Below are 141,492 nucleotides of genomic sequence, written 5' to 3'. Positions count from 1 at the left end.
TCCTGTCCCCTTCACCTCTTTTATTTTTGTCATTTTTCTTCCCCTCTCCCTCCCTGCAGCTGAGGGAGCAGCTGCTGTGGAAGTGGAGAAGGCAGCAGCTTTCCATCAGCTCTGACAGGAGCAGTGGGGCCCTGCTCCAGTTCCACCAGCAGATCCTTCCCCATATCCATGGCTGGAGGGATCCCATCCAGGCAGCAGGGAATGCACCCAGCAGCTGCAGACAGGTCACTGGGAGGGCACCTCGGGGCTCTGGGACAGCCCAGCACAGTCAGTGACCAGCAGGATTAGTGTCAGGTGACATTTCAGCTGCTGCTTTTGGGCACCCACAAAAACAGCCTTGTTCCCTGCACTGGGGCCAGCCCTGTCCCTCTCTGAGCACTGGGGCCATCCCTGTCCCTCCCTGCAGCCCTGGGGCCATCCCTGTCCCTCCCTGAGCACTGGGGCCATCCCTGTCCCTCCCTGCAGCCCTGGGGCCAGCCCTGTCCCTCCCTGGGCACTGGGGCCATCCCTGTCCCTCTCTGGGCACTGGGGCCAGCCCTGTCCCTCCCTGCAGCCCTGGGGCCATCCCTGTCCCTCCCTGGGCACTGGGGCCATCCCTGTCCCTCCCTGCTGCCCTGGGGCCAGCCCTGTCCCTCTCTGAGCACTGGGGCCATCCCTGTCCCTCCCTGGGCACTGGGGCCATCCCTGTCCCTCCCTGCTGCCCTGGGGCCAGCCCTGTCCCATCAGTCCAGCACAGGAACAGCCCCTGTCCAGGCAGGAGATGGAACAAGGCAGGAGGGGACATCGGTCAGTGTGTCCATCCCCTAGAGCTCAGCCTCCCTTGCAGGGCCACATCTCCTGGCCATGCCTGGGCACACCTGGCTGCTCTGGGAAGGTGTTTCCATCTCCCTGGAAAGCCTTGGGGCAGTCTGGATGTCACTGGGAGGGGATTTCTCCTGTGATGCTTTGCAGGAGAGCGTTGCCATCTGCATGGCTGAGACAGGGCATGGAGGGTGGGAAGGGTCCCTGAGGGACGCTGAGGAGGGAGACAGGAGGAAGAAACTGCAGAATACATCCTGTGGGAACCCAGAACATCCCTCTGGCTGTCCAGGATGGCCAGGACCCCTGCCAGGGGGCTCAGAAGCCCTGGCACAGAGCCCAAGATGCCCCTGTGGTTTTGATTATGGCCCATGGAGCAAATTACCAACCTTATATGAAGATCAGCAGGCCACAACAGTTTAGGTAGAATAATAGTGAAGTTACCACAGGGTGGAAAAGTAGATTTTGGGGTTTTTGGTATGAGGGTTCAGGGGGAAGATATAGAGAACTGGGTGTGTCCAGCCTTTCTCCTTCCTCTTCTTGGCCTCCACCTTCTGCTGTGATGGTGGCACTTACAGATTGGTTTAGAGTAGAAGCTCACTGTCTAACATAGGTGATAGGTATTGGAAAGTAATTGTAAATAATAGTAATAGTTTTTAGTTTAAAGTAATAGTTTTTAGTATAAAGACATAACACCACCCCAGGGGCAGGCAGAGTGCCTGGAACTGTCCTGCTGGATGGACCTCAACAGGGCAGAAGAAAAAATTTTATAGATAAGGAACAATAAACAACCTTGACACTGAGAAATGAAGAGCCCTGACTCCTTCTTCAAGTGCCAGGCTGGGAAAAGAGACTTTCCAGCTCTTCTCGGGGTCACTGCGAGCAGCTAGAGATCCCAACACATCCAGGGAAATCATGGCACTGAATATCCCCTTTCCCCCCTTCAGCTGGAAGCTGATGGCAGTGGGGATGTGACTGTGATGGCCCCTGGCATGGAAAGAAGGTTCCCAGGGAGCCCAGCACAAGAAGGAGCCCAGACCCCAGCGTGTCCCCCCCTGGGGATTCACTACTGGCAGTGCTCTGTCTAAGGCAGCACGAGGTGCCCCTGATCTTCCTGGGGCAGTGACACAGTGCCAGCCTCTGCTCAGGGTTGTGTCCACCTGGACCCCCAGGTCCTGTTCTGCCAATCCTGCTCAGCTGGGAAAGAGGAATGACAGGGAGAGAGAGATTGGCCAAGTGCACAGATCCTCCTCTGAGAATAAATGGGATTTTGGTGCCTCTTCAGAGAGTGCTGTCAGGGAAGAACTGTGTGGATTCCAGTGCTGCTGCAAGGGCAGCTTTGGAATCATGGGATCAGAGACTGGGGTGGGTTGGAAGACACCTTAAATCCCATCCAGTGCCACCCCTGCCATGGCAGGGACACCTCCCACTGTCCCAGGTGCTCCCAGCCCTGCCCAGCCTGGCCTTGGGCACTGCCAGGGATCCAGGGGCAGCCACAGCTGCTCTGGGCACCCTGTGCCAGGGCCTGCCCACCCTCACAGGGAACAATTCCCAATTCCCAATATCCCATCCATCCCTGCCCTCTGGCAGTGGGAGCCATTCCCTGTGTCCTGTCCCTCCATCCCTTGTCCCCAGTCCCTCTCCAGCTCTCCTGGAGCCCCTTCATGTCTCAGAAGGGACTTTAGGCTTTCCCCAAACTCTCTCTTCTCCAGGCTGAACAATCCCAACTCCCTTAGTCTTTCCTCCTGGAAGAGATGCTCCTTCCCTCTGATCATCTCCATGATCTCCTCTGGACTTGTTCCAACAGCTCCATGTCCTTCCTGTGCTGGGGACCCCAGAGCTGGACACAGCACCCCAGGAACTGTGAGAAAGAGCTTTGAGCAATTCCAGAGGAGGGACAGAAGCCCAAAAAAGAGCAAATGGATTTGGAGCAGCTTTTCATATTTGGACTCATTTGTTATGGAAGTATCTGAAATGCTGGAAGCTGGAAAGCTTCAACAAGCAAAAGGTGCTGCCAAGGTTTATGTTTCCCTGCAATGTTTGACCTTTAGCTCCAGAAGTCACAGAATTACATAAGATCCCTCATTTTTGCTAAATAAAAATATTGTCATCATGGAGAAAGAGCCTTTCACAGAATAATAAAACATAAGCAAGGTCCTGAAAACACGGAAATGGGAAAGGAAAGAAAAGCCCAGGGTCTGTTCCCTGAAGAGACACAACCCTGTTAAAGCCAAATTTGTGATCTGGGTGAATGTGTCATGGGTTTCAATCACATCATGGTTGGCACAGGGGATACCAGCAGCCCTGGCAGCTCCACACTTTAACCTGGAAGTTCAGTCTGTGAAACAAACAAATTTTTGCTCCATTTCTTCTCTTTTTTGAATCTTCAAAAGTGTCCAAGGCCAGGGCTCAGGGCAGCATGGTTGAGGGGAAGGTGTCCCTGCCCATGGCACTGGTGAGCTTTAATTTCCCTTCCAACCCAAATCAGTCTGTGATTCTATGATTTTATAATCACTGGATTAAATAAAACCCCAGAATGCCTGCGGGGGAATATTCTATATCCTCCTTTCTTTATGAGAAATGAGAGTGAGCCAAATAAATTATACCTGCAGCTAAAAAAATGATTTCAACTAATTGTAGAATGACATCTTTTTTCTTCCCCTCTCAAAACAAAATCAGGTCACCAGCAAGTGACAGCTCCAGTTTTTCTCTTTGTAGTCACATCCCCAGCAGCTCTGGGGGGGATGAAGAGCAGCAGGACCCACCTAACCCAGCCCAGCTCCTGGGGCTGCCCTGGACCATCCACGTGCCCAGGCTGCTGGGGAGGCAGAGAGAGGGAAAAGGGATTTTATGGAGTTTTATCATGCACAGAAAAGGCCCCAGGTATGACCCCAATGAGGTGCTGAGGGTGATGAACCCAACATTTGGATCTTGTGGTTTGTAGTTCAGGAAAGTGAGAGCCAGTCAGGAATTTATCTCCTTCAAAAGTGACAGAAAATCAACATCCAAAAGGGAATTTCACTGCTTTCCAGTTGTTATAAATACATATTATAATGTTGGCATTTTGCAAATATTAAAATAGATGTTATATGTATATAACATATATGTATATATGTTTATATATAACATACATATAAACATATATGTTTATATATGTTATATATAACATAATATAATAATATATATATATGTAAAGTAACTTTATTTAATGGTAAAGTAAACTTTACTATAAAGATATAGGGGGTTTTTATTTTATTTCTGTTGTTACTAAACTTAGACATAGTGAAATAGCTGATATAGGTTAGAATGCCTGCTTAGTTACAATAACATTGAATGAACAAATGATGAAGACCCTACTACTGAAATACCAGCTATCAACACTCACCATCAGTAGAAAATACAAAACTAGAGGTAATGATAAAAATGGACTAAAACCACAGCTAAGGAATACACACGCTCTAAAAAAGCAGGCTGAGGAAAAACCATACTGAACAGTTCTTAGAACATACAAACTAGTTTGGGGGAAAGTTTAAATATACATAATTGTTTGTGAATATGTCACAGATAATACAATAGAAATAGTATATAAAGAGTGTTTCCATAATAGCAGGTATGCTCTGAGCAGAATACCAAGCACCCAGCCATAAAATCTTTGCTTTATTGCCTTTGTCTCCTATTGCCCTTTATGAAACTTTTATATTTTCACAAGAGAGTGAGGCTGGTTTGTCACACAGTGCTGCTGCCTGGGCAGTGCCCTGGCTGTGCCCTCCCTGCTGGGCTGTGCCAGGGCAGGGGGCACGCAGGGACCGCGGGCAGGGCAGAGCTCTGCTGGTGGCTCTGAACCCCAGCCTTGGCCAGGGAGCCACCAGCACTGGGCTGGGAGCCACAGCTGCAGGAGCTATAAAAAGCTCCAAAAACAGACCCATTCTGCCAACTGCAGATATTTCTGCAGCTCCAGCCCTGGCCTGGGTCCCACAGCCCATGGGGAACCCCCTCCATTCACCTCCCTCCCTGGCACGAGGGGGGCACCAGCATTTCGGGCCCCAAAGCCAACGTGGAGCTCTCCACATCTTTCCCTTGTCTGTGTGCAACATCCAGCTGGAAATAAAAAGGATTTCTCCTTTGCTATTTTCCTTTTATTTAGAGAATTGCAGATCAGGATGGGGGATTACAGTTGGAGTTAATCTTGGTTAGGATAACGATGAGTTTAGGACTGAGCTTTAATTAGAAATGCATTACTTTGGAGGTTAAAATATACAATTAGGTTTTTCTTTGTGTCTGTAGGTTTAGATAAGTTGTAGGGTTATATCTATGGGGATGATTAAACTCAAGGACTTAGATTTTAAATTTCAAGAGATAATTGCCTTTGGGCTGGAATTAAATTTGAAATAATTTGAAGGATTAGGCTGGTATTAAGGTTAGATATGATTAACCATTGCATTATAGTAGATTACTGTTAAATAGAATCTCAGGCTGATTTAGGAGTTCAGTTTGAATCTAATTATAATTAGGGCTATTATTTGGCATAGACACTGCAATTCCTGATCAGGGGAGAGATGAGAATTTGCATCAGGGGCTCTCTGCAGCTGCATTTCCACTTGATGCCCCTGATTTGGGACTCCCCATGAGGGGACAAAGCAGAAATCTCTGTGACCCAGGAAACCCCAAATCCCTGATGCCACCAAGAGCAGCTTGGAGCAGTGCTGGCTGTGAGATTGCTTTGTTTGCAATCCCTATTTCTGTTTTATGAGCACAGGAAGGATAAACAGAGCATGGTTTTGTTTATAGCATGCTGACACTTTCCCAGGTTTCCAGCCATTCATAGCAAGGCAGGGGAAAGATCTGATCATTTAAATCTATTTTCCATTCTCTGCCTAAGCCTTTATGAATAAAACCAAAGATTGTTTTTAGAAATAAGACTCTTCCATATATAAATCCAACTTTTCTGTGTAAAAAAAAAACCCTCTTGATGTTTAGTCAGTGCTGTTTTATTCAGTTGTAGTAAAAGCAGGGAAGAGAAGCCTCAGTTGGCTGTTTATTACCAGGGATGTTATTTTTTGTACTTTACAGGATGCATTTTCTGTCAGAATTTGTAAAATATTAATCAAACAAACAGAAAACAGTACAGAAACTACAACTTGAAATGAAGGTGATTTCACAGCAACACTAAATCCATAATGGCACATTCCCCATCTTTTTTCTGTCAGCTATGCCACCTAAATGCTTCATTTACAGGAGGTTTGCTTTTGTTTTGGTATTTCTTGACATTTTATTGTCTCGGTTTCATTGAAATGAGAACAAAGCAGAGAAACTCTCTGTGAATAACAATGTTAAGAAGCAATTAGCCAGTAGAAATCAAAATACACGCTGCTGCCATTAGAGTGACAAGGCGTGTGCTCGGAGGGAAGAGCTGCACTGAGTGGGGAATGTTCAAACCCTGCCTGCCTGCAGCTTTACCCCAGACACTGGAAATCCTGCAGCATGAGGGAAGGGGGATTTTGGTTCCCATATATTGTATTTGTGGGGTGTTCCAATGAAGGAAGGAATGATGAATCTGATTCCATGTTCTCAGAAGGCTAATTTATTATTTTATAATACTATATTATATTTAGGAATACTAAACTATACTATATTAAAGAACACAGAAAGGATACATACAGAATGCTAAAAACATAATAATGAAAACTCCTGACTCTTTCCAGAGTCCTGACACAGCTTGGCCCTGGATTGGCCAAAGAGTGAAAACAACTCCCAGCAGAGTCCAATGGAACAATCACCTGTGGGTAAACAATCTCCAAACACATTCCACATGAGCACAGCACAGCAGAAGCAAATGGGATAAGAATTGTTTTACTTTTCTCTGAGGCATCTCACCTTCCCAGGAGAAAAATCCTGGGCCAAGGGATTTTTCAGAGAATGTGAATGTGACACCCATCTTCTCCCAGACTGCTCATCCTAGGAGGCCCAGGGAAGGCCACCATGGTTAGGACAACGATGAGTTTGGGACTGAGCTTTTATTAGGAATGGGTTCCTTTGGAGGTCAAAATATACAATGGTGTGGTTTCCACCAGGGAGCAGAGGCAGGGCTCCCACAGCCACCTGGTCACTCCCCTGTGACCCCAGGGCACAGTGTCCTGGTTTGAACAGACAGGTGTGTGCTAAGGAAGGCAGGAGCATCACCTGAAATGGAAAATATAAACCCTCTCCCTCAGAATTATTATATTTTGAAATTAAGGGGCTCTCAAGTGAAGGCATGGGATCAGGAATAACAGTTCTTTATTGGGGAAGAAAATTAAAATAAACAATGCAGTAATACAAAACAAACCACAGCCTGAGTCAGAGCAGTCCCTGCCCCCTGTGTGTCAGGGAGGTGTCCCAGCCCCATCCCATGGGGGCTCAGCCCTCCTGAAGTGCCAGCTGTGGCTCTGCTGCAGCAGGGATCCTGCACAAGGGGGGAGTTTTCCTTTGAAAATCCAGTGGAAAAGGCAGCTGTTCCTCTGGGGGTCCAGTTGAAAGGCTGCGTATGGTGTCCCAAACCTCAGATTGGATCCAGGCAGGAATGCTTGGCTCCTCCCCTGGGTGCAGCATCTCCCCATGGGATGCTGGCATTGGATCAGCCCTGCAGGGACACTCAGTGGCCATGGACAGCAGAGATCTCCTGCAGGGAGGGTTGGCTGGGGGAGAGATAAAGAAACAACTGCCCCATGGACAGCAGAGAGCTGCCCTATTGTAAATCAAAGGCGACTCCAACGAAGGGGAGAGAATGATGTATCTGACTCCATGGATATCAAAAGTCTAATTAATTACTTTATTATACTATATTATTCTCTACATCTAAAACTCAATCTGCCAAGCACTCACTCTGCTCACACTGCACTGAATCTCCCGACACACACACACAGAGTTGGCCCTGATAGGCCAAGGATACAAAACACCATCACTTTGGATAAACAATCTCCATATTTCATTCTGCTTTGGCACAACACAGGCACAGCAAGTGATAAGAATTGTGTTTTCCCTTTCTCTGAGGTTCAGAGAATGTGAATCTCAGAAATCCTTGGGAAGAACTGTGCTTTGCTTTTCTCTGTGAAGAGAAATGTGGCAACACTGCCCCAGCTCTGGCAGATGGGGATAGAACAGACCCTTCCCTTGCAACCCAGCACAGCCCAGCTGGGCACTGGGGCTGACAGGACTCCAGTTGGGAAGGCTGGATCCTCCTCAGGCAGTCTGGATCCTTCTCTCCTGTTCTGGACACACCAGGCATGACATGAGACCCACTGAGCCCAGGATGAGCCTTGGGAGCTGCAGTCCCATGACAGAAGAGTTTTGCAACCCCTGTTCCCATGACCAAGATTCCAGTGTTTTCCACTCAGCTGTTTTTGCCATTAAATATTTTATACATTTTGATTTTTTTTTTTTCCCCAGGAATGTGAGGTTGTTATAGCAAATCCCATCCAACATTCTGATTTTGGGGAGGATTTCCAAACCTTTGCTGAGTGCTGAAGGCACCTCTGCATTATATTGAATTTGGGAATATTTGTTACGTTTCTGCTTCTGCAGGGGTTTCCTGTCTAGCATAGAAAGGAACACTTCTTCATTAAGGTTTTCAAGACCTCCATGAATTCTCCCTCTGATATTTGCTAAAAGAGCCTCAACAACTGCTCCATTTAACATTTTTCAGAAAGAAATAGATTGGGATTGACGTCACAGACCATATTTGGGTGCATTGAAAGCTGGAGCTTGTCTGACAGATGCTTTTTATAGATTAAAAATATTTGTGGTCTAATGATGTATTTACATGGTCTTCAGGAAATTCTGGCAGAACGTTGTACCAAAACAATGGCTGCATTTTTTCTTTCTAATTCAGACCATTTTCACCCAGCTGGAGCTGCTGCCTCTTCATTTGTGGGTTTTGATCTTGCACAGAATAGCTGCACTTCATCAGATCCTCCACTCTGTGTGTCAGGAGCAGCTCTTTAGTCCAAAAACATCCAAATTTCCCTTGCTTTAGCTACTCAAGGGTAGAACTTAGGTCCTCCCATGGGACTATACTTGTATTGGGATTTTCAGCATCCCCAGTCTGAAACATCCATGAGGAACCCAATTTCTTGGTGGGCCTTGCCCTGATTTCTGCCTTGGCATCTCCTGATGGCTCACAGGAGTGGGATGGAGGAGGCAGGAGGGTGGGAAGGTGCTTGGAAATCACCCCCAGGGTTTTTCTTTGTCTTTCATCCCCAGGGTTTTTTTCTTTGTCTTTACTCTAGATCTCCAGTGCATTGTGTCAAGGCCATTTTGACATTAGAAAATGTCCAACATCAGTAAAATTCACAAATAGCTGCACTTTTCTTTATCAGCTTTGACCACTGGTGCTGGGGATTTACTCCAAAAAGCTTCTGGGCTGACCAAAAACACCAATGTGATGTTCCTCCACTGTCCCCCAGGAAACTGCCACTGGCACCATGGCTGTGCTGGTGTTTGTTTCCTTCTCAGCTCCTGGTTTTACAGATTCTGAACTGTAAATTCTACATGTATTTGTTTGTTTGTGCATTTGCGTTAACTTTTATGTATTTATATATTTATATATTTGTATTTTTATATTTTTATATATTTTATAAATATATATCTATTCTAGATATTATTCCATATTATTCTATATTATACATATTATATATTATGCATATTTTATATTGTATATTGTATATAATATACAATATATTATATATACTATACAATGTATTATATATTATATATTATATATTATATATTATATATTATATATTATATATTATATATTATATATTATATATTATATATTATATATTATATATTTTAAGTAAATATATATATTTTTATGCATGTATAAAAGAAGATAAAGCAGCAGCTAAGCAGTGACATGGATGCCAAGTAAGTGGGGTGGGATGGGATGGGATGGGATGGGATGGGATGGGATGGGATGGGATGGGATGGGATGGGCCAGAAACTTCTGGTAAGGAATGGATGAAAAGCAGAAAAATCCCAGAAATGGTTGCAAAGGCAAGAAATGGGTTGTGTGGAACTGAGCCAAGCAGAAAACAAAGGTGGGCAGAGCTGAGCCTGCCCTAAAGCCCTTCAGGAGGAGCTTCACTCTGGCCTGAATGATCTCAAGGGTCTTTTCCAGCTGAGCCTTTGAGACTCCACAAGATCACTGGAGTCACTTGATGTAATCTGTTGGAACAAGAGACATTCCAGAAATAGTTTTCCAAAAGAAAAATACTGAGTTAATGCAAGCTTTTCTTAACTCAGTGATGCAGCCGGGGGAGAATTTTCAGAGCAGCCCCAGGGGGAGCATCACAAACATCAGGCTGGTTTGTTGCCACACAAAGTTTTTCCTGGTTCTATTTCTGTTCTTTACTCCAAGTGCAATCCATTCCTGAGGTGGGGGAAAGGCAAGATTGTGTTTATCTTATGCAAAAAAGCAATCTTTTTTTACTTTACAAAAACAGCCCTCTGGAACAGGATGGGGTCATTTCTGACATTTTTTCTTGGTACTGTTTAACATTTGCCCCGGTGCCTTCACAGAGCAGGACTGAGGGACAGGAACACTGAGGTGGGTTTTACCCTGTGGCCTGATCCTGCTGTCAGCTCCTGCCAGAGCTCAGATCCACAGTGAAAAGCCATCAGGGATGAGCCACCTGCCCAGGAGCACAAGGGAATCCCCAGCCCTGTTTTCTTTCTCCAAGCCCCCCAAATGCTTTTTGAGAACTCACACATCACTCCCCAGCAGCTCTTTGGGGAGGAAACCTGCTTTTCATACAGTCAGTGAATATTTTTACACAAATTTGAGGGCTTCTCTGCCCTTGTGGTGCAACAAGGACTTGTGCAGAGTTCAGTGAAGGTGAAAATAACCTGGAGATGGGGAATGGGCTCTTTGGCTCTGTTTCAGCCAGCCAGGGCTTCTCATCCCAGCAGAGCTGTCCCAAACTCTGTCCTCTGGTCTCTCCCTGTCTCCTCTAACTGATTTTATTCTCACCAGTCTCAGAGGGCTCCTGGAAATTTTTAGAGGACATTTTCCCCAGGCTCCTCCACAGGGGAAGGAGGCACTCCTGAAATAGAGGTGACCTGCGTGGGAATGAGTGTGGGGATGCTGCTGCTCCCACAGGAGGAGACAAGGGCTGGAATCTGTCCAGCACTGACCCAGGGAGCTCTGCCAGCATCAGAAATGCACTGGCCACTTGTGAGGACTCCTGGATAAAAATGCCCAGAGCAGGAAAGCCCAGGGTGACCCTTTAGTGCAATAACCCCACAGTGCCCTTGCAGACCTGGCACAGGTCTTGATGCTTGTTCCTTATGGGGACACCTGGCCCAGGGAGGTAGGAGAAAGCAGAAACCCACAGGTGTCATCTCCTATGACAGAGAATCCCAGAGTCCAATAATCCCAAAATCCCAGACTGGTTTGGGTTGGAAGGGACATTAAAGCCCACCCAGTGCCACCCCTGCCATGGCAGGGACACCTCCCACTGTCCCAGGTGCTCCCAGCCCTGTCCAGCCTGGCCTTGGGCACTGCCAGGGATCCAGGGGCAGCCACAGCTGCTCTGGGCACCCTGTGCCAGGAAACAATTCCTAATTCCCAATATCCCATGTAAACCTACATTCTGCACGTGTCAGGTGCAGCCCTGTCCTGAACTCCTGAGCAGCATTGGAGATGTTTCCCATCACCTCTGGAGGACCAAGAGCAGCGTGGATGCCCACAGGAATTCTGCCAGGGTGGGAGTGGGGAAGTGGGCGGAAGGAAGGGGTAACAGTGTGAGGCCTCCAGGGTCAGCCAAGCTGAATAAAGTGAATATTTTTTTATTTCAGCTTCCGAGTCAGGATGTCTCTGATTTATTTTGGCCAGAAAGTGGCTGAACCAAAAACTATTCAATCTGACCTTGATTTTTCTTCTCTTTTTCTTGTTTTCTGAGCCTTTCCTGAGGTCATTGGCCATTGTGGGCAGAGACAGTTCTGGAAAAGGAACTGTCTGCTTTTGCTTTGACTCGAGTCTGTTGGGGGATTTTCCATCACACAGTGAAAGGCTCAGCCCTGCTTTGGGGCAGGGACCGGGAAGCAGCACTGAAAAACCCCTCAGCAGCCACAGGTGGAAACTCCCTGTGTGCGTTACAAAACCCCAGACCTGAACACAGCAGGTGAGGCTGCCTGGCCCCCAGCAAGGCCCAGGGAGCTCCTCAGTGCCAGGTTTGCTGTGCACACACAGAGCTGCTGCTCAGAAAAGCCTCAGCCTGGGCACTGTGGGCCCTGGTGTCCCTGGTGTCACCCTGGTGTCCCTGATCCCCTGCACTGACAGGGCCCAGGTGCCTCCTGCCAGTAGCACAGGGGTTCCCTGGTGGCCCCAGCCCTGCACAGGGCCAGGCTCCTGTTCTGTGCCAGCCCTGCGAAAGCTCTCCCAGCATTGAGCACCAGCAGCTGCTGACAGCTTGTCCTGGTTTGAACAGACAGGTGTGTGCTAAGGAAGGCAGGAGCATCACCTGAAATGGAAAATGCAAACCCCCTCCCTCTGAATTATTAAAAATTTTAAATTAAGGGGCTCTCAGACAAAGATATGGGAATAGGAATAACAGCTCTTTACTAAGAAAATTAAAAATACAAATGCAATAGTACAAAAAAACCACAGTCAGAGCAGTCCCTGCCCCCTGTGTGCCAGGGGGTGTCCCAGCCCCATCCCAGGGGGGCTCAGCCCTCCTGCAGTGCCAGCTGTGGCTCTGCTGCAGCAGGGATCCTGCACAAGGGGGGAGTTTTCCTCTGCAGCTCCAGGGCTGCTGCAGATGGGCCTGGGCTCCCTCTGGCCATGCAGGGCAGCAGAAAGCTGCTCCTCTGGCAATGCAGGGGGCAGAGGCTGCTGTGCTGTGCCAGGCTCAGATTGGATCCAGGCAGGAATGCTTGGCTCCTGCCCTGGGCGCAGCATCTCCCCATGGGATGCTGGCATTGGATCAGCCCTGCAGGGACACTCAGTGGCCATGGACAGCAGAGATCTCCTGGAGGGAGGGTTGGCTGTGGGAGAGATAAAGAAACAACTGCCCCATGGACAGCAGAGAGCTGCCCCAGCTCTGACAGATGGGGATAGAACACACACCTGGCTAAATCTTTCAACCTGAGACACAGCTCAGCTGTGAGGAGTCCCTTGCACACCGTGCTGCTGGAAGAGCCCCACAGCCCAGAGCTGAGGTCACTTCTCAGGCTGGGAGCAGCTCTGGCAGCTCCTTCTGTGTGTCCCGTGCTCCTCATGTTCTCCAAAGGGGAGCAGGAACCGGACAGAACATCCTGAGCCCCCAGAGGGATTTGTGCCATCTCCCCAAAGTCACTGAACTTCGCTTTGTGGCTGAGCCCTCAAATGGCAAAAAAATTAGCCAATTTTTTGGAGAAAAGATAAAACATGGATTAAAATTGTTCTGTGACCCAACCTTCCAGCACCTCTGAGAGGAGTGTCCCAGGTCAGGTGGGACAGGGCTTGGAGCAGCCTGGGACAGAGGAAGGTGTCCCTGCCATGGCACTGGATGGGTTTTGAGGCCCCTTCCAACCCAAACAGGGCTGGAGCCTGGCTGCAATCCCACAGAGTGGTGTAAGGTCCTGGTAACTCCAGGAGAGCTCCAAATATTTCCTTACTCCCTGGTCTAGAAATTGTAGTTTAGTTAAATTGTAATCACTCCCTAGAAAAGTGGGTAATTAAACTACCAAGGGAGAATTTTGTCCCCCCAGAGCAATATTCTTACTCCAAAACATTTTACTGATAATTTGCTATTTTCATACTCCCAAAAAAAAACCTGAATGAGGGCCCTAAACATGAATGTTTGTCCTCATAATAAATCCTGAGCTCAGCACTGAACAGGCTGCCTTGCCTTGCCTTCAAAACATTTATTCCTCTGCAGGTTTGGTTACATTTCATGCCTGGCTGCAGCAGTGATAATGTGGCTCTGTTTGTGCCCATCAGCACAGCTGGACTCCCACTCCTTTGGCCTGGAAATATCTGTTTAAAAAGAACATCTGCCACATGGAAATCCAAACATGGCAAACAGCAGCAGCAGGGGAGGCTTGGGAGACTGGTGAGACTGTGAGGAAAATATTGGGAAAATATTGGGAGCCAAAGGGATTTAATGGAAAGGTGAAGGATCAGGAAGGGTTAAGGTTGGGCACTTTGAAAGGGTGGAGATGCCACCTCTCAAGGGTCAGGTAGAATTAGAGCAGATAAAATATTTCAATTGGAGTGGAAGGAAGCTGTGACCCCCTTGTCATTCCTGACTCTTGCTGGGACAATTCCTGGGGCTGGGGTGAGGCCACTGATGGAAATATTTAAGGCCAGGGTGGATGAAGCATCCTGATCCAGTTAAAGATGTCCCTGCTCACTGCAGGGGCGTTGGATTTGGTGGCCTTTAAATTCCAACCCAAACCTTTCTGTGATTCACTGAGATTTCAACATTTCCTTTCCAGCCATGCAGGGGGAATGAATTTCTGTTTGTTCTCCCTTATAAGTTTATTTGCCAAGAAATTATCTCATGTATTGATCGAATTCCTGGCTCTGACACTGGAGATTACCAAATCCCAAGTTTCTGCACCTGTAATTCCCTCTGGGAAGAAATCTGTTTAAGGGATGGGTCAGCCCCTTGCTCAAGGCCTGAGCACCTTCTTTGGAAATGTCTGGGAATCAGGGAACAAACAGTTTGGACAATCCCTGGGCTGGATGGGGGCAGGCAGTGTCACAAATGGGAATTTGTGGGTCAGCACTTTGAATTTCACTTTCTGTAGACACATGGATTTAGGGAAACTCAGAGTAAATATTGGCTTTAACTTTCCACTGGTCAATATTTACTTTTTCTGTCAATAAAGCCTGATGTTCATTGAGCAGAAGCCTGCACTTGTTGGAACAACAAGGATTCTCCTCCCAGACAGGTGTCCACAGGAGCAGGAGGCACAACAGCCCGTGCAGCAACATCTGGGCTGGCTGGAGAGGAGACTCTCCAAAAAACACACAGAGCTTCAAACACAGGTGAGCAAAACTCCAGCAGCTTTGTCAGTGCTGGAAGATGAGTTTTGAAATGGGGAATGTTCCTCTAGACCTTGCCAGGCTGAGCTGAGAAAGGTGAAAGTGTCCTTTGTCCCCTGTGAGGGCATCACCCTGCCCAGGACCACACTGTGGCTCAGGGCACGGTGTCTCCTGGGCCTTGTCCTGCCCATGCTGGGATCTGATGGTTTCATCTCCCTTTTTCATCCCTCTCTGAGTACCAGCAGCTGCCCCAGAGATGCTGTCCAGGAGCTCAGGGCTCCAGGAGAGCTCAGCCCACCCTGGGGAGCTGCTCCAGCTGTGCATGGTCCCTTTCCTGTCCCATGGCAGTGCCACCTGCTGCCACATCCCCCCAGGAGCCAATCCCACCCAGGAGCTGCTCCCACCCCTCCATTCCTCCATTCCTGACCACCTCACCCAGGCTTTGGGAGAGGCAAAGCAGCCCCTGTGCTCTGCAGGTTACACTTCTGCCATGGTGTGTCCTTAATTCTGGGTTCTAGCAACAGCTTACAGACATGAGGTGCCTAAAAAGACAACATCAAGGGGATGTCTGCAAAATGCTGCACCAATATCCAGATTTGTGCCAACACCTTCAGAGGAATTGGCCCAAACCCCAGGGGTCTGAGCTCCCAATCCCACACAGAAGGGATGCTGGGAGACAGTTCTGCAACCCAGAGCTGCTCCTGGAGAGGCGAGAATTTAATCCCTGTTCCCAGCAGGTGCAGCAGCCCTGGGCCCCTGCTGCAGTGTCCCAGGTGTCCCAGGTGTCCCAGAGCAGACCCAGTCACCCTCTGAGAGCTGTCCCAGCCCAGCACTGCCTCCCTGATTGCTGCTGCAAAACCCCAAATTCAGCATCAGCTCTGTCTCCAGGACACCTCCACAGGCCAGAGGATTCCTTACATAAACAAAGGGCAGCTGCTTTTCCAATGGATCCTTCGGGACCCAGCAGGAATTTGATTCCAAACCTCATTTATAAACCCTGTGCTGAAGCCTTGTAAACCAAACCAGCCCTGGCTGTGTCAAATAATTATTTTAAGGAGGTTTGTGAGAGGGTGAAGCAGAGGCTGCAGCCTCCAACTGCATTATTGGGGTATTTAATCCATTCTTGTGAGGAGCAGAGCACAGAGAGCAGCACACAGAGACAGGAGCTGGACTGGTGCCAGTACCAGAGGACTGGAGAGCTTCACTAATGACTTTATTTGCTCCCCTGGGAGCAGGGATGGCTCTTGGGAAAGCATCCAGGGCTGTTCAGCTCACAAGGAGAGGAGCTCTGAGCACTCTTGAGAAGCAACAACCTGAGGTGCAGTCAAATTTGGGGAATTACAGCTTCAACTGCACAAAAACCTGGGAAAATGGAATATCCTGCTGCTTTGCTCCTTCGGGAAGGGACAAAGGCAGTGGGATGAATTCTTCCCTCTCAGTGTGAAGCTGAAGCTGTTTCCTGTCCAAGCCTGTGGTTTTGGCTGGACTGCACTTTGCTCTGGGTCCAGGGACCTGCTTGGCCCAAGGCCTTGTGCCTGGGTCACCACTGAACCCACCACACCACACCTGCTCCCAATTTCTTTCCTTTTTTGTGATTATTTTCTCTCCTCCTCTCCCCTCCCAGTGCTCTGGGAGAACTGTCTCCCAGCATCCCTTCTGTGTGGGATTGGGAGCTCAGACCCCCGGGGTTTGGGCCAATTCCTCTGAAGGTGTTGGCACAAATCTGGATATTGGTGCAGCATTTTGCAGACATCCCCTTGATGTTGTCTTTTTAGGCACTTTATTTCAAACTGGCATTTGGGATTTGGGCCAGACCTTCATCCCCCCCTCCACAGGACCCTAAGGTTGGGGGGTTGCTGCCATCCTGCTCTTTGGGGTCTCCAGCTTGGCTGCAGCCAGGGCAGGAACAACCCAGGAGAAATCCCCATCAGGACATTTCAGCTCTGCCCTGCTGCTGTCCTGTGGGGTGCTGATGGATGGAGGGCTGGGATTCCTGTCCTGCAGCCACACAAGAGCCATGGAGGAGACAGAAAGGGTTCCTGCTGTTCCCTGGGTGTCATTCCCAGCCCCAGCTCCCCACCTGCTGGGGCAAGGATGGGCACAAACATCCCCATTGTGCTCCCAGTTCAGAACATGGCTCTGGGCTCCTGCTCTGAGCTGTGATGAGCATAGGGGCTCTGGGACCCTCCTGGGCTCCATCCATCCATCCATCCATCCATCCATCCATCCATCCATCCATCCATCCATCCATCCATCCTCCATCCATCCAGGGCTGCACACGAGGTTTCTGGGTGTGCAGTGACTGAAACCTTACAAAATCCACAGGGAGCAGAGCCCTGGCTCTGCCTGGCAGGGCAGGTTTGCTCTGACACTCCAGGACCACTGCCAGGACTTGTTGCTCGTTCCTGTAGCATCTCCAGGAGCTGCTTCCCTGCCACCAGCACCACAGCACGTCCCAGATCGCCCTGGAGGCAAGAGCCAGGCCTGTGCTGTGTGAAAACAAAGGACAAAATCAGTGCCACGAGAGATAAACGCAGCTGGGAGCGGGAAAAGTCCTCACCCAGTGAGACAGGGGGAAAGTGAGAGGGGAAAAGTCACAAAGATTCCCAGCTGGAGAGCACATGGAGAACATGGGCAGCTGGGAGAGCTGAGGCACACAGAGATCAAAGCAAGGCCCTGGGGGTGGCAGAAATGCAGGTGCTGAAAATCAGGGAGCCACATCCCAGCCCATCCGGCGGGGTGGCTGCAGGGAGGGGAGCCCTGCCTGCCTCCAGAGGAGCCCCTGCAGTCACTGAGCAGCCCAGAACTGCGGCATTCACATTCTCTGGAAAAATCCCTTCACCCAGGGTTTTTCTCCTGGGGAGCTGAGAAGCCTCAGAGAAAAGGGAAACAATTCTTATCTCATTTGCTTCTCCTGTGTTGTGCTCATGTGGAATGTGTTTGGAGATTGTTTACCCACAGGTGATTGTTCCATTGCATTCTGCTGGGAGTTGTTTTCACTCTTTGGCCAATCAAGGCCAAGCTGTGTCGAGACTCTTTCCAGAGTCACAAGTTTTCATTATTATCTTTTTAGCATTCAGTAAGTATCCTTTCTCTATTCTTTAGTTAGTATAGTATTCTTTAATATAATATAATATTATAAAGTAATAAATTAGCCTTCTGAGAACATGGAGTGAGATTTATCATTCCTCCCTGCTACGGGGTCGCTGCAAATCCAGAACTGCAGAGCTGCTGTCTCTCATTGACTTGGCACCTGTGTCAGGTTGGTTGCTCGTGTGCAGGAGGTGGTGGCTTCACTGCTGGGGTGACACCCAGGTACCACAGCAGAATCTGGACTCTGGAACCTGAAGTTGCCTCTATTGGGAATTGAAATCCTAGCTGAGGCAACATCAGTGAAAATCCTTCTTCTGCTCTGAAGCATGTGGGCAGCAAAAGTTGGAGAGGGAGGTACAGAAACGTTGGTGGGGCTGTTATTTATTTAATTTGGGAAGTGAATTCCTTTGATGTCCAGTTGAGCATGCCAAACTCATGGATCAGGGTAACCCCCTGAGACCAGCAGCAAAGAGCCCAGGTGTCCTGCTGTGTTCCTGCTGTGTTCAGCACCCAGTGGGCAGGACAGGAGCCCAGCAGCCCCAGCCCTGGCAGCTCCCCCTTCCTCACCTCCCTGCCCCGAGGGAAAATGCTGATCCCGATATCCCCTGCTCTGTTTGCAGCCTGCTCTATTCAGCCAACACAATGAGAGCCGACAGCAAATGTGGCTGATGAAAAGCACCATCAGCTGCCAGGGACAGCCCGAAAGCCCCAGAACACTGTCCCGTGCTGAGGCTGGTCCCAGTGCCAGCAGCTGCATCCTCCATCCTCCATCCTCCAGCCTTCAGCCTCCATTCATCATCCATCTTCCATTCTCCGTCCTCCATCAATCCATCCTCCATCATCCTCCATCCCCCATCATCCATCCTCCATCAATCCATCCACCACCATCCATCCATCCATCCATCCATCCATCCATCATCCATCCATCCATCCATCCATCCATCATCCATCCATCCATCCATCCATCCACCATCCATCCATCCATCCATCCGTCCGTCCATCCATCCATCCATCCATCCATCCATCCTTCATCCATCCTCCATCCATCCATCCATCCGTCCATCATCCATCCATCCATCCATCCGTCCATCATCCATCCATCCATCCATCCATCCATCTTCCATCCATCTTCCACCCATCCATCCATCCATCCATCCATCCATCATCCATCCATCATCCATCCATCATCCATCCATCCATCCATCCATCCATCCATCCATCCATCTTCCATCCATCCATCCATCCATCCATCCGTCCGTCCATCCATCCATCATCCATCCATCCATCCATCCATCCATCTTCCACCCATCCATCCATCCATCCATTCATCCATCCATCATCCATCATCCATCCATCATCCATCCATCCATCCATCATCCATCCATCCATCCATCCATCCATCCATCCATCCATCCATCCATCCATCCATCCATTCTCCATCCATCTTCCATCCATCCATCATCCATCCATCCATCCATCCATCCATCCATCCATCATCCATCCATCCATCCATCCATCCATCCATCCATCCATCCTTCCATCCATCCATCATCCATCCATCCATCCATCCTCCATCCATCCATCCATCCATGGGCAGGGCAGGGAGGGTGCTCAGGGGATGTTCCTCTGTCTGCAGGCAGAGCACGGAGCCAATCCCTGCTGGAACCCAGTGGGTTTAATGAGTGCTGCCATTAATTGTGCTGCCCTGCCCGCTGTCCCCTGCTCAGCCCCTGTCCCCACGGGCCACACCACGGGAGATGGCTGGGCATGCTCCCAAGGGCCGAGCCGCTAATTGCTCCCGGTGCTAATTGCTCCCAGTCCTAATTGCTCCCGGGTTTTATGGAGCTCGGGGCTTTTCCTGCCATTCTGGACATCTGTGTGGCTGTGATGGCTCTGAACGGTTCCCACTGCAGGCACAGCTTTGAAGCTGTGGGATCGCAGGAAGCTTCAGGAAGCAGATGGATTTAACTGACAAATTGAAGCTCACTGAGTTTTCATTTAATTAACTTTTAATTGGCGAATTTTGAGCTCACGCATTTTTAGTATAATTAGCTGCTTAAATTAGCTGTTAACGGAGGTTTAAATTTAGAAGCAGGCTTTTTATATCCCGTGTCTGGGTTTTTACTGTAGCCATGCTGTGATTCCTTTTCAGACAAATGCTTTAACTCCAGCACACCAAAGGATGAGGAGGTTTGGAAGCCGCTACAGGAACTCAGAGCAGGAAAAATGAGATGCACAATTCCACAAGGATTATCCCTTGTGTTCCTTTCTGTGTGGGGTTTCTGGTCACTGCACCCTCAGATGGGGAGAATCTGAAAATGAAGGAGAGGAGAGGAATCAGTCCTACAAACCCCATTGTCTCCCTCAGCCCTAAGAAGCTCCATAAAGTCCTTGAAGTGGGTCCCTCACACCCTGTTTGGTGACTGGAAGGAGAGGGACATGGAGAGAACTTCAGACCACCTGGAAATGTTGATCTTGGATATGTTCTTCAAGGCTTCTGAGCTGCTATGAAAAAACACCTCCATAAATTGGGGTGGGTTGGGTGAAAGGATGAGCTGCACTGAAGGAAGAGTTCCCAGCAGTGGGGTGTATAAAAAGGATTTAAGCAAGTCCCCCAAAAAAGAGAATCTTTTGATTTTTGTAGTTGCAAACAGGAGAAAAGAAAACTCAGCAAAGATATCAATGAGGTGAGGATACAGCTGTGATTTGTTCCTTTTTTCAAGGCTGTTTACTATTTTAGGAATAAATTCACAGGCAGGGTGGGCAGATCTGTATTGCTCCTAATCCCCCAGATTAAGGGCAGCAGAGAGGGCAGAGCAGCCCAGCCAACAGTGAGGGCTAAAAGCTGCTCAAGCCAGGGCTGGAAAGTGCAAATCTGCTCCTTCCCCAGCAGAAATAAACTCCACATTTTTCTCCTCTTTGCTAAGTTCTGTATAAACGGAACAAAAATATGTTGTGGACAAATGACATTTCCCCAAAGTGAACAAGAAAGGCATGGTCAGGTCTCTGCTCTTTCCTGGTAAAAAAGGTCAAAAAATATTTTAAGAACTGCAGAAAGAATGGAAATGTGGCTAAGTGGAAATTCAAGTGGATTAGGAAACAATAGCATGGATTAGGTCATTCCCTGCAAGAACAGGGAGAAAATGTTAGGGATTTGGGTGCTCTGGCCCTTGGTTTCCTCTCTTGTTGTGAGCAAATGAGGACCAAGCTCTCAGGAAATGAACTGGGGGGAAATGAGAGCCCCAACACCATCCCTGGGTCACAGAGGGGCTTTGGGGCTGGATGGCTCCTCCAGGAGGAGACACATCCATGGGAAGGGGCACAAAGATTGTCTGGGAGGTGCAGCTCTGCCTGTCCCTGCTGGGAGGGAACTTCTGGGGGCCCTTGGGAGCCTTCGTCCCTCCATGAATGATCCCACATTTAATTGCTGCACATTAAGTGGCTGCACACTTCCAGTAGCCCCTGGTTGTCATCTGCCCCCAGCACTCCCTCCAGGATTTAGGCTCTTGGGCTGACAGACAGACACCAACTGTCTAGAAGCCTCCCACACGAAGCCTTTGCCAAGGATTTCCACAACATTTTAAAAACCCAGTTCCAGGAAGAGCTTTGATTTCTGCAGAAATGTTGAAAAATGGGGAGGGGAAGTTATTTTTCTACTGAGCAAAGAGAAAAAAATGTAGGTAATTTCCTTTAGAAATTTCTGCAGCTATTGCTGGAATTGTTAAAAAAATCTTTTCTGGGCCCTGTGGGTTACGGGGTCACAGTTTCTCCAGCTCCAGTGGCCTTGAAGAGCAAAAATTGGCTCTGGCACAGGTGGCACAGAGCAGCTGTGGCTGCCTCTGCATCCCTGGCAGTGCCCAAGGCCAGGCTGGACATTGGGGCTGGGAGCACCTGGGACAGTGGGAGGTGTCCCTGCCATGGCAGGGGTGGCACTGGATGATATTTAAGGTCCATCCCAGCCCAAACCATTAATGGATTGTTTGAAAAATCCAAGATCAGCCTGGCTGGAGGAGCCACCTCACAGTGCTGGTGGTCCTTTCCAACCTACAGCAATCTATGGAAGAGAGGAAATTTAGGTGGGATATTGGGAAGGAATTGTTCCCTGTGAGGCTGCAGGGTGCCCAGAGCAGCTGTGGCTGCCCCTGGATCCCTGGCAGTGCCCAAGGCCAGGCTGGGCAGAGCCGAGAGCAGCCTGGGACAGTGGGAGGTGTCCCTGCCATGGCAGGGGTGGATGAATTGATCATTGAGAGCCTTTCCAACCCAAACCAGACAGAGAGAGGAGTTAGAGAGAGGAGTTCCATCTCCATCAAGACAGGTGATCCCTGCATGCCAGACCTTTCCCCAGGCATTGGCATTGTTCCCTCACTGCCTCATTCCCACACGGATTTGGGCCTAAACTGAAGAGCCCAAAGTGTCTCCATGAGCTCCAGTGCAGCCCAAGCTCTCCTGCTCTTGTTTCACCCTCATTTTCCCTGCTGGGAGCTTTGCTGTCTCTTTCTGTCAGCTGCCTGCTTATTCCCAGCCCAATATCCTGAGTTCAGCTGTCCTTTCAAGCTGCAAGAAGGAGAATTACTTGCTCAGGAGCCAGAGAACAGATGGGCAGATTGGAGCATGAATGGAAACCTTTGCCATTGAGGAGCTGCAATCCCAGCCCAGAGCCCTCAGGGCAGCAGGGGCTGGAGCAAGGCTGGCATATGGGAAATCCTCCTTGTCGGGGGCAGGAGTTGAGCTCCAGCTGTTTGCAGGGAGCCCCTGCACCTGGCCAGCCCCACAAATCTGTCCCAGGCTCACAGGCACCGGCTGCCAGCACAGCAGGGCAGCTCCTGCCGGGCTGTTTGCACATCCTGCCCACAGGAAATGTGCCCAGAAAGGATTAAAGCAAGGCCACGCTTCACAAATTGATCCCATCCTGAGCCTTTCAGCCCCGCCGTGAGTCAGCATCCATCCCCCAAAGGGAGATTTCCTGGGAAGTCTGAAAGGGAATGAAGTGCCAGGTTAAAATGCCGTGTTTATCAAACTGAGCGAGAGACTCCCCTGCTTCCAGCGTGATTTCCAATAAATTAGAAGCCCATCTGCTGTGCTTGGTTCCAAGGAATTAATTACTTCCAAGGGTGACGAGTTTTTACAACAGAGTAATTATCAAGCTAATAATAAAGGCAGAGGTTGGGCCTTCAACAAGAGCAAATTGCTGCCACTCTGTGCCTGCAGCTGGGGGTTCCTGAGAGCCCCTTGGGGCTCCAGGGGGCTCCACGAGAGGGATGCTGATAAATAACTGATAAATAATTGATAAATAACTGATAAATGACTGTGAGCTCACTCTGGGCCGGGTTCTGGGCTCCCGGGGATGGGCTCTCAGAGTGAGCTGGGATCCCAAACCCCCTGCCCTGGGCTGAGCCCCAGCCCCATGCTTCTTACTATGGCATTTTCTCACAGAATCACAGAATGGCTCTGCCTCCAGCTCTGGGGTCCTCAGCACAAGACCTGGAGCTGCTGGTGAGATCCAGGGGAGGTCAAAGAGCTGCTCCAGGGCTGGAGCCAGGCTGGCAGAGCTGGGGGTGCTCACCTGGAGAGGAGAAGCTCCAGGGAGAGCTCAGAGCCCCTGCCAGGGCCTGAAGGGCTCCAGGAGAGCTGGAGAGGGACTGGGGACAAGGGATGGAGGGACAGGACACAGGGAATGGCTCCCACTGCCAGAGGGCAGGGCTGGATGGGATATTGGGAATTGGGAATTGTTCCCTGTGAGGGTGGGCAGGCCCTGGCACAGGGTGCCCAGAGCAGCTGTGGCTGCCCCTGGATCCCTGGCAGTGCCCAAGGCCAGGCTGGGCAGGGCTGGGAGCAGCCTGGGACAGTGGGAGGTGTCCCTGCCATGGCAGGGGTGGAATAAATTGGTCCTTAAGTTCCTTTCCAACCCAATCCAGTCTCTGATTCCATGATTCTCTGTAAAATTGCTGCTCTATAACCAATAAAGATTGGACTGATCTAATGATAAAAGAAAAGGAAACCAAACTGGCTTCAAGGGAGGAAAGGAGAGGCTAAAACTCTCCTGAAGCACCAATCATCAGCAATACAGGAACTGCAGGGACAGGGAAAGGACTTTCCATGCTGCTTTCTAGGAGAGCATACTGGAAACTCTGATTTTCCTTATTGGGAACCTGCTCCATTGGGAAGCTTCCTGGATGTTATGCAAGCAAACCCTCATCACAAAACTTTCCTTTTCCCACTGAGGTATCCGTGAGGCTTCTCCAAGTGCTGCTGCAGCTACACCAGGCAGGGCAAGCACCAGGAGAGGTTTCTGAAGTGGCCAGATAATATTCCTGCCATTTCTAAAGGTCCCCAGTGCTGTGGAGGCAGCTCCAGGCTGGCCCGGGCTGTGTTCCTGTGCTGCTGGAGCCTTTCCCCTCAGCTGCACCACTGCCAGTGACTCTGGGCTGCTCATGTGCAGCCAAAGGGCTTTTTTCCCACATAGCTCATGGCTAAAAATGTGATGAATCAGGGTTTGGGGTGATTTATCTCTATTTCAGTCTCTCCTAACTGTGTTTTCTATTTCTAGCACCCAGTGTCATTCAGGAAAATCTTGTAGGTGCCCAAAGACACCATGACTCACAGCCTGGCTCTCCCAGCCCTCATGAGCAGCTTTCACTCCGATTTTGGGATCCTGGCTTGCAGCAAGTGGCTCTCCAGGACCAGGCCCATGACTGGGGAGAGGGAAAATGCTCAGTTTCCTATGAGTCAGCCCAAGCACTGTGGTTTGTGTTGTCATCATTAACACATCTCTGCAGCTGGAGTTATTTTAATAAACTTGGTGATGATAAAGCTTTTAATAATGGTTTTAGGTGTTAATTCCCATCCTCCAGGGAGTCTCTTCCTTTGATTTGTCAAGGCTGAGTGAAACCCAGACCCTTGGAGGCCAATGATCTCCTTTGAGGAGCACCCAGTTTTCACCTCACTTGTTTCATCTCACACTCGTTCTTCCCCTTCCTCCTCCTGCTGCTGCTGGAGCTGTGCTAAGCTCTCAGTTTCCTGCCCTGCAGAGGTCTGGCAGCACAGAGCACCCAGCAGGGACAGGGAGAGGAGGATTGGGAGTGCAGGCAGGGCCACCCCAGCCTGCAGCACCTGGAAATGAAACAGGGATCTGACCCCAAAAACAACCCCAGGGCTGCAGGTGACCTTCAGTGGCAGCTCCTGGTGCTTTCCTTCACTGGAGCTGCACCAGAGGTGTAAGAGCATGAATGAGGGATGCAGGACTCCAGGGGCTCTCCAAAATGCAGTTTATTGTATACAAAATGCAGTTTATTGTATACAAAATGCAGTTTGTTCCATCCAAGAGGTTACAGCAGTCCAGGGTGGTGGGTGACAGAGCTGTGCCCACAGCTGTCAGCTCCAGCTGCAGGCAGGCCTGGAGACCCTTTGGCTTTGGTTACAATGCATTATAGACTTTTCTTTGCTCAGCATCTTAATACAGTAGAACCAATCTATACCTTAACTATTACCTATAGCCTATCATAACTACTGTAATTACCATATTCATGTTACTGTTCTCCAATCACTAAAACTCTGTACATTACAGTTTAAGCTAGAAGTTGTTTTTCAGTTTTCTTGCACTGGAAAATTCTGAGAACTTTTTTCTACTTGCCACATTGGCAGGCTTGTTTGCCTGTGCTATCTTTCTGCTTGGTAAAAACATCTTCTTGTTTGGGGTGGGTTTATCCTTTGGTCTGAGCCATAAAACCCCTTCTAACTAACCCTAACCCTTTGCCTCCTTGGTTATCCAGTGAGACTGGCTCAGCAATTCTTCTATATCAAAACTTGTTTCCATCTCTATTCCTTCTTCAGACTCTACATTTAAAAATCTTTCTGCCAAGCACACAAATCTGTGAGAGTTCCTTGTCAAACTTTCACCCTTCCCAACACAGAGGTGTCATCCTGAGTGTGGAAGCAGAGCCAGAGGGGTGACTTTGGAGTGCCAGCTCCACTCTCCCAAGGGCTTTGCCCTCTTGGAGGCTCAGGAGGATGAAATTGCTCAGCAGGATCCAGCAACACCTGCACAGCACAGCAGAGCTCAGGGCAAGGCTGTTCAGCCAGAGGGGAGTTTTATTTGAGATCCTGCTGATCTCAATCTCAAACACCCCAAAGTGAGCAGCAGGACACAGCTCTGCCAGGGTCACTCAGAGTGACACGGGGGACAAGAGACACCAGCAAGGCCTTGGCACATCCACACGCTGATTTTGGGTGACCATCACAGCACCCCCTGCTCACCACACAGTGACCATGGGGTCCCCTGGTGGCACTGGGAGGGGTGGAGAAGGTCCCCACGGGGATGGGGACACTGCTGTGGTACCATGGTGCTGCTGAGGAGGGATGGCTGCAGGAGGATGCTGAGGGGGGAATGTTCTGGTTCAAGGGCTTGTGAGAAAGTAGGACACTTTAATAGACTTCTCAAGGAGTTTTGGGGAGGATTTGACTTTGAACTTCCTTTTTAAAAATAAGAAGTGCCCTACATAGGACTGAGTTTAAAATTATGCAAGTATCCCCCGGTAATGTATAGAGCAGCAGGAAACCCCAGAATAGCATCAGAGAGGGATTTGTGCCCTCAGCTGAGACCATCTGCAGAGGAGAAACTGAGCTCCTTTGGAAAATCCATGTTGGATCACTGGGCAAGGAGAGATTTGCTGTCCTGTCAAGGACTCTGGGCTGACTTTACTGAGAAAGTCATGGGTGTGCTTGAGTTGAATCTCCTGCAGAGCAGGTCCTTGGCCACCCTGAGGCACAGCTGAGGTCCAGAAGGAGAGTGGAGGAATTGGCCAGAGCAGGAGAGTGGAGAGAGCACACCCAGAGCCTCTGGAGGTGCAGCGCCAGGAGCTGCCCCCAGGCAAAGTGTCCTGGAGGAACATCCCTGCCCTGGGGGATCATGCCTGTCTTGGGGATCATCCCTACCCTGTGTCACAGACACATTTTATGAAAAATCCTTTCTTTAGGATTTTTTCCTCTTGAGAAGCTGAGAGACCTCAGGAACAAAATGTAAACAATGATTATCTGCTGCTGTGGAATGCAACAGGTGCATCTGGGATTGGTCTCGTGTGGTTGTTTTAATTAATGGCCAATCACAGTCAGCTGGCTTAGACAGAGAGCCGAGCCACAAACCTTTGTTATCATTCTTTCCTATTCTATTCTTAGCCAGCCTTCTGATTAAATCTTTTCTTCTATTCTTTTAGTATCATTTTAATGTAATATATATCATAAAATAATAAATCAGCCTTCTGAAACATGGAGTCAGATCCTCATCTCTTCCCTCATCCAAGACCCCTGTGAACACTGTCCCACCCTGGAGGAACATCCCTGCCCTGGACATCATCCCTGCTATGGGGAACATCCCTGCTATGGGGAGGATCCCTGCTCTGAGGGAACATCTCTGCCCTGTCCAAGCTCCATCCCTGAGCCGTGATCATGTCCCATGCCCAGCATGGAGGCAGTGGGGCAGCAATGGCTGTGGGCTGGGTTCTCTGGCCTCGTCTCCCTTCTCCTGCCCTGGGAGGGAACAGTCCCACCCTGGCCAGCCCAGGCACTGCCTGCAAGCTCCTCCCTGCCCTGTGAGCACCTGGTCCAGGCAGGAGCTGCTCCTGGGGCTGTTCCCACCTGGCCCAGAGCTGTGTGGGAGACACCAAAGCACGCAGGTGACACAGGGGCTGTGAGATTAAGGACATCCCTCATTTGGGAGGTTTAGGAAAGAAATAAAGCAGCTCTCAGGGCCACTTCAGAACAAATCTGTGTTCATTTACCTGGTGGAACTTGGGGACAGAGCTTGGCTCTCCTTGGGCTAGTGCCTTTTAGGAGGGTCAGTCTTGCAGAGCCCACCCAGAGCTGTGGTTGCTGAACATTCACCAGGACTTTGGGGCTGTCCAAGCCACTGGGCAGCCAAAGGATGCTAAAAAAATTCCAGTGCCCAGTGCTTCACCAGAAGTCAAAATGTTCTACCCACTGTGTTTGTTATTCCCATTATTTTTGTCCCTGTGTATAAGAAGTGGTTTGTGCTTGTCTGGTAGGAATTATCAGTGTTGGATTTGGCTCAAGGACTCCTCAGCCTTGCCGTGCCTCCCTCCCTCTCATGTTTAAAATCATGAACCCCAGCACAGTGCCCTGCTTTGGGTGAGGTCCTGGAGCCTGGTGACAAGGACAGGACTGGGCACCATCCTTGTGGATCCATGGATTTTGGCAATGTTCCATTCAGGCTGGCACAACTCCACCTTGGTCAGCCCCTCTGCCTGTCCCCCAGCTGGACAGGCCCCAGGTGCCTTCCAGGGGGCTGAACATGAGGCTGAATAAAGACAAACAGGCTTGAAAAGTGAAGGGAGGATTTTTGACTCCCTGCTTCTTCCCAGAGGAGGGAAAGGAAGGAAAGGATGATGGGAAAGCCAAAGAGGAGCATGAGCATCTCCGCACCCATGGAATTTCAGCCTCTGCTTTGGGCTGGCCTAAGCCCAGTTCTGGGTGATGCTGGGGGGGTTCAGGGCAGAGCTGGGGGTCTGTGCTGGGCACCGGGCAATGTCCCCAGGGTGGGGGCAAAGCTTTGCCAGGGACACCCAGGAAGGGACAGCTGCCCCACAAGCCTGGTTTGGTGTTTGGGGTATCCTAAAGCAGATCCTGGGGTCTGTGCTGGACCCTCCAGCCCTGCAGATGCTGCAGGTTCCCTGGAGCACCATCACCTGCAGGTGAGTGCCCCAGTTCAGTGCCCTGTACCACCAGTTCAGAACCAGCAGCCACCAGATGGGCTCTGCAGAGACCCTTGGATGGCTGCTGTCAGAGCCTGCTCAGGCCACCCTCAGGGAGAGGCTGAAACCCTGAAATCCTGAAATACTGAACTGCTGAACTCCTGAAATCCTGAACTCCTGAAACCCTGAAATCCCGAACTCCTGAAATCTTGAAACCCTGAAATCCTGAAATCCTGAAATCCTGAAACCCTGAAATCCTGAAATCCTGAAACCCTGAAATCCTGAAACCTTGAACTGCTGAAATCCTGAATTGCTGAAACCTTGAAATCCTGAATTCCTGAAATCTTGAAACCCTGAAACCCTGAAATCTTGAAACCCTAAAACCCTGAACTCCTGAACTCCTGAAACCCTAAAACCCTGAACTCCTGAACTCCTGAAACCCTGAAACCCTGAAATCCTGAACTCCTGAACTCCTGAAACACTGAAATCCTGAAACGCTGAAATCTTGAAACCTTGAACTGCTGAAATCCTGAACTCCTGAAACCCTGAAACCCTGAACTGCTGAAACACTGAAACCCTGAAACCCTGAAATCCTGAAACCCTGAAACCCTGAAATCCTGAAACCCTGAAACTCTGAAATTCTGAAACCCTGAACTGCTGAAAACCCGAAACCCTGAAATCCTGAAACCCTGAACTCCTGAACTCCTGAAACCCTGAACCTCCCTCCCATGCAGGGAACAAAGCAGAGGTGCATTTTCCACCTGGCTGCTGCATTTGTGCTGCTCTCAGGTTAGAGAAGATCCCCCTCAGGGATGGGCCAAGACTGACTTGGTTGCATAAAATCCTCTCCTGCCTTGTGCCTCTTACAGAATCCACCTGGAAAAATAATCCTGGAGGCTGTGCTGACAAATGGGGAACTCTGCTCCTTCCCTTTCCAGGGGTGTGCTTTGGAAACCAAACACTGAGAGAGCCCCTCAGGGTGGCCAAAGCAAACAGCTCCACTCAGAATACAGAAATAAATATATAAACCAGGCTATGGACAAATCAGCAAGGAGCATCTCTGAACACAGACCCTGCCATGGGGCCAGACCTTTCCAGTGTGCAGAGCCAACAAGGGGCTCTCTTGGTGCTGTCAGACTTTGTTGCTGCTGCCAGGCTGATTTACAGCAGCTCTTTGTGCAGAGTGGCCCCTGCTCAGGGCTTGTGTGGGGTTGAATCCAGTGGGAAGCATGGCATGGTCAGGATCCTTCTAACACTGGATGCAAACCCAGCAGAGGAAATCACAATCCTCCTCTTAGGGGAGCAAAAATAATAATGTTAATACAAGAAATATTTAAATCAACTCAGCAGAGGAAATCTCAACACTCCTCTTAGGGAAAAGAAAAAAAAATAATTATAATATAAGAAATGTGTAAAATCTTCATCCTGGTATGATTTCTTTGATTTGAACAGCTGCTGATAGAGACTTTTTGAGGCCATGGGGAGGAGCAGCCACTGTCTGCAAAACAGATCAGGAGCAAGGCTACCTTGTGTCTCTCTGATTAGGAACAGGGGATATTTTGGGAACACTCAGCCAGGAAAGGCAGGAAGGGAGGAGCCAGGATGGAAACACGGGGCTGACACCGCGCAGTGGAGCCCCTGTGCCCCAAAACCTCAGCAGGAGCCACCCCAGGAGCCCAGCTGTGGCCAGGGCTGGGGAGTGTGGGTCAGGATGGGCCATGGGGTGGGCACGGAGCCCCAAACCCTGGGAACAGCCTGGGGTCACCTTCCCGAGGAGAACAGGGGGATTTATGGGGCAAACAGGCCTGGAACCCCCAGAGCAGCTTCTCCACATTTCTGGAAGCATCTCCCAGGTGCTCCCAGCCCTGCCCAGCCTGGCCTTGGGCACTGCCAGGGATCCAGGGGCAGCCACAGCTGCTCTGGGCACCCTGTGCCAGGGCCTGCCCACCCTGCCAGAGAAGATTTTCTTCCTCACAGCCAATCCAAGCCTGCTGTCTGTCAGTGTGAGGCCATTCCCCTTGTGTTGAGAAAGTTTGACAAGAAAGTCTCACAGGTGTGTGTGCTTAGCAGAACGATTTTTGAATGTAGAGTCTGAAGAAGGAATAGAGATGGAAGCAAGTTTTGATATAGAAGAAAAGAATTGCTGAGCCAGTCTGACTGGAAAACCAAGGAGGCAAAGGGTGTGTTAGTTAGAAGGGGTTTTTATGGCTCAGAGCAAAGGATAAACCCACCCCAAACAAGAAGATGTTTTTACCAAGCAGAAAGAGAGCACAGGCAAACAAGCCTGCTGATGTAGCAAGTAGAAAAAAGGTCTCAGAATTTTCCACTGCAAGAAAACTGAAAAACAACTTCTAGCTTAAACTGTAATGTACAGAGTTTTAGTGATTGGAGAACAGTAACATGAATATGGTAATTACAGTAGTTATGATAGGCTATAGGTAATAGTTAAGGTATAGATTGGTTCTATATTGGTTCTGTATTAAGATGCTCAGCAAAGAAAAGTAAATAATGCATTTGTAACCAAAAGAAAAGTCTATAATGCATTGTAACCAAAGCCAAAGGGTCTCCAGGCCTGCCTGCAGCTGGAGCTGACAGCTGTGGGCACAGCTCTGTCACCCAACACCGTGGGCTGCTGTAACCTCTTGGATGGAACAAACTGCATTTTGTATACAATAAACTGCATTTTGGAGAGCTCCTTGGAGTCCCACATCCCTCATTTAGGCTCTTACACCCTTGTCCTCTCATTCCAGGCCCTTGTCAATAATTTCTCTCCATCTTTGTACCAGGTTCCCTTCAGGTACTAGAGGTCACTCTGCAGTTTCTCTTCTCCAGGCTGACAAAGCCAAATTCTCTCAGCCTTCCCTCCCAGCAGAGCTGCTCCATCCCCCTGCCCTTCTTGGTGCCTCCTCTGGCCTTGCTCCCACAGCTCCCTGTCCTTGCTGGGCCCCAGGGCTGGGGCAGCGCTGCAGGTGGGGTCTCAGCTGAGCCTCACCAGCTGCCCCTGAGGAACAAAACCCTCTCAGGACATGGCAGAGATTGTGCTCAGCCTGCCAGCAGGAGCTGCCATATTTCACTGACAGTTATCTCTCAGAAGAGCTGCTTTTATCACACCTGCTCAAAGCAACAGGCACGTGCTGAGAGGGTCCCTGCAGACAGGGGCAGAGAAACTCTCAGAATGGGTTTTTTACACAGAATTTTTTTTTCCATTCTGACATTACCTTGAAAAGGGCCTGGTTTAAAAACCAACCGTCCCCAAACTGAAAATGTTTTTATTTGAAAAGAGGATCATGTCAAGAACAAAGGCCATCAGAGCCCAGGGAGGAGATGGATGGTGTCCCTCATCTCACTGTCTGAGCCAGGGGACAGCCCAAGGACAGCAAATCAAAATTCAGTTTCTGAATCAAAATTTAGGGAGTTTGCCATAAAAAAAAAAAATCTAAATATTTCTTATTCTGAGTCAAACCTCAGGGAAGTGGAAACACCCAGCAGATGCACTTGGGCTACTCAGGGCCCCAACAGATATTAATGAATCACAGAATTATAGAAAGGTTTGCTTGGAAAGGATCTTAATTATCCAGTGCCACCCCTGCCATGGCAGGGACACCTCCCCCTGTCCCAGGTGCTCCCAGCCCTGCCCAGCCTGGCCTTGGGCACTGCCAGGGATCCAGGGGCAGCCACAGCTGCTCTGGGCACCCTGTGCCAGGGCCTGCCCATCCTCACAGGGAACAATTCCCAATTCCCAATATCCCATCCAGCCCTGCCCTCTGGCAGTGGGAGCCATTCCCTGTGTCCTGTCCCTCCATCCCCTGTCCCCAGTCCCTCCCCAGCTCTCCTGGAGCCCCTTCAGGCCCTGGCAGGGGCTCTGAGCTCTCCCTGGAGCTTCTCCTCTCCAGGTGAGCACCCCCAGCTCTGCCAGCCTGGCTCCAGAGCACAGGAATTTCTCTGGGCTCCAGGACACCCCAAATCTGAGCAGAACCTGAAGCTGTCCCAGCCCTGCCCCAGACCCTGCCCCAGCAGAGCAGGGGGAGAGCAGCCCCTGGGGCAGGGCAGGACCAGAGCTGCACTGAGCACTCGCCGTGGCCAATGAGAATTTTGTTTTTATGTCACCATTTGGCCTGTGACTGGCTCCAGGAGCAGTTTTCAGTTCACAAATGAGGGTGTTGGAAGTGCAGCTGCCTTTTCCATGGCTGTGGGTACAGCACTGAGCACAGACAGTGGTAACACTCCAATGGCTGAGCAGGATGAGCAAAGGAAATGCCTCAAATGCTCAGGGTGCGCTGTCAAGTGTAAAAGTGGAACATAAAGACACTTCTAGTGCAATTTTTAGGGGGGTAAAAAAGCTCTCCAAACTTCCTTTTGTTGCTAAGAAATAGCAAAACATAAGGATAAGCAAAGGAGAGCTGCAGAAGGCACAGATGTGCAGCACAGTTCATCATCCATGGACACACTCCTGACAGCCAGCTAAATACAGTTGTTTTCCATGTCTAAAATGACCCTTTTGTGGGACAAAAGCTCCATGTATCACCAATAATGTATTAACTACTCTTTGAAGAGAATAATGGAAGATTTGGCTAAAATATTCATACTTATATTTGTGGTTTCTGAAGTCTGAAACCATGAGGATTTCAAAGCATTTCATGTGGCTCATTACAGCTGAGCTAAGAGGGAAATAATCTATTGTCGAGTTATTTTCAAGGAAGAAGCAGCAGTGAGAAGAGTTGAAAATGTGAGAAGTGCTTCCACCATATGGTTTGAATTCTGATGATGATTCATCACTTGCCACTAAAATTTTAATTTTCAAAGTCAGACTTTAAAGGGAGGGAAAGGCTGAATATTTACTCCCAAGTTCTCAGCCCACATGTGTTAAACAGCAGAGTATGGTGTAAATGCATTATGTTGAGGACAGAAGTTTATTAATTCCTTCCCCTAGCAAAGAGCTGAAGAATTGTAGAGGGTTTGGGATCTTTTCTCTATTAAATACAAAGAAATGTTGAAGCAGTCCATCATAAAATGGCCCTCTCTTCCTGAGAGTTATCCCAGGGAATTCAGCAGGAATAGCCCAGCTGAAGTTTTTATGTTCTTTAATCCAATACAGATGGCAAGAGGGATGGAAAGTGCTTGGTATGCAAGTGCTGAAGGCCTTCAGTGTTCATTTTAAAACACATAAGAATACTTTAAAAATGAGCCTGCATTAATCTTTGTATGCCAAAATGTATAACATGCATCCAGTCAAGTGTAAATTACAGCCAAGGACTGACAACAAATTCCTTGGCCCTAAACACCAAAATTCTCTGAAAGAAAAACCCCAACAGTGCAGAGCAGAATCAGCAGGAAAGGGTTTTGTTTGCTGGGTTTGTTGTCTTGCAGACACCTGACTTCACAGGGATCTCAGCACATGACACTCACTTGACCTGAATCAATCATTTTCTCTGAAATCTGTGCTGACTTCTCATCACAAACATCAGAGAAGTAGGGAGTTTCTAGAGCAGGCTGGTTGTGTATCAGACTGAGCATGCACAGGTTTTAGGGGGGTGAGTTATGGAAGGCTCTGATTCTGATTCCCAGGATCCCCCTGGATCTCCTGCAGCTGTCAGGGATGTGTCCATGTGTGCCAGGTGGAAGGAGATCTGGACAGGCTGCAAGCTCCTGATAAACACTGATTCTGCCTAAGGACAAGTCTCAAATTGACACCATTTATCCACAGAAAGTGTTTTATGACTTGATAAAAATATAAAAAATACAAGAGGAATGGAAGCCTCATTGTGATCCTGCCATGAACTTTTTAAGTGAGGCATCAGAGATTCCTCCCCCAGAAGGTGCTGGCACTGCCCAGGCTCCCCAGGGAATGGGCACGGCCCCAGAGCTCCAGGAGCTGCCAGGGATGCCCAGGGTGGGATTATCTGGGGGTCTGGGCAGGGACAGGGCTTAGACTGAATGATCCTGGTGGTCCCTCCAGCTCGGGATATCCATGATTCCATTATGGGATGAGGGCTCTCAAGATTCCCAGAGAAAGAACCCTGGATGATTGTGGCAGTGGCCATAATGCCAAAACCAACACAAGCTCTCCATGCTGGTGCTGGATATAGAACACACACTTTGACTTTATGACAGCTTGGAATGATGTCATGTCCCAAATAGAAACTGGTTCCAGTGAAGGAGTTTGGCTGCTCCCCAAATTCTGGAGCAAGAGAGCCCAGCAGCAAGCCCAGTGGGGTGAGGGGACCTCAGAGCCCTTGGAGCAGCTGTCACCAACACAGACAAGGGGACATTGGCTGCCCTGCAGAGAATTAACCTGGATTCAAGAAACTGCAGCACCCTGCTCGCACTGGCACCAAATGATCCCCTCTGTGCTCCTGGGCTCACAGCTCTGGCAGTGCCAGTGGCACCTGGGACACTGAGCCAGGCTGGGCTGCCACCTGGGCTGGGTGGGGCCCGTGACATCCCCACATGGGACATCACAGGGGTGCCCCCATTTCCTGCCCCTGGTATCCCCCATTTCCTGCCCCTGGTATCCCCCATTTCCTGCCCCTGGTGTCCCCCATTTCCTGGCTCTGATGTCCGCATTGCCTGGCGTTGGTGTCCCCCATTTCCTGGCCCTGGTGTCCCCCATTTCCTGCCCCTGGTGTCCCCCATTGCCTGGCCCTGGTGTCCCCCATTTCCTGGCCCTGGTGTCCCCCATTGCCTGGCCCTGGTGTCCCCCATTTCCTGGCCCTGGTGTCCCCCATTGCCTGGCCCTGGTGTCCCCCATTTCCTGGCCCTGGTGTCCCCCATTTCCTGACTCTGGTGTCCCCCATTTCCTGCCCCTGGTGTCCCCATTTCCTGCCCCTGGTGTCCCCCATTGCCTGGCCCTTGCTGCAGGGCTGACTGGCACAAAGCAGCCCCAAACCCTGCTGGAGAGCACCGTGAGGGGCTCTTTCCTCCTCTTCCCTCCTCTCTCCTCCTCTCTCCTCGGTAATTCAATCCCAGCCCGGGCTGGCAGCCAGGCGGCTCCAGGAGCGAGACAGGCTCCTCTCGGTTATTAACGAGTTTCTTGATCCCAAAGAGCCCTTCCCAAGGAAAAACCCTTCCCTCCATGGGCCAGCATGGGGCAAACAGATTGGGGCTGCATTTCTGCTTTGGCTTTGATGCCTGGGCTGCTTGGCCTTGTGCCAGTGGGCAGCAGCTGGCCCCAAGCTCACCCTCAGGATGTGCAGCTCCAGCCCCTCTCCCGCCTGCCTTTGTGGAGGGGGGATCAAGGGCCACCTAAATAAAGCAAATGTTAGTGGGTAAAAAGAGCTTAAATTGGTTATTTTTTGTTATTTTGCTCTCCTTTCTATTGTGGTGGCATTTTCTTTCAGTGGACAAAGCAAGGCTGCAGCAGATGCTGTGTGCTCAGACCTCACCTTGACAGAGCTGGGGGACAGAAATAACTTCAGTGGCTTAGAGGGAGGGTGTGTGGAATCAGTAAAAACCACAGGGAAATAATCTTTGTTTTAATCATTTGCCCAAATTCTTGTAAGTTAAGGAGATCCCAGGTACCCTGCTCTCAGAGAAATGTTCCTGCTGCTGTCCATGACATCAATCCCTGGGCTTTGGCTGTCTGGAATCTGTGCTGTGCCTCCATCAGATGTAACCTTTGTACAAGGCTGATGTTTGGTGGTTGTATTCTCCAGCTATTTCTGGAAGTGAATGCAATAATCTTCCACGGATATGACTGTCTCCAGCATAAACAAATCCAGGCCAGCTTTGCACCATAGTTCTACTGTCTGGAAATATCATCATGGAGGATGTTTACTTGATTCTTTCCAATTTTTTTTTTTTTCATTCTTTGCTTTGTTTGCAGTCAAACTCAATTTTTTTAGATATATACACTTTTCCCAACCCAAATGACTTCCCCCTTTCAATTCAGCAGCTCTTGCTCCAGAATTTGGGGAACAGCCAAACTCCTTCACTGGAACCAGTTTCCATTTGGGACGTGACATCGTTCCAAGCTGTCATGAAGTCAAAGTGTGTGTTCCATACACAGGACCAGCATGGAGAGCTTGTGTTGTTTTTGGCATTATGGCCACTGCCACAATCATCCATGCCCTGGAAACACTGGACATCAGACTCGGGAGTCTGGGTCACCTCTCACTGCTTAGGTGACATTTGTCCTCCAGATGGGACAGTTGGACTCAATGGGCTGAATTTTATTGTCTTGGCAGCCTCCCAGTGCTGACGTGGGAGTGACAAGGAACTGTCTTTGGACAGCTTTGATGTCCTTGAGGACATGGGACAGACCCATGGGGACATCCCCATCTGACCATCAGCCTCCTTGGAAAGCAGTGGGCAGCAAACCAGCACTGTGCTGTGAACCCAAGGTCTGAGAGGAACTAGAAGTGATTGCAGGAGAAATCTGCCCTCAGCCAGAGGCACTGGGTGGGAGAATCCCCTCTGTGATGATGAATGTGATGCTTCTGAAACCCCCAAGTGCTCACAGCTCCAGGGAGCTCCTGCTCCACGACTGGATGTTGCTGGATCTGCTGGAGTCCAGGCTGGGGAAGAGCATTTATTATCACAGGAAAAGAAGAGTGTATTTTTGAGATGGACTGATTTATTCCTGCCTGGATGGGACCTGTGGAAGTGTGTGAGACACTGAACTCCCATCCCAGCCACACTGCCTGGGGCAGCCTGGGGAATGAGCACATCTGCTGCTCTGTGCTGAACCATCTCAGGGAGCAGCTCCTTGCAGGGCCCATGGGCAGCTGGGCACCACATCCAGGCTGTGTCCCACCCTTGTATCCCTCTGCCACCTGTAGCTTCCCACTGAGAAGCTGTTGGGATGAAATCTTCCCGGCAAGATTGGTTCAGATAAACACACAGACACAGCTGGAAGCAGCTCCAGGGGAGGTGAATCACACCCAGCCCTGGACTCCATCAGGACAAGATGAAACAGCCTCAAGTTGCTCCAGGGTAGGTTTAGTTTGGATATTAGGGAAAAATTCCTAATGGAAAGGGTGGTAAGGAATTGGAACTGCTCAGGGCAGCAATGGGGCCACCATCCTTGAGGGATGTAAAAGAAAGATGTGTAAATGTGGCACTTGGGGACATGGTTAGTGATGGCCTTGGCAGTGCACTCCAGGGGGAATGGTTGGACTCCTGATCTTAGAGGCCTTTTCCAAGCTTAATTCCATGATTCTAAGAGTGCCATCAGCCCCCTTGCTTAGCACTCCTGGCTCAGGAACAGCCCCCTGCACTTCAGAACCCCCTGGAAATCAGAGCTGAGGGCCACCTTTAAGCCACACAAATGTTTTTTCCACCACCCCTCTCCCCCTAAAGAGCAACCAAGTGTCCTACAAACTTCTGTGTTTCCTGGGATCTGCTCCCACTGAGGAACAGCCCTGCAGGGCAGGAGGAGCAGAAACAGCACCAGGTTAATTTGGAATGCCCTCCCAGCCCGGCATCAGCGGATATGGGTATTTCTGTGCTGCTTCCTCAGAGATATTTTTAGCCACTCAAGTGACTTGTGGCAATTCCCCGAGGCCAGAGTGATTCACAGGGTTTGGAGCCTGCACTGGATCGCTCCTTGGGAAGGGAGCGTCATCCACTGAAATCCGGAGCTTCAAAGGCACAGAGACTTTGAAAAATGGAGCAGGATCTCCAGAATGAGGTTTTTGGCTCTGGCTAAACTGGAGCTGTGGAATTTTCAGATTATTATATCATGGTGAGGGGGGAGGGATCTTTTCGTTCTGGTGCTGGTGAAAGGCAGTGATTAATCTCACAGGCTGGGGGCAGACAATGTGCAGAGCAAGACTGAGCCATGGAAATTCCCTCTTCCCTCAGTCCTCAGCAGCTTTTAACCCTGCCCTGGGCACCATCTCACATTTTCATCCTGCCTTCCTCCCCTGCAGCCTCTTCTCCATCAGTGCACATCAGTCCATCTCCTCCAGACCCCCATCCCATTATCTCTGATGTGTTGGACTTCCAGAGACTTTTTTAAGGTCCAGAACTTTTTTAAGTTCTTCTAGTAGTCAAGTTGACTTTGGTGCGATTTGTGAAGTTTAGCAGCCCAAGGGCAGAGGAGAACAGGACATTTTTCCTGTTCCTCCTCATCTGGCTGCCCCTTCCTACAGGCACTCCTTAGATCATGTCCAAGAATTGCTTCTCTCTCTAGACTGACAAAAGCAGAGGAAGGATCCTCCCATCAATCCATTAAGAGATTGAGATGAGATATAAGGCAAGGTTAATTCAGGACAAAGGTTCTTTCTCTACTTTTTGTCCCCCCCTTTACTTAGGAATGGGGCACACCTTTCCTAAAGTGAGTTTAATGTGGGTTCAGAAGAATGTTTTGATGTATTTCTGCTACAAGGAAGAAAGGAGAGGAGGTTTCCTGCCCAGCTTGGTGGCTTGGCAGTGGCTGTCCAGCCTGTCCAGCAGCTCCTTTCCAGAGAGCATCCTCTGGACAGCAGAGAATGGGGATGATCAGGGAGGGGAAGAGCAGCATAAGCAGTGACCAGAGAACCTCCCTCTATCCCCAGTCCCACAGAGCAGAGTCAGGAGTGCTGCTGCCAACAGCTGTGAGAGCCCCATGGGGAGAGGCAGGAATCAGGGTCCTCTTGGCAGGAAGGACCAAAAAAGATGGAAAAGATCTGGAGGCAGAGAGGGCAGGGCTAGGCAGGCCTTGGTCAGAGCTGTCTGGAAGGCATGAGGCTCTGAAAGCTGTGTACTTGGGCTGCTCCTCAGGGCTGAGGCAGCAGCCAGACTTCCAGGCTCAGCCCTCAATTTCCCCGGTCATGTGGGATCTGCTGGGCTCAGACATCCCTCAGAAGCAGTGTTTTGTGGGCAGATAATGCCTGGCTGTTCTTGTAAGAGATGGTAGCTGTCCTGACTGCAGGGCAGTTCTTGATCCCTCCTGAGGTATTTTTGCCATGGCCAGGAGCCAGTGGGATCATGTGCTGGGGATTCAGCTCCAGCTCCTGCCGTCACAGGCCCGGACACAGCTCACAGGCTCCAGGAGTTATTTACAGCAAGCCAGCCAAGCCCTCTGGCACAGCAGCTGCTGGGTGCCAATGCCAAAGGCCAGTGCTGAGGTCAGGATCTTCCTCCCCATGGCCAGCACTTCTACAAAAGCATTTTCTTCAAGCCCTGTCTTGCCTGGGACTCGGCCTTCACCCAGCCTTGCAGAGCAGAGAAGAGGCAGTGGCCACACTTGCTTGGGGGTGAACTCAGAATCACAGAATATCCCGAGCTGGAGGGACCCCCCAGGATCCCCCAGCCCAGCCCAGCCCCTGTACCTGCCCAGCCCCCCCAGCAGCCCCACCCTGGGCACCCCTGGCAGCGCTGCCCAAAGGCTCCTGGAGCTCTGGCAGCCTCGGGGCCGTGCCCATTCCCTGGGCAGCCTGGGCAGTGCCAGCACCCTCTGGGGGCAGAGCCTTGCCCTGAGCTCCAGCCTGAGCTGTCCTGGCCCAGCCCCAGCCGTGCCCTGGCTCCTGTCCCTGGCCCAGAGCAGAGATGGGAGCTGCCCCTTGGGAGGAGCTGCAGCCCCGGGGAGCTCTGCCCTCACTCTGCTCCAGCTGAACAACCCCAGAGCCCTCAGCTGCTCCTCACAGCCCCTTCAGGCCCTTCCCCATCCCTGTGTCCCTCCTTTGGACGCTCTCTCATGCCTTAATATCTTTCTTTTATCATGGTGCCCAAACTGCCCCCATGGCTCGAGGTGAGGCTGCCCCAGCCCAGAGCAGAGCTGGACAATCCCTCCCTGGCCTGGCCAGCAATGCTGGGCCTGATGCCCCCAGGACAGGGATGTCCCTCCTGGTCCCAGGGCACTTCTGGCTCATGTCCTACCGCCCATCAACCAGGACCTCCAGGACCCTTCCCACAGCTCTTCCCTCTCCTGTGCCCGCCCCATGTCCTGGAGCAATGCTCCTGCTCCAGGCCACGCTTCTCAGCTGCCACATCCTGGCCCCAAAGTGGTGGGATGGTGCTGAAAGCGTGGGGAGGTGCTCCTGGGCTGCCAGAAGAACTGGCTGTTTCCTACATAGGAATAAAAACCAACCCCTCCTGCAATGATGGTACCTGACAGGCCTGGCAACAGCTTCACAGCAAAGGTTGTTCCTCCACAGGCCACAGACTCATAGAAAAACTTCATTTCTCAGTTGTACCCTGGCAAAGCAAGGGCAGTGACAGGTGAGACTGCCTTGGTGACACCTTGGGGCCATCTCAGCCCTGCAGAGGGGGTTTCGGGTGTGCAGCCAAGTGCTGGAGATGCACAAAGTGCTTCAAGGGCAGTGAAACCAGCCCTGGCCTGCCCACGTGCTTTGCAGGACCAGAGATGAACCAACCCCTCCTGAGATCTCCCAAGGCTCAGGTGGAGCCACAGAGTGAGAGAGGGAGGGTGTGGGAAAGTGGATTTCAGGATCAAACCTCACCACGGGGCAGCCAAGTTGTTCTGGTAGAAAGTTTCCTGTCAGAGAGTGTGGTCATACTGGAACCAAAACTTTTCTCAAGAGCTGGCCAAAACTGAAGGAGTGATTGCTAATTTCTCCTTTGTGGCAGAGCAGCTTCATTTTGAGCTTATGGGATGTGCATTTCAGTGTTTTAAATGAATGGTTGGATAATGATAATCGTGTCCTAACTCCACAGCAGTACAGCAAATTAAATGTGATGCTCTGGGTGGAGGTTAAATAGACTTAGGATTGCATTAATGTTTATGTTTGGATGTTAACAGAACGAAATAACCTGGTGTTACTGAGTGCAAATCTGTTATCATCTGTCCTGGGGTAAATACCAGCATTTGGGGTTTTCCTTCAGAGTTAGGATTTCAGTCAGAGAAAGATGAATATAATAGAGTGGAATGGAATGGAATGGAATGGAATGGAATGGAATAGAATAGAATAGAATAGAATAGAATAGAATAGAATAGAATAGAATAGAATAGGACCTGCAGGGACCATCTGCCTGAGCAGGACTGACCCAGATTTAAAGGCTGTTGTTAAGGGCATTGTCCAGATGTTTCTTGAGCGCTGTCAGACCTGAGGCATCAAGCACCTCTCTGGGGACACTGTTCCAGTGTTTTATCACCTTCTCACCAAAGAAATGTTCCCTCATATCAAGTGTGAAGCTCCTTGGTGCAGCTTATCTCCACTCTAGACAAAACCAGTTCTGGGCCAGTCACCAGGAAGGAATCAGCCAGAGGTGCCCATGTCTGTGTAAAATCACAGTCAGGGGCTCTGTGTGAGGCAAATCATAGAATCACAGAACAGTGGAATGGTTTGGACTGGAAGGGACCTTAAAGCCCCTCCAGTTCTACCCCTGCCATGGGCAGGGACACCTCCCACAGTCCCAAGCCCTGTCCAACCTGGCCTTGTTCATATTGGCAATGATTTAAAGTTGAGGAAACATAGAGTGCTGTTGCTGAAATACATAAACATTTAGAATCTGTGCATCAACCCAACCATGGAATTACATTTACTCATTTTCAAAAGAGAGAGAGAAGATTCCCACTTCAAAAGCAGTAACAAGGCAGGTCCCTGGTAGGATATTGACTGTGGATCACTCGTTAGCACCATAAAAAGCTGTGTAATTAGACAAAAATTACAAGTAGTTTCACTGAGAGGGATGGAATACTTACTTACATCAAGAGGAAATTATTTCATGATTCCTCTTCTAGATGTTTCCCATATTTTATGGCATTATGTCTTTCATGTTGGTTTAATTGGAAGAGCAGCAGGAAATGAAAGGAGATGTACAAAACATGGTTTTGCTGCATGTTAAAAGTTGCATTCCTGGAAACTCAGCTCAGAACATTGTCCAGAGACAACTGGCACTGAGAAAGCCTGGATCCAAAGTACCCTAGCATGGAAGGAGGGTTTCTGTCCTATGGAGCCAGGCTGGCAGAGCTGGGGGTGCTCACCTGGAGAGGAGAAGCTCCAGGCAGAGCTCAGAGCCCCTGCCAGGGCCTGAAGGGGCTCCAGGAGAGCTGGGGAGGGACTGGGGACAGGGATGGAGGGACAGGACACAGGGAATGGCTCCCACTGCCAGAGGGCAGGGCTGGATGGGATATTGGGAATTGGGAATTGTTCTCTGTGAGGGTGGGCAGGCCCTGGAATGGATTTCCAAGAGAAGCTGTGGCTGCCTGAGCCCTGGCAGTGCCCAAGGCCAGGCTGGACAGGGCTGGGAGCAGCCTGGGACAGTGGGAGGTGTCCCTGCCATGGCAGGGGTGGCACTGGATGGGATTTAAGGTCCCTTCCAACACAAGTCTGTGATTCTGTTCTGTGATTCCATTCTGTGGCAGCCCAAAATCCCATGACTGCAGCACAAGCTGACAAAGCAGCTGACAAAAGGAAGGGACATCCCTGAGCTCTGCCAGGTGCTCTGTGGGAAGAGGCACAGGGGTTTCATCTACACAACCTTTCCCAAAGCTCTGGCCCAGCACAGGGACCCAGTGAAGCCCCTTCCTCTGAGCTCAGCCCTGGCTCTGCTCCCCTGCTGCAGGCACAGCTGGGGTGCTTTTATCTTTATGCTTTTCTAATTTTGGCTTATAAACTCCAGAAACTCCAGAAAAAAAAGGGCTGTTTGTCATCACAACACCCACAATTGGTGCCTTGTGATACCCAAAATTCACACCCTTTCCTGGGGATTACAGTGCTGATGTTTTATGGGGGAATCCTTGGCATTCATGGATTTACTGCAGCGGAGTGAGGACAGGCCAGTGCATGGCGCTCACAGCTGGACCTCTCAGCACAGTGGGGTTATTTGGCTTGTGATAGCACAGAAAAACCTGTCCTCACACCTCTGGATCCATAGAGAAAACATCAGTGGACAGAAGTGTATCACTGCTGGAATTGTCTCCCTGCTCCCAAAATAGAAATGAAAATTACCAAAAGCATTGGATAGTTTGCATTTTCTCTTTCCCTGTGTGTTGGATTCTATTTCTCTAAAATATCTAATCTTTTTTTACAAAACCATCCTTTAAAACTTACTTCTAGTTCAATTTCTCTCTCAACAATATTCTATAATAGATCTAAGTCCTATTCTATAATATTTCTAAGTCAACATTTCTTATCTTAAAATTTATATACAAATACACACTATATAAACCTTCCACACTATATAAACCTTCTATCAAGTTTTTAAAATTTTCCACAAATTCATTTCCCACACCTGTGCTCACGCTGCAGTGACACCAAATGTTTATACCCAGGGTCCCAGCCAGGTCCTGGTGACCTTGCAGGGCTCTGGCCCGTGTTGGGAAGCAGGGCTGTGGGGACCTGCCTGGGGCTTTGTCACACCCTCTGGCTGCTGCTGGGACATCCCCAGGCTCCCAGGGCTGGAAAGGTCCCTGCTCATCCCCATCCCTGCATTGCCTCAGCTGGATGTGGTGACAGGGGTGACACTCCTGGGTGTGACAAACCAGGGGCACTGCCCCTCCTCACCCACCCCTCCTGTGCCCCCAGCCCCAGAGCCACCCCTGGCTCAGCTCTGCCTCAGTTTCCCCACAGCTGCCAGAGCTCCAGCTCCTCTAGAGAGTGCTGGGCTTTGCTCCTGCTCATTCCTGCAGCCCTGGGCAGCCCCTGGAGCTGCTCCTGGTGCCAGGCAGGGTCAGCAAAGCAACAATTCTGTGTGCTGCAGGGATGCACCCACGGGCTCACACCTGAGCTAAAATTCTTCCAGAAGGCTTCCACACAGGAATCCAAGCTCCTGAGAGAGAGCAGAGCTCCCTGGGCCTGGCTGCTCCTCCAGGTCCTGTCCCAGCCCAGCTCTGGGCTCCCAGCTGGGCACAGCTCTGTCTCCCTGTCCACAGCCAGGCCTGCCAGGGCTGCAGGAGAGCCCAGTCCCTGATTTTGGGGATGGCTGTGCCCAGAGGGATGCAGTGACTCACAGTCTGGCAGCCAGCTGGGAAGTTCCCATGAACATAAGCCAGGCTGATGGTGCAAGAAAATATCTATTCCCAAGAGTCAAACAGGAGCAACACATTCACAAGTGCTATAAAGAGACAGAAACAAAAGCAAACCAGACCTGGGCCTGCCAAGATGAGCCAAAAGCTTCTCTCATTCCCCTCTATCCCCTGGCCAAGGGTCCTGGGCAGGCTCTCTGCTCTGAAACTCACAGCCACAGGGTAGAGATCACCTTGGATATCTCCCCTTCTTGGAGATGGGTCTGAAGGAACACCCAGGAACATTTACCCCCTTCTCCAAGGGGTACCACACTTCTGGATTAATTAGCAGATGTTCCCAGCATTGTTCTCTATCCCCACACACCTGGCTGGGGACTCCATCACTGCACAGACACACTGGAGATGTCCCCTCCTCCTGAGCCACCACATTCCTGCTGCTCCACCACAGACACTTCCCCACCTTCTGGAAACCCCCTTACCTTGGCAGCCACGCTCAGTGAGCTCTGCAAGACTGACCCAGCTGGCTCCTAGAGTGCTGTGACAGCCATCACCCTCCCTGGGGACGCTGTGGGCAGAGCCTCTGGCCCTGGGAGAGCTGCAGTGGCACGGCTGGTGTGCCCCAGCACTGCCCACCCATCACTGGGGGCTGTGCAGCTGCCAGGGACAGCCTTGTCCCCAGCCTTGGCCAGGGGACACTTTACCCCTCTGGGAGCCTGTGGGGCCAGAAGTGCAGTGTGAGAGGCTCCAAGCTCTTTCCTAGCCCAGAGGAGCACCTGTGACCGTGTTCACAGGGGTCTTATGTTGAGGGAAGAGACGAGGATCTGACTCCATTTTTCAGAAGGCTTGATTTATTATTTTATGATATATATTACATTAAAACTGTATTAAAAGAATAGAAGAAAAGGTTTCATCTCAGAAGGCTGGCTAAGAATAGAATAGGAAGGAACAAATAACAAAGGCTTGTGGCTCGGGCCCTGTGTCTGAGCCAGCTGACTGTGATTGGCCATTAATTACAAACAACCACATGAGACCAATTCCCAGATGCACCTGTTGCATTCCACAGCAGCAGATAACCATTTTGTTCCTGAGGCCTTTCAGCTTCTCAGGAGGAAAAATCCTAAGGAAAGGATTTTTCATAAAAGATGTCTGCGGCATGCACCCAACACCATCCCCCTCTGTGTGAACTCCTCAGGCTGTGCCTGTGCTCAGTGAAAAATTTCCCCTCCTTTGTTGTTAAGTTTTTTTCCCAATTATTCCCTTGCTCTCCTGTGTGAACCAGAGAGACCAGGCAATGTTGCTGTACTGACCCACCTGGATTAGAACCTCTCCAGCTTTCCCTGTGTCAAACCACAGCCTCTTTACCTGGAGAACACCTGGAGCAGCAGCCTGGGGTGGAAGCCAGGTGCTTGGCCATGGCTCCATTGCTGTTCCAGACTCCTCAGGGCAGCTGAAGCAGCCAGGACCCATCTTAGAGCTCCTGCAGACCTGGCCAGAAGGTTAAAGTTGGGTAGGACCATGCAGGGGGTGTTTGTTCCAAATTGCAATGCAAGATGTTTTCCATTACCATCTGTATGGCAGATTATCTTTTGTCAAGTGGGCAGTTTGTTTTATCTCTCTCTTTGAGTGACCACAATCACACTTCCCTCAGGAGGGGACATCTGCTGATAACAGCTATTGAACGTCACTGCATGGCTGATAAGAACTATAACATCTCATTGGGAGATGCTCTGCCCAGAGGGAGGAGCCAAGCATTGCTACCCAGATATAATCCAGAGGTTTGAGACACCAGCACGGCTTTCTGCACTGGATTCCCCAGAGGAACAGCAGCTGCCTCTCCTTCCACTGGATCTTCAGAGGAAGAATACATCCTTCTCTACAGGACCCCTGCTCCAGCAGAACCACCCCTGACACTGCAGGAGGGCTGCAGCCACATTTCCAATGGCACTGCCACCAACACCCTGACCCACAGGGTGTCAGGTTGGGTTCTGACTCTGTCAGTGTTGTTCTAGTGTACTGCACTGTTTATTTTATCTGGTTTTTTTCCTTCCCTGTTAAGGAACTGTTATTTCCTGCTCCCATATTTTTTGCCTGAGAGCCCCTTAATTTAAAATTTATAGCGATTCAGAGGGGTGGGGAGGGTTTACATTCTCCCTGAAAAGGGGAGGCTCCTGCCTTACTTAGCAGACTCCTGGCTTTCCAAACCAAGATAGGGTCCAATGTTTCTGTGCCTTAGCCCTGTGCTAAGGCCCAGCACTGGGGCCACCAGCCCAGGCCACTGGACTGCTCAAGCCTGGAAGCTGCAGAAGGGGCAGCTGGTGGGTCCTTTGGATCCCAGGCAAGATCCTGTCAGGTCTGGGTGTTCCCTGCACATGGGGAGTGATGCCCAAGCTGTCAGCCCTCCCTGCAGATGTTTGGTGTCCATGTCATACCCCAGCCCTCTCCCTGGCCATGGAAGTGCAGAGCATTTTCCTGTCTGCAGAGGTGGCCTTGTGCCAGGCTCTCCCTGGAAGGATTTGTTACTCTGCTCCCCCAAGGACTCAGCAGTGGTAATTTTCCTATCCTGCTGCTATTTCCCACCTGGTATTTGGCATTTCTCTGCACTGCTTCCTCCTCAGCTGGGGATGAAGGTCAGCCAAGACAGCAGGAGCTGAGAGAGACGGAACAGAAACATCTCAGGGTGAGACAGACTGGCACAAAGGCACCTCCAGCACCCACATCCCCACTGAAGGCAGCACAGGAAATGCACTGTGTCCTTGTCCTCAGGGCTGTGGGTCACCCTGCAGCAGCCAGGAGGGGGCTCTGGGCAGGATGACACCAGGGCTGACACAGGAACCTCCAGGCAAGGGCTCAGAGAGCCAAAATCTGAGCGGCAGAGAGAGGGACAGATCAGGCTCTCCCCACTCCCACACAGCCCCCTGAGATGCTCCGGACAGGGGACCCTGGAGCCAGGACTGGGGAAAAAAGGGTCCTGGAATAGCATTGGAGCACCTGAGTCCCCACCCCAGCTCTCTGATGGGAACCAGCTCCTCTCCCAGGGCTGGGTGGCCACAGGGGCTGAGGTCTCATCCCTTGGGCTCAGCCCTCCCACTCCTCCAGCCATTTTCCTGACAGTCATGGTCCCTTTGGGAGGAAAACAAGAACTTCACCTCCCTCTGGAGCCAGCCTGGCAGCTCTGGCCCAGCAGGGTCATTCCTGTGGTTGCACTGGAGGGTGGGTTTGGGTTGGGTTGGGCTGGAGGCAGAGTGTGGTGCTGCAGAGCCCAGGGACAGCAGCTCTTTGTCTGCCCCATCAAAGGATGATCCCCATCTGAGGATGCTTGTGGGGCATCACTTGATTGGGAATCACATCCCCAGAGCCCCAGCCGTGCTCGTCTGCCTGCCAGCTCTCCCCACCTCCTCAGAGCCCTGACCACATCTGAGGCTCCCAGAGGAGCTCAGCGCTGAGCAGATGCCAGCAGATAACAAGTCAGGCCCTGCCTGAATCCCTGGTGCTCTGTCCTGTTCCTCCAGCCCAGCTTTCCCTGGAGTTTCCACACAGACATTGTGTAGAAGAACAGTCACAGACCCAAACAGCTCCTGGCAGGGGCAGCTCCACCAGAACATGGGAAAAGCCTGGAGAAGTTGGATGCACCAATGGGGAATGCCCCGAGAGCTGGCCTTGAGTCTCACCAGTGAGTCTGGGGTCTGCCTGTTCCTCCAGGTGGATGCCAAGCCCATGATAAATCAGACAACTTGACCATGATCCTCTGCAGCCCAAAAAACCACATTTCTGGCATGTAAATAAATGAAAAACCTGATTTTATCATCCTGTCTGGCTGCCTTGCTTGTTCCAAGGTGCATTCTTTCCCAGGAAACACCCAGGAACAGAGCTGAGGAGGAGGCTGGGTGCTGCAGAAAGTGCTCAGTGCTGCAGACATTTCAGCATCGCTCCAACTGCAGCAATCAGCTGTCAGAGCAATCAAAAGGAGCTGGGAAGCTCCTGTAGAGGGTAAATTGAGCTGTTATCACACAGTTAAGGATTGATGAGAAGACTTTGGTTTGCACTTTACCAGCCCCTTTCATCTGCCCAGCTCAGAACACTTAAAATGTTTATAAATAAGCCCATGTCTCTCCAGAGGAGACTTTATTCCCCTTTTAACGTTGGCCAAGTGCACGGGGAAGAGCTGAGCAACTCAGCAGAGATCTGAGCTTGATGCTGGGAGCAGAGACCCCTCTCCTAGGGCAAAGAGCCAAATCCTCACATCTTGATGGCAGACCCAGGGCTGACAAAAAGGACATCTCCAGAGGACTCTAACAAGCCCCCAGAACTGATGTTCCTCACCACTAAGCCCTTTTATCAGATGTCTTCATCTTGTGTTGCTGCCTGAGCCGTTCCCAGTGAGCAAACCTGCCTTGGGAGGCCCAGGGAAGGAACCCACAGCTCTCCCAAAATCTCCAGATAACCCAGGCAAGCCAGCACAGACACTGAGATGTTACCTGCCCTGAGCACAGCTGCTCTCTCATTCCCAAAGCCCATTCTGCTTCAACAGAAGTGTCCCAAAATCCTCTTCAGTGCTCAGGACACTGCTGATGGCACCAAGCTGGGGCTTTGATCCCTCAAGAGTTGGACCCGATGATCGCTGGGGATCCCTCCCAGCTCAGGGTAAGGAAATGTGGGAGCAGAGCAGGCACAGTGGGAGCAGTGGGGCTGGAGAGACAGTGGGGCAGATGGGCAGTGGGACAGGAGGGCAGTGGGACAGATGGACAGTGGGGCAGGAGGGACAGTGGGACAGGAGGACGGTGAGGTAGGAGGTCCTGGCCTCCATCAGCCCTTTCCTGGCCATTGTCCCTGTGCCACCCACAGCAGCCACCCAGCCTCCTCTGGCTCCTCTTCCTGCAGAGCCCAAACTTCCCCAGATCCCATCTGGGCCCAAACCTCTCCAAATCCATCTCAGCCCAAACCTCCCCAGATCCCATTTGGGCCCAAATTCCTCCAGATCTCATCTGGGCCCAAACCTCCCCAGATCCATCTGGGCCTGAACCTCTCCAAGTCCCATCTGGGCCCAAACCTCCCCAGATCCCATCTGGGCCCAACCCCCCCCCAGATCTCATCTGGTCCCAAACCCCCCCCAGATGCCATCTGGGCCCAAAACTCCCCAAATCTCATCTGGGTCCAAACCTCCCCAGATCCCATCTGGGCCCAAAACTCCCCAAATCTCATCTGGGTCCAAACCTCCCCAGATCCCATCTGGGCACGTCTCCCAACCCTCCGAGCCAAATCCCTTGGGCTGGGTGGGCTCTGTCCTCTCCCAGCTGCCAGGGAGGCTGCAGCAGTGGAAGGAGCAGACCCAGGGACACAGAGGAAGCTCAGCCTCCTGTCCCTGGAGCCTTTCCTGCCCTTCCCAGAACAGCCCCGTTGTTGTGCAGCCCCTTGGCCGCCCCAGCCCGGCCCTCAGTGACTCCTCTGCTGCAGCCTCGGCAGTGCGGGGGATCAATGGGGCCATTGTTCCTCCGAGCCCTCCATGAAGGGGATTTTGTTTATTAAAAAGTCATGCTGCTGGTGAGGAGCTCCTCAGAGCCAAAAATAACTGAGGCTGCCATTGTTTGCTCCCTGCTCCCTTATCGGCTCCGGAGGAGCGGCAGGCACAGCCACAGCCCGAGCAGATGCAGCTCCTGCTAAAAATACCCTGGAGAGAGGAGCAGGAGACTCCAGCAGGGCTGCCAGGGAAGGAGCAGAGCCCTCAGAAACCGAGACGGCTCCAGATGTTTGCAGAGGGTGCCAGGATGGCACAGCCATCTATATATATCATATATATACATCTATCTATAACAGCCAGGTATGCTGTTATAGATACATAATATTGGCTTTTGGCAAATATTTAAATAGGTTTTATATGTGTGATGTTAAAGTAACTAAAACTCACTTCCTTGTCAACCCAGGACACTATGTTATAAAGATACAGCTTTTATTTCTGTTGTTAATTAAGCTTAGACATAGTAGTGAAATAGCTATACTTGTATTAAAATGCCTACTTAGATGAGATAACATCCAATGAAGACACCTACTATAGATATGCCAACTATCAGCACTCACTGTCTGAAGAAAATTTAAACCAAAGCCAAACTAGAAGTATTAAAAAAAAAAAAAAGAACCAAAACCATAGCCAGGAAACACACGTAGTCTAAAAAAGCAGATCCAAAGAAGAACCATGTAAAATAGTTCCTGGAATATGTAAATAGTTTATAGATACATATAAAAGTCTAAAAATACGCAAATGGCTGATGTAATTAAAATAATATTTCAAGAGAATCCCCAAAAATGCCAGTGTAGTCTTAGCTGAATGCCAAGATGCACCCAGCCATAATAACCTTTGCTCTATGCTCCTTGTCTCCTATTGTCCTTTATTATCTTTTTACATTTCCACAAGTGTTTTTCCCAATGGGCTGGCCATCCCTTGGCTCTGGGGGATGCACAGCCCAGCTCAGCCCCCCTGAGGTGCTCCCTGGAGATTTCCTTTGGGAGAACTGCTGAGGGAAGGGAGCAGAGGGCAGAAATCCATGGGCAGGGAGCCTCCAGAGGGGCTGGGATCAGCACAGGGTGTGCCCTGAGCCCAGCATTTCCTGCTCTCTGCTCTTGGGGATGCTCAGGGCTCCCTGCAGATGGGCAGCACAGCCCAAGGGGTCTGAGCCCCACAGCTGGGACACCCAGCCAAGCAGGCTGCACCCACCATGGCTCTGCTTGGCTGTCCCAGAGCCCTCAGCAGAAATGTTTGTGTCTTCCAGCCAGCCCAGAGGCTCTTCCTGCTGCTGGGATGGAGGGTGGGCACTGGAGGATGCACACACAGAGCCTTCCTTGTGCCACCTCTTCCACCCACCCAGCCCAGGGAATCTTTTTGCTTCCCAGAGAGTCTCTTGGCACGAGGTCCAGCATTTCCTGAGCAGCAGCCCAACCCCACCCCCAGCCCTCACCCTGCTGGCACCAGTGGTGGGGAGGAGCTGTGTTCCAGCCCTGCTCCATCCTGGCAGCAGGGACAGCAGGAGCCAGGTGAGCAGCAGATCCAAGCAGGTCCAGAGGTGCCCTTCACCCCCTGTCCAAGCCCAGGGAGATCCTACAAATGCTGCACACAGCAGTGGCCTCCCATCAGCTCCCTGTGAACCCCCTCCCCATTTTCCCAGCTGTTCCCTGACATTATTTAACTGATTTAATGTAAGGCCAAAAGCCTTTGGGCTGCTCTGAGCCCTGGAGGGCAGAGCTTGCCCAGGACACGGTGCTGGTGATGCTCTGCCCAGGTGCACTCCCCAGAAGGGCAAGACATGAACTCTTCAGAGCAATCTGGGCCAAAAAGAGTGATCCCCCCCCATCTTCCCAGGCTTCTGTGTCCTTTCCTCATGGGAGCAGCACATCAGAGCCCCTGTGGCCATCCCTGACTCCAGACACAGCTCCATGCTCCTGCTCCCTCCCAGCTGGGCTTTTACTGCAGGAGCACCTCAAGGCTTGGGGTGGGGGAACCTTCCCTGAAACATCCAGCAGCTTTGGAAACTGGAAACTCTCCCTGCTGCTTTTCCAAGAGCCTGATTTTGCCTTTCTGGCTCAAACACACCACTCATTTTTCTGCAGCAATGAAGATAAACGTCAGTAAATCTTCTGCAGTCGCTCCACGGGGCCAAGAGTGATCTCAGCCCTGAAGCATTTCAGTGTCCTGCAGTTCCACCCCAGCCCATCCAGCAAACTCACCCTGCTTCAGAGCCTCAAGCACACAAGTGCCTCCTTCAAGGAGGTGCCCAGGCCCTGTGAAGTCAATGACACCTCTGTGCTCCAGGGTTTGCTCCACACAAGCAGCCTGTGTGTGTGCAGCAGAGAGCCCTGGCAGTGCCAAAGCCCCTTGCAGTGCTGCTCCTGGGCTCCCAGGTGTTCTGCTGCCTCTTCTCCTCACAGCAGCCCCAGCCAGCCCCAGCAGGGTGACCCCAGGCTGGGCAGCCTCTGGGGGCTGTTTGTCCACAGGCCAAGGCACATCTGTTCTCCTCTGTGCCCCTTGAACAAGGCCTTGGGAAGTGGGGTGACCCCCTGTCCTCGTCTGCATGAATTCCAGCAAATGGCCACTCCTCTGGAAATGGAAAGTCCTTTTCCAGCTGGATGGGAGCTGGGACTGGGGGGATCCTGCACTGGGCCCAGCTGGTGGGCACTTCTCAGCCAGTGGTGAGAGACAACTGCTCACTTTGAAAATTTAAAGAGGTTTATTAAACCTTAACAAAAACATAACAAAGGACTACACAAGGAAAAAGCTGCAGCACTGGGAGCTGCCCCTTGTGCACACCATGAGGCCAGTTCATCTTCAAGATGGATGCTCAGGCTTTTATACCCCTAGGGTTGCATCAGCCAGCCCTGGTCCTCCCCAAAGTCTGTCAGTCAGCTCTTCTTTGCCATTTATCAGTGGAAACTGCTTTGTAACTGGATTGGAGGTCAGGTGTTGCCATGCCTCACCCCCTGAGCACCCCAAGCTTTTCCATTCCCACCTGCCCCAGGTAAGGGACACCTGTGCAGCTTCTTTGTACCTGTCCTGGACAGCCCAGGCTGTCTGATGGCAACAATACAGGGGGAAAGGGAACTGTGGGGAGAACAGAGCACACCTGAACTACAATAACATAACTGTACATCACTAAAGCTTCTCTTAATATTCACACAAGAGTTATCTTTTAATTGTGAGAGCAAATCTGGTAGGAGCGTCAGGGGGTAGGACGGTCGGGACAGACAGAGACCAGAGATCTCTGCAGCCAGGTCTGGAACTTGGGGTTTATTGCAAAGGGCCTGGGTGCAGGGCCCTGCTGGGAGCTGCCAAACACAGCTCAGAGCAGGACTGAGAGAAGAGAGGGGGAGAGAGGATGAGAGGGTGAGAGAGTAAAAGCGTAAGAGAGTAAAGGGGTAAGAGGGTGAAGTTCCCGTTACAATACCATAAACCTTCTTCTGTGTTGAATATTCTGATTCTCACTAACCAATCTAGTACAAGATACAAATCCTACAGCATTTCCATACAGCCTATAAGAATCATTACATCACCATACTCTGTTACATTTTAAACCCTAAAACCTCCTCTTTGGGCCCCTTCTGCCAAGCTGTAGGGTCTGCTCTGAGCCTTGGGCCTGTCTGCAAGCAGAGGGTGTTGTTCCATCAAAAGGGGATCACCTTCAGCTGGCCACACCATTGTTTTCCAGTTGTTCAGTAACTGAGGGATCTCAAAGCTTGCTTTCATTTCAATCTCACTTATAGTTTTCATATTCTCAAAATCTTTTGCCAGGCAATCATATTTATAAGGCTTTCCTGTTTCATCTTCCAGTGGTGTTTTTCCAGCCCCTTTCAGTGGTACCACAGCCCCGTGGGTGATGCAGGGCCCTGGTGCACCCTGCTGCCTTCTGGCTTCTCCCTTCTGCTCCTCACAGACTCCCAGCCCTGGCACGAGTGCCCAGCCATGGGGTCAGTGCCCTGCCCAGCAGGAGCTGTCAGCTCCATGGGATGAGCTGGGAGGGCAGGGAGGGCTCAGCTGGGGCAGGCAGGGCACCCTGAGGGTGCTGCTGTGGGGGACAAGGGACTGAGTCCTGGACTGAGCCAGCGCCCGTGGGGCTGGAGCTGGGAATGGAGTTATGGACCTGCAGCACCTGGTGGGGAACCAGCAGCTCCCCATTCCTCCCCTGCTCAGGGAAGCAGGATTGTTCCCCTCCTGGACATGCAAAGATTGGATTTGGCCACAAAACGCAGTGGGGAGAAGGTGTTAGGGTGCAGTTTCCAGGCTCTCATCCAGCCCAAAGGCAGCAAATGTTGCTCTAATTCAGACACAGCCAGGCAGCCTTTGCTGGGCAGAGTGGGTGACCCCAACCCCTGGAGCAGAAACCCCTTCCCCTTGCAGAAGGACAGTGTGAATGTTTCATTCTGCAGTTTTACACTTTGAATTCCCTTCCTTCCCTCTGCTTTTCCTGGACCTGCCTTGTGCCTGAACTGTCATGAGCTGCAGGGTCTGCAGTGCCACAGTTTCCCTAATTTCCCACCCTAATTTCAGTCTGCTCTGCATTACTGGGGGGTGGCCCTGCTGAACAACTTGACCTTTCACAGTACCCATGAAAACAAACTGTTTCCAACCACCCTGGGAAGGCTCTTATCAGAAAATGAGCTTAGAAATTCCTCAGCACCCAGAGTTGGTGCCAGGTCATGGCTCTTATCTTCTGCAGTTGCTGCAGTAAAGGGAACATCCAGTGTGTTCGAGGGACACACAGAATTAATTGTCCTGGAGCTGGGATGGAGCCCAAAGAAATTGAGGGTAATTTTTTTTTCCATCCTCTGAGTTTGTGATGTTCCAAATGTCTCATTGTTCCTTTGCAGTTGTTCTGCTCTGGTTCAAATGCAGGTTCACAACAAACACAAGCAGCTCTTTGAAATACAATTATTAAAAATTTGCACCTTGGGAAGGAAGGTGAAAGAAATCTGAGGGATCCTCCTCTGAAAGTGACTGTGAACAACGCTCCTGAATGTGTCCATTCCTCCCCAGGACCCCCAGAAAATCCATTTGATAGAATCCCAGATCCCAGAGTGGTTTGGGTTGGAAGGGATCTTAAATCCCATCCCATCCCATCCCACCCTGGGACACCTCCCACTGTCCCAGGCTGCTCCCAGCCCTGTCCAGCCTGGCCTTGGGCACTGCCAGGGATCCAGGGGCAGCCACAGCTGCTCTGGGCACCCTGTGCCAGGGCCTGCCCACCCTGCCAGGGAACAATTCCCAATATCCCATCCATCCCTGCCCTCTGGCAGTGGGAGCCATTCCCTGTGTCCTGTCCCTCCATCCCTTGTCCCCAGTCCCTCCCCAGCTCTCCTGGAGCCCCTTCAGGCCCTGGCAGGGGCTCTGAGGTCTCTGTGGAGCTTCTCCTCTCCAGGTGAGCACCCCCAGCTCTGCCAGCCTGGCTCCAGCCCTTGGAGCATCTCAGGTGTCTCCTCTGGCCTGGCTCCAGCAGCTCCAGGTCCTGCTGCTCTTTGGGTCCCCCAAACTGGAGGCAGCTCTGCAGGTGGGGTCTCACCTGAGGGGAGCAAGGGACACCCTCCCCCCTCACAATCCCATTTCCAGTCCAGGGCACGCTGACATGGCCAAAGACCAGTTTGCCACCAAAATGTTGCATTTCCAATAGGTCACCTTATCCCAGGGAACCAACCTGGCCAAGCTCCATTTCCCTGGAGCAATCCCAGCGAGGTGGGGCAGGGCAGGCAGGATGGATCCCTCCTGCTCCTGCCCTCAGGCAGAGCCAGCCCAGGGCAGTGCCATGGGGGCACAGGGGTCCCTGTCCCTGCCAGAGCAATGCCATGGGGCACAGGGGTCCCTGTCCCTGCCAGGGCAATGCCATGGGGCACAGGGGGCTCTGTCCCTCTTTGGGCAATGCCATGGGGCACAGGGGTCTCTGTCCCTGCCAGGGCAATGCCATGGGGCACAGGGATCCCTGTCCCTGCCAGGGCAATGCCATGGGGCACAGCAGTCCCTGTCCCTCTTTGGGCAATGCCATGGGGCACAGGGGGCACCATGGGGGCACAGGGGTCTCTGTCCCTCCCAGGGCAATGCCATGGGGCACAGGGGTCCCTGTCCTTCCCAGGGGCACCATGGGGGCACAGGGGTCCCTGTCCCTGCCAGGCCAATGCCATGGGGTACAGGGGTACCTGTACCTCCCAGGGGCACCCTAGGGGCACAGCCAGCCCTGCCTGGTGCAGGAGCAGGGCCAGCCCCATCCCACAGCCCCAGCAGCTGGGGACAAGTGCTCTCCATCCCTCCTGTGCTGCTGGGGGCTGCTCCTGCCCTGCAGACACAGGCCAGCCTGCATTTGCTCCCTGCATTTCACAGAGGCATTTGCTGCTTGCAAACAGCCTTGGGACACTGCTGGCAGTCAGGCAACCACAGGGAATTTTCCCACAAGGTCCCAGCCACAAAGACACCCAAACTCCAGGGCTATTTCCAGCCCTCTCTCCTGCCTGAGCTGGGTGAGCATCACAGGATGCTGGGGAGCTTTGTCCTGGCCTCTGGCCCAAGCCTGACTGAGCCTGCCTGCAGAGCTGGAAGTTATTCCTTTTGGAAAGTGCTGCAGAGGGAGCTTCAAGACCCCAAAAGATTGCAAAGGAAACCCAAGAGCCTGGTGAGGGGCACTGAGTGGACAGCAGGTCCTTTATGTTCTGGCAGAGTCTGAACTGGGGCACACAGAACCCCAGAATCGTTTGGGTTGGAAAATCCTTCCTAGCCACGGAGCCCCAGCTGTGCCCAACCCTCACATTGTCCCCAGCACGGGCACTGAGTGCCAAGTGAACCCCCCTGGGCAGTTCCAAGGCCTGAGCCTCTTTCCATGGAGAAATTCCTGCTGTGCCCACCCTGAGCCTGCCCTGGCCCACCCTGAGCCTTTCTCTCTCCTTCTGTCCCTGTTCCCTGACCCCCCGGCTGTCCCCTCCTGTCAGGAGCTGTGCAGAGCCACAAGGGCCCCCCTGAGCCTCCTTTGCTCCAGGCTGAGCCCCTTTCCCCTGGGATTTACCCCCTACACCCTTCAGACATCCAACCCTGTCCCACTCCCCCTCCTGTACCTGGGTGATTACTCTGAGTTCAGCCTTTACTGTAAATTCACTTTCCAGAGCCTGCTGCAATCCTTGGGGCACACAGGGATCACATCCAAGGGCCAATTGTTGGCTCCCCAACAGGTTCCATCCCCTGAAGGGTCCCAGCAGAGCAGAGCCCCCCTGGCAGGCCCCAAGCCCACAGGTACAGCCTGGAAACAGCTGCTGGACAGATGTGCTGCAGGCAGGCAAAGGCTCTCAGCCTGCCAGGGTTGCTCTGGTAACACCCAAACACAAACTCACCTCCAAAGCCTCCAGCCTTGCCAGCAGCACAACAGGAGACAACAAAGTGATGAAATCTCCACCCTGTAGAAACCCCCTGGAAGCACCAGCCTGGCTCAGATTTACAGGGAAAAAATGCCAAGAAACTGAGCAGGGACCAGGCAGTGGGAACAGACCTGGGACAAATCCATGGAGGGCAGCAGGGACAGGAGAGAGGACAGAGGCAGCAGCATCCCAGCAGCCAGAGGAAGGTGGAGGAGAGAGCAGAGGGGTGGCAGGAGCAGGGGGTGACCAGAGGTGGGCTCTGCTCCCACTGGGGGCACTGGGCTCATTGGGAATTGCTCTGGAGCTGCAGACCCAGCTCTGCCATGTCCTGCTGCAGTCCCAGGGAATGTGTCTGGAGGGACCTCTGGGATCCCCCCAGAGCAGCTGATTCCCAGACCCATCAGATCAGTGCAGTCCCACACGAGGGGTCTCCTGCAGCCCCAGTGTTGCCCCCAGCCCCACCAGGGCTCCAGGGCTGTCACCCCTGTTTGGGACTCACTCCTGTTTGGGACTCAGCCCTGTGTGGAGTGGCCCCTTCCAGCAGCTCCTCCCAGAGCACAGGGCCATGGAGGGGACACAGGGGACATCCCCTGCCATCAGCTGGGCCAGCACACTACACAACCCTTCCCATGGAGCTGCCCACGAGGGGCTGGAAGTCCTTGGAGCAGGGACCAGGATTCTCCCACCCCTGCTGCACCCACAGGGCTGCCTCAGTGGTTTCAGCTGACCAAGCCCCAGCCCCTTTTCTCCACCTCCTCCATCAGCCCAGGGCCTGCTCTGCCAAACCCCACCCTGAGCTCTGGCACCAGAACCCCTCAGGTTCAGGCTGGGCCCACCAGGACCCTCTGTCCTGTGTCCTTCCCTGCAGGTCCAGGAGCTGGAATCACACACAACACTGGCCTTGGCCTCAGCCCCTGCACTCCCCCTCTGCCAGGCTCCTCCCCAGTTTACAGCCCATTGTTTTAAGGAGAATCAGCCCCCAATCCAAGAGTGGTCAGGAGCTGGCCTTGGGCTCACTGGGAGCTGCCAGTGCCCACCATGCTGCTCTGGCCATGGTTTGCTGAGCACCTGCAGGACAAGGGACACTCGTGTGCCCTGTGCCAGCCCTGCCCATGTGGCACAGGCTGGGCACTGAATCACCCCGTGACCCTTGTGTGAGAAATGACTGCTCACTTCTAAAGTGTCAAAGGTTTATTAAACCTTAACAAAAAAAAAAAAAAAAACAAATACAACAAAAGGACTGAATAAGGAAAAATTGCAGTGCTGGTAGCCCCCATGACTACCAGGCACATGCTCCTCTACAAGATGGATGCTCTGCCTTTTATACCCTCAGCCCCTCCCAAGGTTTTGTCAGTCAACTCTGTTGGATTAAGCCCTTTTCTGACCCAGAGATGGGGCAACTGAGAGGCCTTTTAAAAACTTTTATTCCTTTTTCAGTCTCATGTGAAGGGTGAGACAATACAGATGTTATAATTCACACCATCACAATCAGAAGTTAACTATTTCCTAATTACAATACACTATAAGTGTTTCTTGGTCTATCAGCTTTACCACACCATGCTGTAAATGCCTTAAAGTCAATTATCTAAAATTACCCCTCCTGGGTCCCACTACAATGCATCTTTCACAGTTCTATTTCTCCAAAGTATCCAGTATTTTTTTCAAGGCCATCCTGTGAAACTTGTTTCTAGCTCCATTGCTCTCTCAACAATGTCTGTCCTATTCCATGGCATTTTGTACAAATCCATTTCCCACAAACTCCTTCTCTGCCATCCTTTGGTGGAGATTCCCTTCCCACATATTGGTTGGAGGTCAGGTGTTGTTGTGCCAGCTCTCCTGGTAACAAACCAGCCTCCCTGAGGCTCTTATAAGGGAAAAGAAAAAGGACTTTGGGGGACATATCACTGTACATCCACATCACATCTGTCTCCTCATGGTGAGAGGCAGCCATTTTATTACTCACCTGTGACCCTTGTGACTCATGCCACGGTGGCCCAGCAGGGCCTGGCCCGGCTGGCACTCCCAGCCCTGGCTGATAACAGCTCCAGCTCCTTCTGACCTGGCTGTTCCAGCTTTGGAGGAGCCCTCTGCAGGGCTGGCTATCAGGGACAGGAGGGGTTGTGACAAGGCCAGGGGACAGGAAGGGCTGTGAGGAGGTCAGGGCACAGGAAGGGCTGTGATGTTCAGGGTGGAGTCACCTCCATGGTATCCAGAGGAGCCTCATCATCACCTGGGTCAGAGTGGAGGCACTCCCCAGCCCAGCCCTTCACCCTCCACCCGCTGCCCCATCCCTGCTCTTCCCACAGCCCCTGGTGCTGCCCCATGGAGCAGGAGAGATCCTGGGCTGCAGAAATGCGGTGTGCCCAGCAGAGGATGGGGAAAGCAGGGAGGGCAGGAGGGAACAATGGGGTGAAACCACAGCACCATCACCCTTGGATGATGCCAGCCTGAGCTCCAGCTCCCAGCCCTGCTCACAGAGCCAGCTCTGGTTCCAAAAGCCCCAGCAGAGCTCAGTCCTTCCACAGGAAACCAGCACTGAAGCCCTGAGGCTCCAGTTCAGGCCATCCTGGCCAGAGGCTGGGCCTGACCCTCCTTTTCCAGGGCATTTCTGTAGTTTATGGGAAAAGGAGCCTCAGTGGGCCCTGTGAACACACCTGTGCCCGTGGGAGAGCAGCCACCCCTGAGGAGAACTCCCCAGGCTTCCAGGCCCCTCTGAGGGGAGCAGCAGGAGGTCAGGAAAACATTTGTGTACAGGAATTTTTAAAAACACCAAACAATTTGAGGGATTTCTTCCAGAGGAACGAGCGCTGTGCCTGTTCCTTTTCCTGACCTGGAACATGCAGATCTTCAGCACTCCCAAGTCCAAAACAATTCATGTGGGAATCACTGGCTGGACCGAGGGTGGATGTGCTGGGATGGAGCCCAGAACACCCCAAACCCTGCTCTGGCCACGAGTGGGGCACTGCCAACCCCAGAGACAAAGGGTTAAACCTGCAGGGATCCACCAACAACCCAGAGCTGCCAACCTCGTGCTGCCCTTGATTTGTGCCACCTCTGGGGGCTGCTCACACAGCCCTGGGACTGGGACACCCAGGAGCTGCCACAGCAGAGATTTGTCACCAGCAGAGTGTGGGGCACGCCAGGAGCTCAGGAGGGTGAGACAGCCACGGGAGATTCTCCCAGAGCTTTATTTCCATTGACAGCTGCAGTTATTTTGGGAGCTTGGCACAATGGAGAGTGCAGGGGCCAGTTGGACCCAGGAAAAAAAGGAGATGTGTTTTTCTTTAAGAAAAATATAACAACGTTGCAGCCTGATTGGAAAAAGACCAGGTTTTGTTTTTCTGGTTGTTATTTTTTCCCTTAGTTGGCGTTCCTCTGACTCTCTGCAGCATTTTAAGGTTTTTCCAGAGAATGAGGAGCAGCCCCAGCCCTGCCAGGAGCAGTTTCTGAGCCACCAGGGCTAAAAGAGGCAAAAGCACTGAAGGTTTCCAGAAGCCACAGCTGGAAATAACCGAGCACAGCACCACAGGAGAGCCCAGGGCAGCCAGTGGGGCTCCACACAGCCCTGCTCCAGCCCAGGGGCTTTCCATCCCTGGCTCCTTATCTTGGATGAGTTTGGCATTTCCTGGTGACTGTGCAGCCATGGAAAAGTGAGGAACAGGAGCAGGATGGGCTCAGAGCAGAGCAAACAGGGGGGGCTCAGCAGCAGAGACTTTGAGTTTGTGGTGCCTGGGGGTGGAATCATGGAATCCAGAGTGGTTTGGGTTGGAAGGGTCCTTTCCATGGGCAGGGACACCTCCCACTGTCCCAGGCTGCTCCCAGCCCTGTCCAGCCTGGCCTTGGGCACTGCCAGGGATCCAGGGGCAGCCACAGCTGCTCTGGGCACCCTGTGCCAGGGCCTGCCCACCCTGCCAGGGAACAATTCCTTCCTAAACAACATCCTAAACCTGCTCCTTCAGTCGGGAGCCATTCCCCTTGTCCTGTCACTCTGTGGGGAGCAGACCCAGGTGTTTGTTGTTCCTCCTGAGTCCCACCTGAGCCTGGCTGTGATGCTCTGAGGACAGAGCCTGTGACAGTGGCCCAGCAGTGTCCCCAGCCAGCCCAGCTGTGTCCCCCAGATGCAAAGCCCCACTGGGAGGGCTCTGTAGCACTGCCAGGGTGAGAATTCCCCCATCTCTCACAGGAAGTCCTGGATTCACCAGCTCTTCTATAGCAGGTGCAGGAGCAGAGCTCAGGAGGGGTGGGCAGGGCCAGCAGAATGTGCTGGGCAGGGTGGGGAGGTCCAGGGGGAGGAAGAGGAGCAGAAAAGCCATGGGACCCCCCTGCTGGGTCTCACTGCTGCTGCAGCATCACTGCACAGAGGGTTGGGTGGTGCCTCTGCCCACTGCCCAGGCTGAGCCCAGTTCCAGCTGAGCCCAGCTTCAGCTGAGCCCCATTTAAGCTGAGCCCAACTTCAGCTGAGCCCTCATGTGAGGATGCCCATCCAAACCCCCTCAGCCAGAGAAACACAGCAGAGAACAGAGAGGATGGAAGGCCAAGGAGTAAATCACACATTTAATGGGTTTCAAAATCCCACCCAAGAATGGAGCACTGGGGAGACAGGACCCCAGGGTTAAAAAAACAGCAGGATTCCCCAAGCCTGTCTTTATCCAGCAAGCAGGAGCTCTAGCCACCCCCAGAAACAGGAGAGATGAGCAGGACAAGAGGGTGGAACCAGAAAACCCAAGCACGAGTGTTCTTTAACACCACAGCCTGGAAAACACCTCCAGTGTCTGACCCACCCCACAGGGCTCAGGCTGGCTGGGGGTGCCACCCCTGACGCCACAAACCTGTGCAGCCACAAACACAAGCAGGAACTCATCTTCCCACCCTCCTCAGGAGGCTTTGCCTCTCCAGAACCAGGAGAAATCAAGTTTTGTCCAGGTCTGTGGGGACAAAGTGGCACATCAGGGGTCTCCTCTTCCTCCACGGGGGCAAGTCAGTAACCCTGGTGGGGTCTTGTGTCACAGAGGTGTCCCTGCAGCTCCCAGAGGGCTCTGCTGACAGCTCAGCTGGAGCCCAGCATGCTCTGGGTGATGGAAGGTGCCTGGATGTCAGAGCTCAGTGCATCCCTCTGGCTGTCCAGAGTTGCTGAGGACCCTGCCAGGGGGCTCAGAGACCCTGGCACAGAGCCCAGAGCACCTGGGGATTTGATTTTGACCCTTGGAGCAAGTTACCAGCTTTGTATGAGGACATGAAAGTCACACAGGTTTGAATGGTGTAATAACAAAATTATCACAGGGTGAAAATGTAGATTTTAGGATTTTTGGTATGGGGGTTATGGGGACAAGATGGAGAAACTTAAGCATGTCTGGCCTTCCTTCTTCTACTTCTTCTTGTTCTCCATTTTCTGCAGTGCTGTTGGCACTTTGGGATGGGTTTAGAGTAGAAGCTCACTGTCTAACACAGGTGATGGGTATTGGGAGTTAAGTGTAAATATGTTATATGTAGTTTGTAGTATAAAAGGACAGCACAGAGTGCCTGTGGCTGCCCTGCTGAGCAGATCTCAGCTGGGCAGAAAGAAAATTTTATAGATAAGAATTAATAAACAACCTCAAGACCGAAAAGTGAAGAGTCCAGACTCGTTCCTCAGCTGTGTGGGCTGAAGCAGAGACACCCTGCACATCTGGGGGCAGAGAATATCAACAGCAACCCGAGACATGGATGAGGAGCCAGCAAGGGCAGACCCATTTCCCAGCAAACTTCCATCCCTCTAAAACATCCCTGTGGGAGGGGCAGTGCCCCTGCAGCCTTTTCAGACACCAGGATGGACCAGGAGGACCAAGCTGAGCCCCCTCTGGCTCTGAAGCTGCTCCCGAGGCTCCTCCCTGTGCAGGAGAGCAGGGACGGGGGGGGAATGTCCCTTGGGAGGTCACTCTGCCACCTGTCACTCTGTTTTTGTAATATTTTCTAAGCCTTTTGATGATGACATTCTTGTAGTGAGCTTTCTCACACACTTTCCGTAAATAACTCATTGTTTTGCATTCCATTATGGAAGATGAGAAAGTTGACAGACTGTTGGTTTGTCCAGTGTCATTGGAGAGGTGGCACTGTCACCCTCCAATCCACTGCCACTCTTAGAAACCTATAAATGTTGGAGTCAGAAATAAACTTCCCTTTTTCTTCACCTTAAAAACAGCGGTGTGAGCTTGTGTTCTTTCATGTCCTATAACAACAGCCACCAGGCTGGGACTCCAGCAAATTCCCCACAGGGTTTGGGGACTCCAAGGTCCCCAAGGTGCCCTGAGGGAGGCAGAGCCTTGCCCTGGGTGCTGAGAGCAGCCAGGCTGTGGCAGAGCAGTGGGAGCTCCCCTGATCCCTTCCCTGGCCCCTGGGCACAGCAGAGCCCACAGCCATTCCTGGGCTGTGATGGAGCTGCAGTAACGAGTGTGGCCATAATTATCATCTCATTAATGCCGTGCCAGGGCTTCAGGAACTGGGGGTTTATGGCTCGGCCATAAAAGCTGACACTATTTAAAATGTGATTTTCAGGGGCTCCCATCCTACTTCCTTCCTCATTGTTTATTTTAGGAAGGGAAAGATTGGCTGGATCAACTTATCAGACTTCCTACCTCTGGCAACACTTGTGCTCCCTGAAAGATCATCCAGTTAATTAACTGGATTGTTTGCATACAAACGACAAATTAAATAAAATACGTGGGGCAATAGCTGCAGGAGGCATCCAGGATCCCCATCCACAGCCCAGCCTGCACAGCTCTCACTGCTGCCCAGGCCTGGGGAGGCCAAAAAAAGAGATTTTGGGAATGATCTGTAGAAAGCACAGCAATGTGGAGATCAGAATGACCAGTCAGGGAGATGAGCAGAGCAGAGATGTCACCCTGAGCTCCACAGGGACATCCCACAGCCCAACCCAGCCCAAAATCTGACTCTCAGCTCCCATCTTCTACCTACAACCAAACAGATTGTGAGTGCTCAGAGCACAAAGGGAAGGACTCTCAGCTCAGCATTAACTCAGTGCACCCATCCTCAAGCTAAGGAATTTAATTTTTGCCTTGTAGAAAAACACAGGATTTGTGTTCACACGAGACCTTTGGCCTCCAGAAGCTCTGCCCTGCATCTCCTGTGTGCTGGGGGACATTGCCCATGGCCGTGCCGAGCTCTGGGCTGCATCCCTGGGCTCTGTCCCCACCCTGCCACAAGCCAGGAATGTCCCCAGCACAGCTGGGACTGGGGTCAGGTCTGGTCCCCTTCCAGCAATGAGACCCCTCCTTCTCTGGGGCTGTTTCCTGCTGTGCCATGAGAGCACCTGTCCTGCTGTCCTGCTGTCCCTTGTGATGGTGTTCTAAGGGGTTCTGGGATGAGGGAAGAGACGAGGATCTGATTCTATGTTTCAGAAGGCTGATTTATTATTTTATGGTATATATTATATTAAAATGATACTAAAAGAATAGAAGAAAGGATTTCATCAGAAGGCTAGCTAAACTAAGAATAGAAAGGAATGAATAACAAAGACTCTGTCTCAGACTCTCTGTCCAAGCCAGCTGGGCTGTGATTGGCCATTAATTAGAAACAACCACATGAGATCAATCCCAGATGCACCTGTTGCATTCCACAGCAGCAGATAATCATTGTTTACATTTTGTTCCTGAGGCCTCCCAGCTTCTCAGGAGAAAAAATCGTAAGGAAAGGATTTTCATAAAAGATGTCTGTGACAGTCCCCAGCTCTGTGAGCTGTCACACGCTGTGCTGCTGTCCCTTATTGTGTCACCTGGTGCTACCCTGACAACTTTGGCCCTGCTCTGAACCTTTCCTGCTGTCCTTCCCAAAGCTGTGATGCTGCTACATCCCACCCCTCTCCTCCCTGCACCTCAGCAGCCTCTCCAGGATTCCCCCTGGTTTCTCCCCCATCTCCTGAGCTGGCTGGAGGGTACAGAACCCACAGTGAGAGGGACACATCCAAAAGCTCCATGCCAAGCCCAGCAGCTCCATCCCAGAGCTTGTTTGGCCCTGGGATCAGCTTTCAGCCCCTTCTGCCCTGGGAGCTTTGTTTGGTGCTCTGTGACCCATCCCAGCTGTCCCCAGGCCCAGGAGCAGCAGTTTCACCTGCTTGTCTTTGTCTAGAAAATCACGTCAGGGCCAGCAGGGCTGCTCCCCCGAGGAGATGACGCAGGGCCCGGGCCCGTGTGGAACTTTCCATGAGAAACACGTGTGGCCCCAAGTAATTGTCCTATTAGTTCAGGAAGGGACAAGAAATTACTTGCAAATGGCTCCTGTGCAAACACTGCATCCACAGCCCCCTCCTGCTCCTGCTTGGCTCTTCTTCCCCGCTGCCAAGGGAAGGGGGCAGGGAAATGGGGGATCCCAGATTTCCCCAAGGTGGGAATCCCAAAATCAGCTTCATCCTTGCCTGTGGGAGATGGAGATTTTGGTATTTTCACCTTGCTGATTTTGGGATTCTCACCACACAAAGAGGATGCAGGTGCTGGCAGGGGTCACCCTGAGGAGCAGGTGCCCCTTGTCCCCTCCCTGTGTGCCACCCCTGCTCAGCCACAAATAAAAGCATTTTCCACCATCCTTTGCTCCATCCTCCCCAGGCTCAGGGCTGGCTGCACTCAGCATTCTCTGCTTTCCTCCCCAGCTCCAGGACATGTGTGAGCTGCATGGGCTGAGCAAAAATGACCTCATGCAGGGAAGAATCAGAAAATGAGCCATGAGAGGGCCACAACAATGCTTCCCCACTGAGCTGGAGGCACCCAGGGGACTCCAGCACCGCTGCATTTCCTGCCCTGGCCCCGGCCCAGCCAAGCTGGGTTTGTATCCTGGACAGAAACCTCTGAGTCTGGTTTTATTTTTACCTCAGAATCCTTTTACTTTCTCTGTATTTGCTCCCTTGCATTGTTTGGGGGTGACATCGTTGATGCCACCTGCATTGGTGGGGTTGGTGGCACTGGTTCTGCCAGCCCCAGTGCAGGGATGCTCTGGGAGGGCACCTGTGGCACCCTGGGCAGGACAATGAGCTGAGCACCCCCTCCCCAGCCCAGCCCAGCCCCAGCAGGAAGGACAAACAGACTCTGCACCCTTATCACACCCAGGGCATGCCAAAGGCCCCAGACAAAGCCAGAGCAGGGCTGACCTCCATCCCCACCCTGCAGACAGCTGGGGGCTCCTGTGGTGGGGCTCCAGACAGATCCTGGGCTCAGCACCCAAATTAGAGCTCAGGCTGCTCCTGATAAGCCTGAAGGGACTGTCACAGCAGCTCAGCTGTTTACTCCAGGCAGGGAATTCTTGTGTCAGTGGTTTCAGTATCAAACTGCTGAGCTGTGTTTAGTCTGTGGCTGGAAAGCAGCCTTGCTTCTATTCTGAGAACATTTGTCTAATCAGGGGTCCAAGGAATGATTTTGCTCAGTAGAAAGTTCTGTTTATTTGGGTGGGTTTGTCCTCCAGGATGGTGCCCTGGAAAAGTAAAGGCTGGGCAGTGCTGGAGTGTCTTGGGGCACAGGACATGCCTGCAAAAAAAGGCGAAGTTCTGTTTCTGTAGAAATAAGAGAAAAGCTTTGTGCTCCTGGCTCAGCCAGCTCTGGAATGAGGATCCTTGCAGCCCAGGTGCTCACCTGCATGGCTACATTCCCTTCTCTCCCTCCTCATTCCCTTCTCCCAATAAATCTTCATGCCAGAGGTGCTCAGCAGCTTGAGCTGCATTTGCAGCTGCCACATTCAGAGCTTCCTTTGCTTTTGTGACTCACAGGTGACCCCAGCACCCATCCCTGGCTGCCAGCCACGTCAGACAGCTGATGCAACACTGACCTGAGGGGCACCTGCAGGGTCAAGGCCATCACCTGGGACAGGTGACACATTTTCCCACCTCTCCAAGTGCTTTTTGTTCATCCCAACCTCCTCATCCCTGAGGATGTGAGGGAACCATCACATTAAATCCAGGATCTTAGGACATTTTACCTTCTTCAAAAACATCAGATTTTGAAGCTTTCAGCTCTGTCTGGTGATAATTGCCATTTTCCCACATAAATCCCTTCCCTGGGAGCTTTGCCTTCAGCTGGGTGAGCTGTGTGCCATGGATGAACAAGGAGCACCTGGCTGGACTTTGCCCTGTTTGCACACAACAAACACGGCTGAGCTGCTGCTATTTGCAACTCAGCAACCACTAATTTTTAGCCCAGAGATAAATCCTCGTTATCTGCTGAGATAAGCTGCTCCCTGTTTTGGAAGGCACCAGTTTCCACACAAAGGAAATTCCCTTTGGCTGCAGCACCAGTGATGTCCACAGGCAGCTCTTCCCCACATCCCTGATCCTCAGGATGAGCCCAGGACAGGCAGCAGCTCCTGTGTCACCATTCTTGGGTGGCTTCAGTGCAGGAAATGTCCCCTCTCGTCCCCCAGGGCCACCCCCAGCCAGGTGACCCCCTGATCCCAGCATTGCTGCCTTGGGAATGTCCCTGCAGCAGTGGCACTTGGGTTGTGGCTCAAATTAGGAATTAGGGATATATCTAATTCCCATTCCCTTCACACAGGCTTGTGGCATTGGCATCCATGAGTCAGGAATTTCTTCTATTGGCATGACTGGATTTTGTCCTGGATGTTTGATTTTGTGCTACAGAAGGACATTTCTCTTCCCCTTCTGTGCTGTAGGCTCAGTGTCCCTGAAAGAGCTCCTGTGTCCCCTCAGGGCAGTGGGGCTGGATCTCCATCCCAGACAATGTCCCCAGAACAAACCTGGGCTGGATCTCCTTCCCAACCAATGTCCCAAGCACAAACCTGGGCTGGATCTCCATCCCAACAAACCTGGGCTGGATCTCCACCCCAACCAACATCCCCCAACAAACTGGGCTGGATCTCCATCCCAACAAACTGGGCTGGATCTCCTTCCCAAACAACATCCCCAGGACAAACCTGGGCTGGATCTCCTTCCCCCGGCAAACGTGGGCTGGATCTCCACCCCAGCCAATATCCCAGAACAAACCTGGGCTGGATCTCCACCCCAACCAATGTCCCCAGCACAAACCCCCTCCCTGGGCTCACTTTCCTCAGCAGTTCCCATGCAGATGCTCCAAGCTGCTCACACTTTCTGCTCTGCAGCACAAAGTCTTGGAGAAGCTGTCACAGCCTCTCTCCCTCAGCACAGAGAGGACAAAGCTGTGGCTTCAGTGTCACCACAGAGTCCAAGAGGAGACCTGGGTTCATGTTGAGACCTGTCCTGTGCAGGGGCACTGGCCATCCCAGGAAAACAAGGGAAAAGCACGTGGCCCTTCCAGCTTTGCCCCAACCTGTCCTTCCAGGGAATTGTGTCCCCAGACACGTGGGGATGGCGTGTGCCAAGTGACTCAGGCCAGCCTGGAACCAGCAATAAATTCTCTTACAGCAATAACCCAGCTCCTGCCACTCACCCAGGGCTATTTCATCTTCCCAGGGAGTCAGCTCAGGTCCTCATTCCCCCACCTTTGTACCCTGCAGGGATCAAAGCCAAACACCAGATTCCCACCCCACACACCCCATGGCAGCCCCAGCCCTCCCTGCCTCTCTGGGCTGGGATAATTCCTGGAGGGAAGGAGGTTTTAGGCTCAAAATCCAGCATTGTTATGGGGTTGGGATGCTCCTGGGCATCAGCACCACCACGGGATGCACCAGGGCTGCTGGGGCTGTGCTCAGGGCAGGGAGAAGGGGACAGCAGGGACTGAGCTGCCCAGTGCCCACAGAGCCCCCGAGCCCAGAGCCTCTGGGGGTGCCCCAGTGAGCCTGGGGACATGGGAAAATGGGACAGTGAAGGGACCCTGCTGTGAGTTTCCAACACTGACAGTTCGGGATGGAGAGAGGAGCTCAGGAGGGTGCAGATGGAGAGAGGAGGAGGTGCAAGAAAATCTCTGTTGAGTCCAGACACACAGGGAAACCCTCCCAGCTGGGAAGGAGAGGAGATGAAAGCTCTGGGCAATGCCAGGAGAAAGAGGAGGGGCTGGCCTGGAGGAGCAGCTGGGAGGGTGCCCCCACCCACCGGGTGCCAGCAGCTCCTGGGGCACCACTGGGACCCCATCCATGGACCCTGGGCTGCCAACAGCATCTCCAGGAGAGCCACCAGGAGAGGCACCAGGAGAGGCACCAGGAGAGCCACATCACCAACCCTGCTGGCCCAGCCAAGCCCTGAGCAGAGCCCTCAGCTCTGCCTCACCTGGCAGCACCTGCTGGTGGTTTGGAGAGGGAAAACAGGCAGCTCCCCAGAGATGGTACCTGCTCGGGACAGCTGTGCTCAGGTGGGGCAGCCACACAGCCCTGGACATCACCAGCAGCTCTGGGCAGCCACACCACAGCCCAGCACAGCCCTGGGACACCACAGTCACACCCCTGAGCCATCCAAGGCCCACCACAACCAGCTGGCACTTCAGGTACCAAACACACCCTGAACAGCCTTTACAAAGTATTTGCATCCCACACCATCCTGCCCTTGCTGGGGAGGAGCAGCCCTGCCAAGCTGTGCACAGACCTGGGACAGCCTTTTCTTGCTGCTTTTGGTGTGTCCCAGAGGGAGCTGGAGCTGCAGGAGATCACTGGTGTGTTTGGGCATTTCCCTGCTCAGAGCTTTGTGCCCTGCTGTGTTTAACAGCGACCGCTGGCCTTGGGAACGGCCTCACTTTGGGCAAAACTCTGCTCCTACACCCAGACCTGGCCTCTGGCAGCTGCTCCATCATAAAAAAAAGCTCAGAAATTCATGGAATCAGATTTTCCCTTCTTTAGGCACACAGTAACAGGATTTTACACTCCTCAGCAAGGCGAGGGCTGCACGGTTCCACCAGTGCTGACAAACATGGCACGAACAAAAGCCAGCTACAAGAAATGATATTCTCCTTTTATTTACCTATGACCATGACAATGTAGGTTTGTTTCTAGCTGCAGAGATGCTTTGCACTGTAAACTGGGAGGCAGGCAGTGCACCCTGCCCTGCCAGGGCCAGCAGGAACCCCTGCTTCCCAACACAGCATTGTTATCCAGTCAGGAGAGCGGCTGCTGCTCAGAGTTGCTTTTCTGCTTTTCTCCACCACCAAACCCTCCGTCGTCAGGGCATCAGTAATTGATATTTACACCAGGCTCCCCCAGCGGCCCGCTGCCAGGGAATGGGTCTGGCACACAAAACCTGCTACCTTACAAAATCTACACACCTGCAAAAAGAAAAAGGCATCCACTCCACCGGAGACTCGGCCGCGACACAAACAAATATTGCACTTGTAACGTGGGGACGGGGAGGACACGGGGCTTTCCTAGCACACAGCAACGTGTCCAGCTACAGGAGGGCAATAAATAAACCAGGGGTGAGGGCAAGAGGGGGTGCTTGGCACCCTCCAGCACAGGGCAAGGGCCCGGCTCTCGCTGCTCCAGGGGGACCCACCACGAGCCAAGGAAGCGCCGGGCTCCTGCCAGAGGCCCCAGGAGGGAAGGAGGAGGCCCACAGGGAAGCACAGCAGCATCCTGGGGCTGCTCCAGTTCACAAGGCTTTAATCCAGGACCACATCTGTGTCGGTGCTGCTGTCCCCTTGCCAGAGCCCTGCACGAGATCCCCTCCTTGCCGAGCTGGGCTCACTCTCCACCTTCCAGCAACGCTCCTGGCTGGGGCAGGTGCTTCGCAGTATCTTGTGGGAGCTTCCCTCCAGGCTAAATCCACGCCGGGGCCACCCCGAAGGCGTCGTACCAGCGATGGTGGGGCTGGAGCAGAGCCAGCCTGCCCGGCTCAGTTCCTTCAGCTGCCCCCTGTCCGTACGGCCTGGGGCACGAGCAGCACAGCAAGCTCCCACCAGCTCCTGGGAAGGCCTCCACTGCCCAATTCCATGTAAACGCACAGCTCCCAGCTTGCCCCAGACAGTCCTTGGGCCTACAGCGGGGAGCTGCCCTTCTTCTGGTTGATTATGTCCAAGTAGAGGTCGGAGCGGAGGAAGCGGGGGTACGAGTCCTTCTCCATGAGCCCGTAAATCCTCTTCTGTGCCAGGTCGAAGCAGCTGCGGGTGATGTTCTGCAGGTTCTCCTTGGTGTGCTCCCGTGTGTAGGAGTCCAGGTTGACCTGTGGGCAGAGGAACCAGGGTTGGTGAGCAGCTCCCCAGGCAGGCACTGTGCCAGGAGCCGCACGCCAGCGTGGGAGCCGGCCCTCACCTCCTTGCAGGACTGGATGGCAATGTACTCAGCAAAGATCTTCTTGGCCTTGGACACCATCTTGGACTGGGATTTGATCTTCTTGAACTCCTCACAGGCCAGCCAGAACTCCAGGTTCTCCTCGCTGAACTCGGTGCGCAGGAAGGCCCTGAAGGCAGCGAGCCCGTCTGTGGGAGAAGGGACACGGTTCTACCCCTGCTCACAGACAGGGAGATGCCCCACAGGAGCCTCAGCTCTGGCACGGCACAGCTGCAGCCCAAACCCCCTCCCTGCACTGCCCAAAAAAGCCCCTTGTGCAAACAGGCAGCGATGGCACTGCCAGGGCAGCACAGCCCATCCAGGAGCTGAATCCACATCCCAAGCCTGGCTGCAGCACCCAGAGCCAGAAGGGAGGCTGGGCTGGAGTGGGGACAGGGCCCCCATGCCACCCCCTGGGCTGGGTGTAGGATAGGGTGCCTGAGAAGGGCTGTCCTCCCATGCTCAGGATGTTCTAAAGCAGCTCCATGGTCCCTCTGCACAGCCCCAAACTGGGCACAGCCATGGATCCCTGCCCCCTCCTCCCCAAGCTGGGCCTGCAGCCCTGACCTGGAGCTCTCCCTGCCCCTGTCCCCGAGATCCCCCCTGGGCCTGGCAGGAGCAGGAGGGGGGCACACAAGGGAGAGGCTAATTTGGCTTTGTGCATCCCCAAACTCCGGAAGGGATTAAAGAGGAAATCCCAGCTTTATCCAGGCACATGTCTGGATATTCCCCTGGCAGCAAGCACAAGGGAAGGGATGGACACACACTCACATTTGTGCAGCAGCAGCTTCTCCAGGGAATCCCCCCATTTGAGTGCTTCCTCGGGAGTGGGCCTGGGGAGAAAGGACGGACGTTGGCAAAGCTCAGCAGCAAAAGCTGCTTGTGCTGCCTGCTAAACATTTCCAGTGGATTAAAAGCCAGGCTGTGAGCCCAGCACAGCTGCTCCCAGCTCCCAAATCAGCCCCTGCTAAATGTTTCCAGAGGATAAAGCCACGCTGTGTGCCCGAGGGGCTGGCCCTGGCTCCCACCTTGGTAGTGGACTGGCAGAGCAGCTGAAGGCAGAGCCAGGCTCTGCACAGGCAGCAACACCAAAAGGAAACCCCTGCCTTTAGGCTGGCAGGAAGAAACTACAACCCCGGGGGTCTGTGCCACCAGCTGTGGCACTTGGAGTGTCTGAGGAAGAATAGAAGAAGCCCTGGGTGATGTAGTGCTGTGGAAAAGTGGGATTTCAGCTGCCCCATTCAAGCAGCCAGAGAAGCTGCCAGGAGCCAGAGCAGGGAGGGCTTGTCTCCAGCTGCTGGAGCATCTCCAGAGCAAAGTGGTTTTTCAAACCATCCTCTGGCCAGTTGAAGTTCCATAGGCAGGCGCTGGGAGAACGCTGCCGTCAGGTAAATTTCCAGCCCGAGCTGCTGCGGTGCCACTGTGCAGGCAGCACCTCTCACCCTCCAGCAGGAGACTTTCACCCAAAAAACATTTTAAAAATGCTCCTCTAGACACAAACACTTTGTCCACAGCTTCCCTAAACGGGGTGAGCACAGCTTCCCTGGAGGTGAGGACTCCAGAGCACAGCTTGTCCGCAAGTCCGCAAGGTCCCCAAACCCCGATGGTCCCCATCCCCACGGTCCCCAAACCCCCGCGGTCCCCGAGCCCGCACCGCCCGCTCGCAGCACCTACTTGAGCGATTTGAGCACTTTGTCCAGCTTGCCGGAGGGGTTGGCTCCGGGGGACTCGTTCCGCCGCCGAAAAATCCCCAGGCGGTTCTTCATGTCCTTGGCTCTAGGGACAAGAGCGAGTGTGAGCGGGGCGGGCGAGGGGACCCGCGGCTCCCTGCGGCCCCTCGCCCACCAGCACCTACTCCTTCATGGTGTGCCGGCGCTGTAGGCTGCCCGTGTGCGGCCGCTGCACCGCCAGCAGCATCTCGGCGTGGAACTCCAGCGGCTGCGGCTTGGACAGGTCGCGGAAGAAGGGCATGGCAGCGGGGACGGCAGCGGGGACGGCAGCGGGGACGCTGTGCCGGCCCGAGCCGCGCTCCTGCCGCGCTCCAGCGCGAACGGGAAGTGGGAGGGCGCAGCACGGGGAGCTTTAAATGCGCCGTGGGGCGGCCCGGGAGTGTGAGAGTGAGAGAGTGAGTGAGTAAAGGCTGTGTCAGCCCCGCCGCTGGCTCGGACGGCTCTGCCGTTGCTGGGGAAACTTGAGGAAAGGTGGAAAAATCAGCGCCGAGGCGGATAGTGGGGCCTTTCAAGAGACGGCGGGGAAAAATAATCACGGCGAGGATTTACGAGGGTTATTTATAGAGCGCGGGGAAGGCAGCGGGGCCGGCGGCGGGGCGGAGCGGGCTGAGAGCACTGGGGACCTCGCTGCCCCGTGTCCCCCCTGCGTGGGCACCCACACACGCACACCCCACGGTGTTCACACGGTGCGGTGCCAGCCCGGGCGGGACACGGCCTGGGGACATTTCCCTAAGGGGTGGCCGGGATTGGCAGCGCAGGGCATTGGGCAAACACGCCCCACTTTGTCACCCGCGCAGCTCCGGCATCCCTGGACAGACAGACTGAGGGACACACGGCCGCGGGGGTCGCGGTTACCCCCGGGAGCTGCAGGCACACAAATCTGTGCGGATTTCGGATTTTTGGGAAGCGCCGTGGGAAAAGGAGCCCCCCCCCATTCAGGAGCAGGGATGGGACGGGCGGTGCTGCCCCCGCGTGGCATCGCGCGGTCACTGCACCCGGACACGGCGGGGACGGCGAACAAACACCCCCAAAAACCCCCCAAACCCCCAAAACCCCAAAAATGCAGCAAGAACAATTCTAGCGCTTGGGCCTTACTTCTCACTCCCTTTTCTGGCAGTCTTCTCCCAATGGCACTGATCTGTCACTCATTAAAAAGTATATTGCTATCTTAATTACATGTGGCTGGAACGCTTATAACTGGAAAGAATTACAGCTTCCATCTGTGTTTTTAATTTCTTCCATTTAAAATACCTCTCCTCGATCTCATCATAAAGTGCAGATAGACAGTGTTTCACTGCTTGTGGGTGTAATTTATTTATCAAAACTTAAGAGCATCACTCTTTTCTCAACACAGGTGGACTCTGCCCCCTAAATCTGAAGCTCCTTATCTGACATCTCATTAGACAAGCGGCTTCAGTTTCCACTTCCTGCTCTTTCTGATTCTGCAAATTTAACGTTACAGGATCTGCCGCAGGTCGCACAGCAAGGATGCTCAGAGAAGCCACCTCTACCTGGCCAAGCCATGCCCAGGGACACGAGGGGGACAGGAGGGGTTCAGGGCACGGATGCACCACCCCACCCCAGGTGATGTTCTCCAGACCCACAGCTCTCTCCAGTCCCAGGAGGGTAAAATAAAAGGTGCAACAACCCCAGGGCTCAGTCCAATGAGCCACAGAATGATTGTAGAGGGCAATCACTCCCCCTGTCCCCGGTGCCATCCATACCCTCAAGAACAGTTTCACTGCCTGCACACCCCCTGGGCTGTGATCCCAGCAGGACGCACGTCAGGCACCGGCTAATGTGGGAAAAGCAGATCCAAACACGGAGCCTCACGCTCCAAACCCCATCTGCCTCCCATCGCTGCGCCGCCAGCGCCGCCGGCAGCCGGGAACCCGCCAGCACACGGGACCAGCCATCCACAGCCCCGAGCAGCGATCCCAGCAGTGCTCCCAGTTCAGCAGGGCAGCAGCTCCCAGCTGTTCTCAGCAGTGCTCCCAGTTTAACAGGACAGCAGCTCCCAGTTGTTCCCAGCAGTGCCAGTTTAGCAGGGCAGCATTCGGGCTGGCAGAGCTCTGAACACCCCTTGTGTGACACAGGAGGGTCACCCTCACAGCACAGCCCTCGGCACTGGGCCAGCTGGAACACACCAGGCAGGTGATCCTGGCTCCTGGGTGGATTTCCCAGCTGGAACACACCAGGCAAACACCTCCTAAGGAAGCTCCCCAACTTCCACATGCTGCTCCTCTTGCACATCCTTGCACAGAAGGAGTGGCACCGACCCAGGCTGTGACAGCCATGGGCAGCACAGCCTCCAGCTGCGGCCACACTGCACAATAAATGCCCCAGCAAAAGTAATTCCACAAAACAATTGCTGATTTCACTGCGGAGTTGCCTCTATAAATCGATCTGCCCCAGCACCCCAGCATGACCACGAGGCCCAGCACATCACCCTGCGCTGTTTCCAAACCATCCCCGGGGCAGCACGTCCCCGTTCCTCACAGGACCCTGGCTGTCCTACCTTTCCAGGTATTTTTCGGAAAAGTCCACCATGGCGTGGCACATGGAGGCCGGGAGAGGAGCAGCGCGGACCGCGGCCCCCGCCCCATAAATAGTCCCGGGGCCGGCGGGGACGGGCGGCGCAGCCAATGGCGCTGCCAGCGCTCCCCGGAGCATCCCCCGAGCATCCCCCGCCGCTCAAGGTGAGCGGAGCCCTCTCCTGACCGGGGGGGCCCAGCCTCCCCCCGCGGCCGCGGGGACGTCCCTGCTCCAAGGGCTTTGCTTTCATTTCCACTGTTGGGGGGTAAATAATAAAAGAGCCAAAAATAGGCGGCAGCGCTGCGGCAGCGCGGGCCCACAGTGCCGCTCGCTGGCACAGCGGCGTGCGCAGCCCCCTCGCAGCCCGGGCCGCTCCGAGCACGTGTGGCTGCTCCGTTTGCCCGCACAGGGCTCAGGGTGGTTGAGCAGGGAGCAGGGCAGCGGGCACACGTGGCACACGGCCCGGGCACCCCCGGCCGGATCCTCGCTCTGCAGAGTTCGCTCCCGCACATCCTCACCCGTGCCTCTGCCTCCCTCAGCTGCAGCTGTGTTTGAGGGCAGCAAAGGCCACGGCTGCCTTGTCCTTGCTCGCACCCACTTTTTGGCACCCCGAAGCCTTACCGGGGGCAGCAGAGAGCTGCCGGTGTCCCCGGGGGTCCCCGCGGTCCCCGCTCCCACCGCTCTGCCGCGGATGAGTGGCGAGGGCTGAGCCTGACCCTCCCCATCCCACCTCCCCATTCCCCTCCCGGCATGGGGCCAGCGGGAAGGAGGCCCCAGCTCAGATTTCAGCGCTTCCATGTCCTCTCCCTGAACCCGGGCACGCTGTTTCTCCCCAGAGCCCGTGTCCTCGCCCTGCCCGGGCTCCCAGCTGGGCTGGGCAGTGCCCCCAGCACACCCCGCACCCTCCCTGGAAACAATTCCCTCTGAACTGAGACCCCAGTGCGTGGCTTTGCTGCTGGAAAAAGGCACGGGGAAGACAGGGATCCTGAGGGCTCCAGCAGGGATAGGCCGAGGTGTCTGACCCCACAGACAGCCCTGGCACCCCCTGGTGCCACCCCCAGTGTGACACTTACAGACTCTTGCTGCGCTTCTTGCGGGAGGTCTCGTCCCCTTCGTCACAGCTGCACTCGGGGTCTGCTCCACTCAGCTGGGGGAACAGAAGAACAGTGTCTGTCATCACACCAGGACGCGCCCACGGTGTCACTCTGTGTCACCAGCCAGCAGGGCCAGCATCCCCACAGCACCCAGCCCAGACCCACAGCACCCACAGCACCCACAGCACCCACAGCACCCACAGCACCCAGCCCAGACCCACAGCACCCACAGCACCCACAGGGCCCCTTCCCCAGGATGGCAGTGACACAGGACAAGCTCTTGACACAGGAACCTCCCTGCCCTCCTCATCCTCTGCCAATTCAGCCCGTGGTGCTCCTGGAGCATCCAAGGAGACCCCAGGGCCACAGCCCAGGTACCCTCCAGGCTCAAGGTGCTGACAGTGGAACCTCCTACAGGGAGAGCATTCAATCCCCATTCCTGGTGCTCCTGCTCCTGAGGGGGCACAGGGATCCTGCCTCTGCCCACAGAGCCCCCCAGAACCAGGCTGGGCACCCAAAATCAATCAGGAGTCCCCAGCAGTCCCCAGGCAGGAGAAATCAGAGCAGGACAACTATAATTGAATCATATCATTGCAGTTTACAATTGTCCTCTCTGACCACTGCTCCAGGGCAGCCTGGACAAACCAAGGGGATCTGGGATGTGCCAAGAGCTCAGGGCAGCACCAGCACAGCCACAAAGGCTGGCACCAGGCAGGGAGATCCACAGGATCACCATGGCCCAGGGGATTTAGCATTCCATCCATCCCTGCACGCTGCAGATGCTCATGGCCAGCATCCTGATCCCTGGGAGGAACCATGCTGGGGCAACTGGGGTGACTGGGAATGAGTGAGGTCTTCCTGGGGGCAACTGCAACCATACTGGGGAAACTGGGGTGACTGGGAATGAGCATGCTGGGGGCAGCTGGGATGTACTGGGAGTGTCTGTAACCATACTGGAGGGGACAACACTGGGAACAGCTGGGACCATATTGGGGGCAACCTGGAGCAACTGGGAGTGACTGTGTCTATACTGGGGGCCACTGAGATCATACTGGCAGTGAGAGGGACTGTACTAGGGGTGACTGGGTGCAACTGGGATCATACTGAGTGGAACTGGGATGACACTAGGGGGACTGGGATCATACAGGGAGTGACCAGGAGCATGCTGAGGGCAGTTTGGACCATGCTGGGGAAAACTGGGATATACTGGGAGCAACTGGAACTGCACTGATGGTGACTCTGAGTAGCTGTGGGCAACTGGAATCATGCTGGAAGCAACTGGGAGGAAGTGGGAGTGACTGGGAGCATGCTGGGGGCAACTGGGATATACTGAGTGAGACTGGGGGTCACTGGGGTCATACTGGGAGTGACTGGAACCAGGGCAATGGCCTGGGCTGGGTGGTGTGGGGCCTCAGGGAGCGCAGGGAGCACTGTGACACTGCGGGGCCTGATGGAACCAAGGGGACATGGTGACACTCGGGGCCCGCCCTGGCCGTGGGGTGTTTCAGGAGCCCCGGGGGCTGTGTGTCCCTGCCGGGCGCTTTCCAGGCTCATCCCCCGCGGCCGGGCCGTGGGAACCCAGCGCTCAGCCCCGCAGCCCCGGGCCCGGGGTTCCGGACATTTCCTTCCATTCTGGCCCCGCTTTCCGGAGTTTATCGGCCCGAACAATGCGGCCCCGGCCGCTGCAGCCCCGGCAGACGGGCTGGCCGCGCCTTCCTGCCATTGTCCGCACAGGCTCCGGCCTCGGGGACAAAAGGCAGCGGCAGAGCTCTCCCGAGGAGCCCCAGGCTCCCCACCGTGCCCATAGAACATCCAGCTCCAAACCCCACCGCGGGAAGGAGGATGGGGAGGGACACCGGGCACGATGGGGTTAAAGGAGGCTGTAGGATGAGCCCCTCTGGAACACTCCCAGATGGGAAAATAACCAAGGCTGATGGATATGATGGCCCTGCAGCAAGGCCCTGCAGCTGGGTGCAGGTGTTGCCAGTGCTTGATCCTTGGTGGGGAATTCCCTGTGGGAATTGTGCATCAGTGGCCTGCTCCAAAAAGCTGGGAGGTTTTCATTGAACTATTCAAGGGCACAGAGCAATGAAAGTGTTCCCGAAGTGTAGGCAGGGGCTACAATCCCACAGCGGCTCAGCCCCGTGTCTGCCTTCCCTGACTGCTGCACTCCCTCCACAGGCAGCTGGAGAGGCAGGGCAAGGGGAACGGGACAGTGGGAGCACGGTGGGAATGGGGCAGTGGGAATGGGGAATGGGGCAGTGGGAATAGGGCAGTGGGAATGGGAATGGGGCAGTGGGAATAGGGCAAGGGGAATAGGGCAGTGGGAATGGGGAATGGGAATGGGGCAGTGGGAATAGGGCAAGGGGAATAGGGCAGTAGGAATGGGGAATGGGAATGGGGCAGTGGGAATGGGGCAAGGGGAATGGGACAGTGGGAGCATGGCGGGAATGGGGCAGTGTGGACAGGGCAATGGGAACAGGGCAGTGAGAATGGGGCAGTAGGAATAGGGCAATGGGTATGGAGCAGTGGGAATGGGGCAGTGGGAATGGGGCAAGGGGAATGGGACAGTGGGAGCACAGCGGGAATGGGGCAGTGAGAATTGGGCAGTGGGGACAGGGCAATGGGAACAGGGCAGTGGGGATGGGGAATAGGAACAGAGGAATGGGAACAGGGCAGTGGGAATGGGGAATAGGAACAGAGGAATGGGAACAGGGCAGTGGGGACGGGGCAGTGGGGACGGGGCAGTGGGGACGGGGTGGTGGGAACAGGGGAATAGGAACAGGGCAATGGGAGTGGGGCAGTGGGAACAGGGGAATGGGAATGGGATGACGGGAGCAGGGTAATGGGAGCAGAGCAGTGGGAATAGGGCAATGGGAATGGGGTGGTGGGAGCAGAGCAATGGGAGCAGAGCAGAGGAAATGGGGCAGTGGGAGCAGGGTGATGTGAGCAGAGAGCAGGGCAGCAGGAACAGGCAGGGGTGCCCAGCAGAACACATGGGCGGGGATTTAGGCTCCAGGCAGCCAGAGCTCCTGCAGGCTTGGAACTGGGAGCTGCAGGAGGTGCAGCCACCACACTGCCCTCTCCACCGGCACAGGCTGCCAGTCCCTGCCCCAAAAATCCCAGTCTAACGTGCACCTTCAGAACAGTTTAACGCAGGAGGAGCTGCGTTCACCTCTCGGGAAAATGTCTCCCCAAGTGAGAGCAGGAAGAGCAGAGGGCGCTCCCCGGGGCAGGGGGAACACAGCCGGGGTGCCCGGCAGGGACACAGAGCCCACCCGGCCCGGGCAGCGCTGCAGGGATGCAGGGATGCAGGATTGCAGGCTCAGGGCTGCAGGGTTGCAGGATTGCAGGGTTGCACGGATGCACGGATGCAGGGTTTCAGGGCTGCAGGCTCGGGGCTGCACACACAGCGGCACTGTGAGCTCTCCTTCAGGGCACCGCTCACGGGACGCTCCCAGCCGACGCTGGCGCTGTCGCTGTCACCGCCTCCCCCGCAAGTGTGACAGGCAGCGACCGCGTCCCTGACACAAGGGTGGCTTTTCTTTATCGGGGATAGGGCGGGTCTGAACCCTCCATCTCCTCCCGCACACAATTAATTGTTGGCCTCAGTCTCCAGGAGAGTTTGGGCTCCCCTGCAGACAGCAGCCCCATCCCCTGCAGACAGCAGTCTGTAACCCTGGGAAGGGCTCTTACCAACTGAGCCCAAAAATTCCTCCAGGAAACAGCATCAGGGTGGCTTTTCAAGCAGCGTGGCAGGAAAAGGGTTAACCCAGGCTGGGTTTAACCCCAGGGTCTGCAGCAGCCTCTCCTGCCAAGGAGCCATGGCTCTGGAGCAGAATGTGCCTCTGCAAGGAGCTCCCAAGTAGCAGGGATGGTCCTGGTCTGGGAGCACACCCTGAGCACTGAACTGCAGCCCTGTGCTGAGCACCAGAGCCCCGAGCAGCACCCAGAGCTGGGGATGGGGCAGAGCAGGGTTTGGGGCCATTCTCAGCACCCTGCCAGTGCCACCTGGGGAGGATGGGGACAGCAGCACTCCCATGAATGATCTCTGCCCTGGCAGCTCACTCCTGCACTATGCAGCCAGGGCCAGCTCTGCTCTGGGGGCTCAGGAGCACCCCAGACCCTGGGACTGCACTGGCCAGTCCTGGGCAGAGCTGCCTCAGCACAGCCTCTGCTGCTCCTCCTGCAGCACAGGGGGTCACACATCCCTGCTGAGCACAGCTTCTGCATGAGATGGACCCACAGTGGCCAAAGCCCTGCAGAAGCTGCTGGGGCAGAGGGTCCCACTGCTCCTGCACGCTGGGGACTGTCACCAGGGACTCTCCCCTGTGCATTCCCAGATCCCCAGGGACACTCAGCCACCAGCATCCCAGCAGACAGCGCTGCCCAGGCCATGGGTGCAGCAGTGGCAGTGCCACCCACGGCCCCAGCACGCTGCTGTGTGTGCCATGCCTGGGTGCTGGCACCTCCAGAGCTGCTGCCAGGGGCAGGGACCCTCAGAAGGGAGCTTTGCCATGGCAATGGAGACAGGGCCCACATGGCAGGACTTCTCCAGCCCAGGAGCTGTCCCTGCACCACGTCCGTACCTTCCTGTGGCCCGAGAAGAGCATGGTCAGCTGGTGGATGGAGCCGCCGTTCTTGACCAGCTCCTTCTTGAGGGTCCTGGGGGAGGGCAGGGCCCAGCGTGCGGCGGTGCCCTGGCTGTCGGGGCAGTGCAGGGTGGTGTCGGAGGTGAAGCAGTGGCCCTTGCTCTCCTGCAGGAGGCTGCCCTCGCTGTGCGTGCGGCGCCGCAGCGAGCCCTGCACGCTCAGGGTGTAGCCGGGCTGCCCGCCCGTCTCGATCATGCTGCTGCGCTTCAGCTCGTTCCTCTCCAGGTACTGCTCGTCGCTGTCCTCCTCCTCCTCCTCGTCCTCCTCGTCCTCATCTTCCTCCTCATCCTCCTCCTCGTCCTCGCCGTCCGTGGCGCCGCCCGTGCCCGCGGCGCTCTGGCTGAAGGTGCTGTCCAGCCGCAGCTCGGGGATCACAAAGGCGGGCAGGGGGCCGGGCTGCTCCTCTCCCTTTGCCGTGGCCACCGGCTGCTTCTCCGCCGGGAGAGGAGCCTGGGTGGCCCCCAGAGCGTCCCAGGGCTCGGCCAGAGCCGCTGCCTTGGCAGCCAGAGGGGCATCACCCACTGCTGCCTTCCCGTCCTCCGAGGGCATCTGCCCCGGCTTCTCGGCGTCCGTCTCCAGCATCTGCCACAGGAGAAGATAGAGAAGGATGAAACCAGAAGCACCCCAAATCCCCAGATCTCTCTGGCACCTTCCTGGGGAGCCTTTCACCTCCTCACACCCCACCTTCAAGGCTGGCACCGATTTGTACAACGCTAGCAGTGCTCTGTGGGGTGGGATGGCATTGTCCCCACGTCCCCAGGTGGTGCCAAGTCACCCATTGCTGTCAGCAGCCAGCGCTGCTCCCGAGCCCTGGAACACCAGGTGCCCCGGCTGGCAGGAGCGGGATGGTGGCACTCAGCTCCCACTGAGGGGGATTCTGAGGAATCCCAGGGCACCAGCTGGGCTCCAGCCACAGAGGCAGAGCCATGGCAGCATCCTCACCCCGATGTCTGCTGGAGCTGCTGCCCTGCCGGGATCCCCCAGGGCTGCAGAGAAACCCAGCAGCTCCTCGGCAGCTCTGGCCCCTCCTGCACCGCGTTATCATCAAAGGCCGAGGGGAAGCGCCGGGCTCTGCCCATCCCTGCGTTGCCCCAGCTCAGCCCGAGCTCTGGGCAAGCCCCACAAAACCACAGCCGCTCCTGCCAGCCCCTGCCGGGGTTTGTGCCTTTGGGGATGGGTTTTCCAGGTCTCTTTGCCTTTTGGGGAAGGCCTGGGCAAGCTCTGTCCTTTCAAAGGGAAAAATCCAAGGGAAAGAACCTCCAAGGTTGTTTTTGTGAGCAGGGGGAGCCTCTGATGAGCCCTCTCTTGCCAGAGCAGGGTCCTGTGTGATTTTTGTGTCTAAGCCAAATGGGCAAAACCAGCCCAGCAGGGGAAAAAAGACCAAAGGAGAGAAAATCCTCTCTTTAAGAAGCAATTCCCTCCTCCACAGGTCCTGGGGCAGGGACTATTCCACAGGACCACCCTCAGCTAACAAACCACCCAGAAAAGAAGTCACTGTATCCCCAGCTGAGATCCAAGCATTTTCACAAACCCAGTGATACCAGAAAGCTGGAGTTAACAAAAACACCCCTGACTTCAGCTTCAAAAGGGACAGCAGCCCCAGGAGTCAGCCCATCCAGCCACACATCCCATTGGGAAGAGTCACACACAGAGTGGACAGAGGTTCCATCCCTGTGGAAGTCCCAGCCTGTGACAGTACCCCAGGGAGAGCCACCCTGCAGGGGACACCCCTCATTCCCCCAAGCACAAAAAGGAGGGATAACCACCCTGGACATCCCCAGCAGCTGTGTGCAGATGTTGGGCTGCAGAACTGCTGTCACCTCCAGGAAACACCAGGGGTGGGGGGTGTGAGCCCCCTGTGCCCAGAGGGGACAGCACAGACACCCCCCAGCCTGGGCTCAGGGGCAAAGAGCTGGGTGGGTTTCCAGGAAGATGCTGGAGCTCAGTGGAACAGCCCACACGTGTCCAGCTGTGCCCTGTCCTGGTTTATCACACCCAAAGGGTCCCTGCGTCACCTGTAGCACAGAGAGCAGCAGCTCTGTCCCACCCAGCCTGGCTCACCCAGCAGAGATTCAGCATCACCTGAACTCCCCCAGAGAGTCAGAACACAAATTCAGAGACCACGTTGTGCTTGGTGCATCCATGGCATCGCTGGATGAAACAGTTGGATTTGGTGTCAGGCACAAAGCAAATGCTCCCTCACCCACCCTTGGGGTGACATTGCACATTAATTCCCTGTAAGAAGGGAATGTTCCAGCCCTGCCCTGCCAGGCTGCCCATTTGCACCAGAGCTGCCTCAATGATGCTGCTGATGTTTTATTTGTCTTGCAATCACTGTCATCATTATCTCATGAAATAATTAGAGGAAAAACCCACACAGCCCTGGAGTCAGTGCCCACAAAGCCCTCCCCCAACACTGCCTCTCTGCCCAGTCCTGCTCACAGTGCTGGGTGCCTGCATCTGATAAGGTCCTAGAAGGAAATGAACAGGCTCCTTTAAAATGAGAGACATTTGGGGATTAAATTAAATCCTTGCACTAATTCAATCAGAGCCTCTGCTGCTCTTCTCTGGCATGGAGGGGATGAGCAGCAGCCTCACCATGAGCCAGGGTCGGTTCCATGTTGGGCTGAGAGCATCACCAGGGCTGTGAAATGCTGTCTGCACAGGGCTGAGCTCTGCTCAGCATCACCTGGGCTGGGGAGAGGCAGCAATGCCATCACTGCCAGCCCACGGAGCTGCTCCTGGCTGGGACTGCATCAGCACCAGGGATTTCATCAGCTCTTCATCAGCCAAGGCCACCTTGCTGCCCAAAGCTGATTGGGACCTCAAGGATGGGGATGTGACCAGGTTTCACAGGCTCACAGGATGGTTTGGGTTGGAAGGGACCTAAAGCCCATCTTATCCCACCTCCTTCCATGGGGTTCACTGCCCCAGGCTGCTCCAAGCCACAGCCAACCTGGCCTTGGGCACTGCCAGGGATCCAGGGGCAGCCACAGCTGCTCTAGGCACCCTGTGCCAGGGCCTGCCCACCCTCACAGGGAACAATTCCCAATTCCCAATATCCCATCCAGCCCTGCCCTCTGGCTGTGGGAGCCATTCCCTGTGTCCTGGCACTCCAGGCCCTTGCCCAAATTCCCTCCCCAGCTCTCCTGGAGCCCTTTAGGCCCTGGAGCCACTGAGCAGCTTCTCCAGTACCTGAGGGGGGCTGACACCTTCTCACCCCTTCATGTGGCCAAGGGGCTGCTGGAGGAGCAGCAGTGGAGGCAGAGCTGGTGCTGTCTGAGGGAGCTGCTGTCCTTCCCCCTCACAGACTCACCCAAACATCCCCTGCTCTCCCTGCAGCAGCTCAGGAGCCAGCAGCCAACATCTGGACTTCTCCATTCCCAATGCCTTGGTCTCACTGCTCTCAGCATCTGGCTGTCCCTGACCTCCACATGCAGATTTTCCTTTTTTCACCACCTGCATCCTCCCTTGCACCCAACAAAGTGGTTTTGCCATTCCCAGCCTCTGGGTTTCCCTGTCTGCATCGGGGCAGGGCTGAGGGGATTTACTCCATCCTCCCTGGAGGGTCTCACACTTCACTCCTCCAGTTTCTGTCTCAGACTCAGAGGCCAAGGCAGCATTTCCTGAGAAGGGGAAGAGAAAGCAGAAGCAAGAGCTGCCTCCAAAGCCCAGGATGGCTCTCTGGGGTCATTTTAGGGAAGGAGGATGATAGGTCTGAGAGCAGAGCAACAGCAATAGAGTTCCTGAGAATTATCTCCCCATTGAGCAAATATCAACACACTCCAAAAAAAGCCAACACTGCCCTGCCTGCTTCAACATCCTCAAACCTTGCACCTGTTACCCACTCTCTGGGTTCTCTTTGCCATCAAGGATCACTCACTATCTCAAAAATTAGGGTTTTTTTCAAGTTTTTAAAGTTTTATTGAAACCAAGGCAGGGCAGAAGAACTGCAAACCCTCTGCTCCTTGGTCTGTACTTCAAACTCAGGTTTTTCTGAGCTGCTGCTCACATCCAGGACAGTTCCAGCTCACCAGCAGAGAAAATTTCAGTAAGTGCCATCACAACCTTGACTTCTCCAGCATTTCTTTTAATAATGTGGCCTTGCTGGTGGCCCACAGCTGGGGCTTCCAGCTGGGAAAACCCCAACCATAGAGACAGCACACTGAGAGCTGGAGCCTGCCCTGCCCTTGCCCTGGTGCTGCTGCCAGCTCTGCCACTGCCAGGAATGCTGGCACAGGTGGCATTCCCTGGAATCCCCAGCAAGGAGAGGTCAGGGATTTTTGGGGTTTGAGGCTTTCAGCTTCTCATTTCAAAGCCTCTGCTCCTCTCAGAGCACTGTGGAGCCACTGTGGCTCAAGGAATGTCTGGCCACGGGGATATTTAATTGAGTTTAATTGAGCCTTTCCTGGCTCCTGATGGGGATGCTCAGGTTTTCTCTTTCTTTTATGGAGGCAAAACTCAGCTCAGAGAGCTGCCCTGCACCCAGGTACCTCCTCAGCCAAAAGCAGGGATTGGGAAAAGCAGGAAAGTCCCTGCAGCTGTTGGACATGGATGTAGCAGGAGAGCAAGGGATGTGCTCTCACCCAGGAGGGTGGATGGACCTCCAGGGACTCTGCAGGAGGAGCCAATCTTGTGGCTGTCCCCAACCATGGCAGCTCCATCCTCCCTGTGTCCCTCTCTGGCTCCTGCTGCCCCTCAAAGACCTTTGCTCTGAGAGGCCTCACCTGTCCCCAAAAGCATTTAACTCCATGGGAATGAGACCAAGGTTATCTAGGGAGAGCTGCAGACAGCAGTGGGTTCCCTGTGCTGGAGGCAACATCCCACCCCACCCCAGCTGGATTGCAGCTGATGCAAAAAAGAGTACCCACATCATCAAGGAAAACCAATCTTTCCAAAGTAGATCTCTCCTAAAGCAAAAGGAAAATATTTTTCAATTTGGGTTCTTAGCATGGGACAAACTGTGCCCAGATCCACCAGATTGGAAACTTCTGTGAAAGGCTGTTGAGCACCTCAGGATTTCAAAGTGACTTCTAAGAACCCAGGAAGCTCCCAGCTACAGGGAACAGCATCTAAAGCACAGCACGGGGCTGAGGGGAAGAAAGCAGAGCCAGAAATGCAAAGCAGAACTACCAAAACTTGAGAAAATCTTGGTGGGAGTCATTGTGAAAGTGCTCACAAGAAACATTCCCCGAGCTCTGCTCCTCACCCAGCGAGGCCGGCCGGAGCCCAGGGCTCGCTGCTCAGCCGGGTTCTCTACCCTCGCCCTGCTTCATTACTGCACAATGAATAATTGATCCCGGGCAATTAGCGGAACAGCAAAAGGGCGCGGGTGTCTGAGCCGAGCAGCAGAGCTGGCAGTGCCCGGGGCAGGGCAGGGCAGGGAGGGTGGAGGTGCAGATGGGAGATGGGGGGGGTGTTTGTACCGCGAAGCCTGGCAGGAGAAGCCCTCGGGGGGGAAGCACGGGGGGATCCCTGCCTGTAGGAGCATCGGGACAGACAGAGACCAGAGATCTCTGGAGCCAGGTCTGGAACTTGGGGTTTATTGCAAAGGGCCTGGGTGCAGGGCCCTGCTGAGAGCTGCCAGCCACAGCTCAGAGCAAGAATGAGAGAAGAGAGGGGGAGAGAGGATGAGAGAGTGAGAGGGCAAGAGAGCAAAAGTGTAATAGAGCAAGTTTCCTGTTACAATACAATAAATTTTCTTCTGTGTTGAATATTCTAATTCTCACTAACCAATCTAGTACAAGATACAAATCCTATAGCAGTTCCATACAGCTTGTCATAATCATTACATTACCATACTGTGTTACATTTTAAACCCTAAAAACTCCTCTTTGGGCCCCTCCTGCCAAGCTGTAGGGTCTGCTCTGACCCTTGGGCCTGTCTGCAAGCAGAGGGTGTTGTTCCATCAAAAGGGGATCACCTTCAGCCAGCCACACCATTGTTTTCCAGTTGTTCAGTATTGAGGTATCTCAAAGCTTGCTGTCACTTCATAGTTTCGCTTATAATTTCCATATTCTCAGAATCTTTTGCCAGGCAATCATATTTATAAGGCTTTCCTGTTTCATCTTCCCCAACACCTGCCCAAATCCCGATCCCCATCCCTGCATTCCCGGGGGTCGCTGCTCACAGGGCTCTGCCCAGCCTGGAGCCCACCCGACGGCAGCAGCCCCGTGCCCGGGGAGAGGAGCTCGGCTGCAGGCTCGGCTCCCACCCCGCATCCCGGTGTCAGCTCACGGTGCCAGCCCCAAATGGGGACCGACCCTCCCCACGCCGCCACCAGGGGCTCGACACCGCCCCGGGCTGCCAGCCCCGACCCGCAGCTGCCCCGCAGCCCCAGCTCCGCATCGCAGCCCATCCATCCCCAGCGAGACTCCGAGCATGCCACGGCTGCAATTCCAGCCTGAACCTGCTGGTTGGTCCCTAGTGCCAGTCCAGAGACGGTATCTAAAGGCTGCAAAAGTCCCGGAGCAGAAAATCCACATTGTGGGCACATTGCAATGCTGATCCCACAGTAAGAGCCAGCTGGGGCCGACGCACAGCCGAGCACAGCCTGGATTTGAGGGGGAACCTCAAAACATCCCCGCAGTACAAATGCCCGTTTGCTCTCCCTCAAGCCCAGACTGGTGGCAGATGAGCCGTGCAGGAGCCACAGTTTCCCAGGAGAGAGCAGGGCAGGGAGCGGAGCTTGGATCCCCAAGGACACCAGCGCTCCTGGCACCCCGTGCGGCTCCCTCAGCCTGAGCCGGATCCTGCCCAGCCCCGGCTCCGGCCCTCAGCTGCCTCCTGGGCTTGTAGCACCTACCAACCGCGGCCCCTGAGCTGCATCCTGGGCTTGTAGCACCTACCAACCGCGGCCCCCGAGCTGCATCCCCCGGGCCGGGCGAGCGGCTCCTCCGCCGGCTGCAGCCCCCATGTGCCCGCGGCGGCGCTCGGCTGCTGCTGCTGCTGCTGGCTCCGGCTCTGCCCCGCTGTTATTAATGGCCGTGTCAAGCGGCGGCTGAAACCGCCCCAGCCTCCCCCAGACGCGGCTCACTCGTGCCCCCCGTGCTATTTCTGGCTCTGGCGGCTGTCCCCGGAGGTGCTGGTACCTGCTGACAGCAGCGCACGGCCGCTGTGCCCTGAGGAAGGGCCATGCATCACCCTCTGCTCCTCCTGCCCTGTCCTGCCCCCGGCGACACCGAGCAGATATCCCGGTGCTTCCTGCTTAAGGAAATTCTGCTGCAAGTTCGCTGTTCACGGGGTTTTTTCCCAGACTGTTTTCTGTGGCAAAGTGACGGCTCTGGAGTGGGGGATGCCCTGCAATGGGGAGCTCTGCCCTTGGCATCTCAACCTCTGTGAGCAGCTCGACCCCAACGGGCAGGGACAGGGAGAATAAACAGGCAGGATGGTGGATGGTGGATGGTGGATGGTGGATGGTGGATGGTGGATGGAGTCCATCCAGGGGACAGCCCATGTGTGACCATCTGCCCCCTCCCTCTGCTCCTGCAAGGCCAGGGCCTCTCGTGGCACCCCCATGCACACCGGGCTGGGGACCCGGCCCCAGTCTGGGCATTTCTCCTGCTGGGATTCCACTTCACTGACAGAGATAGTCAAGTGTTCTTATGGTTCCAGAGAGACAGCAGAGTGAGGTGTGTGTGCACAGCCACTCCCAGACACATGCTGGTTTTATCTGCCCCACAGCCACCCCTCACTGGCGGGCCCTCACCGCTTCCTGCTTAAGGAAATTCTGCTGCAAGTTCGCTGTTCACGGGGTTTTTTCCCAGACTATTTTCTGTGGCGAAGTGACAGCTCTGGAGTGGGGGATGCTCTGCAATGGGGAGCTCTGCCCTTGGCATCCCAACCTCTGTGAGCAGCTCGACCCCAATGGGCAGGGACAGGGAGAATAAACAGGCAGGATGGTGGATGGAGTCCATCCAGGGGACAGCCCATGTGTGACCATCTGCCCCCCCTCTGCTCCTACAAGGCCAGGGCCTCTCGTGGCACCCCCATGCACACCGGGCTGGGGACCTGACCCCAGGCTGGGCATTCCACCTCACTGACAGAGACAGGAAAGTGTCCTGATGGTTCCAGAGAGAGCACAGTGAGGTGTGTGTGCACAGCCACTCCCAGACACGTGCTGGTTTTATCTGCCCCACAGCCACCCCTCACTGCTCCAGTGACAGCCTGAGCTCAGCTCTGCCCCAGCACAGACTTTGGGCACACACACACGTCCCCTGCTCAGCCAGCTGCAGCCACCTGAATGCTCCTGGGATGAGCAGGACTGTGCTGCCTGTTCTGCCTCACAGGCAGCCACAGCTTTGCAGTGGCACAGGCAATGTGGAAGCTCCCTGGTGTCACTGGACACAGAGCCGAGCTCAGCTACACGTGGTCACCATGGACAGCAGTGACTTGGCACAGCCACCCCAAAGCTGTGCCCAGCTCCCATCCTGCCTGCACTGCTGAAGGGAGATGGGCCTGGGGGTTTGTGCCTGTTCCCCCTCTGAGGCCACCTGGCTGGCTGCAGGAGTGTGGGACACAGGATGTCACCACACCACCCGCTGCTGTGGGCAGGATACAGCATTGTGGGGGGATACAGCTCCTGAGCAGGCTCCAGCTGCTGCCTGCAGCCTCATCACTGCAGGGCAGGTGCCGGGGGACCCAGAGCTGTGAGATGATGTCTGGGTCATAAATATCCCTGGCAGTAAAAATCCAGAGTGGTGGGAAAGGGGGAGGAAGGAGCAGATCCTCTCACTGCCATCAGCCCACAGAACCCTTTCCCTTCCGTGCTGCTCAGCAGGAGAATCTGCAGCTCTGTGGGCAGGGCAGAGCTCTGTCCCCTGGGCAGGGTGAGGGGGGTGATAACCACAGCCTGATGCATTCAGTCACTGCAGATCCACTGGGAAGGACTCATCCCAACACCACTTACACAGGACCAGAGGCTTGTGCTGGAAGCTGTTCCTGTGCTAGCAGAGACCACTGGAAGGAAACATCCACCGGGAGGAGAGGACCTGGCAGAGCAGCTCTACTGTGACTGCCTCCAACAGGACCATGGCCAGAGCCACACACAGGAGGGAGGAATCCCAAATGGTCCCAAACCCAACTCTGGTGGCTCCAAAGGCACACACAACCTTCATGCAGTGCTGCTGGCAGGCCTTGCCCTGCTGCTGCATAGGAAGGTGCTCGTTCAGGGCAGGACACCAAGCCTGGTGGAGGGCCACGGTGCCACAGGGACAGCATGAAGCTGTGCCTACCAGTCCCACACCACTCTGGGCATCACCACCCAAAGCCCCCTGGAATTTTGAATAAATCCTTTAACTCTGCAGAGATATCAGGGTTTGGATAACTTTTGCATGAAGTTATTTCAACTTGGCTTCAAAGTCTGCCCAGTCACACGCTCACAGTACTCTGCCATGCCCAGGGGGAAGAGAAGGAGCAGCCACCCGAGGCAGGAGGGGTTTGGGCACAGGCAGGAGGGGTTTGGGCACAGAAGAACAGGGCTCCAGGCTGGCAGGCTGCAAGAAGCACTTGCAGCACCTCCATTAAATCACAGCAGCTCTGGCTCAGAGCACTCAGCTCTGCCCACCCTTGCAGATGATCTCACCCTGCTCAGGCGCCGCTGCTGCCAGCACTTTCCCCTTCCCAGCCCTTCTGGGGATGGCCAGGAGCAGCCCTTCAGGGTTTGACACTGCCTCTGGCCATGATGGAAGCGCTGGCAGCTGCTCCTGCCCGGCTGCCCTGAGCCTTGTGCTGCTGCTGGGGGTGAGGGGTGTGGGCTGGCCAGGAGACATCTGCCCCAGGAACCTCTGGGAGAGGGGACAGCCCTGCTCTGCTCATGGCTCAGGAGCACAGCCAAGCAAAGGAACAATCCCAGGGGAGCTGTGGCTCTGGGCCCCTCTGCTCCCTTCCTCCTGCCCCTGCCTCGGGCACTGGGGCCACTCAGTGCCACCAGGAACGGCACCAGGGCTGGCAGCGAGGCCAAGGGGGCCAGGATTCAGTGACCCAGGGCTCAGGGAGGTGATAAACAGATCAGCACCCAGCCCAGCATCCCATCCAGCCCACAGGCACAGCCCAGCTCCCGGGGCCTTGGGACGTGTCCTTGCTATGGAGGCTAGAAGCCAATGGATGTGCAGCTGCTCAGCCTGGAGTAGAGAAGGTTCTGGGGAGAACTTAGAACCCCTTCCTGTGCTTAAAGGGGTTCCAGGAGAGCTGGAGAGGGACTTTGGACAAGGGCCTGAAGTGACAGGACAAAGGGAATGGCCTTAAGATGAAGGATGGCAGGGTTAGGTCAGATATTAGGAAAAAATTCTTTACTATAGAGGTGGGCAGGCCCTGGCACACAGTGCCCAGAACAGCTGTGGCTGCCCCTGGATCCCTGGAAGTGTCCCAGGCCAGGCTGTATGGGGCTGGAGTAACTTGGGATAGTGGAAGGTGTCTCTGTCCATGGCAGACGATTTTAAAGATTCCTTCCAACCCAAACCAGTCTGTAGCTCCATGACTGTTTAAGGAGGGACAGCTTCCTCCAGATTTTAAATGGACAGAGTTGCACTGGAGCCTGACTCAGAGAGGAAGAGCATCTCTGGTCCCACATCCTCACAGATCCATGGAGCCTTTGGCCGTCCTTAGCAATGAGTTTCCCCAGTCCAGGATGAGAGCTGCTGGTGGAACAGTGGAACAAGACTTTGTTTTGTTTTTGTGACCTGGCTGCACGTGCTGCCAGCTGATCCTTTGTCCCTCACTGGGGCAGAATCAGCCTCAAGGTTTCTCCCCTCTTTGAACCCCCTGACAGCACAGTTAGGTGCTCAGAGGGTATGGCCAGGTTCAGGTTGGCCCTCCAGGTGCTGCTGTGCTCAGCCTTGGCCAGCCTCTCGCGTTGGTGTGTGGCAGGAAAGGCTCTGGTGAAGCTCCAGTTTTCCTGCACCCTTGGCCATGTCCTGCCCCACAGCAGCAGATGAGCAGAACCCCCTGGAGCAGATGGCACCCATGGGGCAGCAGGTTCCCAGCCCAAAATGAGAAGACTTTGGCCAGAAACAAAATCAGAAGGTACAAAATCCTCCCCTCCTTCCCCATCAAAGAGCTGATCACACTCTAGCTAAACTGCTCAGAGACACAGGGAGGAACGGGGCTGTCCACACTTGTCCCCAAGTGTTTGTCACACCCCAGGGCCTGGTGCTGGACTGTGCACTGAGGGCCAGGAGATGCCCCAGTGCAAGGAGAAGGGATTTACTGGGACAGGGGGTGCCCAGGAGCAGGGATTGTGGGGGGACAGCAGGGTGGGGTGCTCGGGATGAGGAAGAGGAGGCAGGGGGTGGCACAGGAGAGGGGTGACCCCTACTGAAGCAGCCGCAGGTGCCCTCCCAGCCCTGGTTTCAATCAGCCCTCCATCACACACTGTTTGCTTTTGCCGACAGCTCATTTACTCGCACTTGTCAAGCACGTTGTAAATAAGTGAGAGAAACAGCCCTGCCCTTCCTGAGCAAGGCACGGCCAGGAAGGGGCCGGTCCCCCCGCCGCTCATTCCCAGCACCGGAGCCAGCGCTGCCAGGAGGGGCCGGGTCATCCACGCTGCTCCCAGCAGGGCTGGGAAAGCGCTGAGCATCCACCACCGCCCTCGGGAAACAAGGGGAGCACCCGTCCTGGACTCCCAAAGTCCACGCCACCGAGTGTCCGTAATTATTTAGCTTAAGGATAATCTGCATCTCTCAGATACAGCCAGCCATCATCTCCGAGGTAATCTCAGGTCACGGAGCCAGAAGGGAAGAGTAATCAGCCGTTCTGAGTGTGGAAGACACAAAGAAACAAGCAGTGAGAATCAGACGGTGGCAGCAGGTCCGTCACACACAGGGGGGGTTGTGCTGTGTGTGGAGCTTTACTATCACACACAAGGGAGGTTTGCTGTGTGTGGAGCTTTTCCATCACACATAGGGGGGCTTTGCTGTCTGTGGAGCTTTTCCCTGGCAGCCACAGCAGCTGGAGCAGCCCCAGCCCAGTGCCTGCCCTGCCCCTGCTCTCTGCATTTGCCCTCTCTCCCTTCAGCCAGGCTGAATCTCCCCAGCTGGTGCAGCAATGTGAGGGGAGCCCAGCGCTGATGGTCAGCACCCGAGCCAGGGTTAACGCAGTTAAAGCACAAAGCTGCTCCTCTGTAATCACATTGCCGAGGCTGTGGTTCCTGGCAGCCCCAGACAGCCTCCAGGCTCCTCACAGCCCCAGAGGGGAAGGTTTGCTCCAAGATGGGGATGTGTTTTAGAGGGACTCGCTCAGCACAGTCACAGGGCAGGGGCAGCATCCAGAGCAGACCTGGGCACAAGGATGAGAGGGGGAAGGCTCTGCAGGTGCAGAAAATCCCCACAGGGCAATTCCTGAGCTGCTGCAGCCACCTGGGTGGGTTTGCAGCTCAGGGGAGTTCAGCCAAGTCTTACCGTGGAAAGCAGAGCCCCATTTGCAGCACATCCCTGACACTGACATCTGACACCAGGGACAGACAGCTGGACCACAACAGCCACGCTGTCCCCAGAGCTCCTCCCGCCCTGACTCTGGCAGGAAAAGCCCACTGGGAGCAGGGCTGGACTATCACAACTGCATCCCTCATGGATGTCTCTTCCTCCATCTCCAGAAGCAGATGCTGCATTTGCTCAAGTCCCCCAGAAACCAACAGCTTTGCTCCAAACCCAGCTCTGACAGCAGCACTGCCAACACAGCCCCTGCAGGGCTCATCCTCCTGGCCTGACACCATCCTCCCTGGGGACACTGCCAGGGGCACTGCCAGAGGCACTGACAGCTCTGCAGAGCCTGGCCCTGAGCCACCTTCCTGCCCTTAGTGCTGCCCTGCCCAGGAGAGCTCAGGGGGGCCTTGAAAAACAGGAGGCACCACCCCAAAGCCCCAAATCTGTCTGATATCTGCACAGCTTGAAGGTTGCAGGCATGGAGGCTCCTGAGGAGCTGCTCTGTGCTCGGACAGTGTCCCTTTTCCTGGCTCCAGCACACAGCTGGCACATGGCACATGGGCTGTGCTGGCCCTTCATCCCCACCCCACAGCAAGGCCCACATCCCCTTGGCCAGACTGTGGCCACAGCAAAATGAGCTGCCTCTTGCTGAGCTGCAGCAGTTTTGAAGGCTTTGCAAATCAGATTCCTGGCCAGGCTGATATTTCCAGCTTAATTTGTCTGTTCACAGAGCACAGACACTGGGCTTTTTCCCTGAATAGCCCTAGTATCAAATGACCGGTAAGCCAAGCTAATGGATCAGTTCTCCCTTGCAAGAAGCAGCTGATTTTCCCAGCTCCTGTCTCCCAGTGCTCTGGCATCCCCAGAGAGGTCTATCCTGAGAAACCAGCCTGGACACAGCCCCAGCTGCAGCTCTCCCAGCTCAGGCTCCTGCCCAGCCCTGTGTACCCACACTGCCCCAAGCACCCTCCCTGTCCCCTCAGGATCTCCTTCCTGCATTTCACTGCTCCTTCTTGCAATTTACACCAGGTTTGCTTTAAAATTGCATCCTGGGCTCTTTACACCTTGCTGGGACGGAAATGATGCTTTAAACTCAATTTACAGTGCCTGGTAGTTGCTGTCACACTCCTTTTCTCCCTCCTGGCCCCACACCCCAGCAGTGGGATTTCCATCAGCTTTGGCAAGCCAAGACAAACCCCCTTTGTCACGACTTTGGAGGGCCCATGATGGCTCTCCACAGCACCCAAAGAACACCCTCTTGGCTATTGAGGCACAGAAAAGCTTCTGAAAGAGATGTGATGTCCTCTGGAGCACTTTTTCACCTGTCCAGTGGCCAGGTTCCTTCCAGAGCTCAGGGAGCGGAGGCTCCAGGGCTTTGCTGTGAGCACAGCCCCACACCCTGCCATGGGCTGGGCAGGGCAAACAGCCCCATGCCCTGAAAGCCTCAGAGCCCAGAGCTCCTGCCAGGATGGAGCCCCAAGCTGCCCCTTTGAGATGCTCAGATTGGAAATGTCCCTCCACAGCTTCACCCTGGCTGGTCCCCAGCCCGAGGCAGGATCACAGCCAGCCCAGCACAGAGCTGGAATCAGTGGGTTCCAGCAGGGCCCAGTGCCAGCCGGGTGCCCCAGGGCCAGCAGAGGTGGCCGCGCTGTCACCTGTGTGCATCAGCGGTCCGGGGCACCCGCAGGGCGGGAGCTTGGGCTGGTAACCAGGTTCTCAGGCTTTGTGCGCTGCTGTTGCTATTTTAGTCTGCCTGAAACGTGCAGGAAAAGGAATCCGGAGGCTGTGTCTCCCGCGGAGCTGTTTGTGCTGACCCACTTTGGGAGCTGCGGAGCCGCAGCCACAGCGCCGGGAGCGGGGCCGGGCAGCGCCGGCCGGGCCGGGCCGCGGCTGCGGGAGGAGCCACCGGCCTGGGCCGGCAGGGGACAGCGACCCACACGGGGAGGGGACAGCCACCCACACAGGGACAGCAGGGGACAGCCACCAACATGGGGACAGGGACCCGCACGGGGACGGCCACCCGGCCTGGGCCAGCAGGGGACAGGGACTCACACGGGGACAGAGACCCGCCCTGGGCCGGCAGGGGACAGACACCAACACGGGGAGAGGAGGACAGGCACCCACCCACACGGGGACAGCCACCGGCCTGGGCCGGCAGGGGACAGGAACCCCCACGGGGACAGCACCAACACGGGGACAGGGACCCACAGAGGGACAGCCACCGGCCCGGGCCGGCAGGGGACAGCCACCAACACAGGGACCCACACAGGGACAGAGAACCACACAGGGACAGCCACCAACACGGGGACAGAGACCCACACGGGGACAGCCACCCGCCCTGGGCCAGCAGGGGACAGGCACCACACGGGGACAGGGACTTACACAGGGACAGGCACTCACATGGGGACAGGCACCCACACAGGGACAGGCACCCACCCAGATGGGGACAGGCACCCACACGGGGCAGGAACATGGGCCAGAAGCTGCTCCACCACCCTACACCAGCCAAGGGAGGGATCCAGGCATTTTACCCCCAAAATCTTCATCTGCAGCACTTAAAGCTCCTCAAACACCCCACACAGGGGTTTCTCCTTTCCCAGAGCAGTGCCACTCTCCAGGGGTTTCTCCTCTCCCAGAGCAGTTCCACTCTCCAGGGGTTTCTCCTCTCCCAGAGCAGTGTCACCCTCCAGGGGTTTCTCCTCTCCCAGAGCAGTGTCACCCTCCAGGGGTTTCTCCTCTCCCAGAGCAGTGTCACCCTCCAGGGGTTTCTCCTCTCCCAGAGCAGTGTCCAGCAATCCAAACCCAGCCCCCAGGACACAACAGGACCCAGCAGAGAGTGCCACACAGCTCCGTGGGGCAGCCCTGGCCCCAGAGGAAGTGGTTTAGGGTGTTCACTGCACCCACAGAGGGCAGGCAGAGCCTCAGAGCCCTGCTCACACACATTTCTGTGCCAGAGCTGCTGAGACAGCGCTCCCGGGCCAGGCTGGAGCTCCTCAGCGTGGGAAAAGTGCTGGGGCTGCCTTGCTGGGCATGAAAAACAGCACTGCCCAAACAAGCCCTCTGTGCATGGAGCACATCTGTGGGGTCAGAATCAAACACCTGAGCCCACCCAAGGGCACAGAAGGGGCAAATCTCTGCCCCAGTGCCCCCATCACCTCAGCCTTTACATCAGCACCCAGAGATCCCAGCTTGAACCTCTCCCTCTGTTCTCCATCCTGCCCCAGAGGCGAGCTCTCAGAGCAGGCTGGCCGCGGGGTTGTGGAGCCTCAGCTGTCCAAATATCCAAATGCAGATGCTGGGAGGTGTCAGCCCAGCCTGCCTCAGCTCCCAGCAGATGCAATTGCAGCCACTGCTCCCCAGGCAGGGCAGGAAGCTGCAGACACAGCAGTGCCTGAACACAAACTCCCTGCTCACCTGGCAAACAAAGAGCCTCCTGCACACCCTCCTGGCAGGAGCATCCCTGACAAAGCCCCCCAGAGGCAGAGCCTGCCGTGCTCCAGGCAGGAATCCCCAGCTCCCGTGGCTCTCTTACCTTGCTCTCCGTAGGAGCCGCTGCCGGATGTTGCTGCTTGGTGATGTTCTCAGCCAGACACCAGCAGATCCTCTTCTTCTGCTCCTGGGAGTAAGCCTCCAAACTTAATAAGCACTCCGACTTCTGACGTAAAGGAAACACAGGCAGGGAGAAGGTCATTAGCTGTGTGTCACAGGCCCTGCAAACTCCTCTGTCCCCACACAGCACAGCAGAGCAGGGGACAGCTCTGAGCCCTGTCCTGCGCCCTGGGCACAGGAGAGGCAAAGGCACTGGAGATCAGCTCCCTCCAGGGACAGGGAGAGTGCTGCAGGGGAGCTTCCATGGGCAGAGCACAGGCAGTCCTGCACCCTGTGCCACTGCAGGGGAAACCGAGGGTGGAAATTGCTCTTTGCCATATGCAAACATTAATGAGGCACCAGAGCATGAACTGGTGAGAACGAGAGCCTTTGGGCTGGGTGGGGCTGGGAGGAAGAGCTCAGGGAAGCTCCAGAGCAGCCTCACTGTCCTGCTGCTCACTGAACACCAGGATGAATCTGGGGATAAACTTCAGAGCAGCCCCCATCCTATTCCTCGTTTAACATCAGGATGAATTTGGGGATAAACTCCAGAGCAGCCTCCCCATCCTGCTCCTCACTGAACAGGATGAATTTGGGAATAAACTTCACAGCATCTTCCCCATCCTGCTCCTCACTGAACACCAGGACCAGAATTTAGGGATAAACTTCACAGCAGCCTCCCCATCCTGCTCCTAACTGAACACCAGGATGAACCTGGGGATAAACTCCAGCCTCCCTGTCCTGTTCCTCACCAGGATGAATGTGGGGATGAAGCTCCAGCTCTGGTCACACACTGTCTGTTAGCAACATGCAACAAGGAAGGAATTAAGAGAAATGATGAGAAGTCATCCCAGATGAGCCCACCTCCTCTTGTGCCCTTCCCTGCACACACTTCTGTTCCTCTTGGACAGGTTTTCTTTGGGCCAAATCTCACTCACTTAAGGAACTTTTTGACCAAGTCCCCTCAGCAGCTGTCTCCCAGCCCTTCAACTGCTTATCTCTCATGCTAAAAATTAAGCATTATAACATCTGCTGCCTGCTGGGATTTTGCACGTTTCACTTTATCAAGGGTCCAGAAATGCCCAAGGTTGGATCATCTCCTTAAGTGGCCAGAGGGGAAAAGAAAAAAAAAAATTAAAGCACAACTTTAGGACAGACTGCAAAGAAAGGAAAAAGAATCGTTCACTAAGGGCCATAAAAAAGACCTTTTCTTTCCCCCCAGAATTTCCTTCGAGAAGGGCAGGTCCCCAGTAGCTGGTTTTTCCCAGAAAGGTCAGAGAGAACCTGCAGCTTTGTGACTCCAGAGACATAACACAGCCAGAAGGGGAAATGCTCTTTAGTCACACCATTTAAATCAGTGTTTGCATTGGATGGGAATTCATTCATGTTCCATCCAAAATCCCCTGAAGTGGTAAATAAACCAAGCTCCCACATCACCTCCTGGGAAAGAGGGCTCTGGCTCAGTCCTTGCCCCTGCAAGGAGACTTCCATGAAGGAGAAAGTTTGAGCTTTCTTATGCCTGGACATCCCCACACTTATTCCTACAGGTTTTAACACTGAAAATTCCTTCTCAGGCTTCCTGAGCACAATGGGAATGAGCAGAGGTTTGGGATTCAGGGACATGAAGTGGTGGGGCTCCCCCTTGCCCCCAGATCCTGGGTGGCAGTGATGATCAGAGCATCCCTGGAGTGTCACAGTGAGTTTTTCCCATCCTGGATGTCCCAGTCTGTCCCAGTCCCACACCAGCAGGTCACCAGGCTGCACCACTGTGACACCCACTCATCCCTAGGAATCATTCCCACTTTAGAGGGGAGGATGGGCACCCTTTGCTGGGATGGAATCCAGGCTGGCATTTCCCTGCCCCACACCTGTGGTCAGCAGAGAACAAAGCAGGAGCTCAGCAGAGCCCCAAAGCCCTGGGGAGCTGTGAGGAGCCCACCCTGGTGCTGGAATTGCTGCACACCCCCAGCCCTGCCAAGCTCCCGTGGCTCCCCTGGAGCCAGGCTCAAAGCAGCTCCAAGGACATCTCTGTGCCCTGGCTGTGACAGACACAGAGCTCACCTAGCCCAGCCCTGAGCCCCTCCCTGATTCAATTACAGCCCATCTCTTTGATTGAATTTAGCACTCAGCCACACTCAGCTCCTGCTGGCTGCTGAGAGCAAAGTGTCCCCTGCTCCCCCTGCTCCCCCTGAGCTGCTGCAGGCTCCCCAACCTTGGCCACCCAGGAGTGGCACAGCCAGGAGAGCACAATTCCCTCTGCTCCAGAGCTCAGGGAAAGGCAACCAGCCCAAAGTGTGCACCAGGTACTGTGGGCAAGGCTGAGGGGGCACATGAACAGCCAAAATTGCATTTATCCAACATAAATGCACCACAGTGACATTTAACCTCTCCAATGTGCATTTCTCAAGGAAAGAGCTCTGGTTTTCCCTCTCCCATCAACCTGCTTGCCCAAAAGCTTCACCTGGAGACTGGGGAAAGCCCAACCTGCAGGGGCTGAGCACCCACAGGTGCCTCCAAACCCAGACAAAGCCCTTTGGGATGCAGCCAGATGAAGGGTTGGGTGTTATTTGGGATAAAACTCGTGTCCCTGGAGCCTGGTCCAGGCTGGGTGCTGAGCTGCCCACCCAGGGGAGGCTGGGGAGGGCTCAGGGAGCTGTGCCTGCACACGCTGCCCTGGGAGCTGGGAACAGCCTCCCCTGATTGTTTTCCTTCAGGGAGGCTGCTGCTGGCCTGCCAATATTTACAGAGAGAAAACAGGGTTTGATCTCCAGGGCTGGGAAAGGAGGATACAGATGGTGTGAAGGGGGCCTTTGCCACCAGATAAAGGCAGCGACTGGAGTGGCTGCCAGTGGCTTTCTGCCTGCCTTCCCACAGTGACAAACATGTTATTGCAGGTGCTGTGTGCTCAGGGCAGTCCCAGCACCCCACACTGCCCAAGGGAGAGCAGCAGAACACAGCAGGTACTGCAGAGAATGGCCCAAGCCAGCACCAGCCCCAGCCAGGCCCTGCCACAGCCAAGGATGCTCTGCAGGAAAAGTTCCTCATGCTCCATGGGAACAGCTCCCCCAGGCTGAGACCCAACCCCACAGCAGCCAGGGACAGGTCTGGCCATGCAGAGCTCCTGCCTACCCCAGCAGACAGCACACAAGGAGGGGCTGTGCACTCTGCAGCCCATAAATCATAAGAGGAGCCCCAGAGAATGGCAGGAGCCCCCAGACCCCACACCCCGAGCCCCTGACTGCAGACACCCCTCTGTGCAGGGCCCAGCACACACTGGGGCTCTGTGTGACACTGCAAAGCTGAGACGGCACAGGAATGAGGAGCCAGACTCAGTCTGACACCTCTGGTGCCCTGAGCTCAGTGCCCAGCAGAGCCCAGGGCTGTTCTCACACCACTGTCTGTCCTGGCTGAGTGAGGGACACATTCCCAGGCTGGGAGGGAGGGGTCATGTCACACAATCACAGACTGGTTTGAGGTGCAAGGGGCCCTAAAGCCCATCCAGTGCCACCCCTGCCATGGCAGGGACACCTCCCACTGTCCCAGGTGCTCCCAGCCCTGCCCAGCCTGGCCTTGGGCACTGCCAGGGGTCCAGGGGCAGCCACAGCTGCTCACAGATGCAGGGATGCTCTGGTGCTCCTTCCCGGGGCTCTGTCCCCAGGCTGGTGGCAGGGTGCTTTGGGGACAGGCTCCCAGCCCAGCCCTGCCCTCCAAGGCTCAGGGTTCGGTCCTGGCCAAGGGCAGCAGAGATCCCAGAGGGGAAGTACCTCGGAAACTGCTCCAGACTACAATGGCTCCAAATCACAGAGCAAACCTTCCCAGGGAGAAAGAGCCAGCCCTGGGAATATCCTGTGCACAAAACAGGGCACTGCTGCCTGCTGACTTCATGCTCCACCAACCAAGGGCTGCTGAGAAAGTTCTGTTTGCTCCCTGCTGGGGGAGTGGGGGGGGACCAGGGCTCTTCCTGTGCATTTTGGACTGCTGGGCACACTGGTGAGGCCCAAAAACCAAACCCTGGCACTAACAGCAGGGGCCCTGCTAGAGCTGGGATGCCCAAAAGCTGCCAGGGGTTCTGCAGGAGAGGATGTGCATGGAGATAACACTGGCAGGACACAGCAGTCCCTGCAGTCTCAGCAGTCTCCCCATGCATCTCATGCTCTGGGTCTTGTTTCTGGGAGCACTGATGATGGCACAGCCTGAGGGTGAGGATGCCACATCCCTGGAAGTGTCCAAGGCCAGGCTGGATGGGACCCTGAACAACCTGACCCAGGGAGAGGCATCCTGGCCATGGCAGGGCTGGAACAAGATGGGCTCTAAGGTCCAACCCAAACCATTCTGTTATTCTGGGGTTCTCTGTTAAACCTCCAGGAGGAAAATCAGCCTGAAGAACCTTTTCCGCCCCCTGTGGAGCAGCCAGTGAGGACACAGGGCTGTTTCCCAGACCAGGCAGTTGTGTTTAAGTGGCTCATCAGGTAAAAGCCTTCCCAGGAACCCCTGAGAGGAGCCAGGCACGGAGCTCCCACTGCAAACACTGCAGAGAGAAGGGCCAGCATCTTCCTGCTCTGCAGATATCCTTTCCTCCCAGGGAAGGGGACAACAGCTCAGAGCTGAGTGGCCCCAGCAGCACCAAGCTCACCCACCCAGGCCCAGCACAGCCCCAGAGCTTCCCCAGAGCTTTCCATGCCTCTTTCCTGGCACAGCCCCAGGGGCAGAGAGCTCCAGCCTATGCAAACAGCCCCAGCCCCCCTGAAATCATCACTCTGTGCTGTCTGGGCCTTTTTAAAATCTCTCTAGCACTGTAAATGCACCATATCAACTCTTCTTTTTGCCAACACCTGGGAAATGTGACCCCAGAATTAAAGTTGGGGGGGAAAACCTCACTTTTTTGTTATCTCAACACTCAGGATCAAGTTGAGCTGTGTGAAGATGCACAAAACCAGGAGAGCAGAGTGTCCCTGTTTATCTGCTCCTCCAGCTGGGACACCAGCACTCCCTGCTCTGCTGAGGAGCTCTGAGCTGGGAGCTGGCAGTGCCCAGGAGCTGGCAGTGCCCAGGCTCTGGGTCGTGCCAGTTTGGGCTTTCTGCCATGGTGTCACCCAACATCTGAGCCAGGGAAAGCCCCCAGGCCAAGATGGGAAGCCCAGGGTCTGTCTGCACAGAGCAGCAGCCTGGCCCCAGCTCCAGAGCCACTGCCATGGTGTCCCAGCTCCAGAGCCACTGCCATGGTGTCCCAGCTCCAGGGACATCCCAGGAGACAGCAGGGCCAGGGGGACATTGCACTGGAACCTGGGGCTGCCGTGGGATGCTGGGTTGGGCAGAGTGGAACACCTCAGCATCTGGGGCAATCTGCACGTGGGCTCATGTCACAGCATCCCCAGAGGGGCTTCTCCACAGGCTGGAACTGCTCTGACCTTGCCTCCCTGCAGCTGCAGCTGGGACTGCTCAGCACCACCCAGACAAATGCAGGGGCTGGGACCTGAGGGCCTTTGGAGGGGAAAATGGAAAGCTCAGTTCAGGAAAGAGTTAAGCTGCTGCTGTGAGTGTGACATGGCACAGGGACTCAGTGTCCAGCTCTCAGGGGTGGCTCAAGGCTTGGGGAACCTCTCCAGCATCCCAGGAAGGAGCCATGGAGGAAACAAAGGCAATGCCAGAGAGCAGGAAAGGATTTTTCATTGGGTGACATCTCCTGGCCACCAGCAGCAGAATGGAGCACAGGGAGTCCCCCTTCCCCTGAACAGGATGGGAACAGAGGTGCACAATTCTGTTCTCTCACAATACTCATGTCACAGAAGTGGTGAGAGCAAGGAGTCTCCAGGCTGTCTCTGGCCTGGGAATGATCCCAGCCCCTGCAGCCCTGCCTGAGTGATCCCAGCCCTGCCTGCAGTGCCTCCCCCACAGCCCAGGGGATCCTTTCCCTGTGCAGGACAAGCTGATCACACAGATTACAGCCACAAACCTGACAAGCATCTTCTCCTGTCCTCTTGTGAGTGAGAGGAAACTGAGATACAATTCCAGCAGAGCGCACAGCCCATTTCCCACACAAAGGCTCACCTCCACTCCCTTCTCACTGAACAAATTCCCCTCAGCTTGGGCTCCTAGCTTTGATGTCACCCCAGCCCTGCCCTTTTGCCCTGTCCCTATCACCAAACCATCTGCCCAAGTGCCCTCTAGGTCTGCCCAGACAGTGCCCAAAATGCTCCTTGCAAACTCTGCTGATGATGTGTCCAGAACAGCCAGCTCCAAATTACCCAGGTGTTTAAAATCTGCCAGAGTGTCCCTGAGACTCGTCCTTGGTGCCATCAGTAAATTGCTTTTCCCAGCATTCAGATTTGCTGTTTGGGGACAGAACCTGGGCTCTCCCTGACTCCTCCCTTTGGGACAATGCCACATCCCAAAGGGCACCCAGTGAGCAGAGAACACCTTGGGAAATGAATGCTGCTGTGGAATCAGCTGGGCCATGGATGGAGAGAGGCACAGTACACAGGCTACAGCATTCTGTGATCCATTTGTCCAAAGCATCCCCTGGGCACACCTGAGGGTGGGAACAGGAGCAGGGATGTGCCCACACAGAGCCAGGCTGCTGAGCAGCTGTGGATCCCAGGATCCCTGGCAGTGTCCAAGCCTGCCCAGTGAGTGCCATCCCTGGCCATGGCAGGGCTGGGACAAGATGATCTTTAAAGTCCCTCCCAAGCCAAACCAGTGTGGGATTCTCTGATGGCCAAGGTGGGGGACAGTGGCATTTCACTGGCACTTGTCCAGAGGCTCTCCCATGCAGGATGGGCATGTCCAAGGCAAAGCCAGCTCAGGCACAGAGTCACAGCATCAATTTGCTCAGCTCTGGACGAGTGCTCACCACAGCAGCACAAGGAGTTGCTGCTGGAAGGATTTTCTGTTTCCCAAGAAAAACTCCTGTGTCTGCAGATGAAAACTTCCAGAGGAAAAAAAAAAAAGATCAAAATTGCCAGTGCTTTTCAAAGGAAAAACTTACTGAGCTGTTTGGTTTTAAGTCGATTTGGTCTGAATATGTTGGGTTGGAATCAAACACTTGTAACAATGCATTAAACCCCTGACCTGCAGTTTCCTCTCAGCAGGATATTTCCGGAGCAGGGAAGGGTGTGAATGCAGCCCTGGAGCACACTCACAGCTCCACACAGCTCCCTCTGAGGCTGCCCATTCCCAGCAGGCAGCAAACATTCCCTGCTGACAGCTTGTACACATCCCATGAGGGGTGTGTGTCCTGCAGGGAATGGGGAAAATGCAGACAAACTCTCACATCCCAAATCCTGTGGGGTGCAGAAATGTGGGTCCACACTGAATCCCAGAAACCCAGACTGGTTTGGGTTGGAAAGGACCTTAAAGCTCATCCTATTCCACCCCCTGCCATGGCAGGGACACCTCCCACTGTCCCAGGTTGTTCCAAGCCCCATCCAACACTTGGGCATTGCCAGGGATGCAGGGGCAGCCACAGCTGCTCTGGGCACCCCTGTGCCAGGTCTTGCAGTGCCCAAATCAGCCAGAGGCTGTCACAGGCAGGGGCTGTTCAGCTTCAGACTGTGCTCTTTGGATTTGAAATCCTGAAAAGAAAGATGGCCCAGGGCAGGCCTCAGTGCTCTGCCAGGAGTTTTTAACATTTCAGCTGGCAAATAGAAAATTAGAGGAGCTGTAATGGCCATAAACTGAAACACCAGGAGTTCCACCCAACATGAGGAAGAGCAATTCTCCATGAGGGTGGCAGAGCTCTGGAACAGCTGCCCAGGGAGGGTGTGGGGTGTCCCTCTCTGGAGACACGTGGACACCTTCCTGTGCCACCTGCTCCAGGTGCCCCTGCCTTGGCTGTTCTGGGACTCTGTGATCCCAGGCACACACTCAGGCATTCTTGAGATGTAAAGGTGCCACCTCCACCTCCAAAATCCTGGCTCATGTCTGTGCTGAGGCCATCACAGCCACCAGAAGGAACCAAGCCCCACAGGGGACAGCTCAGTGCAGAGCCTCCCTCTGCTTTCACATCCTTTCCAATCCCATTCTACATTCAGCCTTTCCAGGATGCCAAGTGCCCCTCCAGAACCGGGTCCATGTTCACTCAGGATCTCCAAACCCAGCAGTTCTCACCTTGCAGAGGCTGTAAAACAAATACCCTTCATGCTGGAACCCACAGCAGGCTCTGCAGCTCCTGCTAGCTCTGCCTGCAAACAGCCACACTGCCCAGGGTTCCAACTCTGTGCAGTGATTTATTACACACAATTAGACAGGATGAGCAGCAGAAGCTTTTTTTGTGACACTTCCTGAAGGTTGGAATTTTCTCTCTTGTTTATAATAAATTAAGGAACTCACAGGTATTAGAACATACTTTCGTTTTGTAATGTGTCAGATCCAAATGCAAATCTGTGACCTTATGGGTCAGAATATTACTCAGAAACCCTCAAGATGAGCAATAGCAGGAGGCTGCAGCTCAAGGCTTCAGCAGAGAGCTCTTCCTGCAGCAAAGGCAGTGGCAGCCCTGCCCCGTGGGCTCCTCTCAGCTCTCAGCCTCACTAAACACATTAGTGCTCATTGCAGATGATTTGTGGGCAACAAACAGCAGCTCAAGAGCTTCCTCCGACCTCCCAGCCCATCACAGCAGCACAATGGATGTGTCTGCCCAGCCCAGGGCGACAGGAGCCCAGCTGAGAGCGGCCACAAACCCCCCTGGGCCACCAGCAGCAGGGACAGAGCCAGGAGAGGCTCAGGGCACACAGAGCCAGGGATGGAGCAGGTCACGATGGGGAGAGACCCCTGAGGGTGACACAGGGCCAAAATGCCATGAGAGCTCACACATCCTGCCCCATCCATCCTCATCCCTTCCAGCTGCCACGGGCTGGGCAGCCAGGATGTCCTGACCCCCCTAAGGAACCTGAACATGTCCCCAGGGCACAGCCAGCCCCTCAGGGCAATCCTTGTCCCCAGAGCACAGCCAGCTCCTCTCAGGGCACTCCCTGTCCCCAGGGCACAGCCAGCCCCTCTCAGGGCAATCCCTGTCCCCAGAGCACAGCCAGCCCCTCTGCAGGGCAATCCCTGTCCCCAGGGCACAGCCAGCACCTCTCAGGGCAATCCCTGTCCCCAGAGCACAGCCAGCCCCTCTGCAGGGCAATCCCTGTCCCCAGAGCACAGCCAGCCCCTCTCAAAGGGAATCCCTGTCCCCAGGGCACAGCCAGCCCCTCTCAGGGCACTCCCTGTCCCCAGGGCACAGCCAGCCCCTCTCAAAGGCAATCCCTGTCCCCAGGGCACAGCCAGCCCCTCTCAAAGGCAATCCCTGTCCCCAGGGCACAGCCAGCCCCTCAGGGGAGCCCATCCTTGCAGAGGCTGTTCCCACAGCCAGGAAGGAGGCTGAGCTTTTCAACAGGGCAGAAGAAGGTGCCACAAGCAGAGTGTGGCACCCACTGGACACCAGAGCTGCCAGGTGCTGGGGAGAGCTGCACTGGGATGGCCCAAGGACTGCTGCAAGTGCCACTTCCCAGTGCCCAGCCCCAGCCCTCATCTGAGAGCAGGCCCACTGCAAAAATCACCTTATCACACAAACCCAGCCTCCCACCAGGCCAGAAAGGGACCCACAGCCTCCCCATGGACCCCTGCAGTGTTTCTGTGAGAGCCAGCCTGCAGGGACGCCTCTGAGGGGACTGTCCCCTCCCAAGCCTCCTGGTGACACCCCACAGGCCTGTAAGCAAAGATCTGCTCCCAAAATGTGAATGCCAAAAAGAAAAGAGAGATAACCTGAAGGAAATGCTCTTCCTGGCTTCCCTGCAGCAATCAGATGCTGGAATGTTCCCATCCTTTCACTCTCCACCTGGGGCCAAGGGCACAGCCCCTGTGCTGCACATCTGGGGGGTTCCTGCTCTCCTGCCCCATCCCCAGCCCTGCAGCCCTGTCCCCCCTCCCTGTGGCTCCTGGGGAGGTGACCTGCAGCTCACAGGTCACTGCTTCCCAGAAGAGACGTCTGAGAGAAGTGTGCTGGGAGAGCCCCATGCTGCCCAGGCTCACTGCTGACTCACAGACACATCCCCACCTTGTTCCCCTTTCAAACCCCAATTTCTCATTGCTGGAGAGCCCCAGGGCACCCACACCTGGCAGGTTCCTGTCCCCTCCACCTTGGAGCCAGCTGCTCTCTCTGGCCAGGACACAGCAGCAGCCTTGTGTTAGGAAGGATGAAAGTTTGACAGGAAAGTCTCACAGATTTGTGTGCTTGGCAGAAAGATTTTTAAACGTAGAATCTGAAGAAGGAATAGAGATGGAAGCAAGTTTTGATATAGAAGAAAAGAATTGCTGAGCCAGTCTGACTGGATAACCAAGGAGGCAAAGGGTGTGTTAGTTAGAAGGGGTTTTTATGGCTCAGAGCAAAGGAAAAACCCACCCCAAACAAGAAGATGTTTTTATCAAGCAGAAAGAGAGCACAGGCAAACAAGCCTGCTGATGTAGCAAGTAGAAAAAAGGTCTCAGAATTTTCCACTGCAAGAAAACTGAAAAACAACTTCTAGCTTAAACTGTAATGTACAGACTTTTAGTGATTGGAGAACAGTAACATGAATATGGTCATTACAGTAGTTATGATGGGCTATAGATAATAGTTAAGGTATAGATTGGTTCTACTGTATTAAGATGCTGAGCAAAGAAAAGTCTATAATGCATTGTAACCAAAGCCAAAGGGTCTCCAGGCCTGCCTGCAGCTGGAGCTGACAGCTGTGGGCACAGCTCTGTCACCCACCACCCTGGACTGCTGTAACATCCTGGATGGAATACACTGCATTTTGTATACAATAAACTGCATTTTGGATACAATAAACTGCATTTTGGAGAGCCCCTGGAGTTTCACATCTCTCATTTCAGCTCTTACAGCCATGGGGCTGGGAGGGAAGGGTGGCACAGGGCACACCCTGCTTGGCGAGGTGCTGTCCCCAAGCCAGGGCTGCCCAGTGTCACCTCAGAGCTGGGCTGGCAGTGCAGGGGGGATCACCCAGCCCTGGGGTCCAGCACGTGGCAGAGCTGCTGGGAAGCTCCACTGCCCTTGTGAGTGCCCCAAAGCAGCCCAGGAGGAGCAGCCAGGGTTTGCAGAGTCCCACAGCGTGGCCACTCCAGAACTCTTGAAATCTGTGGGGGAACAGGAGGTGGGAAAGCAAAAACCTCACATTTTCTATCCAAGTGCTTCACTCCAGCCACAGCAATGCCAGGGATCTCCATCACCAGAGCTCTCACAGCCAATTAGGCCCTCAGAAGAGAGCCCAGCCCTTCATTACAGCCTGACAAAGACACTCTTCACATCTCAGGATCTCATGAAACACAGCCAGCTCTGTTTTGGTCACTTCTACTTAGGGGCACTGAGCTTCTAAACCAAACATCAGGCTCTGAGTGCATTTTTCCAAGTGCCAGAGAAATGCAGGAGAGGCTCATCCAAGCACCCAGCCCAGCCTGGCTGAGTCACAGCCCAGCTGTCCCCAGCCCAGGGTGACATTGCCTGGGACACACACTGAGCAAAGCCAGGGGAGGCTCAGCCCCTGCCACAGAGCACAGAGCAGACAAGGAAGGAAGGAAAAGGAGAGGAGTGCAGGATTCTGCAGTGAGTCGTGCCCTGGCCCAGCTCCAGCCTCTCAAGGTGAACAACTTCCACCCTGAGCATTTGCACCCAGCCCTCACAATGGCTCATTATAGCACAGGGCTGCTCAGCAGTGTTTGCCTTTCTACTCTGTGCCCTGGGGAGCTTTCCCAGACCCACCTTCCCACCTCAGAGAGTGCAAGGCCTTGAAAGCAGGAACACAGCAAAGTCAAAAGCAAAAAAAAACCCCATGGCCTTCAATGGTTAGGGAGGTGCAGTGAGAACCAACTCTGCACAGTCCTTGATTTGACAAAAGGGACTGTGCCAAAGCCTTGGTGACTCCAAAGCTGCTTAGAGCACTCTGCCACATGTGGGTTTACAGCTGTGATTTTGCTTTCACACTGGGCTTCCTTATTTTATTTGAGGGCTCCAAACCTGGATGTTTGAAGACAAGAAAAGCAAGGTGCCTAAAAATAATGACAAAACACTTGGCAAAGAAATCTGCCCCCAGGGGTAAGAATCCTAAGAGAAAACAAAAGTGAGGTGTCTCAAGAAAGATCCACAGGGAGAAGGGATAAAGAAACCTGTCCTAGTGCTGCCCAAGCTCCTTTTAGCAGCTTCTTATTCACATATTCTACAGCCATTACATTTCTTTTCCAGGTTTCTGGCAAATTCATTTAAAGAGAAGTTAAAATCAATTTTTTCAGTGCTCCTTGCCCAAGAAAAAGGATCAGAGCTGTCAGTACCTGCCCAGCTCTCACTGGAAGGTTAAAGTGGAAATCAGCAGCACTCACCTCTGCCAGGTAAAGGATGCAGAACTTGCGATCTTCTGAACCTGCAGGGAAGAAAAACCAGGATCAGGGCGAAGCTGCAGCTGCATTTCTGCAAGAGGAACCACTGGCAGAGGAACTGGCTGAGAGACAGCCCTGAATGAGTGCTTGTTGTCCCCAGTACCAGGCTGTGAGCTGGGTGATGTATGTGGCATCTGCCAGGGCCGGGCACGGCGGGGCCCTGCGGGGGCTCAGTGCCCTGGCAGGGATCCTCCCGGGGTTCCTCCTTTGGAAAGGGTTTGCTGCATTCAGAGGCACTGCAGGCCCTGCTGCCCAGCCTGCCTTGGCACCTGCAGCCTGTGGGAGCGTCCCAGGGGCTGCACAGGTCCTGCAGCACCCACACAGCCACCCTGGGAATCAGGGATGGGTGTCTCCATCCTATCCCTGGGGGCACTTTGCTCCCAGGAGGACTCACAGAGAAACTCCTGTTCCTGCATCTCATTCCCAGCTTCTTGCCCCAAGTCCTGGTGGTCCTGGGGGTCCTGGTGGTCCTGCTGTCTGTCCCAGCCTCCCCCAGTGCCAGCAGCTGGGGCACTGCCTCTGCAAGGGCATGGAGCCAAATCCCAGAGCAATGGGAAGCAGCAGGATGGGGCAGGGGCAGGAGCTCATCCTGCTCCTTTGGGCTGAGGACAAACTGCCCAGCATGGGGACACCAAGGAGACCCAGCCAAGGGATCCTGGAGGTCCAGCCTTCCCTGCACCCAACCAAAAGGCATTCCTGAGGATTTACCTGGCCCTGGTGTGTCCCCAGCCTCGAGGGAAGCCAGCTCCAGGCACACACCAACCCACAGGAGGACATGGAACTGCCCAGGACAGGGTCACCTCAGCTCTGGGCAGGACATCCCATCTCCAGAGCAGGACATCCCATCTCCAGAGTAGGATCTCTAGGGCAGGACATCCCATCTCCAGAGCATTACAGCCCATCTCCAGAGCAGGACAGCTCATCTCCAGAGCAGGACATCCCATCTCCAGGGCAGGACAGCCCATTTCCAGAGCAGGATATCCCTCCTCCAGGACATCCCATCCCATCTCCAGGGCAGGACAGCCCATTTCCAGAGCAGGACATCCCTTCTCCAGGAGCTGGCTGGCCCCTCCACAGCAGCTCTGCCCTTGGCAGCACCGTGGGGCTGCTGCTTCCCTGACCCTCCTAATGCCATTATCTGTGCCAGCAGCTCTGGGCTGCAGCCTGGGCATGGCTGCAGATCCCACTGCCAGTGGTGTCAGCACAAGCTCTGCTTCATTTCAGCAGCCTGAGCTGCTGGATGGGAACAGGCTCTGCACAGGGCTGGAAACACCCTGTTCCCTGGAGGAAAACAATTCTCCTGCTGCAGGCAGCAGCCCAAATGTCCAGATAAGAGCTGTGACCCGCTGAGGGACTCGTGTGCCTCTTGAGTCACTCCCTGGGCACGTGAAACCCAGGAAGAACTGGCCTGGAGCCCTTTGCTGGGTGTCCATTCCAGCTGTCCTTTGTGGGGTCACAGCTCTGCTTCCACTGCCAGCTTCACTTTTAATGCATTTTGCAGGATTTGGGCTGGAAAATCCCTACAGGGACACCAGGACACTGTGTGACAGTGGCTGCTGGAGCCCAGCACCACTGGGAGTGCTGCTGTGGCCCTCTCAGGTGTTCCCAAAATCTTCCCTGTGCTCCCCCAGGGCTGCCCCTCCAAATCCTCATTCCCAGGAGGGGAGGGTGCTGGATCCTGGCAGCAGGAGCAGCTGGGCCTGGCTGGGAGCCCATCCCTCACCCCTGCACACAGACAAACACCCACTGCCCCCATGGCAGTGCCTGAGTGCTCCCAGCCCCTCTCCCATCACTCCCAGCAGCATTTGGAGCCCCTCACCCTGTGCTTTTCCCCTTGGGAAAGGCAGAGTTTGGAAGCAGGATCTGTGCCTGTTGCTGGCACACCATGAGCCCACCATCCTCTCCTGCTTCTCCTGAGCTGGGCCCTGCTCTGCCCTGCCCCAGGACCCCTCCAGGCTGACTGGCACGGCAGGTCACAGCACATCCCAGCTGTGTTTCTTCAAGAGCTTTAGCCAGGTTTTCCCTGATGATGTTGCTATAAATACATATTAAAATATTGGCTTTTTGCAAATATTAAAATGGATTTTATATCAGTAGTGTTAAAGTAACTTTGTTATAAATATACAGTTTTTATTTCTGTTGTTAATTAAGCTTAGACATACTAGTGAAATAGCTATACTTGCATTAAACTGCCTTCTTAGATGAGATAACATTCAATAAACATATGAAGAAGACACCTACTACAGATGTGCCAACTATCAGCATTCACCATAGAGTGTCACAGTGTGGACCAAGACCCAAAACCTAGAAATAATAAAAATAGACTAAAACCACAACCAAAAAATACACATACTCTTAAAAAACAGATTCGAGGAGCAGATATGCTAAACAATTCTTAAAATATGTAAACAAATTTAAGGAAAAGTTTACTATGCATAAGGGTCTGTGAATATGCAAAGGGCTGATGTAAGTAAAAGGTATTTAAGGGGTATTCCCAAAGATAACACTTAGATGCCAAGATGCACCCAGCCTTAATAACCTTTGCTCCATGGTCCTTGTCTCCTATTGTCCTTTATTAAACTTTTTACATTTTCACAGAAGAGTGAACGTTCTTTTCATAGTGTGAGGATCCTCATAAAGAAATATCCTGTTGGAGTGTGCCAGCCCAGGGAATGACCCTGCTCCCCTTGGGCCTCTGGGGATTCTTTCTGAGGTAACAAGTGATCCTGACAAGGTGCAAACCCACCAGAATTAAGTTCCCTTTCAAATTCCTCTCCCCTGAGCTGTGAATCCTGGCACCAGCAGCCTCCAGAGCCAGCAGCTGCTGTTCCTGTCCCTCCAGGACTCACTGCCACACATGGCCCAGCAGGACACACAAAGCAGGGGGCCAGTCTGGGCTAAGGAATGGCTCAAATCCCATTTTTTCCGGCCTTTAGGGAGAGCTTCAGTAATGCACTGGCTGCCCATCCCAGCAGCTGGGCTGAGGCAGGGCTGATCCCTGGCAGGGCACAGGGGGAGGCTGGAGGGCAATGGCAGAGCCAGGCAGGGCTGACCTGGGTGCAGATTCCACCACAAACCAGGTTTGCCAGGATTCCTTCCATGTCTCTGGAGGGTCAAGGTGGAGCAGCAGAGCCTGATGTGCCCAGAGCCCAGAAATACACTGGAGAAGCACAAGCTGGCACTGAAGAGGTGGCAGATACCTGGGATGATCCCCAGCTCTGCTCTCGTGACAGCAGCACAGCACATTCCCTCAGCCAAAGTCAGGGAAATGCTATGAAGAAATAAGCAGGAGGGAAAAGCTCACTTGGAGGTATTTCCTTCTCTTCCTGATGTGCTGAGCTGGGGCTGGTTTGCCTTCCAGAGTGACATGAGCTGAGCCTGTGCCAGGCTGGGCACGAGAATCAGTGGGAGCTCTGCAGGGACACATTCCCTGTCCAGCAAAGCCCTGTCCTGCACACCCACACTGCACAGCAGCTCCTCTCTGCCTCTGCCACTTCCCTGAGCAGCCCACGGACAGCACCTGCTGCTCTCAGGATCTGGGGGTGCATGGCTGGTGTTGGGTCAGAAAGATGGGCAAAGAGGGAAGCTGGTGCTGCTGCTGTGGCAGTGCCCTGCTGAGGGCAGGCACCCCGAGCCCAAACCCTCAGCTCTGCTCAGCCAGGCTGGGACTGCACCCAGCAGCCAGGACAAGGTGCTGCCAGGCCCTGGTGTGTGGGATATGCTGCTGAGCACATCCAAACCCAGCTGCAGGAGGGGACAAGCTCATCCACTGGGGAGTGTTGGCAGGGTGCAAGCCCTGGGTCCTCCCCAGCATCCCAAGGAAGAACAGCAGGCCCTTAAATCCCACTTTTGCCCCTTGAGCATCTTGGGGCTGCACAACACAGAAGTTGGGATGTCAAGAAGCCCCTGTTTGCAGGATTCCAGCTGGGGATGGGCTCCCAGAGTGGGGATAAAGGAAAACTCCTCTCTGTCCCAAAGCTGAGCACACCCACTGGGGGGGAACCAGGATCCCGGTGTGTGGAAATTCCCACAGTGGCTGCTGAGGAAGCCAGCCCTGTGTCACTGCAGCCAGCTCATCAGCCCGTGCTGGGCTGTAAAGCAGGAAGAGGCAGCATTGTGAGGCAGATCAGACTGATTTGCTTTCGCACAGAGCAGGAACAGGAAACAGCACAATGGCCCTGAGCGCACCGGAGATGTCTCAATTGTTGGAGGCAGCCACACGCCTGTTCCTATTCATGGGCCTCTCAGTCATTCAGGAGAGCAGCAGCAAACCCCTGCCAAGAGGGACAGACAGCTCCCGGCTCTCTCCAGCCGCCTTTGAAGCAGCCCTGCCCCAAGCAGGAGGGTCTGAGCTGCCTGAACAGCAGCTGGGCTGGATTCCCAGTGCACGGGGGGTGGCTCAGGGCTGCAGGGACCCCATCTCCTTTGGAGAGCCTCGGGAAGCTGTTCCAAACAGGATCCAGCCGAGTTATTATGGCAACAAGGAAATAAGTGGCAGAAAACTGCCCATAAATCCCCCATGCCCGAGGTGAGGAGGCACAATCCTGTGCAGAGCCAGGAGCAGCAGCAGGGATGCTGATTTCTCCAAGCAGAGCTATTCCCCAGCCTTTGGGAGCAGCCAGAGGCAGCACACACACAGCCCAGGAGCTGACCAAAAGCACTTTAACAAGGAACAATTTCTTTTGTCCCTTTCTTAGAAATAAGCAGTGCTGAGAACACACTCAGCAAAACCCAGGGAGGCTTCAATGGCTTTTCTCAGTGGCTCGTGGCTGTGGTGCCCCATCTCCCTCCCCCGTGCTTCTGCTCCCACCAAATAGGTCAGGGAATTCATCTGGAAACAGAAACGTTGCTGGAAATGGGAAATAACAAGTGACAGGCAGCCCGTGGTGTCCAGCACTGAGCTCAGAGCAACGTGATGCATGTGGAGAGACACAGCCCATCCACAGGGCTCGTGGCTCAGCTGGGGAAAGTCATGGCAAGCAGCAAAATTCACCCAGAAAAGGATCCCTTTGGAGAAGCAGCCCAGATCTGGATTCATTCCTTTTGGTCAGGCCACAGGACTGCATAAAACATTGCTCATCACTTCCACAGTAATTTGGGTTCTAAGGGGCCTCTCTGGTGGGCTCTGGAGTCCAATCCCTGACCAAGCACCCAGAGCAGGGCACTCAGGAGTCCTGAATGCCTCCAGGACCGGAGATCACAAAACTTCTCTGCGCCACTCAATATCTGACCAACCTCATGACAGGAAAGTTTCTCCTTCAATCTCATCCTGATTCTCCCTGTGGGGTCCCAGGGCAGCTGCCTGGGCTGCAGGAGGAGCTGTGGCACACTCAGGTAACTGTACATAAAACAAGCCCATACCCAAAAGCAACCACAGCACACAAGGAATAAGGTGAAACTGGGCCCAGGGCCAACAAGTGGCTCCACCATAGCAAATAGGATGTGGTAGAGCAATTCCCTTATTCCTCTTTAGACCACGAAGAGCTAAAGGCAGTCTTTTGTACAGCCTGAATTAACCCATTTCCAGTCATCCCAGCCCTCTCTGAGCCCTCAGCTGGACACAAAAGGTGTCAGCCAAAGTGCAGGGTGAGGGCAAGGTCCCCAGCCCTGCTCTGAGGGTTTGCTCTTTCCTCCCCTGAGGGGTGAGCAGGGGGATGGATGTGAGCAACAGGGAAACCGTGGGCAGCTCAAGAGAGAAGTAGCAAAGTCAAGGTCATCAGAGCTTGGCCAGCCACGCTTGGAGCCAATCTCTGAACTCCCTCGAGGCATCATGGGGGAAACCTCAAGGCTTCAGTTCCCTTTCCCAGCCTTGGCCAGTCCCTGCTGTGACAGTGTGACACCAATTGGGGAATGCCAGCCCAAACCCTGAGCCATGCACCCAGAAAGGCTGGAAAGGGCCTGGGTGCTCCTGAGGTGTCCCAGGAGATGGAGCTCCCAGGTAAATGCAGGGACAGCAGGGGTGCTGCTGGCACCCCAGCAAGGATCACCTGGAAGCACCACGACAGCAGGGTGCTGCTGGCCAGAAACCTCTGCAGCCAGCAGCCAGAAAAACCCCAAAATGCCTCCAGCTGCCGCTGCAAACACTCACCCTCCTGGAGCTTGACACTGTGCAGGTACAGAGGGTTCCTCAGCACGTTGCAGCGCCCGGGCTCGTCCTCCTTGGTGAAGAGCAGCAGGTCGGAGTAGACAAAGAGAGTCACCTGGAAGCACAGGAGCAGCACAGGAGGAGCTATAGGGAGCTCATCTCTTGGCACTGAGTGTCCTGGAAATGTCCCCTGCCCTGGGGAGAGGCACCAGGGAGCCCAGAGAGCCCTTCCCAAGGGGCTGCTGCACCCAGCGAGCTTTGGATGAGGCTCCCCTCACTTGGCAGCTGCTTCCTGAGGCTGGTGAGTGCTGTGACAGGAGGGATAAACCTGCCTGGCAGTTCCACACCACACAAACACACCCTCTGCTCCCTCCTGTCACTTCCCACTTACACCAGTCACAAATCACAGCAGGAGGAGGGAAGAAGTTGCCGACTAATCCCAGCACTCTGCAGAAGTTGCAGCCTGAAAGCAAATCTGATCCCTCTGATCGCCCTCGCTGCTCTCAGTGAGAAAGTAAAGTTTGGTTTTTACAAGAGCAGGACCACAGAGAGCAGCTGCAGGGGACAAACCTGACACCTCAAACCACTGTGGGGGTGGACAGGAAACACCACCCAAGAGTGTCCCAGAGCTGTGCCCCAGCAGAGCCTTGGGTGTCCCAGGGGCTGGGGGCTCCTCCAGGCCAGGGACAGTAAATGCTGTCCCTGCATTTACTTGCCTGAGGTCCCCAGTGAATCAGTTCAGATTAATGGACCTTGAAAATAAGAATGGGTTTCTCCACTGCACTGGAGATCCTGGACCCAGAAGTCCCCCAGGGATGAGAAGCTTGGTGTGAGCCTGTTCTGGCCTCCAGGAGCTGGGGCACACAGAGAGCCTCGAAGATCACAGAATCATGGAATCACAGAATGTCCTCAGCTGGAGGGACCCCCCAGGATCCCCCAGCCCAGCCCGTGTCCCTGCCCAGCCCCCCCAGCAGCCCCACCCTGGGCACCCCTGGCAGCGCTGCCCAAAGGCTCCTGGAGCTCTGGCAGCCTCGGGGCCGTGCCCATTCCCTGGGCAGCCTGGGCAGTGCCAGCACCCTCTGGGGGCAGAGCCTTGCCCTGAGCTCAGCCTGAGCTGCCCTGGCCCAGCCCCAGCCGTGCCCTGGTCACCAGAGAAGCCAGGGAGCGGCTGCAAGGTGGCACTGGCACAGTGGCACAGTGGGTGCCAGACCTGCTCAGGGTGAGGCACTTGCAGTGCCCCCCAAACCTCCCACAACAAAGGGAAAGTTTTGCAACACTGAGCCACAGCAAGGAAGGGTTTGTGGTCTTTTAGCAAAAGGAGACAACACCCAGAGCCCCAGAGAGGTGGGAGGGGGCACAGAGAGGTGACTCTGCTCAGCTGACAGTACAGTTTGTGTCTGTGGCTGATGGACACATCCTGAGAAGGACAAGCTGGGTAACAGTTGTCACATGCTGGGGAGTCTCACCTCAGGGAAGAGCATCTGGCTCCAAATCCAAAACCAAGCCCTTGCCACAAGAATTCTCCTTGCAGTGCAAGTTCATTTTTGTGGCATTCTCAGTAAGTACAAAGCTGCTGGTGGAGCTTTAATTGACAGTGAAACCAGGGAGGGGATAATCTTGTCTGTGTTATTTGGAAAATCCCTTCCTCTGCTCTCAACACTCTGCTGGCCTTGTGCCCACATCCACCCTCTTCATTCCTTCTGATCTTGTTGGTAACACAAGGAATAACCTGGCCGAAACTGCACTACAACCCTCAGCCCATGCCAACCTTGTGCCAAAGCTGTGCCATTTTCTGGGACATGTCTGGTGCCATCTCAGGCCCCTCAACCCCAAAGAAGAGATGCTGAAGGGATTTTGGGAACAGCAACCCAAAGTGAAGGAGATAAAAGCATGATCAGCTAACAGTCACACAGAAATGGAGGAAAGAAACTGAAAACCTACTGCCTCTGGAAGTTTAAAGGGTAGAAAAAAGAGTGGGAGCAGCAAGAAAATCACTTCAAAGCCAAGCAAGTTTCAATAGGGAATCTTGGAAATGGAATTACATGGCTAAGAATTTACAGGTATTGAACTTTTACAGGAAAATTGGACAGATTGTATTCAGGATGTAGAAGGTAAAAGCACAAAAGTGCAGGTTCTGTAGGAGAATCTCTGTCAGAGGCTGCTTCCAGGAAGACAATTGATCTGAGAGCAGTTGATAGAGGTGCCTCTGCTCCTCCAGGCTGTTGGGAGGAAAAATAAAAGTGCCCCTTCCATCTGCAGAGGCAGAGACAGGGACGGGGCAGAGGCAGGAACAGGGACAGAGACAGAGGCAGGGACAGCTCAGCACTGTGGGCCTGGGGCTCTGGCAGACCCAGAGATTAGACCTGGACACCTGAGAGCTGAGGAGGGGCCTCAGGGATGAGCCCAGGGCAGCAGGGGTAAGGGCAGACTGGAGGAGTAACATGGAGCTCTGCCCTGGGCTGCCATCCCACTCTCACAGGCTGTGACCTGTCTGTAACAGCCCTCGGCAAACAGATCTACCCTGAGAAACCACAGGGCTCCTAAAAGCCAAGAGCAAACAAACAACAAACACAACGTCTGGGCTCACCCAGGCAAGTCACAGAATTCACCAGAGTTGCTCCCTGCAGGGTCAAAGTAGCTTTGGGTATTTAGCAGAATTTCCTAGCCCAGAGTCAGAATTCCAGGACCTGCCAGGACAGAAGGACTCTCTGAAGACAGGGATGGGCACCCTGGGTCATTGCTGCAGTGACTGAGGCCAATGGCCATTGTCACATGGACTTTTAGGGGGGTCTGAACAGATTTTACAGGGGGAAAGGTTCATAGAGCTGACCCTGATGTCCCCACACTGCTCATCTGGGTGTGCTCTGCACCACAAACAGCAAAGCTCTTCTGTTGAGGGACCTGAGCAGCTACAGGACATGATTGGCAAAGCACTGGCACAGGAGACAGGGACACATTTAAAGAGGGAAATGAGGAGAAACTGAAAGCCAAGAGGGAAGGCAGGACCAATGGGTCAGTGTGCTGCCCAAGGGGGATAACCCTGGGACTGCCACTGAGCCCTGCCTTGGGCAGAAGGGAGCCAATATCACACCTTGAGAAGAAAAATGTGGCAACAAAATCACTGTGAAAAGGTGCCCAGAAATGCAGCCTTGGAGAGAGAAAGAGGAGAAAGAGGAGAAAGAGGAGAAAGAGGAGAAAGAGGAGAAAGAGGAGAAAGAGGAGAAAGAGGAGAAAGAGGAGAAAGAGGAGAAAGAGGAGAAAGAGGAGAAAGAGGAGAAAGAGGAGAAAGAGGAGAAAGAGGAGAAAGAGGAGAAAGCCTCCTGCTCTAGAGAGGAGAATTAACCCAGTCAAGCCCATCCACGAGGCTGCAGGACTCAGAAGAAAAGGCTTCTAGACAGTTAATCCATCCATCCTGACCTGCAGACCCTGCCAGAGTGGCAGAAAGGAGGGATGAGGGAGGGCAGGAGCATGGCCCACACTGAGCAGACACCTCAGGGCTTTGGGAGAACTCCAGGTCCACTGGAGATGGATGGACAAGGCCAGAGGCCACCTTGGACACCCCGTGGGCCATCCCCTGCTGGCTCCTCTGGCACTCCAGGGGCTGGAGGGATTTCAGGAGGCCAGAAAATGGGAATTGCAGCAAAGTCTAGACAGGATGTGATTAAGGCCTGAATAAGGATTGCCCCAGAGGTAAGGTCAGGGAAAGGACAGACCCTGGCAAGCCTCCAGAGAGATAGGTTGACTCCTTCAGGAGATGGGAGAGAGTTTGCTCAGGGACAAGGATGCAGTGCCTGATGTGGAAACTGCCACAGGGAAAAGATTCTGGGGGTTTGGGAAAGAAAGAAAGGAGCAGGAGCCGCAGCTCTGGTCCTTGCACCCAGGCCCTCCTGTCTTGAGCCTCTCAGGCAAAACAGATTAATAACACACAGAGAACAATCCTGCAAAGCACAGGAGCCCAGCTGGAGAGAGGCTGTGTGGGAAGAGCAGTGGGAAAACAGAAAACCTCATGGAGCAAGGAAGGGAGGACTGGTTGGACACAAGACAGCCTCTGCCCAGGCATCAGAGAGGGAAAGAACTCAAGTCCAGCAAAGAGAGGAGCCAGAGCCCTCCTGCACCTGTGGTGTCCAGGCTGTTTTAGGCCTTGCTGGCTGAAGACGTTCAGGTTCTCTCCCCTCACAGCCCAGCAGGACCAAAGCAGAGCCTGGCACTCCAGAGAGACCTGCACAAGCTCCACAAAGCCTTCCATGGCTGTGCCACACACTGGGACAGGACAGAGCCCTTCCCAAGGGCCACAGGTGACATCCCAGCCCTGCTCTCTCCACTGTCCCTGTCAGCCTGGGCTCAGCACCACGGGCTGTTCCCTTCAGCACTGCTCATTCCTCACCCCACTGACTCAGCCCTGCTGCCCTGCCCCTGTGCCAGCTCACCCAGACAGCACAGCCGCAGGGCAGCAGCATTCCCAAACACTGCCTCACACCCCTGGCCTGCACCCTGCCCTACCCTGGCACCAGCTCCAGCTGGGAAATCCTCTCCTGTCAGAACTCAGTCCATCCCTCTGGGTGTCCAGAGTTGCTGAGGACCCCGTCAGGGGGCTCAGAGACCCTGGCACACAGCCCAGAGCACCTGGGATTTGATTGTGACCCCTGGAGCAAGTTACCAGCTTTGTATGAGGACTGAAAGTCACACAGGTTCGAATGGTGTAATAACAAAATGATCACAGGGTGAGAATGTAGATTTTAGGATTTTTGGTATGGGGGTTATGGGGACAAGATGGAGGAATCTGGGCGTGTCCAGCCTTTCTTCTTCTTCTTCTTGTTCTCCATTTCTGCAGTGATGTTGGCACTTTGGGATGGGTTTAGAGTAGAAGCTCACTGTCTAACACTGGTGATGGGTATTGGGAATTAAGTGTAAATATGTTATATGTAGTTTGTAGTATAAAAGGACAGCACAGAGTGCCTGTGGCTGCCCTGCTGAGCAGATCTCGGCTGGGCAGAAAGAAAATTTTATAGATAAGAATTAATAAACAACCTCAAGACCGAAAAGTGAAGAGTCCAGACTCGTTCCTCAGCTGCACAGGCTGAAGCAGAGACACCCTGCACATCTGGGGCAGCAATTATCAACAGCAACCTGAGACTCTCCCAGCTCCAGCTCATCCCAAGAGCATCATAAGCAGAGTCCTTTCCTGAGACATTTTCCTCCTCACCCTGCCCACAGTGGGGTTTCTGCTCCTCCAAACACACCTGCCCTGGGGTTCTTCATCCCCCCCACGTGCACAAATACCCCACCCAGACTGCAAACAGCATTAATTATCCTAAATATTCCAGATGTGGCTGCTGCTCCAAATATCTGTGTCTGGCCTGAAGGCAGGTCAACCAACCCAGCCAGGAGGAGCTCCCTGCCTTCAGCTGCATTCCCAAGCCACCCAGCACAGCTGTGCCACACAACCAGCAGTTTTCTTGGGTTTCAGTCCTGCAGGTACCCACAAGATCCTGAGCAGCACAGGACAGCAGGGCAGACAGGGAAAGGGGTTTAGTTAAAAGTTAGTACCATGTTTTCCAATCAATCATGGAAATTTTGATGTGCTTTGATGTATTTTCATGTACTTTTGGGCAGAAAAAAAAGGAAAAGTTGTTCAAGTCAAAGCAAAGGATGAATTACACAATGAAAACCAGAAAGAGAGAGGAGTCACTTAGCACAACCCTCTGCTGGTTTGTACTGGCCAGTGGTGGGACTTGGCTCAGGCCTTCTGCTGTTGGCCACCCAGAAACTCAAACCAGTGAAGCAGAACTTTCTCTAAGATCTGTGGAGATGACACATTGTTCACTCCTACTGAATTCAACCCCAGATTACTCTGTGAGATCCTCTGAAATTGCCCCAGAAGAAATGTTTCTGGTTAGCAGTGCACGAGTGGGCTCTGCCTCCCTCCCACATTCCAAGGCTTTGCAGACTTTGCAGTTGGATGCAAGTGAAGCCAGCAGCAAACATGATCAACATATCCAAACCCTGCCAGTTTGGTAAGAGTTGTCTCATCCCCAGGGTGCCAAAGTCCTGTTGTGCCCCAGATTTCCACCAGCTCTCCAACAACATGGCGGGAAAGTTGAAGTAAGAAGAACGAGAGGAATTTGGGCAGGACACGTGAGCTGTTTCAGGAACTGAAATTCTGAGAACATCTGCAGCAAGTTCTCTGTCTGTTTCTAGTTCTAGTGGATTCTCCTTCCCTAGAGATGCTGCAAAGCCATTTGGACACAACCCTGAGTGACTTCAGGGGATCCTGAACAAGGGGATGGGGCTGGATGACCTCCCCTGGTGCCTTTCAGCCTGAACCACTCTGTGCTTCTCTAACCTGGCACAAAACATCTCAAACCCCCTCCTCCTGAGCCTCAGGGCTGTCACTGATGTGCATTTGCCACCCACAGTTTCCTCTCTGAGCCCAAAGGCAACAGGAACAACAGTTGATTTCTAGCACAAAAGAGTTTTGATATTTAGTTTTTCCCACAATAAACTGTCCAGAATTCTTTCCAAATATCATATCAATATAATCACTGCACAATGAAACATTTCCCTTCTCAATGTAATGAGGAATCCCTTCCAGTCCCTCCAGTGCCTAAAGGGGCTCCAGGAGAGCTGGAGACAAGAACAAGGCTGTGGAATGCCAGGACAGAGGGAATGGCTCCCACTGCCAGAGGGCAGGGCTGGATGGGATATTGGGAGTTAGGAATTGTTCCCTGGCAGGGTGGGCAGGCCCTGGCACAGCTGTGGCTGCCCCTGGATCCCTGGCAGTGCCCAAGGCCAGGCTGGGCAGGGCTGGGAGCAGCCTGGGACAGTGGGAGGTGTCCCTGCCCATGGAATGGGACAGGATGAGCATTAAGGTCCCTTCCAACCCAAAGCAGGTGATTCTACAATTCAATCCTCTATATAAGACAGCAGAGCAGCAGGTTTGGAGACCCCAGACAAAGTGAAGAGTTTTACCTGTGTGGTTCTGTTCCTGCTCTCGAGAAGGAGCAGCTCCTCTGACAGCAGCAGAGTCCGGGCTGGGTTGCAAAGATCCAGGGGCTACATTTGGATGGGAAAATAATAATAAAAAAAAAAAGGAAACAAAAGAAACAGTCACACCTTCCAGTGGCAGTGTGGTTAGTGAGATACACTTTCCACCCACCAAACCCTCTTTGTCTCACTTTGAGCTGTAACTCACACGGGGAGACGCCACCCCTCACTGCGCTCAGAAGGACACAGAGTCTGCAGTCCAGTGAGGGGAGAAAACAGAGCCTTGCACTCACACCTCCAGCAGCCCAGCTGTGAAAAGAGCAGCAGCTGACAGGGGCTGCTCTCAGGGGGGTGATGGGTGTTTGTCAGCAGGAAGCACAACCACAGGGCTGGCAGGCAGGTTCCCACGTCCCTCAGGCACCAGCACTGTACCTGATAGTGTGCATCACTCCTAAAGCAACTTTTAGGAATTCCTGTCCCTTCCCGTGCCACACCCAGCTCAGTGCTGGAGAATGGGACAGGTTCAGGTGTCCTGAGTGCACAACAAACCCTGCAGCAGCAGCAGAGTGGGAACAGGAGGGATCTGCACAGGACCCTGCAGGGTGACAGTGCCAGGGGGAAAATCAGCTCCTGCAGCAGCAGCACAGTGGGAGCAGGAGGGATCTGCACAAGGCCCTGCAGGGTGACACTGCAGAGGGACAAAGCAGCTCCTGAAGGGGCAGAATCCCAGGCACAACCCAGGATGAGCTTTGGGAGTAAGGAGGCAGAAAGTTCCAGTTGTGTTCCTGCCAACACAAGCTGAGGGCTCAGCCAGGGGCCACAGGGAGGAGGGGGTGATCAGACACCAGCCCCAGCTCCAGCCCAGCCCACACTGCCCTCAGGCAGGAGGGACAGGGAATGGGGACCATGGCTTCAGGCTGGGCTGAGGTGGCAGTGCCACTGCCACTGGCACAGGAGGACAAAGGGCTCCCCACAGGCTCAGAAAGGAAGGGATTCATCAGCAATGTGCTAAAATACATGGAGCAGATGAGATTTTTGGGGTTCTGGCCACATGAAGAACACGGAGGGAGTTAGAGCTACCACCACCAAATTCAAGGCTGTTCTTTTAAAACAGCTCATGGACCTGCAGAGGCAGAATATCCCCTGTGGAGCCATTACTGCTCTGAATCCTTGTCCTCTGCTCTGGAGCCAGGCTGGCAGAGCTGGGGGTGCTCACCTGGAGAGGAGAAGCTCCAGGGAGAGCTCAGAGCCCCTGCCAGGGCCTGAAGGGGCTCCAGGAGAGCTGCAGAGGGACTGGGGACAAGGGATGGAGGGACAGGACACAGGGAATGGCTCCCACTGCCAGAGGGCAGGGATGGATGGGATACTGGGGAGAAACCCTTCCCTGTGAGGATGGTGAGGCCCTGGCTGCCCAAATTTTAATGTGACCACAGCTAAATTAAAACCCCTTTGCACACACTGACAGCACAAAGAACCATCAAGAAGAACCACACTGATCTGCAATTCCAAAGTCATCTCTGAAACCCAAAAGCTGGGACGCCTCCTCTTGACCCAATTACCAAGGGCCACATTTGAAAGCTGAAAAGGAGAAACAAAAATCCAACAGAGAATTGCTTGGGCAGGACATAATTCCCTTTGAGACAGCCCCCAGCACTGTCCAGTCTGGTCAGCCCAGCACTGTGCCAAGTGCAGCCAGCTCCAGAGGAGAGCTGAGCATGGCAGGGATTCTGCTAGGAGGGAGATCCTGGCATGGATGCCCAGCTGGGCACTCCCTGGAGCTGGGATTGGGCACTGAGCACATCCAGCCCTGAGGCTGCACTGACCTGCACAAAGATGGGGAACATCAGCACTTTGGGGTGAGACTGGGCACTGAGCACATCCACTGACCTGCACAAAGATGGGGAACACCAGCACTTTGGGGTGAGACTGGGCACTGAGCACATCCACTGACCTGCACAAAGATGGGGAACACCAGCACTTTGGGGTGAGACTGGGCACTGAGCACATCCACTAACCTGCACAAAGATGGGGAACACCAGCACTTTGGGGTGAGATTGGGCACTGAGCACATCCACTGACCTGCACAAAGATGGGGAACACCAGCACTTTGGGGGCCAGGGTCACGTAGGTGCCATAGGAATGGGGGATGTGAGGCCTCACGATGGTGCAGTTCTGGTAGTTCCCATAGCTCTTCATGCTCTGCACAGTCTTCATCAGCCTGGATTTCCTCCCAGAGCCCGTGTGGGATTTCCCTTTGGAGCCATTCCCTGGATGGACACAGGAGGCAGAAGGAAGCACAGGATGAGGAGGGAGCTCCAGCTCTGTCACTCCAGCTCAGTCCTGCTCTCCCAGGCTGGAGCAGGGCTTGGGAACCCTGGGGAGCTGCTGGGGCCAGGAGCTGCAGGGACAGGCAGCACTCAGCTACCCAGGAGTCCAGGGATTCAAGGAATAACAGCACTGATCCATTGTTTCTAATGGCAAACTGTCGCAGACAACTTTTATAAAAAATCCTTTCCTTAAGATTTTTCCTCCTGAGAAGCTGAAAGGCCTCAGGAACAAAATGGAAACAATGGTTATCTGCTGCTGTGGAATGCAACAGGTGCATCTGGGATTGGTCTCATGTGGTTGTTTCTAATTAATGGCAAATCACAGTCAGCTGGCTTGGACACAGAGCCCGAGCCACAAACCTTTGTTATCATTCTTTTCTATCCTTAGCCAGCCTTCTGATGAAATCCTTTCTTCTATTATTTTAGTATAGTTTTAAGGTAATATATATCATAAAATAATAAATCAGCCTTCTGAAACATGGAGTCAGATCCTCATCTCTTCCTCATCCAAGAACCCCTGTGAACACTGTCACAGCAAACAAGAGGCCCCTGGGTGGGTTTGTTCCAGGGCTGTTTGCTTGGTGGCTCGAGGACTCCAGTGGGTGCCACCAGCAGCACAGACACAGCTGGGAAGGTACAAACAGACCCCAGGGAGGGCACAGCAAGCTCTGCTTCAGGCCAGCACATCCCACCAGGGCTCTGCCCTCCGAGTCTGCCCCTGCAGGGCTCTGTCCCACCCTGGGGTCCCAGCCCAGCAAGGACCTGGAGCTGCTGGATGAGTCCAGAGGAGACATCTGAGATGCTCCAAGGGCTGGAGCCTCTGCTCTGGAGCCAGGCTGGGAGAGCTGGGGGTGCTCACCTGGAGAGGAGAAGCTCCAGGGAGAGCTCAGAGCCCCTGCCAGGGCCTAAAGGGGCTCCAAGAGAGGAACTTCAACATTTTTATCCACACAAGCCCTGCCTGCTCTGCATTGTGGCCATGGAATTAGCAAAGTGCAGTAATGCCATGCCGTGGGGCAGTGGGTTAATGACAGCTCTCAGGAGATGCTGGGATTGGAGGTGTCAGAGAAAGAGGCAGGAGTCACAAACACTCATGGCTGGATCAATCCCTGCTGCTGCCAGCAGTGGCTCCTCAGACATTGGGTGTATTTATAAAGGATGAGCTCACTGTTCATGAGGCTGGCATCACATCATCCTCTGTTTGTCAGCATTACATTCTGGGATGGAAAAGGCCCAAGCAGCCTGACTGGCTTTCAGTCTGTCCCTCTTCCCTGAGGAGAGTTATCCTCACCCAAAGGAGGATTACAGGAGCCTTCCTCCTGCACCCTCCCACCCCAGACCACGTCCTGCTGGACCCCGGCAACCTAAAACTGCCCTAAAACTCACAGGCAACAGATCCAACAGGAGCTGCATGGCTCTCTAACCAAAATTCACACCTTCAGAAGAAGCCCCACTGAAAAATCAACCAATATTTCCTTTCTCCCTCCTCCTGTAGCTGATGAACTGAGCCAGCCTGGGGCTGCAGGCAGAGCTCTCCCCTGGGATTGAACACATCCAGGTGAGGAGCTGGAGCATTCTCCTTCTCCCCCACAGGGATGTCCCAGGAACAGGAATGAGCATCCCTCCTGCAGCTCCCTGGGGACCCCAGCACCTCTCCTTCCCTCCCTGCAGCCACCCCAGAGCTCCTGCTCCCACCACAGAGCTTCTGGAGCTCCTGCTCCCACCCCAGAGCTCCTGCTCCCACCACAGATCCTTTGGAGCTCCTGCTCCCACCACAGATCCTTTGGAGCTCCTGCTCCCACCACAGAGCCTTTGGAGCTCCTTTTACCACCACAGAGCTTTTTGGAGCTCCTGCTCCCACCACAGAGCTTCTGGAGCTCCTTTTATCACCACAGAGCTTTTTGGAGCTCCTGCTCCCACCACAGAGCTTTTTGGAGCTCCTGCTCCCACCACAGAGCTTCTGGAGCTCCTTTTACCACCACAGAGCTTTTTGGAGCTCCTGCTCCCACCACAGAGCTTCTGGAGCTCCTTTTACCACCACAGAGCTTTTTGGAGTTCCTGCTCCCACCACAGAGCTTTTTGGAGCTCCTGCTCCCACCACAGAGCTTCTGGAGCTCCTTTTACCACCACAGAGCTTTTTGGAGCTCCTGCTCCCACCACAGAGCTTTTTGGAGCTCCTGCTCCCACCACAGAGCTTCTGGAGCTCCTTTTACCACCACAGAGCTTTTTGGAGCTCCTGCTCCCACCCAGAGCTTTTTGGAGCTCCTGCTCCCACCACAGAGCCTTTATCCTGGCACAGTGAGGGATGCCCAGCACCTTCCCAGGCAGAAATGAGCCAAAACACTCCTGACTGTGGCCCAGGGCAGATAAGGTCTGGTCCAAAGCAAACACACAAAGCTGCCCAGCATTACATATTCCATTAAGCATTAGGAAATAGCACATTTACTCCCAGATAAAGGCAGCAGAGCAGCCAGCCTGGGCTGGGAAGCCAGCTTGGCTGTTTACTGCTGGCTGGAGCAGCTGCCTCTGCTGGGGGCACCCTCATGACCTCAGAGCTTGTTTCCACCTCTAAGTGCATTAACCCTGACATTTTCCCTTTTCACTTTTTCCTGGTTGCACTGGCAGATAACATCAAAGCTCAAGAGACAGCTCAGCACAGGCCAGATAAGATCTGTCTGGGCTGTTCAGGATTTGCTTTTGCTCTTATCCCTAAATCACCTCGTTTTATCAGAGGAAACAATCACCTGCACAGGTCCTGGCACAGAAACACACCCAAATGTCAGCTCTGTGCTGCCACACTTCATCCCTGGTCAGGCTAACTGATACCTCCCTCCCTCTGAACTTAACATTAAATAATTAAAAACAAATCCATAAAAATCCAAAATTTGCTACAGGAAGAAGCCCAAGCCTTTCAAATCCCACCCCACTGTAAGAACAAGTCCCCGTGGTCCAGCTCATCTTTTCACAGGACCCACAAACAGCAGGAAAGAGCTGCAATTATCCACAGAACAAAACATCCCCTGCAGCTGAGAGTGGAAAATTCTCCTGGTGCAGAGCTCCAGGGCTGGGAGCTCCCAAGGCAGGGGGGTCTGGCCCTCAGTGCTCCCTCCTGCCCCCCAGCACTGCCCCATGGCTCTGCCAGCCCCACTCTGGGCTGTCTCTGGACACAGCCCCACCTCAGAGACAGCTCCAAGTTTGCCAGACAGGGAATGCTGAGGGGTTCACATCCTCCAGGAGCTCAGCTCATCCTGAGGGCACCCAGCCAGGCCAGGGCAAGCACAGCCTCCCAAGCTCCCAAATCCATCAGCAGACAGGGGGGATTTCCACATGGACCTGGATTCCTGCAGTGCCCAGCCCTGCCACCACCTCAGGCCACTCTTCCCACAGTCCAACCATCCCCAGGGAGCTCCCACACACACCTCTCACAGATGTGGTTTGTGTTACGAGCTTATGTTTCAAAGGTTTTTTGAGGAGAGCTGGCCCAGAGACTTTGCAGCAGCCCTGGGCTTGAATATTCCCCAAATGTGGCACAGCTGCTGGCACTGATGTGAGGCACAGCCACCCTCACTCCTGGGGCACTGCAGGAGCCTCAGAGCAGGGGATCAGCTCTCCCAGCAAGGCCTCATGGATGAGGAGAACACGTGGGAAGCAGGATGTTCAGAGCTCTCACCCTGCCCTGAGAGATCCCCACCATCAGAGCCCTCTGAGAGCTCCCCCGACCCCTCATGTGAGGCTCACCCTGTGCCCAGCTCCCTTCTGATTCTGGGTTCAATGATCCCAAAGCCCCTGGGCTGCTCCTGCCCTCAGCCCCAGCTCTGCAGGGCTGGCACAGGGAGCTGGTGGTGCCAGGAGGCCCAGGTGGGAGCTGGGTGCCCTGAGCAGCTGTCCCAGCCCAGGCACACTCACCCACAGCGGTGCTGTCCTCCTGGTACACGGGCCTCAGCAGCTGTGGGGACAGAGACAGGGACACGGTCAGGCCCCAGGGACAGTGACACAACAGCTACAGAGGGTAACATGCCAAACTCAGCCAGCCAAAGCACTTCAGAAAGGGGAAAAAATAATTTTTGCAGCAGAAAATGAGAGCAGTGAAGGACAGTATGGTCTTATGCAGTGGGAACACGGTCACCTGCAGCAGGCCTCAGGGACAGTGACACAGCCAGAACAGAGGTAAATGCCAAACCCAGCCAAGCCAAAGCAATTCAGAGGGGGGGGGAAATCATTTTTGCAGCAGAAAATGAGAGCAATGACTGACAGTGTGGTCTTGTGAAGTGGGAACAAAACAGTGGGCTGTGACTGTGAGCCCCACAGGTAATGGATGGAAGGGGTGCTAAAGGCAGTGCCAGATGGAGCCAAGGCTCTCTGGAACACTCCCCACACCCCTGGGTGAGCCCCGAGGGGAGGCAGCAGGAAAATACTCTAGGAAAACAGTGAAAGGGGACAGAGGTGTGGCTTGTAAAACGGGCAAGTATTTAGAGCTGATGCTGGATAAGGCTGAAGCAAGCCCAGCAGAGGCTGCAACCCCGGGCCTTGCACAGCCCCAGCCGTACCTGGCTGCCGGGGTTCAGCGGCGCCAGGATGATGTAGTTCTGGTCGGCAGTCGAGGGCACCCGGGACAGGGCGGGCAGGGTGTTCGGGCCCCGCTTGCCCAGCTCCGTGTACCTGTCCCAGGTGTGCAGCCCCAGCCCCTCGGTGCCATCGTACAGGATGTGGCAGCTGCGGCGCTGCTCGGCCTGCGCGGGGCCGCTCTTCTCCCGCTTCTGCGGCGGGGACTGCAGGTCGTAGGCGGATTTGCAGGAGGACCGGCGGGGCATGGCCTCGTGGGCCGGCTTCACCTGCGGCACCAGCCTCCACACCAGCAGGATGATCTCCGAGGGACAGTTCCTGGCACAGATGGGTGGGGAAATCAGGGCTGGAGCCCCGTGTGCTGCACCCAGCCCTGCAGCTTCCTCCCTCCAAAGCCTCTGCCCCTCTCCCGTGCTCCCCAGCCTCTCCTTCCTTCCCCTCCAGGGAATCCTGTCCTGCGTCCTTCCTTCCTTTCCAGGGAATCCTTTCCTGCATCCTTCCTTCTCCTCCAAGAAATCCTTTCCTGCATCCTTCCCCCTCCAGGGAATCCTTTCCTGCATCCTTCCTTCTCCAGGGAATCCTTTCCTGCATCCTTCCTTCTCCTCCAAGAAATCCTTTCCTGCATCCTTCCCCCTCCAGGGAATCCTTTCCTGCATCCTTCCTTCTCCAGGGAATCCTTTCCTGCATCCTTCCTTCTCCTCCAAGAAATCCTTTCCTGCATCCTTCCCCCTCCAGGGAATCCTTTCCTGCATCCTTCCTTCTCCAGGGAATCCTTTCCTGCATCCTTCCTTCTCCTCCAAGAAATCCTTTCCTGCATCCTTCCCCCTCCAGGGAATCCTTTCCTGCATCCTTCCTTCTCCTCCAAGAAATCCTTTCCTGCATCCTTCCCCCTCCAGGGAATCCTTTCCTGCATCCTTCCTTCTCCTCCAAGAAATCCTTTCCTGCATCCTTCCCCCTCCAGGGAATCCTTTCCTGTATCCTTCCTTCTCCAGGGAATCCTTTCCTGCGTCCTTCTTTCTCCTCCAGGGAATCCTTTCCTGCATCCTTCCTTCTCCAGGGAATCTTTTCCTGCATCCTTCCTTCCCCTCCAAGAAATCCTTTCCTGCATCCTTCCTTCTCCAGGGAATCCTTTACTGCATCCTTCCTTTCCAATGAATCCTTTCCTGTATCCTTCCTTCTCCTCCAGGGAATCCTTTCCCAGTGTCCTGCATCCCTCAGATCTTTCCCCTTCCCTCAGTCCCTCAGTGCTCTCCCTGACCTGGGGTTTTTGGGGAGCACTCACCGGATTTCATGTGCCAGCTCCACACATTTCCAGTGCTCCACAGGCTGCTCGTTCAGCTGCAGCACCGTGTCCAGCTGCTGCAGCCCTGCCTTCTCTGCTGGGCCACCTGAGAGGGACAAATTACAGTCACTGCCAGGCAGGAGGGTGATGGGAGGGGAAGGAGAAGCCCTGGAGACCCCCAGAGAGCCCTACAGCTTGCAGCCCTCACTGCCCCAAACCCCATCTGACACCCACACCCGAAAATGAAATGGGGTCAGCCAACCTGGAGCTTCACCTTGGAGCACATCCACACACACAGAGCACCAGGACAGAGCCAGCAGTGCTCCCTCAGAGCTACTGCATGCAATCCCCATGTTTCCTGGGGTGCAATGGGGAGCAGCAGAGCACACTGGAGACACCAGTCCATCCCACAGGTCCACAGCAAGAGGTTCTATTCAGGGAACTGAGGATTCCCACAGTCCTGATCCCCTCTGACCTGTTTTCCCCTGAAATGATTTCTGAAGGTCACCCACCCAGACAGTTCTCAGGTTGGAGAGGGAAGGGAACAAAATCTCTGCAAATTACTGCAAAACATTGCCAAAATAGTGACACACTGCTAACCCAGGGGCCTCTGACCTCATTAGAGGCAACAGAGGATTCATCTAATGAAGTTTCTTGGAGGTACCCAGAGTCCTGCAAGGCATGGGAGCTCCAGAACCACAACCAGCTCTGGGAAGCAAAAAAGGAGCAAGAATTCATTCAAATCAAGAGGGATGGAAAGGATCCAGTCTGTTACCAGAGTCCACAGCCTGGGAAGCAAAAAAGGAGCAAGAATTGATTCAGATCAAGAGGGATGGAAAGGATCCATTCTCTTACCAGAGTCCACAGCCTGCACACGGACTGGGGCATCGCAGCAGATGGTGAAGCCAAAGCCGTCAGTGCCCCGAGGGATGGTGATCTGCAGGGAGACACCTGTCAGGTGGGAGAGCAGCCACTGGCTGTGATCATCCCTCCCACACTGCCCCACAGCCCTGGCAATGCTGGCACATGGCATTGGAGACGGGGAAGGGCTGTCCCTGACACCCCCAGGGTGGAATGGGGGCTAAAGGCAGTGCCAGATGGAGCCAAGGCTCTCTGGAACACCGCAGGAGTGTTTGTTTAGCACACACGCTGCTCCCAGCCCTCCCAAGTGTAAGGAAAGGTCTGAGGAGCCATTGGAAAGGAAAACCTGGCAGTCTGGCCCTGACACTGACTTCTCTAAGCAAATCACTTAAACATTTCATTTCCTGTTGGAGAAGACAGAAATAGCAGCACTCCCCTGCTCCGGAGGGAGCTCAGCACGCTCCTGTCCTCCAGACATCTGTGTGCATCACCCCTTCCCTGGGCTGAGAGTGTTTTCCCTCACTGAGTTTGGAGAGGATGGATGCTGAGTTGATTTAGGCTCATTTCTCCTCCTGATTCGAGGAGCATTGAGCTTATTAATAAAATTATCCTTATTTTTTGATGTTGGCTTCCAGCAGCAGCTCAGCGTGACAGATCCTCTAAATACCTGATTAGCCCCCAAGACATCAGTCAAGATGCTTGTTTTACTGACAGAGCAAAGAAAATTACAAATCCTACATCTGACCTGTATTATTTTGAGAACAAACAGGCAGAAGGAAGATGAGGAATTCAGCCGAAGTTGCCAAGGGGGTGATATTGTTCCTCACTCCTTTCATTTCCCTGCACCTTGTCCCTGTGTGATTGCTCAGCACAAAATCAGGCTTCAAAAGAGAAACTGGCTTGCCCTGGCAGGACCAAACACAGATCCAGTCCCATTGCACTATTTTTCTCTCTGGAGTTTGCTGGTTCCTCAAAGAGGTGGCACTGCACCTTTGAATGAACCAGGACTCCATGGTCCCTGTGAGTCCCTTCCAGCTCAGGATATTCCAGATCCTACAATTTCATCTCCAACACCTCAGGAGCCAGCCCAGCATCTCTCCCACCACAGAGACTCCACAGGCACTTCCCAGCCCAAGGTTTTCCCTGTGTCAGATCTCCCACTCCTCCCTGAGCTGGCTGACCTTGCCCCCCACCTGCCCTGTGCCACTTCTCCCTGCTGATGCTCCTCACCTCCCACCACCATGGCTATCACAGGCAGTCATTGCTCATTTTTTGCCCATTTTTTGCCCATTTTTGCCCATTTTTGCTGCCATGCACAGAAACTAAAGAACTATGAGCATCTGCCACGAGCTGGGAGGTGGGTGGGGAGGCTTGGTGTACCCAAACTTTGCCAAAAAACGCAGAGGAAATTTTCAAAATAAAGACTTAAGGAGCTCTAAGAGACAAGGCAGAGTCAGTTGTTATCCAGCCAAGGCAGAGCAGCTTTCCTGCACGAGGTGGTCACCACAGCCCTGGCAAGGAGGGGGCAGTTGGGTTTGGAATTCTGCAGCTTTTGTAATTCCCGGTGTTTGCTGTCCCCCACAGCAGCTTTGGAATAACCTGAACCATGAGCTCAGGAGCACAGGGAGAAGCTGACCCTGAGCTGGGAATCCCAGTCCAGACCACAGAGAGAATATTTATTTGAAATGCAGGAGAATGGGACCTGCACATGGAAAAGCAGCAGCTGGCATTGTGCACTGGGAGAACTGGAACCAGCACAGTGAGCTACTCACAGGAAACAAGTGCTGGGGGCTCCCAAAAACACTAAAATAATTTTAAAAGAGCTTCTGCTTCTTCTCTAATAAGGGGGAAATTAAGACAACACCTTGCAGCTTACCACTGTTACTGTCAGCATGCTACCTGCAAGTTGTACAATAAATTTATTTTTATATTTGCATATATTTCTATATTTTAATAATTTATATATATTTAAAAAGCACCCCTCCCTGCCCATTTCTCCACTGCAGCAACAAGCAGAGATGAGCCACAGGCATCCATGTGAAGATGCTTTCCTTCTACCCTCACTGTAATTTACAAATTGTAACAATATCAAGTCAATGCCTCACAAACAGCACCCACAGAGTCCATTTGTCAGGTTATGCCCTTTTCTGACCCAGAGATGGGGCAATTGAGAGGCATTTTAAAAACTTTTATTCCATTTTCAGTCTCATGTGAAGGGTGAGACAATACAGATGTTATAATGCACTCCATCACAAACAGAAGCTAATTATTTCCTAATTACAATACATTTTAAGTGTTTCTTGGCCTATCAACTTTTTGCCACACCATGCTGTAAATGCCTCAAAGCCAATTATCTAAAATTATCCTTCATGGGCCCCACTACAATGCGTCTTTCATAGTTCTATTTCTCCAAAGTATCCAGTCTTATTTACAAGGCCATGCTCTGAAACTTATTTCTAGCTCCATTCCTCTCACAACATCTGTCCTATTCCATGACATTTCTACACCAGCATTTCTTATCTCAAAGTTCATATACTATGTGAGCTTTCTGTCAAGCTTTAAGAATCCTCTACAAATCCATTCCCCATATCCAGCCATAGAAATGCATTCCCCACATGCAGCCCTACAAATCCATTGCCCACATCCAGCCCTACATAATCCATTCTCCATATCCAGCCCTACAAATCCATTCCCCACATCCAGCCCTACAAATCCATTCACCACATCCAGCCCTACATAATCCATTCCCTATATCCAGCCCTACAAATGCATTCACCATATCCAGCCCTACAGACCCATTCCCCACATCCAGCCATAGAAATCCATTCCCCACATGCAGCCCTACAAATTCATTCCCCACATCCAGCCATAGAAATCCATTTGCCACATCCAGCACTACAAATCCATTCCCTATATCCAGCCCTACAATTCCATTCCCTATATCCAGCCCTATAAATCCATTACTCACATCCAGCCATTAAAAATCCATTCCCTATATCCAACCGTACAAATCCATTCCCCACATCCAGCCATAGAAATCCATTCCCCATATCCAGCCCTACAAATGCATTGGCCACATCCAGCCCTACAAATCCATTCCCTATATCCAACCCTACAAATCCATTGCTCACATCCAGCCATGGCAAGAGAGCTGCCAGGCTCTCAGGGACCTGCCAGGCTCTCAGGGACCTCCCAGGCTCTCAGGGATCTCCCAGGCTCTCAGGGACCTGCCAGGCTCTCAGGGATCAGCCCCAGGGTGGGTGCAGGGATACAGACCTGCCGGTACCGCGGCTCCGAGCACACCTTGCAGAGCCCATGGAAGCGGTTCATGGCTGTGCCCCCCGAGCCCATGAAAACCCCGCAGCTCCCGCGGCTCTCCCGGACTGCTGGCTCTGGAAGGAGCCCCAGTCACGCTGGCATGACCGCCCATGGGAACCCAGCTCCCGAGAAGAATGGCAGGAAGCCACCTTTCACCTCCCCGGCCCCTGCGAGCGCTGTATGCCGCTCCACGATAAGCCAGAGGCTTCCTGAAAGCCCTCACTGACAAGGAAGGGAGAGAGTTTTATATTAAAATTCCTGTCAACTCTTTAGTATTCCCCAGTCCCAGCTCTGTTGATGTGGCTTTTGTTCCCGTGGCATTCTTGGGGCGCACGGAGCGCTTTGTTATTGCGACGTTCTCACAAACACTTGGAGGATGTTTGAGCGGCGTTTCACAGGACTGGCTGTGAGAGCCTCGCTCCATGAAGGACATGACTCCACACTCATAAAAAAATCAGAGGTTTGGGTTTGTAGAAGCAAAAAAAAAAAAAAAAAAAAAAACCAAGAAAAAGTTTGGTTTTGAAAGCACAGACCCAGAGGATATGCACGTCCCTGTGCTTTGTGCTCATAAAGTCACCGAGGGGGAAGCGCCGAGGTCAACTGAGCTGCATCCATGGTGGAATTTGGGAATTAAAGGCCAAGAGGAGCTCTGAGCACAGGCAGCAGCAGGGCTCAGCTGCCCCTCTGCCAGAGTTGGGAGATGGGGTTCCAACAGGAGAGAACACCTTCCACACTCCTACAGGGGGATGATAAAGGAGGGAAGGCTGGAGGGAGCCCAAAATCCAGGTTCTCCTGCACAGTAACCAGGGTGGCAGGGCCAGGCAGGGAGCTGAGGAGCCTCAGCACTGCCAGGAGAGCCATGGTGGCAGAGCCATCAGAGCATTGTCAGGGCAGCCACAGTGCCAGGCTGGGGCTGGAGGAGGAGGAGCAGCTTTCCTTCCCAGCCAGCTCTGCTCAAGCCAGAGGCGACTGACGGAGAGGAAGGGAGGAGAGGGGCGCTGGCTTTGTTTGTCTTGCTCAGCCCTGTGCTGTAAAACAAATAACTGCAAATGCAGCTGAGGGAAGCTCGGGGAAGGGCGGAATTCGGCACAGATAAATCACGGGGCCGCCCGAGCCCTGTTTCCGATGCAAACCATGTGTTTGTGTTCCCATTTCCCATCCTTGCCTCTCCTATAAATCACCCAGGCTCCACCGTGGGCCTTTCCCTTCCCAGAGCACACGGTCCTGGAAGGAGGAGAGGAGCAGACGTGTCCAAGGAGCCACAGAACCGGGCAGGGCCCGTGGGGTGGGGCAGGAGCCTGCCAGCCCAGCCCTGCCAGCCCAGGCACTGCTGGGGCTTTGGCTGGAGTGGGAATACTCTGGAAAACAGGAGATCCCTGGAGCAATGGGGGTCAGCACCCAAATCACTAGCTGGGGCCCGGCAGGGGTAACAAATTGCCTGTGACAGCCATGGTGTGACAGGGAGGTGACAGAGCTCTCTCATCCCAGCATTAATCCCACTAAAACACTGTCCCTTGGTGCAGCCACGATGTTTTCTGAAAAATCTTTTCCTTAGCATTTTTTCTCCTGAGAAGCTGAGAGACCTCAGGAACAAAATGTAAACAATGATTATCTGCTGCTGTGCAATGCAACAGGTGCATCTGTGATTGGTCTCATGTGGTTGTTTCTAATTAATGGCCAATCACAGTCAGCTGGCTTAGACACAGAGCCCGAGCCACAAGCCTTTGTTATCATTCTTTTTCCATTCTTAGCCAGCCTTCTGATTAAATCCTTTCTTCTATTCTTTTAGTATAGTTTTAATATAATATATATCATAAAGTAATAAATCAAGCCTTCTGAAACATGGAGTCAACATTCTCATCTCTTCCCTCAACCTGGGACCCCTGTGCACACCACCACACCTTGGTTCCCTGAAAACCCCTCAGGCAGGCACTGACCCCACATGTTCCCCGTGCTGTGGGTCACAGCCCTGTCACACCCACCTTCAGCTGCTGCAGGCTCACAGCGTCCTGGCTCTCCTGGGCTGCACCTTGACCTCCTGGCTTGACTTCTGAAATGATTTTTAAAACATTTTTTAAAAAGGAAAAGTCCCCATGAGTGTGACAGCACATCTGACAAGCCCACACTGCACATGGACCTTTACATGGCATGGGCACATCCCCCCAGGCACACCTGGGACAGGCACTGCTGCCCACCCTGACCTGCGCCAGCCTCTGCTCCTCCATCCCTGGCAAGACCAAGGCAGCAGAAAAAGCCCCCAAACATCCAGCCCAGACCCCAGGGACAAAGAGAGAGTGGCCACAGCAATGAGCCCCAAGTCTGAGAGGCAGGAGGCAGCACGAGGACAAGCCAAGCAAGAGAGAGAGGGACATGGCTGCAGGGCTGGGGTCCCCAAAGAGCTCCAGAAGTGAGGAGCAGGGACTGCTGAACCAGCCAAAATCCCCACCCCACAAAGGTTTTGGGATGCCAGGGCCCACTGAGCACCACAGGGCCGAGCAGTGCCCACAGGGTGAATGGGGCTGGGGCTGCTCCACACACGGGCTCAGACACAGCAGTGACTGCTCCTGCAAGCCTTGCCAACACCCCTGGGACATTCCTGTGCTGGGACACACCTGAGCTCTGTTTCAGCCTCCTCATGGCCGCCTTCAGGTGCTTGGTCCTGCCCAGGTCCTCCCCGAGGAGATAATACCAGCCACTGATCTCCTGTGGGGAGGGAAGCAGCTGTGCATCAGGGCAGATGTGCTTCAGAGCAGATGTGCATCAGGGCAGATGTGCATGCAGGGCAGCTGCTCTGCCCCCTGCACCCATCCAGGGCAGGAGCTGCCCCAGCTACAGCCCCAGAGGTGCCCAGATTTGCTCACACACACACAGCCCACAGTCCTGCTCAGCCACTGCTAAAATTCCATCCTCCCTGAAAGGGGGAATGAGCAACACTGAAGCACCAAGACTCCAGGATTTTACTGAAGCACCAAGATTTCAGGTTTTTAGAGGGATATCCAGCAGATTCCAGGTTTTTAGAGGGATATCCAGCAGATTCCAGGTTTTCAGAGGGCTATCCAGCAGGATCATGCAGCAGCCAGGGCACAGGACCTCATCTCAGCCTTGCTGAGACCCTGTGAGCACCAAACTGTTTTAAAAAAGCTGCACCTCATTTGTCCAAATTTCAGAGGAGGCCATGCTTCACCCACCTCTCAGGAGACCACCACCAGCTCCTTTTTGTGTCCTGCTATGCAGAAAACATCCACACCTCAGCTGTGAAACTTTAAAAAATCAGGGAGCTTTTGGACAACGCTGTCAGGCACTGGGTGGGATTGTCTGTGCAGGAGCTGGACTTAATGCTCCCTGTGGAGATAATCTGTGAGTCTGTGAGCTCAGGGGATGTATCAATGCTTCCATGAAACCCCTGCAGCCTGCTGAGACATTCTGCTGCCCAGGGACAGAACTGGGCACTGGGATGGAGCATTCCCATGGGATGGAGCATTTCCTTGGGATGAAGAGCTCCCATAGGATGAAGAGTTCCCTTAGGATGGAGCACTCCCATGGCATGAAGGGTTCCCTTGGGATGAAGGGTTCCCCTGGGATGGAGCATTCCCATGGGATGGAGCATTCCTCTAGGATGAAGAGTTCCCTTAGGATGGAGCACTCCCCCGGGATGGAGCGTTCCCAGGCTATGGCGCTCGCTGTGAGCCCTGCCCGGGAAGCAGAGCCGGCTGTACTGACCAGCAGCAGCCAGGCTGGGGCAGCAGCACTGTGACCAAACCCTCGGCAGCAGGGCCGGGGATTCTGGCACAGAGCTCCTGCAGGAACAGCCAAAAAACCTCTGTGGCTGCCCTGTGCCCATCAGCACACTGCTGGGAATCGGGCAGACTCCTGAGTGTGTCCCACGGGTCAGATGTGACCCGTGCCAGCCTGGCCCCATGTCCTGTGTCCCCCCCCTGCAAACTGGGGGGAGGGACAGCTCTGTGCACCCCCAGTCGCTGCCACTCTGTGTCCCTGCCAAAGGGAGTGACACCCCCTGTGCCAGGATCCCTGCTTGAACAGCCTCCCCACCACCCCGGCACCCACACCAGCCCCAGCCTCACACTGCCCATCCACACTGGGAATGGGAGCAGGGAACTCCCCAGGCACCTTCTCCCACCATGGGAAAAGCCTTTTCATCCACCCAGAGAGCCCAGGGAGCCCCGAGAGCCCCGAGAGCCCTGCCCCAGCCCCAGAGCCCTGCCCCAGCCCCACAGCCCTGCCCCAGCCCCACAGCCTGCACTGGGACACGGAGGTACCTTCTCCAGGGACAGGAGGGACTTCACACCAAAGCTCATGCAGCCAATGAGTTCACTCTGCCTGCAGGACAAACCAGAGTTCAGGGACTGTCAGCAAACGCCTGTTGGAGCAGCAGATCCCCCCTGGCATCCCGTTTAATCCCAACCATCCCTGCCCATGCTGGTGCCAGGCAGTGCCCAGGACATGCCCCTGGTGTGAGCACACCTGCAGGGCAAGGAGGAGCTGGGCTGGAGCACCCTGGTCACCTCCAGCTCACCTGGTGCTGGCAGGAGCTTGGCCAAGGTGGCATTGCTGGGCTGGCAGCACAGCCTGCAAGGTGCCAGCCCCCTGTGCCCCCCCTGCACTGTCCCCACAGGGAGGGCAGGTCCCAGCCCATCCCAGCCCCACCTGGCTTTGGCCAACAGTGCAGGCACGAGTGGCCACAGGGGTTTAAATGCTGGAGGCCACCAGGCAGCACCAGCAGAGTGCCAAGGGCAGGGTTTGCTGCCCGTGATGCTCCCCAGCACTGGCTGCCCACGAGTGTGACCAGCTGGGACATCCCTGGCCCAAGGCCTTGAGCAGAGCAGCCCCGAGGTCAGGGCCAGCCCTCAGGCCCTGGAGGAGCTCACACGGGGTGACCAGAGCAGGGGACAGGGTCTCTGCCACAGCAGCCCCACCTGAAAAGGATCCTCTGACAGCTGGCAGCCCCTTACCTGGAATTCCTCTCTCTGTTCCAGACTGTGACCAGGAGCCGCTTCTGCTCATCCTCCTCCTTCACGGGGCTGTAACAGGAGGGCACAGCCCATCAGCACCCCCAGGAGCCCCCCCCAAGGGCTGCCCTCACAGCCACAGCCTCCTCACAGCCAGGTGTTCCCCCCCAGTCCCTGCACAGAGCCCTGCAGCACCTCCCCAAGGAGCAATCTGCTCACCCTGACAGCTGCAAGGGATGGGACCCCTCCTGGGCAGGTGTGGGGACACCACTCACGTGGCTTCAGGGGGAAATAATCTTGCAGGAAGACACATCCAGCACCAAAGGGTAAATAAATGCAAGGAACAAGCCCCAATTCATGCACTGAAAGCAGCACCCTGTGCCAAACCCAGCCCTGCATGGGTCAGAGGGCTGGCACAGCCCCTGTCACCAGCAGGGACAAGCTCTACTCAAACACTAAGCCATGCACTCTTCCCCATGCAGAGACGTGCTGGAGCTGTAGGAAACCCTTTTACCTTCCTCAGTCACACCACTGCAGGTGCCAGGTTTGGAAATGCAGTGTGTTTGTCCAGCTCCTGCACAGCAAGAAGGTCTGAGCATGCAGGAGCAGCAGTGCCATGCTGGGTGTGCTGAGAGCTCTGCACAAAAGTTCAAGGCACTCCAGCCACAAAAAGCAGCAGAATAATGTCTGTCACTCCTCATCTCAGCAGCAGGGCTGCTCAGGCGTGCTCAGTGTTTATTAGAGATAACAAAGCAGAAGCAAACACAGGGCTGTGGCGTGGGGAGGGAGCCCTGGGACAGTGGCACGGGCTCTGTGTGACACGGGGATGGCCCAGAGCTGCCCCTGCCCTGCCATACTCACAACACAAAGTGCTCATGGAACACAGGGTTTTTGCTGTCTGGCACTGTCTTCGTCTTCTGCCTGCACTTGCAGCCAGCATCTGGCACAATGGACATCTTTGGGAGGAAAACAAGCAGTGTTAACATTCCCAGAGCACACCCCAGCTGCCCTGGCAGGACACTGGCACAGGCACTGGTATGGATGGCTGAGCTCAAAGATCCTGCTGAGCCCATGCTAAGGCTGGCTGCGATCACCCCACCCTTCTCCTGCCAGGTAATTGCATTTCAAACCCCTCGGGGCAGGGGAGGGAGGGAACAGAGCAGAAAAATCAGGAGTGATGCACACAGGGCTGGCTGG

At 54.2% G+C, this 141,492-nt stretch overlaps 1 protein-coding gene across 2 annotated transcripts; it reads right to left on the bottom strand.

The window, feature by feature from the left end:
• Nucleotides 1–70,176: 70,176 nt before the first annotated feature.
• RGS3 (regulator of G protein signaling 3) lies at nt 70,177–141,251 on the bottom strand. Of its 2 annotated transcripts, XM_058818485.1 has the most exons (21): nt 141,157–141,251; nt 140,299–140,367; nt 139,606–139,666; nt 137,941–138,031; nt 137,485–137,512; nt 132,005–132,138; nt 131,150–131,255; nt 129,852–130,185; nt 129,223–129,250; nt 126,818–126,835; nt 125,060–125,247; nt 122,966–123,049; nt 115,994–116,111; nt 109,855–109,895; nt 97,448–97,570; nt 81,431–82,075; nt 76,821–76,894; nt 73,157–73,258; nt 72,254–72,315; nt 71,465–71,631; nt 70,177–71,375 (listed from the first exon to the last, which is right to left on the bottom strand). In XM_058818485.1, exons 1-21 carry the CDS (start codon nt 141,249–141,251, stop codon nt 71,190–71,192), a joined length of 2,754 nt encoding a protein of 917 aa, XP_058674468.1. In that variant the 3' UTR covers nt 70,177–71,189. The 2 variants fall into 2 exon arrangements, with proteins under 2 accessions (XP_058674468.1, XP_058674469.1); XM_058818486.1 differs by lacking the exons at nt 76,821–76,894; nt 81,431–82,075; nt 97,448–97,570; ... (12 more) ...; nt 140,299–140,367; nt 141,157–141,251 and adding an exon at nt 73,338–73,621.
• Nucleotides 141,252–141,492: the final 241 nt, after the last annotated feature.

The sequence above is a fragment of the Ammospiza caudacuta genome, chromosome 21 (assembly GCF_027887145.1).
Source record: "Ammospiza caudacuta isolate bAmmCau1 chromosome 21, bAmmCau1.pri, whole genome shotgun sequence".
Taxonomy (NCBI): domain Eukaryota; kingdom Metazoa; phylum Chordata; class Aves; order Passeriformes; family Passerellidae; genus Ammospiza; species Ammospiza caudacuta.
The sequence above is the reverse complement of the archived record's forward strand: the minus strand, read 5'-3'. Positions and strand labels throughout refer to the sequence as shown.

What these genes read in the sequence shown, in the direction of transcription:
- RGS3 (XM_058818485.1), bottom strand. Translation starts at nt 141,251, where the DNA reads ATGTCCATTGTGCCAGATGCTGGCTGCAAGTGCAGGCAGAAGACGAAG. An exon ending in CCCTCCTGTCCCTGGAGAAG is followed by an intron (nt 138,032 to 139,605) that starts GTACCTCCGTGT and finishes CCCTCCCCACAG; the next exon opens with GAGATCAGTGGCTGGTATTA. An exon ending in CGGCTCCTACGGAGAGCAAG is followed by an intron (nt 82,076 to 97,447) that starts GTAAGAGAGCCA and finishes CTCCTGTGGCAG; the next exon opens with ATGCTGGAGACGGACGCCGA.